The following is a 135,608-nucleotide window of genomic DNA, read 5'->3' as shown; positions in this document are numbered from 1 at the left end:
CATAGGGTGCTATGCATCACCTAATCAGAAACATCATATGTCCTGCTTTATAAGCGTTATCTTTGTATATTGAAAGGGAAGATGGAAAGGGAAGGATCCAGTTCTGCATCAAGGCTTTCTATGCTCCAGTGTAAGAAATATTTGTCTTTCAAGTACACTTCTATCAAAAGTGTAAAGTGGAACGGAGTTTACTTCAACTACTTTGGCGAGATTTCTCTCCCCCCTTATGTCTTGAGGCTATTACCGGATATGTGGTTCTTGGAACTCATCACAGGTGAAACGTCTGGGTCACTGAGACTTCTTTCATGCTTCGTACCCTGTTCTCCATTGATACATATTGTCCGGTTGCTGGTTACCTTGTGCACACATTTCTATATTTACTTAAGATATTAGACAAAAAAAACCTCTTAATTATGCTAGATGGTTATAATGAACCAGAATGGATCTGAATCGGGCTTCATTACAAATGAATTCCGATTTCATTGGGGTGTGGCATCCTCGCTGATATTTTAAATGTCTAGGATATCTAGTTAGCTTTGCTACGGGTCTAATGTACTAAAAAGAAAAGTTATTTTAATATTATTGAAGGATTTAGTCATAAATGAAAAGATTCCCTTCAAATTTAGAGCCATTAGGTTTTCAGATAAATATTTTCATCACCTGAAAATTAGTTGTCAAATGTAGGAGACAGGCGGTAAAAAGCTGAAAATGTAAAATATCAGCGAGCCTGCCTCCCTCAATCAGGTGGCTTGGGCTGACTGAATGGGGAGCAGTGGAGGTCAGAAATTCCCTCATTCAGATCCATTCTAATATCAAGTTTCCAAATGGAGGCGGTGGTAGATTTCCATGTCTGACCTCTTGAAGATATGCCATTTGTTTTGATTTCTAGTACTTCACACTGGGATTCCTGGTAATAACTAGTATGATGGGAATTCCAGTTCCAAATGAGTATAAAATATGCCTTTCAAATGTGTCATGTGCAACCTGTAACCTGACAATACCATGACAGGAGAAGGATGGATTTTCCCTGGGTAGCGCGGAAGCTCTTGTTGCGGTTGAGGATGCTGCTAGGGTTAATGGATCCCCATGGAGCAGCGGAAGACTTCAGGGCAATGCTGAGAGATTCCAGCCAACTTGCCCGCAGGTTAAGGCTTTGGGTTCTGGTGGCCGGCATGAGTTAGGCTGTAGCTGGAGTCATGCTGCAGGTTGGAACTTGGTGATGAAGGTAAGGCAGGGTTGGAGACTGAGGCGGTACAGCACTTCGGTCTGAGGCAAGGCAGTGCTGGGGTCTGACACGAGGCAAGGCTGAATACTGGGGAAAGGGCTGGATACAAGTGCAGGCCTTGGCCAAACAGGGACACAACTAGAAAAGATAGTCAAGGACAGGTCACGATAGAACAAGAAACAGAGGCCCAAGGCTGGTAGCTCAGAAGGCCCCAAAGGCCAGTAATTAGAAGGCTTGAAGGCCAGACAGGGGGATAATAGGAGTCCCATAAACCTCAACCTAGACAGATGACCTGAGAAGGCCGTTAAACTGAAACTAGTCAGAAGGCCACGAGGCTGAAGCTGTGCTGGTGAGGCCAAGCAGAGTGCATGACAGCCGCAAGGCTGTGGCTGAGCTGCAGGCCTAAGCCGAAGGCTGAAGCTGTGCTGGTGATCCACTAAGCTAGAGGCCAAGCAGAGTGCATGACAGCCGCAAGGCTGTGGCTGAGCTGCAGGCCTAAGCCGAAGGCTGAAGCTGAGCTGGGTGCCTCAAGGCCAGAAGGCTAAGGGTGGGCTGAAGGCCACAGAGATAATCAAATCAGAACTAGAAAGCCCGCAGGCCCAAGAGCAATATAAAATAAGAATGGGGCCAAGCAGGGTGTCCTTTGATTTATTTCTAAGGGTTTGATGAGACACCCAAACCAATCTAATACCTGTAGCGAAGGCAAATCTGTAATGAAAAGTAAGCCTTCTGTATTAAAAGAAAGTGCCTGACTTTGAACTTCTAAATGCACAGAAAAGTAAATGCCTGGGACTAGGCCAGTGTTTAAATTTATTTGTAAAACACATCATGGCTTGTAGGTGATATTGTCCCAGGATTCTCGGTAGAATAAAGTTATGTGAGCTCATCAGTCTTTTCATAAGATTGGTATGCAGTCTTTATGGCTGAAAGTGTCATAGGGTGCTATGCATCACCTAATCAGAAACATCGTATGTCCTGCTTTATAAGCGTTATCTTTGTATATTGAAAGGGAAGATGGAAAGGGAAGGATCCAGTTCTGCATCAAGGCTTTCTATGCTCCAGTGTAAGAAATATTTGTCTTTCAAGTACACTTCTATCAAAAGTGTAAAGTGAAACGGAGTTTACTTCAACTACTTTGGCGAGATTTCTCTCCCCCCTTATGTCTTGAGGCTATTACCGGATATGTGGTTCTTGGAACTCATCACAGGTGAAACGTCTGGGTCACTGAGACTTCTTTCATGCTTCGTACCCTGTTCTCCATTGATACATATTGTCCGGTTGCTGGTTACCTTGTGCACACATTTCTATATTTACTTAAGATATTAGACAAAAAAAACCTCTTAATTATGCTAGATGGTTATAATGAACCAGAATGGATCTGAATCGGGCTTCATTACAAATGAATTCCGATTTCATTGGGGTGTGGCATCCTCGCTGATATTTTAAATGACTAGGATATCTAGTTAGCTTTGCTACGGGTCTAATGTACTAAAAAGAAAAGTTATTTTAATATTATTGAAGGATTTAGTCATAAATGAAAAGATTCCCTTCAAATTTAGAGCCATTAGGTTTTCAGATAAATATTTTCATCACCTGAAAATTAGTTGTCAAATGTAGGAGACAGGCGGTAAAAAGCTGAAAATGTAAAATATCAGCGAGCCTGCCTCCCTCAATCAGGTGGCTTGGGCTGACTGAATGGGGAGCAGTGGAGGTCAGAAATTCCCTCATTCAGATCCATTCTAATATCAAGTTTCCAAATGGAGGCGGTGGTAGATTTCCATGTCTGACCTCTTGAAGATATGCCATTTGTTTTGATTTCTAGTACTTCACACTGGGATTCCTGGTAATAACTAGTATGATGGGAATTCCAGTTCCAAATGAGTATAAAATATGCCTTTCAAATGTGTCATGTGCAACCTGTAACCTGACAATACCATGACAGGAGAAGGATGGATTTTCCCTGGGTAGCGCGGAAGCTCTTGTTGCGGTTGAGGATGCTGCTAGGGTTAATGGATCCCCATGGAGCAGCGGAAGACTTCAGGGCAATGCTGAGAGATTCCAGCCAACTTGCCCGCAGGTTAAGGCTTTGGGTTCTGGTGGCCGGCATGAGTTAGGCTGTAGCTGGAGTCATGCTGCAGGTTGGAACTTGGTGATGAAGGTAAGGCAGGGTTGGAGACTGAGGCGGTACAGGACTTCGGTCTGAGGCAAGGCAGTGCTGGGGTCTGACACGAGGCAAGGCTGAATACTGGGGAAAGGGCTGGATACAAGTGCAGGCCTTGGCCAAACAGGGACACAACTAGAAAAGATAGTCAAGGACAGGTCACGATAGAACAAGAAACAGAGGCCCAAGGCTGGTAGCTCAGAAGGCCCCAAAGGCCAGTAATTAGAAGGCTTGAAGGCCAGACAGGGGGATAATAGGAGTCCCATAAACCTCAACCTAGACAGATGACCTGAGAAGGCCGTTAAACTGAAACTAGTCAGAAGGCCACGAGGCTGAAGCTGTGCTGGTGAGGCCAAGCAGAGTGCATGACAGCCGCAAGGCTGTGGCTGAGCTGCAGGCCTAAGCCGAAGGCTGAAGCTGTGCTGGTGATCCACTAAGCTAGAGGCCAAGCAGAGTGCATGACAGCCGCAAGGCTGTGGCTGAGCTGCAGGCCTAAGCCGAAGGCTGAAGCTGAGCTGGGTGCCTCAAGGCCAGAAGGCTAAGGGTGGGCTGAAGGCCACAGAGATAATCAAATCAGAACTAGAAAGCCCGCAGGCCCAAGAGCAATATAAAATAAGAATGGGGCCAAGCAGGGTGTCCTTTGATTTATTTCTAAGGGTTTGATGAGACACCCAAACCAATCTAATACCTGTAGCGAAGGCAAATCTGTAATGAAAAGTAAGCCTTCTGTATTAAAAGAAAGTGCCTGACTTTGAACTTCTAAATGCACAGAAAAGTAAATGCCTGGGACTAGGCCAGTGTTTAAATTTATTTGTAAAACACATCATGGCTTGTAGGTGATATTGTCCCAGGATTCTCGGTAGAATAAAGTTATGTGAGCTCATCAGTCTTTTCATAAGATTGGTATGCAGTCTTTATGGCTGAAAGTGTCATAGGGTGCTATGCATCACCTAATCAGAAACATCATATGTCCTGCTTTATAAGCGTTATCTTTGTATATTGAAAGGGAAGATGGAAAGGGAAGGATCCAGTTCTGCATCAAGGCTTTCTATGCTCCAGTGTAAGAAATATTTGTCTTTCAAGTACACTTCTATCAAAAGTGTAAAGTGGAACGGAGTTTACTTCAACTACTTTGGCGAGATTTCTCTCCCCCCTTATGTCTTGAGGCTATTACCGGATATGTGGTTCTTGGAACTCATCACAGGTGAAACGTCTGGGTCACTGAGACTTCTTTCATGCTTCGTACCCTGTTCTCCATTGATACATATTGTCCGGTTGCTGGTTACCTTGTGCACACATTTCTATATTTACTTAAGATATTAGACAAAAAAAACCTCTTAATTATGCTAGATGGTTATAATGAACCAGAATGGATCTGAATCGGGCTTCATTACAAATGAATTCCGATTTCATTGGGGTGTGGCATCCTCGCTGATATTTTAAATGTCTAGGATATCTAGTTAGCTTTGCTACGGGTCTAATGTACTAAAAAGAAAAGTTATTTTAATATTATTGAAGGATTTAGTTATAAATGAAAAGATTCCCTTCAAATTTAGAGCCATTAGGTTTTCAGATAAATATTTTCATCACCTGAAAATTAGTTGTCAAATGTAGGAGACAGGCGGTAAAAAGCTGAAAATGTAAAATATCAGCGAGCCTGCCTCCCTCAATCAGGTGGCTTGGGCTGACTGAATGGGGAGCAGTGGAGGTCAGAAATTCCCTCATTCAGATCCATTCTAATATCAAGTTTCCAAATGGAGGCGGTGGTAGATTTCCATGTCTGACCTCTTGAAGATATGCCATTTGTTTTGATTTCTAGTACTTCACACTGGGATTCCTGGTAATAACTAGTATGATGGGAATTCCAGTTCCAAATGAGTATAAAATATGCCTTTCAAATGTGTCATGTGCAACCTGTAACCTGACAATACCATGACAGGAGAAGGATGGATTTTCCCTGGGTAGCGCGGAAGCTCTTGTTGCGGTTGAGGATGCTGCTAGGGTTAATGGATCCCCATGGAGCAGCGGAAGACTTCAGGGCAATGCTGAGAGATTCCAGCCAACTTGCCCGCAGGTTAAGGCTTTGGGTTCTGGTGGCCGGCATGAGTTAGGCTGTAGCTGGAGTCATGCTGCAGGTTGGAACTTGGTGATGAAGGTAAGGCAGGGTTGGAGACTGAGGCGGTACAGGACTTCCGTCTGAGGCAAGGCAGTGCTGGGGTCTGACACGAGGCAAGGCTGAATACTGGGGAAAGGGCTGGATACAAGTGCAGGCCTTGGCCAAACAGGGACACAACTAGAAAAGATAGTCAAGGACAGGTCACGATAGAACAAGAAACAGAGGCCCAAGGCTGGTAGCTCAGAAGGCCCCAAAGGCCAGTAATTAGAAGGCTTGAAGGCCAGACAGGGGGATAATAGGAGTCCCATAAACCTCAACCTAGACAGATGACCTGAGAAGGCCGTTAAACTGAAATTAGCCAGAAGGCCACGAGGCTGAAGCTCTGCTGGTGATGCCTAGCTAGAGGCTAGGCAGCCAGCCTGAAAGCCGCAAGGCTGTGGCTGCGCTGAAGGCCGAAGCCGAAGGCTGAAGCTGTGCTGGATGCCACAAGGCTAGAGGCCTGGTCGAGAGCCTGAACGCCGCAAGGCTGGGGCTGAACCTGAAGGCCTAAGCCGAAGGCTGAAGGTGAGCTGGGTGCCTCAAGGCCAGAAGGCTAAGGGTGGGCTGAAGGCCACAGAGATAATCAAATCAGAACTAGAAAGCCCGCAGCCCCAAGAGCAATATAAAATAAGAATGGGGCCAAGCAGGGTGTCCTTTGATTTATTTCTAAGGGTTTGATGAGACACCCAAACCAATCTAATACCTGTAGCGAAGGCAAATCTGTAATGAAAAGTAAGCCTTCTGTATTAAAAGAAAGTGCCTGACTTTGAACTTCTAATTGCATAGAAAAGTAAATGCCTGGGACTAGGCCAGTGTTTAAATTTATTTGTAAAACACATCATGGCTTGTAGGTGATATTGTCCCAGGATTCTCGGTAGAATAAAGTTATGTGAGCTCATCAGTCTTTTCATAAGATTGGTATGCAGTCTTTATGGCTGAAAGTGTCATAGGGTGCTATGCATCACCTAATCAGAAACATCATATGTCCTGCTTTATAAGCGTTATCTTTGTATATTGAAAGGGAAGATGGAAAGGGAAGGATCCAGTTCTGCATCAAGGCTTTCTATGCTCCAGTGTAAGAAATATTTGTCTTTCAAGTACACTTCTATCAAAAGTGTAAAGTGGAACGGAGTTTACTTCAACTACTTTGGCGAGATTTCTCTCCCCCCTTATGTCTTGAGGCTATTACCGGATATGTGGCTTCTTGGAACTCATCACAGGTGAAACGTCTGGGTCACTGAGACTTCTTTCATGCTTCGTACCCTGTTCTCCATTGATACATATTGTCCGGTTGCTGGTTACCTTGTGCACACATTTCTATATTTACTTAAGATATTAGACAAAAAAAACCTCTTAATTATGCTAGATGGTTATAATGAACCAGAATGGATCTGAATCGGGCTTCATTACAAATGAATTCCGATTTCATTGGGGTGTGGCATCCTCGCTGATATTTTAAATGTCTAGGATATCTAGTTAGCTTTGCTACGGGTCTAATGTACTAAAAAGAAAAGTTATTTTAATATTATTGAAGGATTTAGTCATAAATGAAAAGATTCCCTTCAAATTTAGAGCCATTAGGTTTTCAGATAAATATTTTCATCACCTGAAAATTAGTTGTCAAATGTAGGAGACAGGCGGTAAAAAGCTGAAAATGTAAAATATCAGCGAGCCTGCCTCCCTCAATCAGGTGGCTTGGGCTGACTGAATGGGGAGCAGTGGAGGTCAGAAATTCCCTCATTCAGATCCATTCTAATATCAAGTTTCCAAATGGAGGCGGTGGTAGATTTCCATGTCTGACCTCTTGAAGATATGCCATTTGTTTTGATTTCTAGTACTTCACACTGGGATTCCTGGTAATAACTAGTATGATGGGAATTCCAGTTCCAAATGAGTATAAAATATGCCTTTCAAATGTGTCATGTGCAACCTGTAACCTGACAATACCATGACAGGAGAAGGATGGATTTTCCCTGGGTAGCGCGGAAGCTCTTGTTGCGGTTGAGGATGCTGCTAGGGTTAATGGATCCCCATGGAGCAGCGGAAGACTTCAGGGCAATGCTGAGAGATTCCAGCCAACTTGCCCGCAGGTTAAGGCTTTGGGTTCTGGTGGCCGGCATGAGTTAGGCTGTAGCTGGAGTCATGCTGCAGGTTGGAACTTGGTGATGAAGGTAAGGCAGGGTTGGAGACTGAGGCGGTACAGCACTTCGGTCTGAGGCAAGGCAGTGCTGGGGTCTGACACGAGGCAAGGCTGAATACTGGGGAAAGGGCTGGATACAAGTGCAGGCCTTGGCCAAACAGGGACACAACTAGAAAAGATAGTCAAGGACAGGTCACGATAGAACAAGAAACAGAGGCCCAAGGCTGGTAGCTCAGAAGGCCCCAAAGGCCAGTAATTAGAAGGCTTGAAGGCCAGACAGGGGGATAATAGGAGTCCCATAAACCTCAACCTAGACAGATGACCTGAGAAGGCCGCTAAGCTGAAGCTAGTCTGAAGACCACAAGGATGAGGTTGGGCTGAAGTCCACAAGGCTAATGCTGCCTGGAAGCCTGAGTAGTCGATCCCAAGGAGAGGCAGCTGGACACCATTTTGGTTTGGGGTGGGGATGGGGCAAATAAACCCTCAAAGCTCTGCCCCTCCCTTTTCCTATACCCCATCTCTCCCCTTTTTCCTTCCCAACATTCCTTTGATCTCCCTCTGTTCCCCCATCCTCTGCTTACAAATGCCAAGACTGCCTCCTCTTCTCCACCCTCTGCCCAGCATCCTCCTCTTTCACTCCGTCACCCCATGACTCTCTTCTCTATCTTTGCCCGGTATCTTCTTACCATATTTATCTCCACCTTCACTTCTCAACATCACCCTCTTACAATCTGTCTTCCCTTCCCCAGCAATATCCACATTCCACCTTCCTGTCTCCCAGCCATCAGAGAGGCCTCCAACCCAGACCCCACTCCACCTACAAGCAGCAGTGCGGCTCTGACTTCCTTCAAGTAATGAGGATGCGAGGTGAGGGAGGAGAAGCAGGTGGCAGATCTCTCACTTCAAGCTAGCAGCAGATGCAATAACAGCAGAAGGGCTGCAGTAGCTCCATCCGGCAGACATGTGCCTGTATCCCACCTTCTGTGTAGCTAAGCCAGCCCACGCAGAACTTTGTAACTGCGCTTACTCTGCAGCACAGGCACCGGTGCATGGAAAGTTGGTCAGGCCCACCCCGCCCTGATGCCTATGTTCCCGAGCAAAGGACAGACATTTATGTTGTTCTGCATTGTCCTTCTAGGGGGCCCAGCTGGAAAACCCAGTTTAGAAGCAAGGTGGGAAACTGAATTTTTCCATGGATTCTGAATGCCCACCCAGTAAAATGTTCCTCCTTCAGCGACAGAGAACATGGCAACATGAGCGGCGGCCAGTCTAAAGGACTTACACAAAACACACTTGGGGGTCTGACAAGTAGCTGGGCAAGGGCTTAAAGGGATATATACCAGGTTATCAGGCATGCCCGAAAATACAGCATGGCCAAAAATATATAGATGGAGGCAGTGCAGAGAAGTGCTACCAAAATGGTTCAGAGTCTGTATCATTGAAATGAGACTCAAGGACCTGAGTTAGAGGACACTATGTTAGAAGACAGGAGGGAAAGGAGAGCTATGACAAAAAAACATAGTAAAACAGTCAAAGGTATACATAATGCACAAGAAGCAAGCTTTTTCCAGTGAAAAATAAGTTGTAGGGGATAGATTGATAAGATAAAGAAATATTTCTTCACAGGAAGGGTGCTGTATGCATGGAATGGCCTTGCTTCCAGTGGAGATGGTGCAGACAAAAACTGGCAGCAAAATTGAAGACATGGAATAAGGGTAGAAGATCACCAGTTGTTGAGAGGAAACGCAGGTAAAGTCAGATTAATTAGGCTCTGTGATATAGCAACATGAAGGGAAAATGGACACACTATTTATTTATTTAAATGCTTTTAAAATATACCGACATTCATAGGACATATCATGCCGGTTCACAATCAACATTGGAAAGGCGGAAGAGGAAATTACAAATAACAGGGAGGGGGGAGGTGGACCAGGAAAGGAAAATGGAGAGGATGGGGGCCAGGTGACAGCAAGCACTAGAACCAGACGGACCTGGTGGGCTTTAGCTGCCATCATGTTCTCCGTTTCAGTGGTTTCATATAGTAACAAAGTAAAACAGCAAAGGACTGCAGAAAAAGACACATCCAGGGTTGTTAACTGCTGCTCTGGGCAGGGTTACTCCGAAACCTTCTGTGTAGGTTTGTAACTGCCTCTCTGTGCATGTTACCCAAGTGCTTAATTATCATCCATGGGATCCTTTGCGTTTCTCCCATGCCTTCTTCAGTTCTGACATTGTTTTGTTTTTTTTCTCCACCACCTCCACTGTTATTGGGCTCCCCGCTAAGTTCTTGATTTGTTCAGGTATTTGATCATTATCTTTTAGCTTGGGATTTTCTGACTATCACAAGCTTATCATGGATCATTTCTTTTCTGCTTGTCTTTTTTTGATGACTTCAAATATTTTCTGTTACTGCTGCTATGGCCTATATTTCCTTTAGCAAACAGACACAGGAAATGAAATACCATGAAGCCTAAAAGAATAACAGTTATTCATGTAATTATACTTTTACTTCTGCCAGATCTGTCTGTCCCTACTGCTGATCTGACTGTGTGACATTTCCACCCAGAAACTTCCTGTGAGAGATTTCTTAAAGGGACAACACCACTTAAATTATACAACTACCATGCATAGATAATTGTTGGGTCCAAATCAAATCTGGAACAGGATGTACAGGCTGAGAGCATACCATGACTTTATTTATCACAAAAGCTACTGTTATGGACATGGACCCTTGGACCAGCTAGAGTGCTGGATGGATCCGCTGGAGGAAGACCAACAGCGGGACTCATAGCTGGAAGGCGGAACTGGGCCAGGAGACCAGACAGAACCTTCACCTATACCAGCCCTCGTTCCCTGCAGGTTTTGCCCTTGGGTGCCGGGACCGGCAAGACTTAGGTGAGGGTCTCCTGGCAACGAAGAATCCAGAGAACAGTCCAGGTCGAGGCAGGCAGAAGCGTGGGAGAGACGGTCCAGAGGTGCAAGACGGAGAACCAGGCCAGATGTCGGGGCAGGCTGAAGACTAGCGAAGCCGGATTCTGAGCCAAGGGTCAGGACAGGCAGCAGATGGAGAGAATACCAGAAGCCAAGCAGGAGCGGAGCAGAAGCAGGATCACGGAGGTGGGAACGGAGCTGCAACAGGATCACGGAGTCAGGAATGGAGCTGCAACAGGATCACGGAGTCAGAAACACAGGAACTGAAGAACACAGGGACAGCAACTAGTTACTTGGAGAGTCGACCTGTTGCCAAGGCAGAGAACACTGATCCAAGCTGGGCTTAAATAGCCCGGGCATCTGACATCATCTTCGGGGGCCGGGCCGAGGTTTCCCGCCACGGCCAATTTAAATTCTAGCCGGTTGCGCGCACGCCTAAGGGGCGGAGCCTGCAGCAGGAAGTTGGCGGCGTCTCCCTCATGGAGAGAACACGGCGGGATGGCCCTGTCACGGCCTGGAGCCATGTGGAGGAGGCTGCAGCAAGAAGCAGAGGGGGGCAGCAGGTAAGAGGGTACCCAGCCATGGCTACCCGTGGCCAGATTTCACAACAGCTACTCCGCTTCTCAAAACAACCCCATTCCTGATTCCAATCTGTCACACTGGATACCAATAGTATGGTCTGACTAAGCTAGTTCTTAATCAACGCTACGATGCCCTTCTGGCTTCAGAACAAGGCGAGATGCTCTGCTTGTGTTGCATCCCATGTTTGAGAATAAAACAAAGGCTTTTCCTGCCTTCCCTCACAATGTGTTGCTATTACTAATTAGGATGTGGCTCTACTTAAACTGAACTGGAAAAAACATTTCTCTTTAGAATTAATGCTGGTTTTCTGCTTATCTATGAAGTCGACTGCTGGGTAAGTTCATGTAGACAAGTAGAAATAAAGGACAGCAAATGTGTGACAAGTTAGTCCAAGAAAGAAAGTATTGCCTGAAATGTGTTTTCCCGGCCTTTATTTATACTGCTTATTTATTAAATCTAGTTTAATTTGTTATATTTCTCTTCTATTCTTAGGCTTATATACCAGAGGTGGGACAAACTACAGCCCATGGGCCAAAACCAATCCACAGAGCTGTTTCATCCAGCCCACTTCCACTATTTAAAAAATGATCGTTTAATGGCTTGCCAAAGCTGAAGGCTTCACGTATTCCTGATCCGATGTCATGTGTGCCTTTGCTAATGATGGTGTGCTTCTACATAAGCTGTTGGCTTTGGATGCGCTGCTATGGACCAATGCTCTGCTTCGAATTTATAACCCTGGCAGAGCGTTGCACTCAACTCAAAGGGGCCTGTTGGACTTACCCTCTATGCGACATGCCAGACTCATAAACACTAGAGACCGGGCTTTCTCTGTCAGTGACCCCAATTCTCTGGAACACTCTCCCCCAAGAGCTCTGGTTAATGAAATGTCATAAAACCTTTAGGGAAATGGCGAATACTTTTTTCTTTAGGCTTGTCTTCTCATAGGTTTTGGAGCCCCTGAATGAACTGTTTAATGAAGCTGTCCAGAGTTATTATTGCTTATGTCATTGCATTGATTTTATACATCTTTATGTCTTGGATTTTATGAGTGTTATTTTGTAAACTACTTATGGCCTTGGTTTAAGCAGCATATAAATAAATCTATGCACACAAAAAAACCCAAGCAATTTTGTGTGCATTGTGCAAAAAACCTTTGTGCACACGGCATGTATTTTGTGCATAAAATGATTTAAGCATACAAATGCTTTCAGAGCAGAAAACATTTTTTTGCGTAAAAATCATATTTTCTGTGCATGAAGTTAGACTCCCTGATTGTAAGCCATCCGGGGACAGGGAAATACCTAATGTACCCGTATGTAACTTGCCTTGAGCTACTAAAGAAAACATGTGAACTAAATTTAAATAAATAAATGTTTGACCTTAAAGTAAATGGACTACAGGGTAAGATGATATCTTGTGATTTCATTGTATTGATCCACTGTTGTAAAAACATGCCCTGCATATAATACTTCATTGTCTCTATGGCTCATTGTATCTAGGCATTCTTTCTCTATCATTGAGTAATTCTATGGAATGATTTTTTTTTAATTTATGCATGTCAAACAAATAAACATTGTTTATAAACATATACAGAAATAGTAAAAATGAATTTAGGCAATTTTTCTTACTCAGAATTTACTAATAAACATTTCTGTATTATTTCCCTAGGCAATTCAGGAGAAACCAATTAAAGGAAAAATGAGCGATAACCTTAAAAGAAACCATAAAGAAATATTCTCACTAATCAGAGATATCAGCCAAAACTTTATAATTGCTCCTAACCAATTACTGTGTTAAGGGGGGGTGGGCTTCCAAAAAGGCCTGAAGGGAAGGTATCTCAAAAAACTCATATTTATGTTCCTTATAATTTATCTCATATCTGCAGGAGTGCCTTAAAATAAATGTTGCTCCCCTTGCAAGAACGTCAGGTTTCAGCCTTAACTGGGTTGCTCTCGCCAGATCTGGATAGATCCAGATCGTTGCCCATGAAATTTCTTTGTTGGGTGTCTTAAAAATAATCTTAAGTACTACATCTCTCTCATTCTGAAATAAAAAAAGAAACATATAACGTGGCTCTTACAGAAATTTCAGTGTTTTATTTTATTTATTTATTTTAAGCATTTTATATACCGGGATACGTTGGGAACATCATCTCGGTTTACAGGTAACTCAACGTAGCAAGGAGCTTCACAATGGAAAAGTCGAAGATTAAAATAATGAATAAAAAAGAAACCTCTCAACATTAAACAGGAGAATGGAAGGGCAAAAGATGAGGGAAGTATTTACAAAATCATTAAACAAGGGAAAAGGGGATGGTAGCTGGATGGAGGGGAGTATTTACAAGTAATTACAGGCAAATTACAATATATTCACTGGGCAGACATGCCATGGTTCAAAGAACATCTGCGACTCCGTGCCTCGAATAGACCGATCAGACGTCAACACTGTTCCACACTACTCACTCCCTCACCTAAAAGTGCAAGGCTCAAGACTACCAAAGAGCGCGCACTCTCTTTAGCTGGGCCCACCCTGTGGAACAAGATGCCTCCAAACCTTCGCCTCGAGACCTGCCCAAAAAGACTTAAACAAAATTTAAAGACTTGGCTCTTCTCACTCACATACACCTAACCCTCCACCCATCCCCTCGCCCCACAGTGAATATATTGTAATTTGCCTGTAATTACTTGTAAATACTCCCCTCCATCACTCACATACACCTAACCCCCCCCCCCATCCCCTCGCCCATGTCTGGGTTATCAATTGTTTTGTGCATGATGGTGAGAGATTTGTATTTTATTTGGGCATGAATGGGTAGCCAGTGAAGGTGTTTGAGTAGAAGGGTAATGTGATCACCTCGGTGTGCATTGGTGAGGATACGAGCCGCAGAGTTTTGGAGAATCTGCAAGGGTCGAAGGGCGTACTGAGGAAGGCCAAGGAGAATTGCATTGCAATAATCAAGCTTGGATAGGATGGTGGCTTGTAGGACCGTACGGAAGTCAGAGAAATGAAGAGGTTTAAATCTTTTCAGGGTGTGGAGCCTAAAGAAGCCATCTTTAAGTGTGGAGTTGATGAATTTTGTAAGGTTGTGGTGGCTATCAAGCATGACGCCCAGGCGTCATGCTTGATAGCCACCAGTATTAATAGAAGATTCTAATATTTTGGTCAAATTCAAAGGAACCTCTGGCTGTATCTTACTCAATTGATTTCCTGTCACTTCTCTTAAAGGTATATAAGCAAATGCATGTATAGCTTGATTTCAATACTTTCCAGGTATTAACTTCTGAAAAGGAAAGTTTAGAAAACTTAAATTTGAATATCTCAAGGTATTTTCTAAGTATTCTACCTTCTTTGCATTAGATAAATCCTATTTAATAAAATTTTCCTGAAGGGATTCCACCTTGTGTAATATCTCTTCATGATTTATCATTTTATTATTACATAAAGAAGTGACATTTTCCAGATTTATTACTTTCTGTTGGAAATTAGAAGTTTTTTGAGTCAAATTTATTATTGACATTTCTAAGGATTTGATTGCAGACCATAGGATTTCCAGTGTAATTTCTGGCGGTTTAGATGATAGGATAACTTCCAATTCAGGCCTGCGGTCCTCCAATCCCCCCACAGCTTGGTCACCACTCTCCAATTCCTGTTTAGATATATTGTCCCGTTCAACCGTGCCCTCTTCAAGCACAAGAGGGCCCGTTTCATTTTTTGTTATAACTGGTAAGGAGGGAGTACAAGGAGCTCCGGGGCTTAGAGAGATGACTTCGGCTTGTGGGGTCACATCTCGCTCAGATGTGACTCCCACTGCAGCCCTTTCCTCCGGTATTTCATTGGCTGATGCCAAAAAAAAAAGATGATATCTGGGGCTGAGATGTTGATGGAAGGGGAGATGAAGTCATCACCTCCCTTATCCGTGCCTTTTGGTATGCGGCATTTGTATAGGTAAGACACTTAAGGAAAAGTCAGGAAAGATATCCCCTTTTATTCGTATCTTGACCATGAGTAATAAACTTGATTATCCTGAGATGGGGGATCGAGGATTAAAGCAAAAGAAGTAGAATTACTCACTTATTTACGACGATCTTCCAAGTATACTTCTTCAAGTCGAAAAGAAAATCCAACAAAGCCGCATGCCCCTTAGGTCCCTCGCTGATGACGTTGCAGTCTCGGCAACTCCTCCTTCGGGGCTCAGAACAGGTCCTAACCCTCGGCGATTAGGTAAAGTTTACACAGGCAGTTTTGAGGTGATGTAACCTTCGCTCGAAGTCTGCTCTCTCCTCTCCCCCTATGGAATGAATATTTTACTTAAATAGAGAATAGTATGTTTATATTCACCATATTTAAATGTTTAATGTATTTGACAAAGGTAACGCATAAGTTCCTGCAAATTTTGTTTAAATGTAAACCGATGTGATATGTAAAATCGAACACCGGTATATAAAAAAGTAAATAAATAAAAAATAAAATAAATGTTTCTCCCCTTCCACCTTGTGACAAGAGAGCTCACAGGTCCATGTCTGAGGCATCCACTTGCAGAATGGACTCCCAGCTAAAATCTACACCATATAGGACCAGTTTCTGACACAACATATCCTTAAGCTTCATAACCTTGCTCACATTCTCACAACCACTGTACTTGGCTCGGATCTGTTTTCCGCACTAGATTAGTGAGGGGTGGTGGTGATATGTGCAAAATTTGGAATACATTTCCGATAATATTCATTTTAGCTTCAGTAAAATGGTGTACTCACTTTAAAATTTTAGTTACAGTTCATAAATTGCTTTATTCTGATGATGCATGTTCACTAGTTAGTAGGATAAAGGTGCATGTTCCTGGTCACATGTTGAGGTTATTTGAGGCAAAAATATTGTCTGTTCCTGCCTCTTGTGACTATAGACTGCAACAGCTATTGCCCCACTTTGTGGAATGCCTTACCAGCCAATATAAGGGAAGAGAAGGACATAAAATGTTTCAGGTAAAAAGTGAAGGCTCTATCTTTTAGGAGGCATACAAGTAATGCTTACTAAATTTTGTTTATAATGCTTAGGTTGTTTTAGGATTTTAATTTAATTTTATTATAAATGTCATTTGTACTTTATGTATTTTAATTATGAATGTGACTAATGTAATCTGCTCTAAACAACAAGGTGAAATTGGGTGTAAGAAATTTAAATAAATAAATTAGACTTAGAAAGGGTCATACTTGTTTCTTAGTTGTTGGTCTCAGAGTTTTGAAAGGCCCAAACCTTTGACAGAAGAGGGCTTTACTTGTCTTTATACTATGACATAATCTAAGCTATTGAGTTTCTTGCTTGCCCACTACACATTTGGTGGGATTAGCAGTCAAACCTGCCTTTCTTATAGGAGGCTAGGACAGCCATCACCCATCTTAGATGCTTTCCCAGTGTGTAGAGTGTGTCACCACACCATCCAGGTATGTGGACCCATGCTCCTGCTGGGGTTGTAGCACTATGTCCATAAGTTGATGGAATGAGGTAGCAGCTCCATGCAAGCCAAATGGAAACTTTTGAAACTGGTACAGGTCCTGGGGTGTTGCAAAAACTGTCTTCTCCCTGAATGTGGGATCCAAAGAGATATGCCAGTATTCCTTTGTCAAATCTTTGCCTGTTCACTCTGACAACTTGTCTACCGGGGGCACTGGGTAGCTACTGAACTGAAAGATTACATTAAATTAATGGAAATCAATACAGAAGCAACTTCTTGCATCAGTCCTGGGAACTAAAATGATTGGGCTTGACCAGGCATTCCGTGACTCTCCTACTTCTCTTACAACTTGCATCTCCTCCCATTATTTCAAGACCTCCCTCATTTTTGCCTCTGGGAGACAATATAGCTGCTACTGGACTATCTTCACTGGCTCTGTATTTTTGGTATGGGAGACTAGAGATGTCCTTCCTGGTGTGGGAGGAAATACATCACAGATGTTCTGCACTAGAATTTGTTTATGTTGTTTCTTTACCTCCTCTAGTTTCTCCCCTATGCATATTTCTCTTAATTCTTTCTTTCCTAGCAGCTAAGGCCCTAAATCCATCTTTTCTTCTTCCTCCTCAGTATTCCATTGGGCATCACACATTACTCAAGGTCTCAACATATTCATGTGATACACATATTTACTGTCCAACTGTCCAGAGCACCTTATTTCATAATCCACTGCCTCTAGTTTTGTTGGACTTCATAAAATCCCTTCCATTTTCCCAGTAGCTTATTGGGGCCGATGAGCATGTGGGCTAATATATTATCTGCAGTCTTGTATTTCTGTCACCTAGCCCCCTTGATGTATTGTGCCTCCTGCATGGCTTAGGCCTTCTGTAGATTCTCCTGATCCAGTTGGGCCACCCGACTTAAATCTTTGCTGAACTGAATAACGTGATCGAAGTCATTATTGTCCATTTTTCCGGTTCCTCCCAAACCTCCCCACAACATCCAACAAATTGAAAGGCCTGGGGGTACTTCTTGCATCACACAGAGTAGTAATGGGATTACCTTGTCGCATTGCTATGTATCCAGTGAGATGAACTTGCTGTAGTTACACAATGTTAGGTTCCATATTAGGAGCTACCACCCAGGAAAAAGATCTAGGCATCATAGTGGATAATACTTTAAAATTGTCGGCTCAGTGTGCTGCAGCAGTCAAAAAAGCAAACAGAATGTTAGGAATTATTAGGAAGGGAATGGTGAATAAAACGAGAAATGTCATAATGCCTCTATATCGCTCCATGGTGAGACCACACCTTGAATACTGTGTACAATTCTGGCTGCCGCATCTCAGAAAAGATATAGTTGCGATGGAGAAGGTACAGAGAAGGGCAACTAAAATGATAAAAGGGATGGAACAGTTCCCCTATGAGGAAAGGCTGAAGAGGTTAGGGCTGTTCAACTTGGAGAAGAGACGGCTGAGGGGGGATATGATAGAGGTCTTTAAGATCATGAGAGGTCTTGAACAAGTAGATGTGAATCAATTATTTACACTTTTGAATAATAGAAAAATTAGGGGGCATTCTATGAAGTTAACAAGTAGCAAATTTAAGACTAATTGGAGAAAATTATTTTTCACTCAACGCATAATATAGCTCTGGAATTTGTTGCCAGAGGATGTGGTTAGTGCAGTTAGTGTAGCTAGGTTGAAAAAAGGTTTGGATAAGTTCTTGGTGAAGAAGTCCATTAACAGCTATTTACTTTGGGCCTGATTTTAAAAAGCATTTACTCGAGTAAAAACTAGGTTTACTGGAGTAAATTCACTTTACTTGAGTAAGTGGGTTTTTGAAAATTGCTACAATTTTTGCCATTGACTTGTCTATAGGATTTACTCATATAAGTGCACTTTACTTGAGTAAATGGCTTTTGAAAATTGCTACAATAGTAGCTACATTTACGCATGTAACTCCTTTTGAAAATTACTCCCTTGGGGCGGATTTTCATACTCCGCGAATAGGCCTACTTTTGTTTGCGCTCCAGGCGCAAACAAAAGTACGCTGGATTTTAGTAGATACGCGCGGAGCCGCGCGTATCTGCTAAAAACCTGGATCGGCGTGCGCAAGGCTATTGATTTTGTATAGCCGGCGCGCGCCGAGCCGCGCAGCCTACCCCCGTTCCCTCCGAGGCCGCTCCGAAATCGGAGCGGCCTCGGAGAGAACTTCCTTTTGCCCTCCCCTCACCTTCCCCTCCCTTCCCCTACCTAACCCACCCACCCGGCCCTGTCTAAGCCCCCCCCTTACCTTTGTCGGGGGATTTACGCCTCCCAGAGGGAGGCGTAAATCCCCGTGCGTCAGCGGGCCTCCTGCGCGCCGGGACGCGGCCTGGGGGCGGGTCCGGAGAGCGCGGCCACGCCCCCGGGCCGCCCCGGGCCGTAGCCACGCCCCCGGGCCCGCCCCCGGAACGCTCCCGACACACCCCGAAAATGCCGCGCGGTTCGGGCCCGCCCCCCGACACGCCCCCTCCGAAAACCCCGGGACTTACACGAGTCCCGGGGCTCTGCGCGCGCCGGTAGGCCTATGTAAAATAGGCCTACCGGCGCGCAGGGCCCTGCTCGCCTAAATCCGCCCGGTTTTGGGCGGATTTAGGCGAGCAGGGCTCTGAAAATCCACCCCTTAGGGAATAGCCACTGCTATTAATTGCATCAGTAGCATGGGCTCTTCTTAGTGTTTAGTTAATTGCCAGGTTCTTGTGGCCTGGTTTGGCCTCTGTTGGAAACAGAATGCTGGGCTTGATGGACCCTTGGTCTGACCCAGCATGGCAAATTTCTTATGTTCTGAGCACTGATATGAGCTACTCTTGAATCTCTCAACTAATCCATCAGTCTGGGGATGAAAGACTATGGTTATTGCTACTGGAACTGAGTCATTTGCTGCAAAAACTGCTGCTGCATCTGTTGTTGCTGCTATTCTATCAGCCATTTAAGTAATCTTTCAGCCTCCACGTTAGATTCTCTGCATCCAGGAACAAGGCATTTTAAATCATCCCAGTCTTTGTGCCAGGCATCAACAATTTTATTTATTTATTTATTTATGTATGTAGAAGAACTATAATCCATCTTATTACAGACAAACTATCCAAGGCTGATAACAATCACAGAAAATCATATAAAATCAATAATACATTAGAATAAAAACAATTATTCACTTAAATATAAAACTCAACACAAAAATGTCTCATTGTACAACTGAGCTTTCAAAGTTTTCCTGAAGCACTTGTAATCTGACTGCAGCTGCAAATCCCCAGGTAGACTATTCCAAAGGGTAGGTGCTATGTATGAAAAAGCCCGACAAGGAGTGCACTGTAATATTGCTGAGGAAACAGCAAGGACTGCTATTAGTTGATGCCCTGCTGATCGTAAAGATTGCATGGGCTGATATACTGGCAAAAGATTTTTTAACTACCTCTTACTGGTCCCATATAATACTTGATGTACCAGGGTCAAAATTTTAAATTTCACTTTGTTCAATAGGCAGCCAATGGAGATCACTTAATATTGAAGAAATATGGTCTCTAAAAGAGCTCCTGTCTCCCATTCGGGCGGCTGCATTTAACAGCAGTTGTAGTGAGTGCAAATAGTAAACTAATCAAATTGCCATAATCACAGGATTCTTCTACACTCCTCAAAAAACAATATTATCTCTCTTTATCAGATGTAACCCTATCCCAATCCTGGTTTGGGCACAGGCACTCACTGGGACAGTTATGGCCAAAAGAAGACTCCATGTGTTATGTTTTGCTAACTGTGGTAACCTCACTGTGATCATCTCCACTCACCTCTGTTTCCTGCTGGCGTCTTCACAGATGTGCACATGCACACATCTTTCAGGTATAAATACTGTGCAGCAGGAAAATCTCTTGGCACCAACTGATAATATCATTGGGAAGGGAAATTTAAACGCTGGCCTTCCTCTCAGCCGGCGCCTTCGCAACAGATCTCGTGCTTGTTCTAGCAGTGCTAGTTTCTCAGCATGTTCTCGGTGATCCCTGCTTGCTCCTGGAGCTTCTGTCCATTCCACTCCTGTTCTACTTGTTGTTGTCCTTGTCTGCCTCCGGGTGCCCTTATTCATGCTTTGACTCTTCACTGCTTAGACCTTGTCTTGTTCTCAGCCTGCCTTGACCTTGGATCGGACCTGGATTTCACTTTACCTTCTGTCTGCTTTGTCCTCGGATTGGCCACAGATCTAACCTTTTGCTATCACCTTTGGATCAAGTCAGGAAAGTCCTGCCGGCCGCCAGAACCTGCGAGCTCAGCCCAAGGGGGGAGGTGGTTGGCTAGGCAGAAGACCTACTCCTGAGGTGCATCATCCATCACCTGTTAAGGTCTAGCTTGTGCTTATTTTCAAGGAAACTGACTGTCACTAAAGAGGAAACAAGAAAGTTGGTTAATGTCTAGGACAGGAATTTATTTTTGCAGCATCCAACTGGTTAGTAGCCAACAGAACTCTCCTTTATTTTATGTATTTATTATGTTTTTTATATCGTCATCAAGACAAGCCATCATAACGGTTTACAAATCATAAAATACATAAAAAAGCAGGAACAATCTAAACAATTTTTAAATAAGTAGCAATAATTTTAAAATTAGCTAAGAATATAAAACAAATACTAAACGCTAAAATATACATTCATATTAAAATAACACAGCTGCTAAAACATCCATAACTTAGACACTAAAATTAAACATTAAATAAAGCACAGAAAGGCTGTAAGAGCATAAAATAAGTAATAAAGATCACCTATTCAAACCATATCAAATAACCAGGTTTTAAGATCATGTTTAAACATTTTAAAATCAGTTTCAAGCCTCAAACTCGTCAGTAGTGTATTCCAAAGTTTTGGTCCTGCCAGAGATACTGTGCTCTCCCTTATTTGGTTCAAACATGCTGACTGGACCAAAGGTAATGAAAGTAGACTTTGCACTCCCTCCCAAACCCTACAGTGCAATCCTCATGTTTTTTCATATTTCCTCTCACAGCACCCTGTATATCCTCAGCGCACTCATATCACCTTGCCTTTTCCTTAGCTGCTGCTGCATCTTACTTCTTGAACTCCCTTGTTTAGCAAGTTACTTGTTTGTTCATATTTAAATCTTACTTCAAAATCTACTGCTTTTTAAAAATATTTTCTCTCCCTTGACTTCCCTTGATCTCTCTTTGCTACATTTGGAAGCCAGTTCTCTTTTGCTTCCTGTCCTCTATATCTTAGTCTGTAAGTTATCTCTATGCATCTATTGTTAATCTTGCTTATGTAAACCCCTACTGTGTCCTCACTGTAGAAGCAGGCTAGCTGGGGAAGTTGAGACCAGACAATTGGATCCATTCTGAATGGGGAAGGTGGAGAAAGAGAACATAAGAACATTAAAAAAAATGCCATGCTGGGCAAGACCAAGACTCACCAAGCCCAGCATTGTGTCTCCAACAGTGGCCAGTTTGGGTCACAAGTATGCGGCAGATCCCACAAAGTAGATCTATTTCCTGTTATTCACTCCTAGGGATAGCAATAGCTTTCTTTGGTCTACCTTGTTAATAATGTTTCCTGAACTTTTACTCTAGGAATTTGTTGCAGCCTCTTTTAAATCCCATTATGCTATGTTTTATCAGGGCCATTAGAGACAGGTCTTACAGTCAATCCACACAATAGCTGGTGTTCCAACAAATAAAAGTTTACTGAAGCAAAACTTGTTCAACAGTGATAACTTGAGACAAAACAGGTAGGTGAGACAATGAAATACAATAATTAAACTGGTATCATAAAGTTTTATATATTAACATTCAACAAGACTCAAAGCCTACGAGTGAAGAAACAAGTACAAGAATAATCATATGCCAGCGTGTGTAATTTTGTTTTTCAAATTTTTGCAAATAAAAACTAGAACAATCCTTAATCTTCTTTACCACAGAAACTTGTCAACAACATCCAAGATAATCTCCATTAAAGAATGCTAGATACTGGGGGTCATTTTCTATTGATATCACATGCAAAAAGTCCCTTTTTGCATGCAATAGCTTCATAGGGGCGGAGTCTGGGTGGCGGCAGCACCGGAAGAAGAGGAGTCGGGGCAGAAACATCGCTGGCAGCGAAAAGGTAGGAACCCTTATCGCTGCCAGTAGCGCGCCCAATAGCACCACCTTTTATGCGCTATTGGGCGCGCTTCTGGCAGCGATAAGGGTTCCTACCTTTTCACCGCCAGCAATGTTTCCGCCGCATCCGCCTCGACTTCTCTTCCGGTGCCAATGCTGCCCAGACTCTGCCCCTATGAAGCTATCGCACGTGAAAAGGGACTTTTTTCGTGCAAAGTCCCTTTTCACGTGCGATATCAATAGAAAATGACCCTCTTAGTTTGCAAAAAATGCATCGCTATCCCATTCAAAAACAAGTATCCTTCCTCAAAAACACCCAGTCTATTGCCGAATTCTTGAATAGAGATTATCATGGATGTTGTTGACAGGTTTCTGTGGTAAAGAAGATTAAGGACTGTTCCAGTTTTTATTTCCAAAAATTTGAACAAAAAAACATTATACATGCTGGTACTCGTATGATTATCCTTGTATCTGTTTCTTTACTCATTGTAGGCTTTGCATCTTATTGAGTGTTAATATACAGGCCTTTATGATACCAGTGTAATTATTGTATTTCATTGTCTCACCTACCTTTTTTCCTAAATATAATCCTTGGGTTAGATGTTTTAGGTATTTTTTTGCTTACACAACAGTAATAATTTGACAGTATAATATTTTCCCAATATCACATCTTAAACACACTATCTTACACACTATATTAAACACCTTTTCCTTACACAAGATTTAATTTGGAAAAGGCCCTGAAGATTCCTATGCTGTTGTACCTGAGTTTCCAATGTGCAGACAGGTATAACAGGAGTCTTACAGAATATAGGAATCTTCTGGGCCTTTTCCAAAATTAAATCCTGTCAGTGTGTTTAAAACTTGTGATATTGAGAAAGTATGGATTCATCTCCCAGAAAACTTACATTATGTGAAGTTATCATTGTTGAACAAGTTTTTAGTAAACTTTTATTTGTTGGAACACCAGCTATTGTGTGAACAGTGAATAAACAGGTTTTCAGCATGCAGACTTGTTTGAATCTTATCTCACCCTTTATCAGTTAGGGACACTCTCCTTTTCTTCACTGTCGTGCCAGATGGGCACTTTCTCCTCTTGATTCAGTACCATGAGGGTACCCAAATACACATTGTGGTGCTACATCTCTTTCTAAACTTCTTTCTGCTAACTCCTGCCTCCAGAACTCTGTAAGGGTCACTTTACGAAATTCAGGGCTGAATCACTGTGGCACCTCCCATAGTGGATGCCTAAGTAAATGATTTGATCTATCTACCTAATCTTACTAACAATTGTGTCTGGTAATATGTTCTGGTAAGAATCCCATGGGTCCTCCTTACACTTGTTTAACTCATCTCTACTTAGGCATATGCTTTGTTCATTCAATATGCTTTGTAACTATGATATTAAAAAAATAACATCAACAAAAGAAGTGCCATGTTGGATCATATTAAGGGACCTCCATGGAGGCCGGCATCCGATCTCCGACCGTAGCCAATACGCACATTAAGTTCCAAAAATAACCGAAACTGCTGCTGACTTTCAAAATGTTTTCTTTTTCACTAAGTTTGAATATTTTGACTTCAACAGCTAATACTTCCAAATGTGGACACACGAAATGTTATCTTTAGTTCCAAAGTTTTAAATTGATCTGAACGAAACTAATAATGTAAACTGAAGGCGACATTTATTTTTATAACTAAAAATAACGCTGTTGTTTATTGTTCCTCCCAAAAGTCTTCATACGTAGTGTGAGGAAGAATGGGTGTCTAAGACAGGGAGAGAAGTCCCGAAAACATTAACTCTATCAGTCAGGATTACTACAAAAATGCTAAATTAATGTCGACCCCGAAAGTGTCATTCAGGAGTCACGTGACCAAACCGATGTGCCAGAATAAGAATCAACTTCCGGGTGAATTTCAAAGGTCCTCCCGCACGTAAAATAGTATTTACAGTCCGCCTTACCACGCTTCCCTCGTGTAAACAGGAAGCACTTCTCCCTTCCTTAGATAAACAGGAAGTTCCCTTCCCCGAGTCACGTGCCCAAGCGGGCGCTCGTACGGCGAAGCGGACGCGTATTTCTCTGACTACACGGAAGCGCTTGCCTGGTTACGGGCTCGCGCCAGACGCACGGAGTCAGGGGTACGCGCGCGCGTGCGCGCCTTCATTCGGCAGCCATCTTCGACAGGAGCCGGCCGCTCGGGGCTGGGTCGGTGAAACCAAAATAATAATAAAGAAAACAAAAGCTTAACAATTTGCTGGTGCGGCCGGCGCCGCACCGCAGCGCAGCAACCAGCCGGCGAAGCCAGGGTTCGATGTCAGGTGGCGGTGGGGGGCCTGACGAGCGGATTCGTCCCGCCCCGGACTCCGATGCTCTACAAGAAGTTCTCACGTTTGTTTGGGACCGAGCTTGAGCTTCACTTCAGCAAAACAGGTAAAGCGGTAGAGGCCCGGACGGCGCAAGCCCTTCCCCCCAGCTCTGCCGCGGGGCCGCGCAGCTCTCGGGCTCAGGGACGTTTAGGGTGGCAGAGGGGAGGGCGCCCTTCCCCGCCCCCTTTCTGCAGGTTCCTGCTACTTGTTTTTGATGACTGCGAGGATGCAGCCGCTTCAGGGGCTGAGTTGTCTTTTAGTCTCTCGGTGGAATGGAAGTGAATTTTTTTGGTTTTCACCTTTTCTCTCGGTTTTGCAGCTTGCATGGTGTAGCTGAAGTCTTGTTGGTAGGCGATCTGCATTGCACGGAGACAGAAGGGAAGTTTACGGAATTCGAACTTTTTTTTGTTTATCTTGCTTTTATGTAGGGCAGATAGCGATTAACTCGCTAGTTGAGGGTTTGGTGGTAAAGTCGCCAAGCTTGCTTGAGCAGAGTATTTTTTCTCACTCACTTTTCGAGTCCTTTAATGGCTCGAAATGGGAGTGATTCGAAACATTATCTTATGCTCTTCGTCTTGATGTTTTATGTTTTTATTTTTAGAGTTTTGTTAGTTCCAGCTGCCTGGTATTAGCTAGATGCATAAAACTATTTAAAAACCCCGTCAGCGTGAAGCTGTTTAAAATATAACGTAATTGCCAGAACATTGAAAGCATTCTTGCTAGGACTGAATGAATGCGATTAAATTTGAAGTTGTAGCAGTTCGTTTTTATATTTGTAATACAACTCAAGTGGTTAAATGTTAACGTGTACATATGTTCTCATATGCATGGAATCAGATCTTTCTATTGTTTGAATATGCTGTATAAAAACAGCAGGAATGTAGTCATGCAGTATGCTTAGCATAATAAAACCCTGAAAATGAATGGTATAAAATAACCTGTGGTTAAGTACTGCTGACTACGTTGTGCTTTTCTTCAGATTATATAACTAACTGATTCAAAAAAGTATGAAGTAATAAAGTATTGTATGCAGGCCCATGTTTGCTTGGTTGGTTCAGAGTTGTTTATAGTTCAAGGTTCTGTGAAATAAAAATTCATTTTCATATAACTGAGAATAAGAAATTCCTCTAACAGAACTAAAAATTAAAAAGGGTGAAGTATATGTCAGCAGATAAAGACCATGTCACCCATCGAGTCAGCTGAACCCCATCTATTTGCTGTTTCTCTGTAGCCACTAGTCTTTCTCCAGTTAGCTCCCTTTCTTGCCCATACCATCATCCACTGTATCTCTCCGAAGTATGCTTAAATTCTGTCATTATTTTGGCTGCTACTAATTCTTTTTTTTTTTCTTGCTGGTTTATCTGTTTTGTGTATTACTTTTATGTATATTTTAAGTTAAACTGTGGGAATGAGCTGGCAATATATTTTTTAAAAGAAAATGCATGATGGTCTGCTCTTTCAGGCATCCACTGTCTTCTGTCAAGAAGTATTTCCTCTGTTTCCCTTTCCAACTTTATCTAGTGACCTCTTGTCCATGTGTTTGTTTTTCTGTGGCAAATCCTAACTTTTTCAACAGCTGGCCTTACTATCACTTGCCTTAATGCCTCTGGTACATAACCCGGGGTAAGGCTTGCATTTATCATTGTATCACTATATTCAGATAGTCCCAACACTAGATTATTATTTATTTTTTTTATATAAATTGTGGTCATTTGGTCAAGAATTAATGTTCTACCATTCACAGAGTTCAAAAAAATGTCTCCACACCAACCAATGAGGTTCCATTAGAAGCAGCTAAATTACTAGATAATGAAAGTGTGGGACACAATGTCCTTACCCCCCTAAATGAAAGGAGTAGTATGGAAGAAATACTGTCTGAAATTTAGAATTTTATTCCTCAAAAGCCATTGCTAAAGTTTCTGCTATAAAGGGCATCATGTCAGGCCTTAAATCCTCAGTAAAGGATCGAGTAATCATCTTGAATAGTTGTCTGAGCCTATATTCAGCCTATTCAAATGTTTTGGAAAGGTAAACAAGGCAAGAAGCAATTGTTAGATTCTTCTGATATTAATAATTTTAATCTCCTGTATTTTAAGTGTTTTGAGAAAGTAGTTATGGGTCAGTTAGTGAACTTTTTGGAGAAAACCTTAGTATTTCATTCCAAGTAACAGATATTGCTGACCCCCTGGTTTACTTGTACAAACCAGTCAAGGACAGCTCCCTTTAATGCCAGCTGTGTTCGTCTCTGAATCAGAAATTGGTGATTGATTGTGTCAAAGGCCATGCTCATATTTAGAAAGATTATGAGAGCATTCTTTCGTCTCAGTTTCAGACTTCATTCATCAGGTCACGAGTGTTTCTGTACTTGAGACAAAAATCTGACTACTCTCAATTCTGGTCCCCATCCTGTTTAACTTATATTTATCCCCACTTGCAGTTTTAATTCAAGATTTGGGTTTTAGCTACTTCCTGTGTGCTGAGTCCACGTCATTGAGAATCTGGACCCAGATTCCCCAGACCAAAAACTGAAATTTAATGAGTGCCAATTGACAGTCAGTCTTGACAAGTGTGACGCACTGTTGGTTAGAAATACTCACTTGTTCCCACTTCCCAAAATAGGAATTAATATTCCATCAAAAGAGATAATTACCACATTGGAGATGATAAAAAAAATGGATTGCAAGCTCTCTGTGACCAGATTTTTTTACAGGCCGATACAGTAAAGCGCGGCCGCGGTTACCCTGCTTCTAACCCACTTTGTACCCACAATTTGGCCGCGTAAGTCCAACCCGCGATTCACTATCCCTTTTAACCCATCCTTACCACTTCTTTAAATCAATGGGTAACCCTTTCCGCCCGCGGCATGTATATGATATGTAAACGATCGGATTAGCTATTCCCACCCATACAGTAACGTGCACCCCGATTATCGTCTTTTTAACCTGCAGTTTTGCCGCATGTTTAACCTGCTAATTTACCGCCTACCCTTACTCCTGCGTTAGTGTGGAGCGTCAGGTCAGAGAGACGAAATTTCACGGGCAAACAACCCTTTACCTACCGGGACAAGACCTTTAGAGGAGCCAGGATCGGGCAAACTTTCCCCCAGCCCCCGCTCACCTGTCCTGGTCGCGTCTATGGGTTCCGGTCTCCGGAGCAGCCCCAGTCCTCTCTCCCCTCCCGGGGGCAGCCAGTGGCGAGAGTGGCTTCAGCAGCCCGGGTTGGATCGGGCGCTCCCCATGCGAGGCGGCTTCCAGCAGCCCCCGCCGGCGAGGGTATCTGTCATGTCAAATGACATTTGAAATGACAGGTACCAGCGCACCCAGGATACTGTATAGGCGCTGTATAGCACTCTATACAGTAAAATGGATTGCGCTTCATGGACGCGCTTTGGACGCGGCTTGCATTTGCATGCCATCTAAATACTGCATCGAGCGGTATGTGATCTGAACTGTGCGCGCGGTAAACGAGCGGGCGCCCGGCACTGCCGCACTCTTTCTACCGCGTCCTTACTGTATCGGCCTATTAGTTTGTTGTTCAGTTTATTATTTGTTATATTCGCCTTTTAAAACCTTTTGTACATCAGAAGGCCCTACAACAGCTAATGCATTCCCTTGTTTTTAAACAGGCCTTTCCCTAAATCATCGATCCACCATAACTATCATTACCGAACTTTCAGCACAATGTAAATATTTGTTTCTACCATTGAGTTACCGTCTTCTTCTTCCCCCAGTTCCATTACCCTTGTTTAATTGTAACATTTGCTTCTCATCTCTAGTTTAATATTTAAGGTTATGTTTTTTCTACCCCGGTTCCTTGTAAATCGACATGATATGATTGAATCATGAATGCCGGTATAAAAATAAGCACTAAATAAATAAATAAACAGCTAGATTATTGCATTGTGTTATACCAGTGGTTACCATTAACCTTGAGCGTCTTCAGATTCTTCAAAGCATGGCAGCCAAAATAGTTTATGGCTCAGAAAACAAGAACATACTACCATGCCGATTTTATGTTGAATGAAATTTAAAAATTTTATGGCATTTTTAAAGCTTCTGAAAGGGCATCCCTATAATATGACGAGATAACTTTGATCATTTCAGCAAGAGATTTTGAGTATTCCCCCCTCCCCTGCAGAGATCCGATTAGAAACCACCAGGTTGACTACTTTAGCTTGCTAGGCCCTCCACATTGTGGAATGTCCTGCCCCTAGAAATTCACTGAGAAATAAACTATATGTATGTTACATTTAGACAGAGTGGAAAAATTGACAATTTTCTACTAATATACAGTTTATCTTGTGTAAATTAAAATGGTTTACAAGATAAAATATTCATATTGGGTAATTACACAAAGGGATAATTTTCAACGGAGTTATGCATGTAAATGTAACATACCATCGTAGCAATTTTCAAAAGCCATTTGCTTGAGTAAAGTGCACTTACATGAGAGATCTTTTGTGTCTGAGAGTGAAAAAGCTTAGCAAATCAGGCCTTTTGTTTACATTTAACAACCATGTGTATATGTATAAATAACTCAGTGGTAGAAGAAACAAAAAGACCCAATTCATTAAGGAATATGCCATCAAGTCAATATAATGAAGTGCAGATTAGAAAGGGCCAAAACCAAGTAAGGCTAGTATAATTTTAGTGCTGGAATTCTTTTGAACCTTAGGTTTTCAGTATCAGCCCAGTTAAATGAGAACCTCAGCAGGCATTTTTAAACATTTTTAAAGTTCTTTTCCTTGGGGCACCACAAAAATAAAACTATTATGGATAATTTCTCTTGTTTATAGAGGGAATTCATGTGCAGGGAATGTACAAATTTACAAATATAAATTACTTCTACTGAATCATTTTATTTTTCTATAATTTCACGAAAATAATATATTAACATCTCCAGAAGTGCTAAGGGAAAAATAGTCTCAAAATATAAATTCAAAAGTTTGTCAGGGCATTCAGTTCAACAAGAGAAAGCAAAGCAAGGATTAATATCCATACACTACATTTTAGAGAGAGAGATACAGTGGGGGTAAGGGCCCATCAGAAATGATGGGGAGAATGCATGCACATTGATTCCAGCCTCCCTCCACCCTGGGAATGTTCTCTTCCTCAGTGGTTGAAAGTGTGTACGTTGTTACACAGCTCATATACTTTTTTTCCAGCAGATAATAAGCATGTGCTTTGAGTCATTGCGCTATAGTTTATAAAAGTACACACACTGTTACAGAGACTGTGCAGCAATCACAATGCTGTTTTATGCATGTAAACACGTTTTCACCCATGTGAATCGAGCAGAAATCTGCTGTTTGTGTCAATGAGAAAATCATTTTTACTGTATTTCTTCAGTTAAAGTTATTAAGGCACAGTTTTTGGTGAAATATCCAAAGTGTGTACCCTAAGGAAACAAAATCAGTTATTACATGTCCCAAAAAAGCATCATAAATATGGTCTTAGGAGCATCACTGTCGGTGACCCAGGGCTGGTGGAAGCTTTAGGTGGATTAGGTGGCTGCTTAGAGCACCCTGAATTGGGAGCGGCAGTGGCAGGACTGTCATGATTGTGCCTCCTTCCTGCCCACGCAGGCCAAGAAGAGGAAGTTGTATTGCTTAGGCCCTCACATAGTCGCCATGGATGGAAGGCATAGGCTTCGGTTTTGATCTGCACGGCCAGAAGAAAGGAGTAGGAGTAGCATCTGCCCATGCAGCGTGAAGAAAGAGGAGGAACCCTGTCATCTATGCATACCAAAGGAGAAGGCTTGCTGCCACTTGTACATTCTAGAGGGGGAGAAGACAGAGATGAGTCAATGTATGTGAGAGAGAGGAAAAAGTTGGTGCATTTTACCCCACTAATTTATGACAATCTCAGAGAATCTGAAATCAAGTTTCCAGGTATGGAGAGTGGGTGATTTTTAACAATCCTTATTAATTTTAATTAAGTGTTATATGTATTTATTTATTTTATATACCGACATTCAATCTCAATTGAGATATCACACCGGTTTACATTCAGGTACTGTAAGTATTCCTCTATCCCCAGAGGGCTTACAATCTAAGTTTTGTACCTGAGGCAATGGAGGGTAAAGTGACTTGCCCAAGGTCACAAGGAGCTACAGCAGGACTCGAACCCTGGTCGACTGGTTCATAGCCCACTGCTCTAACCACTAGGCTATTCCTCCTCCCTATGCATGCTTTTGGGAGATTTAAAAAAAAATTGAGCTTGTTTTTAATTATTGGATGTTATTCTCTTTTATCATCTGTTTTTGAAATGTATTTATTTTTATTAATATGCCTTTTCTATTTTTTTTGTTTTATGAATAATGGTGATGTTTCTGTTTTTCCATTGTTGCATTGCATACAGCATCTCACTTGTTGCAGTTTCCAGTTCAGTTTTTGTCTGCACATTTTTATGTAGTTTACACATATTCACTTTATAGTCTTTCTCTTCTGTATTTGATGATGGTTTGTCTGTATTCTGCATGCGTGATCAAGGTGAGGTATTCTGCTAACTCAGGTGTTGGTAACTCTGGTCCTCAAGAACCACAAATAAGCCTGATTTTTAGGATCCCCATAATGAATATGCATGAGAGAGATTTGCATGCACTGCCTCTTTCATTTTATGCAAATCTATTGCTCATGTAGATAGCAAGTAGTTTCTGTGTAGGGATCTATAGCAGTCTGGCTTGTTCTCGTTTTCTAATAGGTATATTGGTGCATTATGGCTTGGTGTAATAATTGCAGTGTTGCTGTTTCATAGGTAACATTATTTGAATGCTGGAGGTTCTGTTTTGGTTTGGGATGTTTGCTGTGTTGTAATTCACTTTATTCATGGCTTTCTAAGGGCCATGCCGACACCCAACACATTACAATAGATCCAATACCATATGAGTTCCAAGTGGCATGTTGCCAACCAGAAGATCCTGCAAAAAAAGCAAGACACTTGGAACCCACATGGTATTGGATCTATTGTAATGTGTTGGATGTCGGCATGGCTCTTAGAAAGCCATGAATAAAATGAATTACAACACAGCAAACATCCCAAACCAAAACAGAACTGCCAGCATTCAAATACTAATAACGTTACCTATGAAACAGCAACACTGCAATTATTACACCAAACCAATTGCAGGTTTTTTTTTTTACCTCAGAAGATGTACTTTGAAGGCCCTTTTTCATATAAAACATAAATGTAGAATTTTTAATTTTGTGTGAGAGAGTTCATGGGGGGGGGAGGGGGGAATGCAGTACAAGGCTGTAAGTTTCATCTAGTATGCCTAATATTCTTGCACAGGCCCTGCAGTGACTAATACACAAATGTAGCACATTTTCTATTTCTATTAAAAGTAAAAGGATAGAGTACTTACTATATACACCAAATTACAAAAAGATAGAACATGAGCAATTTCATTGTAATAGCAAAACTCCTGTTCAGGAAGAAGAGAGAAATTAACTGAGTTGTGGCATTTGACCTACAGGTAAATATTTAATTGTTCTGGATCATAAGACGTGCAGTCAGGACCTTTATATCTGAACCAATATTTAGGAACTTGCATTCAGAAAACTTCAGTTCATTTTACTTAAACATTTTTTTCCTAAACCGAAATGGTTCTAGACTTGAAACATTCATAATTTCAAAGAGAGCAAACATTTTGTTGAAAATATATTGTTAGTGCAGGGCATCCCAAACTCTGGGTAGGGACCCCTTCAGCTGGGGTCACAAGTGCCTGAAGCGGCTGCAGTATTAGTAGTGGAAGTTAGCCTGGAATTTCTGAGTTGGCACGTTCTCACATGCACTGCGCTTGCATGGATTTCTGTGGTAACAGGAAGCCCCATATGAGGAAGGATGAGAGCTGCTGCAGGGCCCATGAGCTTGCGCTGTCCCAAAGGCTCCCCATGCTGACTTTCATTAGTAAGGCCTCCTGCTGCTTGCAGACCACTGTTAGGCTTGGGACATGAGGGGAGGGAAGGACTGGGCTGTGTGCATGGATCAATGGAGATTGCCACTGCTCCTCACCCACTACTGAAACTACCCAAGAGAAAAATGTTAGCCTCTGGGGGATGAGAAGATCTGTTGGGATTTCTAAGAAGGGCTTGGGAGGGAGAGAATTGAATGGGACAGTGTGAAAAGGGCTGGAGGGGGTATGGGTTGAGAGAGGAGGCCTGCTGGAGAAGATGGAGATTGAGAGATGATCAAATGACGTGCAGGGGAAGATGAATGATTGTTTGGAAGGGGAGCATATTCTTGATAATTTGTTTTGATTGTCCCCTGGGGTCATGTGAAGTTTCAAGTGATAAAATGGGGTCACATTGGCTACAAGTTTTGGGAAGCCCTATGTTAGTGGTTTCCTTATGTATTTGAAAGGCCATTTCAACTACCAGTGTGGCTTTAGGTGGCATGAGGTAAGAAAGCTCTTGGAAAGATATTGTGGTGTTGTACTAACATTTTGAAAATCTGGAGAATAGGATTACAAATAAGAATCTAAGAAGTTTCTCAGATTAGAATCTATTAATACCTATGATTTCTGTGGTCACTATTTAAACCTTCAACTATTGCAACTCCTTACTAATTGGAATACCTTTTTCATCCCTCAAACCACTCCAAATACTGCAGAACTCAGCCGCCAGAGTCCTAACTGGAACAAAAAGAAGTGATCACATAACACCAATATTGACTTCACTTCACTGGCTCCCTATTACTGCACGTATTGCTTACAAATCAATGACCATAATCCACAAAATTCTAAACAATGATCATCAAGGTCTTAACACCCTAAACATAATCCCTCAAAATCCTCCAAGAAACCTATGCTGTAACAACTCTGGTTACCTAAACATTCCCCCTATCAAAGATGCGCATCTGGCAACCACAAGAGAAAGAGCCTTTTCAATTGCCTCACCTAAACTTTGGAACACCCTACCTAAATTCCTGAGAACCCAACATGACCTAAAAACATTCAAAAAGGACCTAAAAACACTAATGTTCCGCAAATTCTACACTGACCCTCAGACGTCTGATCATCCCAACTGAACTCTCAGCTGTAAACCTCTTAATACATTCTCTTCACCCTGAACCTGCATACCCTCCTCATCCAACCTAATAATTCTCTCTGGACTTGATATGCTTATTTCTGATATTGTTCAAATTGTTTTTACTGTTGCACAACTACTAAGAAAATGTATAACGTTCACATTTGTTTTTCTGTTACACAACTGCTAAGAAAAATGTATACTTTTGTAAACCGTTATGATGGCTCTACCGAATGGCGGTATATAAAACTCAACAAATAAATAAACAAACATAGAGCTTTTGGAGTTTTTGAAAACCTTTATCGTTTGTAGTTAGGGCTTTTTATATTTCAGAGCAGCAGCCCAAAGATATTGCAGATAAAAGTGAAAGGTGTTTAATAGAGTGAGCCATTAGATATTATTCTACATAATCTCGATTTATCCTACATTGCAGAATTACACACATCTGTTTTCAGCCTCAGCTTTTTAGTCAGATTTTATACCTTTAGTTTTTGAAGGAGAAGTTACATTTGAGTGTTCTGACCCAAGGCTTTCATCCCTCCTCTACACAAAACCACGTTGCAAACCACATATGTCAGAATAAATTCTTTCAGGGGCCACTATACCTGTCACAGTCTCTTCTTGACCGTCTGCCAAAGAAAATCCACCAGACATAAAAATCAAAAGGTAATAAAACATTTTGTTATCTTGCCATCCTCTGTAGCTGTAAACAGCTCTCTCCCTCTCAAGTGTAAAAGTGCTTTACTGCTGCTGCTCCCAGTTGTCCACCTTCAGCCATCCAGCCACCACAGGGTGACATGCAACAGTTTGGCCCCATGTGATCAGTCTGCCTCCAGCTCTAATGGGCAGATCCCCCATCCTCACCCCTACAACCAGGCTGCAATGCCAGCAAACCTAGAAGCAAAAACCCTCTCGGCAGAGCGTAAGGAATTGGTCAGGAGTGGGAACTCTGGGTTGGAAGTACTTTACTGAAAGCTTTCATTGAGACCCTGGAAGGACCCGTACTGCCTGCATCTCAAACCAGAAAAGAATTCATAGGTCCTAGAATGAGAAACTGTCACCATTGCATAAAAAAATCTTTCTATCTTTGTGTTTCCTATTTTGTGAAAGCCAAAAGAACAAGCATAAGATAACAAGAACCTGGGAGGGGAAGAATAAAATCTTACTATCAGCATTTAATCCTTCTCTCTCATCTTGTCCCCTACTTATTTTTGTAGTGCTGCTATACCTAAATGGCATTGTATAGATTCACATAAGGAGAATCTGCCTTGTGGATCTTACATTCTAATCAAGACAAATTGGAGGTTTCAGGAAACTTATTTACTCCAGTGAATATGGTTAAAATTGACAAGACTATGATTGAGAAGAGCCTGGGTTTAAGACTGAAAAGTAACTTCTAAAAGGTAGCTTTTTAAGCAGGTTTTGAATGTGGCCAGAGAGAGGGAGCATAATGCAGCAACTCTAAGCCCTTTCCAAGTATATGATACAAGAAGATGGAAAGCACAGAGCTGGAATGCATTATGGACTTTTGCTTTTGGACCCTTTTGTACTTGTACTGTGTTGTCTTCCAGCTATTGCACCATCCATCAGCTTCCTGCTGCTTTGTTCATTATGTTCCCTGGTAGGGATTCCTTGGTCTTAATAATTACCTCCACAAAATATCTTAATCTAATGAAGAGTTTTTTTCACCTTGCCTCATGGATGCCTCATATTTGCTGAACTGGGTTCCATATAAGTTTTCTCTTATGTTATGGGAGGAATCTCTAAAAGTATTATTTTGTGAGGAGTTTCCCTTTTGGCTTGTACAAATCAAATTGTTTGAATGTTTACAATATGTATTAATCTTTACAGCACAGGTAGAAGACATTTCATCATTAATGCAAAATGTCATGACATTTTTAAATTGCAGGCTACTTTTTCCCAGTTGCCTGATGTTTGTCACTGTTATGAGCTGGGTTAGTTGTTTTTATGGGGTGGAGAAGCTGGGAGTAGTCATTTGGACATGAACATCAATGGGAGTTAAGCCATATGTTTACTTCTCTAGTGCTAACCTTTTATCTTAGAGCTGCACTCTGCCCTCTGTGCTCTTAATTTGTTGTTTTTTTTTTTTTATCTGCATGAGTATCATTGATATCTAAATTACAGCAAAAAGAGTAGGGGAAAATCAATTTGTATTTTACTTGAGTGTTTTGGTTTCTAGTTACTTTGAAATATAAACCAGGCATCCCTTTAAAAAAAAAAACACGTTTGTTTCCTTCTAAAGATGGCTTTTAATCAGAATGATTATCAAGTCAATACAGTAACAAAACTGCTTTTTTTTTGTGGTGATGAATGCTGCACATTAGTAATGAAAAAAAAATATATGCGCTGATCAAGGTTTGCTAGTGTATACCTGAAGGATTGCCTTATGAGTTTAGTGAATAATGCTTTTGTTTTGATCTTTGAATGTGGCAGACTACTCATTGGACAAAATGACTTCAAAAATAAAAAATGTTAGACCACTTTCTCCACAAGTTTTCCTTCTGTTAGTACATGTTCCTTTTTAAATTGTCATATTTTAAAGTATTGTGAATTGTAAATATCATCAGCAGGAAAAAACTCAAATGGTCCATCCAGTCTGTCCTGCAAGCTTTTATTTATTATTTCTTTAATTCTTTAGGGTAAGTAACTGCTGCTCTGTTAACATAGGTTACCCCATTTCTTCATTCCCATCCTTTAGCCATCAGGGATCCTCTGTATTTTATCCCATGCCCTTTTGAATTCCATTACTGTTTTTGACTTCCCTGCCTATTCCAGGAGGACATGCCATGCATCCATCACTCTCTTTTTCCAGGAGGAAATATTAATGATGCATTCACAACCTGTTATATTTTAAAGTGACAGTTTATTGGGCACTCCCTCACCATAAAAGCTAATGTCTGGTAAGAGAGGGAAAATAACTTCATTTTTTATACAAAAGGAAGTAATTAGTCCTCTTCTGTAGCTCAGCACAGACCTTTCCAGTCCTCTTATCTCTAACAGGAGGGGCAACCACTAGCAGGAATGAATTGTGCTTACCTCTTCTCTCTAGATTGGTGATGTGGTCATCAACTTTTAGCTAGAGAGTAGCATGGATGAAATGTTTTTAAGTAGGGTGGGTTAAAGCTTTCTTCAGGAATAGATTTAATGTGTTGGAAGTATTAATGCAAAGGGAATAGCGGATTCTTGAATTTTAACTAATAATCCTGCATATCACAAAATTTCAGCCAGGGAAGGTGTAAAAAAAAAACAAAACCCCACATTTTCTCTGGTAACACGTGGCTGTGCATGTTGCTATTCTTTCAGTCCCAGCTTCCACCATGACTGTTGATGTCACACCCCCTTCTGTCCTATGTTTTCCTGTGCATGTTGATGCTTCTCTTAATAGCTGAAGGGCTGCATCGGTATCAGGAGCTTACCTTGTGTGGTTGCAAACTATGCAGAACTTTGATGTTCAGTTTTACTTTGCCATTTGAGTTGACATTTTTGTGGTTAAAATGCTTTTTTTTTTTTTTTTCCCTCCTTTGAATTCTAAAGAGGAAGAAGAAGACAAAAAAATCTGTGGGCTGCTAATCCAAAGCAAAAATAAATGAGTAAAAAAAAACATGTAGCAAAAAAAAAAACGTGTAGCACTTTCTGCTTCTATGAAATACTATTTAAACCTAGTTCAGGTAAATACAGATTTTAGTAATCCATCTTCTTCCTTGATTTTCCCCAGTCTATCTATGATGGGGAAAACAGCTTAGTAAATCAGGCTCTTAGTAGTGATATAGCAGTATATTGCTGGTTTCCCAATAATTTGCAGTCACAAAGTTTTGGACAGGATCACCCAGCATTTTATCAATGTAATATGACAGAAACTGCTCTACAAATATAATCATCTGCGTGGAAGTCTTTGGTACCCATTTCTGTGCTTACTTTAAATTCTGGCTTTCGAAGGGAAACAGGAAGAAGAAACAGTATTACTAGGTTATAGCTGGTAAATCGGCGCTGAGTAATGTGTACTAAACATAAGTTGCTAAAACTTAGCACATGTTTTTATTTGCATGTTAAATAAGAACTTGCAAAATAATTGCACATAAGTACATAATATTTGCCATACTGGGTCAGACCAAAGGTCCAGCAAGCCCAGTATCCTGTTTCCAACAGTGCCCAATCCAGGTCACAAGTACCTGGCAGGGGAAGGTAGATTCCAAGCTGCTTATCCCAGGGATAAGGAGTAGATTTCTGCACCTCTACCTTAATAATGGTTTATGAACTTTTCGTCCAGCATCTTATCCAAACCGTTTTTTAAATGCTGCTACACTTTCACCACATCCTCAGGCAACAATTCCAAAGTTCAATTATGCATAGAGTAAAATATTTTCTCTTATTAGTTTTAAATGTATTACCTAGTTAGTAACTTCATTGTGTGTCCCCTGTACTTTGTATTTTTTTGAAAGATTAATGTTTACTTGTTCCACTCATTATTTTAGACCTCTGTCATATCTCCCCTCAGCTGTCCCTTCTCCAACCTGAAGAGTCCTAATCTCTTTAGCCTTTCCTCATAGGGGAATCGTTCCATCCTCTTTATCATTTTGGTCATCCTTCTCTGTACCTTTTCTAATTTTGCTGTATCTCTTTTGAGATGTGATGACCAGAACTGCATACAGTACTTGAGATGAGGTTGCACCACAGAGCGATGCAGATTGATTTCTTGGCTGCTGCTGCATACTGAGTAAAGGATTTCAACATATTATCAACAATGACACCTAGATTATTTTCCTAAATGGCGACTCCTAACCTGGAACCTTGCATTGTGTCACTATAATTTGGGTTACTCTTCCCTAACTGCATCACTTTGCACTTGTCCGCATTAAATTTCATTTGCCATTTGCATGTCCAGTCTCCCAGTTTTGGTCCCAAAAAACAATAAGGAAGACGGTTTATCAAAGCTGTTAAGGGAAAAAAAAAAAAAAGGGATAGCACCGAATGTCCTTTAAAATATTTATTAAGAATTTGCCCGACTCAAGGCCTGAGTTTCGCCCTTTTAAAATAGGGCTGCTTCAGGGGCTTCTTAATAAAATACAGATATACTTTATCCCACCTTAGTCTAGTTACAAATATCAAACATCTGGTGAATTGTAGTCATCATTATTGTTGTTGTTCTCTTTTGTTCAGTGAATTTCTTATAACATCGGTGCGGTGTAACCACACTTATGATTTCTTGGAAGATATAATCTTCAGTACTTAAATCCTATTCTTTATCCAAGCTTTAGTTTAAAACTTTTAGATATCGGGGAAACTGCTTACAAACTGACATACATGACTACATATCACCAGATGTTTGATATTTGTAACTAGACTAAGGTGGGATAAAGTATATCTGTATTTTATTAAGAAGCCCCTGAAGCAGCCCTATTATAAAAGGGCGAAAGGCCTTGAGTCAGGCAAATTCTTAATAAATATTTTAAAGGACATTCGGTGTTATCCCTTTTTTTATGTTTCCTCAACAGTCTCCCTGTTTTGCAAGGTCCTCTTGCAATTTCTCACAATCCTCTTGTAATTTAATACCTTTGAATAATTGTCATCGGCAAATTTAGTTATCTCACTCGTTCCAATTTCCAGGCCATTTATGAATATATTAAACAGCACTGGTCCCAGAACAATTCTCTGGGGCACTCCACTAATTCACTTTTTCCATTGGGAAAATTTACCATTTAGCCCTACTCCCTGTTTTCTATCTTTTAACAAGTTCACAGTCCACAATAGGACCCTGCCCACATCCCATGACTTTCTAATTTCCTAAGAAGTCTCTCATGAGGGACTTTGTCAAATGCTTTCTGGAAATCCAGATACACTGTCTCAACAGGCTCACCTTTATCCAAATGCTATTTACCCTCAGATAGAATGTGTGCTAAAATTGGATTAAAAAGGCACACTAAGCTTAGCATGTCTTTACATCAGCCAGGCACAGTAAAAATGATAGTAAACTTGAACAGTATACTCATTTTTTAACTTCAAAAAAAATTGGAGGCTCTGTGTTCCAGCCTGGGACCCTGCCCTGGGACCAGAGAGCCCACACCCCTATCTACCCACCGCCTACCCTGTATGCACCCCTTTAGTTTTTGTACCTATTTTGTAGAATGCTGCCACCTCCTGTCTTCCCAGTCAGCCATTTTAAAAATAATCAGGGGGGGTTCAGCTGAGGTTCATGACTTCAATGGAATTCCACTCTCCCCCCCCCCCTCCATTTTTAAACTGGCTGGTAGGGAAGACAGGAGGGGGGAAGAGAGGCATTCTATGACAGATAGTTGTGGGCACAGTTTAGTGAGTGGGTGAGGGACTTTAGGGGCTCCTGGACTCAGGTACCCCAGTGCTTAGCCCATTTTAGGCTTGGAAGTTTAACTCATGTCCTGATGAATAAAAGTTTTTAACTCACATTGCTAGGGTGGGGCGGCAGCATGGTCCTGGATCTGGGGTTTTTGAGAGCGGTGTTTCCATTTCTTGAGTCCTGGAACTCTGGCCCTAGTAACTTCAAATCAGAGACTACACTGCCCCAGCATCATAGGCTAACAGTCCCAGAAATGCAAGTTAACTTTCATTTCATCTCTGACCTAGGAATTAAAATTTGTGTGTTAAACCTCTTATTGCTTAGCTCAGGTTTTGGATTGGGTTTTTTTTTAAACATCTCTCTGCATTGGGGAGTAATAGCTTATCCCTTCATTTAAATGGGATTCTCATGGAGATATGCTAATTTTTGCACACGTTTCTTCTCACGTTCACATTTTTTTTTTTTTTTAGTATTAAAAACCAATTTAAATTGTGAGTAAAGTTTTTAGCACGTAAACAGGCCGATGCAGCATCAGTGCACGAAAAACAGGTGCTCGTGATTGAGTGCCTGCTTTCCTAATGCACACCCATCCTCCTCTCCCGGGCACGCGATGCAGTAAGCAAATGAGCCGCTGTATCAAAAAGGAGGCGCTGTGGGAAATTGTGCATCCCTAGCGCCGCCTCTGCATCTGGGCGCACAGGAGAAGTGGCTCAATTTTTTTCCTAACCTACAAAGCCACAGGTTAGGAAAACGGACACATTAATTGAGCTTTCGTTTTTCTAACTTCACTGCTGACAAGGCCTCTTTTTTTTTTTTTTTTTTTTTGGTTTCTCCGATTTATCACCCCAATATTAAGTCAGAGAAGCTACAGAAAAACAGGATTTTCTGCTTTTCTGTAACTTTTGGGGCTCCTCAAGACTTAATGCCAGCTCTGTGCTGGCGTTACACATTTTTACTCTCAAAAACGTTGGGTGCACACTTCTTTTTTACATAATGAGGAAATAGCTAATAGCCTCATCATGGCATTTACATGTGATGAGCACTATTAGCAATGTGCTGGTTTGGTCACGCGTTCTGGACGCGCTAATCCCTTTATTGCATAAGGGGTTATGGACATGTGTCTAAAATGCGCTCCCAACCGCGGGTTAACCTGTGCGCTAGCCTGAGCGAATGGTATTGCATCGTCCTGCCTATGCATGCTAAAACGTGAATAAAAATGTGATCTAAGCTTTGAGCACCTTAGTGCATTGGCCTCAAAGAGATATCTCTTTCATTAGGAGCCCGGTATTTTCTTTAAACTTAGGATGGCAGTTTGATGTTTAACTGCTAGCAGGAGTGTCCAAGTCAGTCCTCGCGAGCCGAATACCATCAGGTTTTCAGGATACACCTAATGAATATGCATGAGAGAAATTTGCATGCACGCAACCTCATTTGTATGATTCTGCCTTATGCATATTCATTAGGAATATCCTGAAACCCAGACCGGTTTGTGGCCTTCAAGTGGAGTTGCACACACATCCTTTAGCTATGAGGGCTGTGCTACCTTACTTTTGGTATTTTTTTTCCCCCAAAATATTTAACATGGTAATGCTTCATAGATAATGTTTACATTGTGTGTATCTGGAATATGTACAGTGTACAAATTAGTAAAGCTGCTATACTGAATGCAATTGAATTTGTCTGTTTCCCCACCCACTTCTTCTATTCAGATGTCTGCAGTATTTTTATCTGCTGCTAGCATTGGTATTTCATGAGAGTAGAAATTGAAAACAAAATGTTGGGATGGATTTTGCTTTGTGGTGTATTGTCCAATTTTGTCCATTACGAACGACAAGATCAACCAATACTGGACTCCTTCCAATTCCGTCATTGAGATCTGCTCACCTGAATACTGTTCGTGAAAGAGCACTATCAATTGCTGGGCCTAACGTATGGTACTCCCTGCCACCGTACCTAAGGATGGAATCCAACATCAAAGCCTTTAAAAAAGGAGTTAAAACGTGGCTGTTTAATCAAGCCTTTCAATAATGTTACCTTGATTTTCTGATTTTATTTTTATCATTCTATAATTTTTTTTTATGATTTTAATTTTAAGTACTGATTTTAGTTGCCTATTTAAGGGATTTTTTAACATTTTGAAACTATGTATTTGTCTTAGACTGTTAATTTTTAATTGCAAATGTTTTTTAACTATTTGCCCATTAGTGTAAACTGACGTAATATATATACATGAATGCCGGTATACAAAAAAACAATAAATAATAAATAACCAGGACTTATATATTTTGACTTGATTTCACATTTCATTGTTGAAGCTCAGAGTGAGTTACAATCCACTTTATACAGTTACTTACAATACATACTGAATATAAAATCAGCCCCTCATAATTCATCTGTAATGCCTCACCTGCTCAATCTCCTACCCACAAGAGACCTATCCAAACCATTTTTTTTCAACATACTTCTTGTCCCATCCTCCTCATCTCATTTCTCAAATCTTACTCATAATCCTAGCCATAATTTTGATCACGGAATAAATTAAAAACATCTCATTTTGAATCCAATCAATTCAGTAAACAGATGCATTGCTTAAAAGCTTGACAATATACCCATGCTGTTACTTTTATTTTTTTGAAAGCTAAGATACACAAAGAAATGCATTAACTCAGGTAGCATTGAATACCAGAAAACTGGTGTCATAAGTGAAGGCTGTTAGCCTAGCAGATGCCAGCTTGGTCTCATTCAAGCAGAGAAATGATTGGTTTATAACTTGTCAACAGAGCAGCAAAATACTTAGGATCTGAGTGATAAAAGCTTGAATTTACCCCTGAGCTCTATGGGCAACCAATGGAATTCTTCCAATAAGGTGTTGATATGGTCTCCTTCATTCCTAGCAATAGGTATGCTGTTGTACCCTGCAGGTGCTTAAGAATTTGCAATAGTGCACTCTGCTGGTTATCAATACATATATTTCAGTTGCAAAATCCTTTCTTCTCAGAAATGGGCAGATTTGTGGCATCAGCCATGAACTGGAGAAAGCATTAATGCCTTATTTTAAGATGAGAAGCAGTATGATGTACAAAACAATTTGCATGCCCAGCAGACAAGTGACTTGTCCAAGCTGACACCATACTCAGCCAGCCACATAGCATTGTAATAAGGTTTTCTAGTAACTATACCCAGTTCCTGTTCTCTGATACCTGCTGAACCATCCGTTCATAAAAAAAAAAAAAATTGCCATAATGTCCCATGGCTAGTCCTTGGTCTCTCTCCATCTTCTTCCCTTAATTTATTTACACTGCTGGTAGTCACCACAATCTATAATTTTTTTATTTATTTTTATATTCCGCTTTTCACACATTTTTCAGCACTTCAAAGTGGATTACTTTCAGGTACTGTAGGTATTACTCTGCTGTGATAGCAGCAGTACAAGCAAAAAAATAAAATATTGATATTTATTTGGCCATTAAAATTGTTTTGCTAGGTTGTTCTGGTTTAGAACATGTCATTGTTTTTTGGGAGTTTTTCATGTTTTAGAAAGGGAGGAAGTATTCCATATTTGTATTATTTTGGAGATATATAATAGATTTTCATCAATTTTTGGGTTGTATGTGTGTCAAATGATCTTGGATTACTCACGGTGGATCCTGTTGTCCTGGAGTCTTGCATGGCAGTTAACGCGGATAACATTTAGGTCCCTACAGTCCATTGCATGGGAATACCACAGCGGGCAAAATGATTGTTAATTTAGTACAATTGTGCTACGCCCCCAAGTATTTTGTCTTCCCCCACAAACCTTATTAAATTCATTTTTCAACAGTGCATACTCCAAAATGAATTACATTAAAATACTTTCCTAGGATTCTGTAGGACCATACACCATGAGAAGAAGAAAATGCACAAATTTGGTTATATGGCATCCTACACAAAATGTCTTACAAATTAAAGGGGAAAAAAACCCAAAATGCACACCAGTATAAACAGTACGTAATCAAATTGGAGAATGATCCAAAACAAGACTGAGAATGAAGCAAAAAATGTGGAGAAATAAAAATGTAGGAATGAGCTGAAACAAATCAGAACAGTGTGGAATCTACTAATCCAGGAACAAAATGAAGGGCCTGAGCAAAAGCCAGAGAAAACCACACTGCTCAGAAGCAGGCGCACGCGGCACAGAAGTTAGTGCAAAGAGGGGAGAGTAAGGGAAGCTACAGTAGGATTCAAAAGAGAGAAATTCAACTAATATTTGAGGGCAGATTGCCCGGTCAGGTAAGCAGCTGCTGCATGTCAGGGTCCTGTGGGAGCCCATGGTGCCAATAGTCTGTCTGAAAGAAATGAATAACTTTATAGCATACTTAATTTTCTGCTATAAAATTGTGTTGTGTGGCATCAACTATGCAGTCCTGCAGCTTTAAAATGAATCCTTATTTACAAGCAAATATGATTCCCTCCCCCCCCCCCCCCCCCCAAAAGTTGCTGAGTGGTTGCAATGTTGTTAAAATTGCACCCTCTTCTTGTATCTGAGAACAGATTAAGACTTTCAGCCAGCACAAAGCCAAGTTTTTGTGAGGTATGGGAGAAAAGAACTTTTTGAGGGAGTTCTTTTGGAGGTACACGTTGTTTCACTTCCTTTTAACCAGAAATCTTTCACTCCCTTCCCCACTTTTCTTAGTCATAAAGTGTGGACATAGGGCATTTGTGGCCAGGGATGTGGCGCTTTATATGGTAGCAGGCAGATGGCTTGTTGGCCATCTTCTCAACTCTCAGTTAAAGGAAAAACAAACTTGGGTTTTTTTGTTTGTTTTTTTGTTGAAACTGAATCACTTTTAAAAATGTGTCCCAAAAGTGCTCCCTTTTGCTCTCTCACTCACGACAAATACTAGTTTTGGTATCTGTAGGACGCTAGTACTCTTGCTCAAAAAGCTCTGTGAGTTGTAGCAGTAATCATTCACGTGGTGTAACATGCTTTTATCAGGGTTAGTAATATTATGATAGTGGCACAATTTCTAGGCACAGCTGGCTTGTTAATGCTGAGAGAATATTCAGCTGCAAATGTTGAATTTTCCAGCTTTACCATTGTTTCCTTTACTTTTTTTTCATTGTCTGTACATTCATACTTCCCACACTGAGAGTAATTGGCTGCACAGCAAAGCACTGATGTGATTTTTAGACTAATAGCGTTCATTGTATTTGCTTTATGCTGAAAATCTTTACATAGAGTTGAAACCAGCAGAAGTCATGTGTAGCTCCCTGCAACCCTCATTAATTACCCTTTTCCTTTTAATCTTGCTCTGTACTACTACTAACATTTAGCAGTGATTTAGCACAACATGATTGTACTTTACCAGTTTTCAATTTGTTTTTATCCGAGAGCAGATTTAACTACCCTGAAATGGACCTGCATTTTTAAATGATGGAATACATCTTGCTTTAGTCTATGTAGGTCTATATAGACTTGCATCAAGATGGGTGACCATAACTAGGTCATGGTCTTATCTCCACAGACTTGCTATCAATTCCAGTAGCATCTAATGAGTGTGCCATATCTGTATGCTTGCTGCATTTAAATACTTCATATTTTTCACACTATAGTTCTATGTATGAACTTGATAAGCTTATTTGTAGTAAGAATTTGTTCATCAGTTATTTTTGTTTTGTAAATAAAGGATCTGAGAGAATGGCTCCTGTAAAAACTGGTTTCGCTTGTCCCAAGTACGCACACAGATTTCCCACAGACCGATGTTCCCTACACACTCAAGGGTTTGCCGACTTGCAAATCGGGAAGATAAAACGTTATTATCCCACTAAGGTAGAATGACCCAAAAATAGCTGTGTGAAATTTCTAGAACGTGTATTGTGAATTGCCTCAAAGGATTTTTTTGGCGTGCAAATAGTTTCACAGCAGTGTGCTTAGAGCAGCTGTCACCATGTGGCAAGAATGGGCATGATAGAACAGGCGCATTTTGTATCCTGTGATGTAGGTTTAGACGGGAGAATCTCAAAACATGTTGGAGTACTTAATCTCTTACAACGGAGGCCAGTACACATAAAAAGGGCATTGCTGATGTTTCCTGAAAAGTGACTTTCATTTACCATTACCTAATGCCTCAAATGTATTTTATTGTACAGCTGCTGAGATCTGAAAAGGATGAGAAAATTGAGTATTTGAACCACAAGAAACAAGGGGAAAGAAATGGTTTCCTTTGGAAAACAAATTCTATATTATATATATATATATATATCTAGATATAATTTTTGTTGACCACATTGTTTATCACTTTTATAGAATTGATTTTGGTATCGCAGCTTTCATAGTTTTTAACGAATATCATGTTAAATGTTGCCCCCCTCTGTGCAACAGGCCCATTACAATAATAAAAGCTCAGTTCTACAGAGGGCAAGGTGGGGCCCTTTTTGGACTGTGCTACAAAAGACAGGGTATCAGATTTGCATATTTTTCATCCCAAATGAAAGTGGATGTGGGTAAGCTTTCTTTTGTATCATGATCATTATTTGAATTTAATGATCTACTAAAATCAGAGTAACTATGGCCAAGTCCCCAAACTGATTTTAGTGGATCGATAAAAATCACAGGGATAAAAAGTCAGGACTCTCTATTCTGAAAGGCTATGCGCAAGGTATTGAAAGGGCTTTTGTTGACTGAGGAAATTAATTTCTGCTATTCTTAACTTGCTGTAATGCAAATACGAACTCCGGCACTACAGGACAGTGCTGCATACATCTGGGAGTGCTATAGAAATAAGCAGTACTAGTAGCCATGCTGTGCTAACATAGAATATGATGGCCCATACACATCTCTGTCAGCTTTATTGTTAAGTACAGACATTCCAAAGTATACGTTACACAAGTTACCATACATTTAGGGTCAGTCATTTTTAGTTTAAAAAAAAAAATGTCACCCATAAATTCCCAGGTTTTTCCAAAAGTAATAATTGGTTTAAACCAGTTTTCACCCTAATTTTAAACCAATTAAAGAGCAGCTCCAGTGCGGGCCAAAGCACCTGCAGCATTTCAGGTCCTGCCCCAAGCAGTGAAAGTGCTCACCTGTGAGTGTCGCTGATGTGGCCCTGCTCCCTCCCCCCCAAAGCAGCCAAAGTGCATGCTGCTCGGTGGCACTATTACAGCATTTGAAGTGGGCCATGCCTAGCAGAATCACTTCTCAGCAAGCTGCAGAGCATGGGAACCTCAGTAAGCGAGCTGCCGAAGGAGAGAGGAGAAGCTTGGAGCCACCACTAGTAAGGAGGAATGCTGTTGCGAGGGGGGGCAGGAGGAGGGAGATTCTCATGGGTGTGGAGAGAAAGGGACAAGCTAAGGGATGGGAATAAAGATAGGGATGCCTCTGAGTAGGTGAGTGGGAGAATTTGCTTAATATCTTATTGTCCTGGCTTCTGTCCACCAAAATAAATTCCAATATTTACCTAGAAAAATGTCACATTTTTCCACTGATTTTCTTGTTTTGTTGTCATAATAAACCCTGATAAATTCCAAGGAAAAATTTTAAAAATAACCAAAAGTGATGGTCCCTACATACATTGTACAGAGTTTACATAATGCCTTCTTAAGTCTTATTTTAGCCAGCTTATTAAAAATAAGGACCTTTTTTTGTTTTCAGGGTTTTGTTTTTTTTTACTTTCCTGGGAATTTGTGTTCTAACAAAAAAAAGATCAATAGAAACATGACTGCTATAACACACCAGAGAAAAATCAGTGGAAAAGTCATTTTTCCCATAGTTTTGTGTTTTGGTTTTTTTCTTTTGTTGGTGGTGTTATAACATTGAAATTCCCAGGAAAAGTAAAAACTGAAAACAAAGATCCCTAATTATAAAGCAATACATATTGCAATCCAAAAGGGACTTGAGAGTGGTGTTTATCAGGTGTGAGGTCTTTTTCTTCTGACAATTGCTAACCGAAAGCATGAACAGTTTGTAAGACTATTCAGTTCATAATTCAAATCAATTTTAGAGTAGGGATTAAGACTTAAAAACAAAATGTTAAACAATATGCATTAAAATATTCTTTAACTCAACAGGAATGCCCAAAGAAAAGTACGACCCCCCTGATCCACGGAGAATGCACACAATTATGTCCTCTGAAGAAGCAGCCAATGGGAAAAAATCACAATGGGCTGAGTTGGAAATAAGTGGTAAGATCACTACATAAGGAAGAATTGGCAAATACACAAATTGTTACTGTGATGTTAGTATATGCCTATTAAAATAGTATCTTGTTTCATCTTGCCTGTTTTTATATTCTAAATTTTAAATATACTGCAAACATACACTATAACAATGCAGTCGACCCTCAGGAATCCTGCTCGCTACGTGCAATTAGCCTTTATGACTTTACGAGCAGGAAGGAAGGTGTTGCCAATATCTGATGCCTGCTCTTGGGTCATGGCTGGGAGAAAACTGCTGGGACAAAGCTCTGCCACAGAGCCGTAGAAGGAAGGCGTTGCCACAGTGCCTATCCCGAAGGTCAGGAGACTAGCTCAGGAGGAGATGGGAGAAAGCCTGTGGAGGGGAAGAGAGGAAACACCTTCCAGAATGAACAATAGAAGAGTGTTTTTTGGGGGGTTTTTTTGTTCTTTCCCCCCCCCCCCCCCCCACCCTGCACTGAAAATCTTTGGCTGGCATCCTAGTTTTTTAAAATTTACACCCTGCCAGTAACTGATGTCTGAAAGATACAGATCGACTGCAATAACTCAGTCAGTGAAGCTGAATTATTATGGGGGTATATATGCCAAAATACTGTATTTTGGATCCAAAAACAGAGGCAAGAACTTTGAAATTGAATGTTTTCTCCTCCATAATTTGGGGCCGTGGTGCATTCCTTTTCCAGCTGTGCTCCATACGCCTGCAGAAACTGTCCTGGAGCATTGTGCATGCTCTCTGGTACTGTTAGGGGGTCAGAGGAATTGGATGTTTGCTTGGGGGAAGGCAGGGAGGCTGTCCGCATAGTAGTTCTAGCACCTTGTGTTAGTAAAGCTTGAGCAGTCACTAATAGCAGCAGATAGACCTAGCAAGACTGCAGGCCATGGACTAGATTGGATGGAACCAGTAGGCTACAACTTCTGAGAAGTCGGTTTAGTCAATGCTAGCCACTAATTATATGCGTGTGTGCCTGCTGTGGGAAAGGTGAGTGGCCATTCTGGAGTTGGGCCAGCATTTACGCGCATAAATCCACATTTTAAAATCGGAGGCTTCTTAGCCGCGTAAATTTACCGATGAGGTGTTAGGTCTAAAACGCAATTTCTGCAGACTAACACGACAGGGTGAGGGGCCGGGGTCAAATGAGGGGCGTTCAGGCTGAAGAACCAGAGGATGACCTTGAGATAGACTGGACTACTTGGTAAAACCTGGAATGTACTTCACACGAGCATGTTTTTTTTAAATGAACTTACCTGCTCACGTTAGTCGACAAAGTCCTAAGGCAGATACGTGAAGCGCATTTGCTCAAGTAACTGCTTAAAATTAGGAGCATACTTGCCAGCTGGATTTAAAATTCCAGCGCGTGTCTGCTCGTGCACCCATATGCACTTGTTTTAAAGTTGCTGTCCCTGGGAGCAGAGCGTAGTGGATCAAATTTTATTGTAATTTGTGAGGGGCTTTATAAAAGGGAGCTCAGACTTCATAGCCGTGCAGAATTGTTCATGTCTAAGTGTGCTTTAAGAGCAAACTTTAATATTGTATGTGTTTGCAATGATGTCATCTTATATACATTTCCAATAAAGTTATGGAATGAAGCACTAATTTTTCCTCCATTGCACAGAGCGCACAATGTGTTGAAAACGAGGCTGTAATTGCTTTCTGCCATTTTAGTCTAGCTGTAGATGTGTACAGAGTTCTTTCTTGGAAATATGAGCTTTTGTTTGCCATTTTTATCTTTTAGGAAAAGTTAGAAGTTTAAGTTCATCCCTATGGACCCTGACCCATTTGACAGCATTGCATGTCAATGACAATTTCTTATCGCGCATTCCTCCGGACATTGCCAAGCTTCACAATCTGGTTTATCTGGACCTGTCCTCTAATAAAATTCGCAGTTTACCAGCAGAGCTCGGGAACATGGTGTCACTCAGGTAGGTGTGTGTGTGCGAAACTTTATAAGTCAAGAAAAGTTTTCCCTTTCATTGTGCTCCAAGTATGGGCCAGATGTACTAGGTGCAGAATTGGAAAACCTTAGGTGCAGAATTGGAAAATCTCTTTAGTTTATTTTGTCCTTAATGAGTATCTTGTACCAGAGTGCGTATTTGGATAATTGGTTGGTAGCAGGGGTTTACTATTATAAGTAGGTGTATGTTAAAGGCTGGTTTTGTTGAATTGTGCCTTTCATCGGCAGTTTGAGAGACTTTTCTTCTCTTCCCCACCCTCGCGTTTGTGCCTGGCGTCTTCCTCCTGTTCCTTCATTCTTCCATCTCTGTGGAATCCTGCCCCTGGGGCTTCATTTACAGTTCCTAAGTGTGGCATTTACCCCACTCTCCATCAGTCCACTGGTTAAGCCAGGAAGACTGCATTTCCGACCAGCACTCGGTAGAAGCTTCTCCTGCATGTATTGCTCCTGAGCAGCGGCTGGAACCTTTTTTTTTCCTCCACATTGTTCCCCAACCACAAGTGGGTCTGGGAATTGAACCCACAAGGCCGAACGAAGCACTATTGTTGGCCATATCCCAATTTGAAGGATTTTTATAAGTTGTGCAGCTGATTCTTGCGCAGTAACTTTATAAAATTGGCTAAAGTTGATGCATGAAAATTAAATGTTCCACAAGATTTTCAATTTCTCCTCCCAGTTCCACAATCTCCATGTCTCTGTACCTCCCCCTTTTTATAGTCCTGTGCCAGGACTCTGTGCATGTAATGCTAAAAGTCCTCTAGCAGCTGGCACTGCCCTTCCACGACAGTTTGTTTTGTTTGAACTGTTCTGCACTTTGTATGGAGCCCGGTGCAGTTCAGACTTAAAATTGTTGAACCATGCAGGAAAGGGAGGAATGGTGCTGGCTGCTAGAGGATTTGAGGCCTGTCTCCTCCTCAGCTAATTTCTGTGCCTCCTGCAAATGCTGTCACCGCTGCTTCCCACAGCCCACAACACTGATTGCCTCTCTCTCTCTTTTTGGGACCCTGCTCCTGCTTGGCTATGCCACTTAGGATGGTTTTGTCTTGGCTTGGCTGTGGCAGTACGAGCGGCCTGCTCCAGTGTGGCGGCCATCTTCCATTTTTCCATGATGCTGCTGCATTGGATGACTGTCACTGCTATGGCCTTTCCCTGCCTCCTCCCTGGCTGTACTGCCCCTTGCAGTTGCACAGTTTGCACACCCTGTTGAGCTGAGCCTGCAGGAGGATAATTGTTGTACAACTAGAACTCCTTTACAGCCAAGAAAGGTAACATTCGTACTTTTAACTGATCCTTTTGTAAACTATATAAATGTATGAAAGTGCTAACTTGATCAGCCATCCAAAGAATCTAGTACCTCATTACTCATATTGTTACATTAAGGTGTTAAGCAAACTAGAAAATTACATTTCAGGAAATGCAAGATATCTTGAATTATTCATGTAAATGTTTATTGCTCATGACTTCACATGACTTTCATTTTGTTAATAGGGAACTCCATTTAAATAACAACCTGTTACGAGTTATACCTTTCGAACTGGGAAAGCTGTTTCAACTACAGACACTAGGTCTAAAAGGTATGATTTTAATATCTTTTGAGTGGAAGAGATTATTTCACTTATATTGAGTTGTCTGATAGCCTTGCACTGTTATATAACTAAAAAAAAAACCCTCCAAAAAACATCATCATTTATGGAGTATCAGTGAGAGTACAGAATATAACTGATTGTCCAGTTTGGAGCTGGACCTCCTAATATCATATTTTGTTTATTATTCCATGTGCATAAGCCTGTCATAGTTAAAACTAATATAATAGACCAGAGTGGCCAACTCCAGTCCTTGGACTGTTTTCAGGATATCAACAATGAATATGCATGAGATAGATTTGCATACAGATTCTTTGTGGATATCCTGAAAACCTGGCCTGTTTGTGGGTCTCAAGGATTGGACTTGACCATCCATGTAATAGACTATAGAAGCATGCAGAAATAAGGCTGCTGCAGTGGTTATAACAAAACTGTTAGGTGATTGGATTTTAGCAAATATATGTCAGCACCGTTACTATTTCTAATAATCTGTTTTTAAACTTGAAATCTGACATATGGAAACTATTAAGTCTAAACATAACCTTTTAGTTTGAGCCGCCTAGCAATTAATGTCATTGTAGTTAATGCTGTTACCCATTTGACTGCTCTTCTTTCGTTTGACATGTTTTTAATCTGCTCCTAGGAAATCCCCTTGCACACGATATATTGGAACTTTATCAGGAGCCAGATGGAACACGAAGGTTACTGAATTATTTGCTTGATAATTTAGCAGGTACTGCAAAGAGAAGTAAGTGACATCTCCTGGAATTTTTGCATTTTACTTCACTTAAAAGAAATATGAATTACATTTTCGTGTTAAATGTTTTTTAGTTTCATCTGAACAGCCACCTCCAAGATCTTGGATTATGTTACAAGAGCCTGACCGGACAAGGCCAACAGGTATATACCAGCGTTTCACATGTTTTCTTCTGTGGCTGCTAACTCTTTGATTTGAGGTTGTATGATCATTAGATGCAACATGCATGTTGAAATAGAAATTCAGTGTCAGTAATGGTAGCTGTAGAACTGGTATCGGTATAAGTGTTTAATTGAGTCTTGCGTATTTTTAAGATGCCTAGTTCTCTGCAGCAGTGTAAGAGTAATTTGTGAGGGAAGACATGGAATTCAATGGCCAGCATTCTGCAGTGTGAAATCTGCCCATATATTGATACTGATATTTAGAAAGTAAATACCACATTACACATTAAGGAAAATATTTTGCTATCTAATTATTGAAAACCATGTTCACATGTTAAAATAATCCAAATAATTAAGTATTATATATACTACCTACTGTTCCATGTAATCTTTCTTTCCTTGTTATACTACCAGTCCATGTAAACCAATGTGATGTGTAAATGAACGTCGGTATATAAAAGCTTTAAATAATAAAATAAATTTTAGACTGGCAGGATGAAAGTATAAGTTCTTTTCTGTAAAGATCTTTATGCATTGTGTTCCTTACCTAGGTAGAAAATAAGCACAGGATATTTCTATGAGGTGTGTGGAGTTTTGTTTTCTGTTTGTTTGTTTTTGTTAAAGTTACTTACTTTCAAAACCAGAGATAGGAAATTCTGTTATCCCAGGACAAGCAGGATGATAGTCCTCACATAGGGCTCCGTCCAGTGATGTCACCCATATCACGGAAAACTTTTGTCAAAGTTTCTAGAAACTTTTGACTGACCCACTGAGCATGCCCAGCATGCCATGATCCCTCGAGCCACAGGGGCCTCCCTTCAGTCTTCTTTTTTCCGTGCTGTAGTTAGTCTCGCAGTTAAGGAGCCCTGTGTGTTTTCACACATCATCTTTTCACGGAAAAACTAATAATTTCTCTCAGAAAAATCCCCTCATCGGGGTCTCCCAGTCTCAGGATCAATTTTTCCATTGATCGGTGACAAAATCTATATTTGCAGTCGATACCGTTCCTTTATTTTTTCGGTGACCGCAAGCTGTCGATGGCTGTCCAGCTTTTCACGATGGCAACTGGCTTTAAATAAAAAATGCCCAAATTGCCCCCCGTACCATGTCCATCATCGATTCACATATCGAATGTATTCTATGCCTTGGCCCGGACACAAAGCTCCTAAAGAGATTGTTGCCATACCTGTACATGAGGTTCTGGTTGATCTCCAGAGACGCCTTTTGGGAGCATCCATGCACAGTGCCACCTGTAAATAAAAAAAAAAAACAGATGCCACCTATTTAGTGCAACATATCCCTGGATTTCAGAAGCCGCAGCTCCCACATCAGTCTGTGGTGGTAGAGTCTGTGCAGAAGAGATCAAAAAGAATTAAACCACTTTCTTTCATGCCTTCTGGAAAGGAACAAAAATTCCTAGATACCTTAGGTCGCAAAATGTTCCAGGTTCTCTCTTATTATCTCAGATTGCGTCATATCAACTATATATGATACAATACCAGCGGAATTTGTGGAAGCAAATGCTGGACTTCTCAGAAACCCTTCCACAACAGCATCAGGACTCTTTCAACTTGATCATTCATTCATAAGGGTCTAGAAGCTGGAAAGCATGAAGTCCGTGCAGCCTAGATTCATTTGAAAACTTTGTCTAGAATAGCAGCAACTGGTATCAGCGCTCGTAGATGGGCATGGCTTAAAGCTTCCTACATCAGGCCTGAGGTTCAGGAAAAATTGGCAGCTCTACCCTGCACAGGTGAAAACCTGTTCAGTGATAAGGTGCAAGCAGCAGTTGCACAGCTGAAATATCACAGCGAGACTTTATGCCAACTCTCCATGATACCGGCGGAAACTTCCAGAAAGGATACAAGGAAACCTTTCTACAGACCATGTAGATATTATCCACCACCTTCTCATGATAGAACATCCAGACCATCACAAAGAGGTCAATCCAGACAAATCAAGACATCCAGACCTCAGCCTCCCCCTCAGACAGGCCAGGCATCTGGTTTTTTAAGTGATCCAGGGAACAGCAGCCTCTCCAGGAATCCAAACTTGCCAGTCGGAGGCTGGGTTTCCTATTTTCTACCCAACTGGTCAGCCATAACCACAGATCAATGGGTTCTGTCCATTTTAGCACATGGTTACCATCTGGATTTTCTCACACAGCCAAAAGACTATCCTCCAAAATCTCTTTGGATGCACAGAGATTATAGCACTCTTCTACATATGGAATTATCCACCCTGCTGAGAGCCAGGGCCATGGAACCAGTTCCCCAACCTCATCAGGGCAGAGGATTCTATTCCCGCTATTTTCTCATTCCAAAGAAAACAGGAGGCCTATGTCCCATCTTAGACCTCCGAAATCTCAACAAATTTCTACGCAGGAAAAATTCAGGATGGTATCCTTAGGCACCATGCTTCCTCTTCTTCAAACAGGAGATTGGCTCTGTTCTCTGGATCTTCAAGACGCTTATGCTCACATCCCAATATTCCCTCCTCATCGCAAGTTCCTGCACTTTCTGGTGGGCCATCAACACTTTCAATACAGAGTCCTGCCATTCGGACTTGCCTCGGCACCCAGAGTATTCACAAAGTGCCTGGCAGTGGCAGCGGCCCATTTATACAAAGAAAGCATACACATTTTCCCTTATCTGGATGACTGGCTCATCAAAAGCCAATCAAGACAAGGAGCTCTCACTTCTCTCAAGCTCACAATCAATCTGCTTCACTCGCTAGGATTTCTCCTCAATTATCAAAATCCCACTTCCTACCCTCTCATCTTCTAAGATTCATTGGAGCGGAATTGAACACCACCGTCTCAAAAACTTTCCTACCAAAAAATCGCGCAGACATGCTCTCCAAGTTAGCAAAATCACTACGTGCAAAGCAAACAGCTACAGCCCATCGGTTCCTAACTCTGCTAGGCCACATGGCTTCCACAGTCCACGTCACTCCTATGGCCAGATTAGCCATGAGAATAACATAGTGGACATTGAGCTCACAGTGGATTCAAGCCATTCAACCACTGCCTCCAGATAACGCACCAGCTGCGTTCCTCTCTCCTCTGGTGGACGGATATGAACAACTTGCTCACAGGCCAACCTTTCCAGCAACCAGTTCCACAAGTGTCCTTAACTACAGATGCATCCACCTTAGGTTGGGGAGCATACATAGGCAATCTTCAGACTCAAGGTATGTGGACAAAACTCGAAGCAACATTTCACATCAACTTCATGGAGCTTCGAGCTATATGTTATGCGCTTTATGCGTTCAAGGACTGCCTTTCACACAAGACTGTTCTAATACAAACCGACAACACAGTTGCCATGTGGTACCTGAACAAACAAGGGGGTACAGGCTCTTATCTCCTTTGCCAAGAAGCCGCACACATTTGGGACTGGGCCCTGACACATTCCATGTTTCTCCGGGCCACTTATCTAGCAGGTATACACAATATGGTTGCAGACCGCCTCAGTCGTCAGTTCCAACCCCACGAGTGGTCCCTGGATCCTTTCATAGCAACAAAGATATTCCAACGTTGGGGTCAGCCAACAATGGACCTCTTTGCATCCGAGCTGAATCACAAGGTAGACAGATTCTGCTCCCTGCACAAACAGAGAAACCAGTTAGCCAAGGACACCTTTGCTCGCCCTTGGAACTCAGGTCTTCAATATTCATAACCTCCAATACCGCTAATAACCAAAACACTAGTGAAGCTACAATAGGACAAAGGGTCAATGATACTCATAGCCCCGTATAGGCCTCGACAAGTATGGTTCCCCATACTTCTCGACCTCTCGATCAGAGAACCAGTTCTCCTGGGCACAGCACCCACTCTCATAACTCAAGATCAGGGCAGGTTGCGCCATCCCAACCTTCAGACCCTATCCCTCACAGCCTGGATGTTGAAAGCTTGATCCAGCAACCACTAAATCTTTCAACTAATGTATCTCAAGTGCTTGCAGCTTTACGAAAGCCTTCTACACGAAAATCCTATTATTGTAAGTGGAAAAGATTCACCACGTGGTGCACACAGAAAAGTATTGATCCCTTTTCCTGTCCCACATCGTCTTTATTGGACTATCTCTGGCACCTTTCAGACTCTGGTCTACAGACTTCGGTAAGGGTACACCTGAGTGCTATCTCAGCTTACCACAAGGAAGTAGGGGATGCCCCGATATCAGTGCAACCCCTTGTCAGTAGGTTTATGAGAGGTTTAATTCAACTTAAACTCCTGTTGCGGTCTCCAGTCACAGAATGGGACCTTAATGTAGTTCTAGCAAGGCTCATGCGTTCTCCTTTTGAGCTCATAGATTCATGCAATGTTAAATTTCTTATATGGAAAATTCTCTTCCTAGTAGCTATTACATCTGCTAGGAGAGTTAGTGAGTTGCAAGCACTTGTAATATATTCACCCTATACGAGGCTCCTACATGACTGAGTGGTACTCCGTACTCACCCTAAATTCCTTCCCAAGGTGGTTACTGACTTCCACTTGAATCAGTCTATAAATTTGCCCACATTCTTTCCCAGACCTCACTCGCACCAAGGCGAAAGAGTTTTACACACCTTAGACTGTAAACGCGTGCTAGCATATTATCTAGACCACACTAAAGCCTATAGGAATTCCACCCAGCTCTTTGTTTCTTTTGATAAAAACAAACTGGGTAAAGCAATGGGCAAACAAATACTCTGTAACTGGCTAGCAGCCTGTATCGACTTCTGCTATAAAAAAACAGGCCTTTGTCTCCAGGGACGAGTAAAAGCGCACTCAGAGCAATGGCAACCTCAGTAGCACACTATCGTTCAGTACCGATTGCTGACATATGCAAGGCTGCAGCATGGAGCTCTCTTCTGTCAAAAGTTTCTAGAAACTTTGACAGAAGTTTTCTGTGATAGGGCTCCGTCCAGTGACGTCACCCATATGTGAGGACTACATCCTGCTGTCCTAGGATAACACCTATTACAGGTAAGCAATTTTGCTGTCTTTGAGTTCCGCAAGCTGGTCAGGTGTTCAAGATATCCACACTGAATATTCATGAGATGCATTTACATGCACTGCCTGATATGCAAATGCCTGTCATGAATGCTTAGTGTGGATCTGCCCATCTTGCCACACTCGAGGACCAGAATTGCATATCCCTGCTCTAAGGCTTGGGATTAGCCCGGTTCACAACCATTTTGTTTTCTCTCTGTTGCCAGCATACATCTAGGTCTTCTGATCCTAGGTATTTATAAATTTCACATTGAAGTGTGTATTTTTCAGGCAATTAGGTGTATTTGGTGAGTACTATAATGGGTGTTTTTCATTGTTTTCGCATTGCAAGCAGTACCTCTAGGACATTTTTAGGTTGATGATGATTTTATATAAAAATGAACCATACAAAGCCCTACCACAAATTAAAAGCACAACATGAATGAGGATGCAGACGAGTCCAGGGCATCAGAAGGGGTGTGGTGGGGTGGGTTGCAGGGTGGTCTTTGGAGGACTTGACCTTCACAGGTTTTGTACGGGCATTGGCTGAGGCCATCCCTTTTCAGTTAATGACTGAGGAGGATGCCAGACACATGATGCTGGAAATCCTCCAGTTCGTGGAAGCTTCCGAAGAGATAGCGGCAGTCCTCCTGCATGAGATCTTTAAGGAGTTGGTGCTGAGGATCTGGGAGTACCTCCTATCAACAAGAAGGTGGATGGGGTTTACCTCGTCCAACAGGCTACCGGATTTGAGAAGCATCAACTGTCACACCAATTGGTAGTGGTCTAATCCACTTTCAAGAATGCTAAGTGCTCTCGGACCCACACTTTGGTGCCCCTGGGCAAGTATCATAGAGCAGTGGACACACTTAGGAGGAAAGTGTTCCAAGGGGCCATGCTTATTGCCCCTTCGAAGCAGGTGTAAAAGACTGCTGCGCAACTGCCTCAGCAGCAGCAAGATCCCTTCTTATCGCTGGTGCATCAGGGCCTGGAATGTGGAAAACAGAGTCTCTGCAATGGGAATTGGCTGCGGGTCTCCAATCTCCAACCGGAAGTACAGGAAAGACTCGCTGACTTGCCAGGCATAGGAGAGAATCTCTTTGGAGATAAGGTGAGGTACGCGGTGGCCCAGTTATGGAATCGTCATGATACCCTCCAACAGCTCTCTACCAGCACTTCAGATCCACCCTCCTCAGCCAAGAGTTCTGGCTCCTGTTTGCAGAGGATGAGCTCCTGTAGCTGTCCCAGACAACAGAGAGTTCCCAAGCCCTAGCCAGTTCCATAGCCAAATCCTGGGATGGGGTTTTGACTGGATTGTAGGGAGCTTGAGCCAACCACCTGTACCCGTGACATTGGATCCGCTGAACAGGGGCAGGTTATGATTCTTTGCGGATCGGTGTCCCAGTATAACCTTGGACCAGTGGGTACTGTCCATTGTCCGTCAAGGGTACCAATTGAACCTATTGGGTATCCAGCAAAATTGCCCTCTCTGCCCATTTTGGGGTTTAATAGCACATCAGGAGGTACTGTTATGGGAGCTCTCAGCCCTCTTAATGACCAGAGCGGTCAAATCTGTCCCACCAAGGCAAAGAGGACAGGGATTCTATTCCTGGTACTTCCTAATTTCAAAGAGAACAGGGGGACTCCATTTCATCATAGATCTGAGGGCCTTATTTATTTTAATTTTATTTGCTTTTATATACCGATATTCAGCAATGCCATCACGTCTGTTTACATATAACAATTTTAACTAAAAAATGGATGCAATGTAATAAATATAACAAATGAGTTTCTCAAAAAATAAAAGTTCAAGATGGTTTCCCTGGGCACCCTGATTCCCCTCCTGCAATAAGGGGACTGGCTATGCTCTCTCAAATTAAAGGACACATACACCCACATCGAGATCTTCCCAGGTCACAGGAAGTATCTCTGATCTGTGGTGGGAAAACAGCACTTCTACAGAGTGTTGCTGTTCAGGCTAGCGTTGGCTCCACTTGTCGTCACAAAATGGCTGTGGTGGGGCACACCTCCGCAGACTGGGAGTGATTGTTTTCCCTTGCTTGGGGATGATTGGCTGGTCAAGAGCACATCTCACATACGGGCTGATAGGTCCTTTCGCTTGACCATCCAGGTGTTGGGAGTCACTAGGGTTTGTCATCAAATACCCAAAGTCCCATCTCAGCATGTCACCTTGATTGGACTTCATAGGAGCCCTGCTAGACACGGCTCAGGCGAAAGCCTTCCTGCAGCGTTCCAGGGTGGTCATCTTGGTGTCCATAGCGGCGATAATTCAACAGAGCCAGCAGGTTTCAGCTCTGTACATATTGAGGCTGTTGGGCCCATGACTGCAACCATCCATCTTACACCCTTGGCACACTGACACATGCGCAGAGCCCAATGGACCCTGAGGTGGCAGTGGTGTCAGACCATGTAGAGCCTCTGGGCTCACATCTGAGTCACTCCGTCTCTCCAGGACTCTTTGTCCTGGTGGCAGGTTCTCTCTAATTTGAAACGGGGGAATATCTTTTCAAAATCCCCCTACCCAAATTGTCCTAACCACAAATACATCCACCTTGGAGTGGGGAACTACACACCCAGGGCCTAAGGTCCACCCAGGAAGCATGGTGTCAGATCAACTTCCTGGAGCTCTGGGCGATCAGGTAGTGCTATGGGCTTTCAGAGATCAGCTGTCCAACAAAATTGTCCGGATACAAGCAGATATCCAAGTTGTGATGTGGTGGTATGTCAGCAAGCAGGGAGATACAGGCTCGTATCTCCTGTGTCGGGAAATGGTCCAGATCTGGTCCTGGGGCCTGTCCTATTTGGTGGCACTCAGGGCCATGTATCTGGCTGGAACGGAGAATGTGATTGAGAACAGACTTGAGTAACCCCATGAGTAGTCTCTGGACCAGGGGTTAGTGAACAGGATCTTTGGCCTCTGGGGAAACCCGGATGTGGACTTGCTCATGTCCTCCTGCAACAGGAAGGTGACTTAGTTCTGCTCCCTGGACAGGTCAAACAGCAAACCAGCCTTGAATGCCTTTGCCCGACATTGGGGCAGGGGTCTTCTGTACGCATATCTTCAGATTCCTCTAGTCATGAAGAATCATAGCCCCTCATTAGCCAAGACAGATCTGGTTTCCACTCTATCAGGATGTGTCCATCCAGAGACTGATCAGTATGGGGATTTCCCCAGAGCTCATCACGCAAGATCACGGCAGGCTGTGGTATCCCAGCCTCTAGGCCCTGTCACTCACAGCCTGGATGTTGAGAGGTTAATTCTGCAGCCACTCAATCTTTCTGAGGATGTGTCTCGGGTCCTGGTGGCTTCCAGAAAACCTTCCACTAGAATGTCCTACAGACTGAAGTGGAAGAGGTTTTCTGTGTTGTGTGAGCAGAAGGCCCTAGATCCCTTCTCCTGCCCCACACACAAACTGCTTGACTACCTCCTACACTTATTGGAGGCTGGCTTGAAGACCAACTCATTAGAGTTCATCTCAGTGCAATTGGCACTTACCACCAAGGTGTAGATGTTACGCCCGTCTCTGAACAGCTTATAGTTGTACACTTCATATGGGGCCTGCTTCAGATGAAACCTCTCCTAAGGTCTCCCACTGTATCCTGGGACCTCGGTGTAGTGCTAGCTCAGATGATGAAAGCTCCTTTTGAGCCGTTGAGCTCCTGTGACCTGAAGTACCTGAGCTGGAAGGTCATATTTCTGGTGGCGGTCACATCAGTGTGCAGGGTCAGTGAGCTCCAGGCCTTAGTGACTTATTCACTTTATTCAAAATTTTATCATGACATGGTGGTCTTGCGTACGCACCCTAAGTTTCTGCCTAAGGTGGTAACAGAGTTCCATTTTAATTATGTCAAGGCTCATTCTGTCAAATCATTGGCAATGTCTGTGGCCCACTTGTGAACAGTTCCCGTGGAGGAGATCTGCAAGGCTGCGACGTGGAGTTCTCTCCACACATTCACATCTCACTACTGTCTGGATAGGGATGGCTGACATGGTAGTTGGTTTGGCCAGTCTGTCCTCAGAATATGAGATGTAGAAACCAACTCTCCCTGCCCTGGGGCCTGTTTGGGTTCAGGCTGTCTCCCCCTCTGTTACCAACAGCACAGTGATTGTTGTGCCTACTGGCACCTGGTTGGTGCTTGTTGGTCCCCTTTTGTGTGGGGGAGCAGCCTGTAACTAGGGATTCACCCATGTGTGAGGACTAGCATCCTGCTTGTCCTTGGAAAAAGCAGAGTTGCTTACCTGTAACAGGTGTTTTCCTAGGATAGCGGGATGTTAGTCCTTACGAAACCCACCCACCACCCCGCAGAGTTGGGTTTCTCCTATTTTCTTGTTTTAATGTTTATCATAATTCTATGTTACGAGACTGAAGAGGGGCCCCACGTAGACACGAGGTTTAGGGCAGGCTCAGCATGCACCGTCAAAATTCCAGAAATTCTGACATAAGTTTTCCATGCTATTCTCCATCTAATGTGTGACTAACATCCTTCTGTCCTAGAAGAACACCTGTTATAGATAAGCAACTCTGCTTTACTATTATATCAAAATAACTCCCAAAGCAGTGAACTGATGGTATGCTAATGTACTGGGAGTTTAAAAGAAACTGCATTCACCCGAAAATGTGCATGCAATAAAATACTTAGCTTGTATAAACCATTTTTGTTGTACAGAAAAGAGTTATGCACATAAATCGTTCCCTGCATATAAAGTGTGATTTCTGCCCACATAACCTGTTTCATGTGCTGAAAACATGTTTTGCATACAAGTTGTGTTTTCTGAGCATAAATCTGTGCTATGGAATACCCACATCATGACATCCCGATTCATCCCAATAGACTAACACTAGCCCCGGAAACTTTACTCTACCTGGAGTTAAATTTCCAGCATCAAGAATATGAGTAAAGCCAGCACATCTCTCCACATTGGGGAGAAATAACTTAAGGTTTGATTAACATGGGTTTTGTACGCAAGAGCGCTAATTTGTGTACACATTTTTGTTATGGTTGTGCAAACCTTTCTTGAGTGCGAAACTCCTTGTTTAAATTGGAAGTAAACCTGCACACAGAAGGATGTGCATGCAAACAGGCACTAAAATATGCACCCAGCCAAGCACGCCTTAATGCATTGGGGCCTATGTTAATAATGTTTTAACATTATGGGGCCGATGCAATAAAAGCATGTAGAAAATGGGTTCTCGTTTTCCTACCACGAGCCCATCCACCTCTCCTGGGCACCCGATGTGATATGTTTAACTAGGTACTGTGATAAAAAGGATGCGCCAGGGATAAATTGTACATCCCTAGTGCATCCTTGGCATCTGGCACCCAGGAGACTTGGCTTTGCGGGTTAGGAAAATGGATGCTCAATTTACGAGAGCCTGTTTTTCCTAACCCGGGTACAGCTGGTAAATTGAGCATTCATTTTCCTGACTGCTGTCAAGACTTTTTTTTTTTTTTATGATGCTCTTTTCTATGGTTCCTCTTGTTTAGTATTGCAACAATGTTAAGTCAGAGGAACCATAGAAAAGCAGTATTTTTTTTTGCTGTTTTGTTGAGACTTGGAGTGTCAACACTTAACGCCAGCTCCGGGGCTGGCATTAATGTTTGCGGATTAAAATGTGCGTGTTGGGCACATGGTGATTTTTTTTTTTTGCATCCGGGGTACTAGCTAATAGCCTCATCTGCATGGTATTTACATGTGATGAGCGTTGTTAGCTACATGCTGGTTTGGATCTGCGTTTTGGACGTGCTAATTCCATTATTGAATCGGAAGTTATTCTAGTGCATCTAAAAACACACGACCAATCACACGTCAAGCTGCGCATTAGGCTGAGCGCATTATATTGCATTGGCCTGCATATATGAATTGAATAAATATTCTGTTAATTTGTCCTTGTGCAGATTAGCAGGGATTAATCACTGCTATTCTCACTTCCATTGTGGTCTGGTACTGGCCAAACACTGCCTGACTTTTATAGAATTTTGCTAAAAAAAACAAACCATAAATAAATTTTCCTTCTCCTTTGGGTTTCCAGTTCATTCAGAACCAGGATTGGAATCTGGTTCCTTGAGCCTTCATTTGCAGCTACCTAGGGTTTCACTCTCCTCTCCTCTCGCCACCCCTTACTATATCCCCTTCTAATTGTAGTGACAGTGCTCAGGTTGGGGCCATGCACCAAGGTTCCTGCTAGAACCCTGCAGTCATGTGCTCTAAATCCAGCCACAATGAATAGACTTCCTTCCACCCAGGGCCTATGAATGTTGCCTTGGCAGCTTTCCCAGCAGATCCAGGGAGAGGAAAACTTGTTCTAGGTATTGCATCCCAGATCCTTCTATATGACAGTGCAGATCAGTGCTCTTGTTCCACTGGGCCAGTCCCACATGGGGTGAGGGGGTGAGTTTGAGTACTGTTTTATGCCTCTGAATGCACCCTTTATTGTCCATATTTTGTTTGCTCTCCTTTTTCAATTACAGCTCACAGTTTTTAAGTTGATTTGTTCATATGCCCTTTAATTTAAAAAAAACAAAAAACTTCTTTCAACAATTTATACTAATATACAGTTGTCAGACATGTTTAAGGTTATATAACCTCTGAGTGTAATTCTGTTAGATTTGTTTAAAGAAGCATTTCATTTTGAGGTTTCCCTTTTTTAAAACAAGAACAGTTGATAACTTAAAAAAAATATGCTGCCAGGTGCACATAAGTGCCTTTTTTATAATCTCCTCTTTTCCATTCACTGACATCTGAAATGTTTTACACCTGCTTCCTTTGTACTCATCCACAGGTTCTCTTTAACATGCATACTGAATATCTGAAACTTAGGGATGTAGTTTGATAGTTTAAGAAGTGTGAGATGCAAAAATGCATTGCATGCACTATGCAACATTTGATTTGAAGATGATAAAGCAGATGTTTAACTCCATTAGAATGAAGATTGTAATTGTAATTTGTGTTAACACATCATTTATATAAATAAAATTGTTGTTCTGCAGCCTTGTTTTCCGTCATGTGTTACAACGTGCTTTGTGATAAGTATGCTACTCGTCAGTTATATGGCTACTGTCCGTCATGGGCTTTGAACTGGGAGTACAGAAAAAAAGCCATCATGCAAGAAATCTTGAATTGCAATGCTGATATTGTAAGCCTTCAGGTAAGTAAAGGCAGTTAAGCTTTATTGTTTGATCTTCCACTGATTCATCTTAGGACATGATTTCATAATCATATCAAACTCAAGTGCACAAAGAGTATAATTGCTAAACCTATCACACATCTGTCGTGTTATGTGTATTTCACATATTCTAGATTCTGAGGGTATTATGAACATACCTCAATCTAAAACTGTATGATGTCACAACTCTGAACAGTACAGAAACTTGTTTAAATTCCCCTACAGCTAAAACCAGCAGTGTCAAATCTAATACCATATTTTCTGGTGTATATGTTGTGGTTTTTTTTGAGCGATTTCAGTAATTGCAACTTATACACTGAGACTTATATAATGACATTCCCCCTTTCTCTCTCTCTCTCTCTCTCTCGCCTTGAGTACATTCTGAAAGGATAACAATGAAAAAATCCCGTCGATAAGCAGGAATGAATTAGCTATGCTGTCTGGGACGTCCACTAGGGGATGGCCTGGACGGAGCTTCACAAACATCACAGAACTTTGCTCTGCGCGGCTGCTTTTCCTATCCCGCATAGCGCTATCTTCCCTTAAGTCTTTTTTTTTTTTTCCCACGTTGCAAGCTGCGCACGGAGCTTCACAGAGATCTTTTTGTTCCTTTTTAGATCCCTTTTTGCGTCTGTTTTTTCACCGGCTGTTGGCACAACTCAGATAATTCCAGCACTTGTTGTGCGACTATGCCTCCCTGACCGCCAGAATTCAGATTTTGCCGGTGCGGCAAAATAATGTCATCGACAGACGGCCATGACTATTTTTATCTTTGTCTGGGCCCAGAGCACGATCAATCCACCTGCAAGGACTATGGCCGCATGTTCCCCCCAGGTCCAAAGGCAGAGAGCTCAAAAGATCGCCCGGCTTCGTGACGAGGACTCTGGTTCAGGTGCTCTGTCACTGGAGAGGCGCTCTGCCCATTCTACTCCAGGGCCATACTCTGATAGGCAACATAAGGTCAAAAGAACATCAAAAGAGCTTCTTCTCTGCCGCCCCTCCCGGAGCATCGGGGAAAGCAGCTCATCCCCCCCCCCCCCCCCAAGATGCCTGCCCGGGCCCCTCCAGAGAGGCACCAAGCTCGGGAGATGCGCCGCATAAGCGAAAGAGTGCGCAGTCTAGAACATCAAAGCACGCCTCTTCCGGCGCCTCCCCACCTGCACCATTGACTCTGGAATCTACAAGAGCGTCAATGACCAAATCTTCTGACGCATCGGCACATCGACACACTTCCATCCACTCCACAGGATACCTTGGCGCAGTTGCCACAGGAGCAGTGGTTGACGCATCTGACGCCACGGGCTCATGACTCTCACCGGCACGGGAATAAGTCGGCACGGGTGGATTCCCAAGTGGTTTTTTTCACTGGAGCTGCTGCTTGACATGGGGGTTTTCTGATGTGGAATCCCTCTCGGAGCACTTGTCTTCGAGCTCTCTGGTTTTTCTGACCTTTCCTCTGTCTCCCGCCGCAAGCGGGCTTCTCCTCAGTTGCAGGAGCTCCTGCAAAAACAGCACAGAGCTTCCCGTATAGAGCATAAGAACATAAAATTTGCATGCAACGCACCGTATATGGGGGCCACCTTCAGACATCCTATGGGCAGCAATCTCAACCAAAAGCCATGGGAGGCAGTCCACAGAGGGCAAGGCTTCCCTGGTGTCTCAAACCATATTCCAGATCTCCCAAATACTTTCACAATTCTTCCAAAGTTTTGGGGATGATGACAAATATCCTTCTAGCCCTCCTTCCACGACTGCACAGGTCACCATCACAATCTCCGAGCAGGGGTTCGGCACAGAGTGGAGTATCTGCCTTCATCTCTGCAGTTGGAACCAGAGGACTCCCCATGCTGACCCGCCCGCCTCTCTGGACAGCCTCAGAAACCCACGCTTCGCAAAATCAGCTTTATTACGGACTGAATGGAAGATGACGCCGCACGGGAAAGGAAGAGCTTCCCCCTAGTGGACATCCCAGAAAGCATGGCTAATTCATCCTGCTAGCTACAGAAAAAACCGTTTACAGTAGGCAAATTTGCTTTTACAGTTAATTTTATCGGAAAAAATAGCATAAATGCATAAGACTGTAGAAACAGGTGCATATTATAGAAAGGTGCAACTTATCTACAGATTTTTTGTAAAAATGGCTGTTTATAGAGGGGTGCGACTTTTACAACGGTGGGACTTATAAAACTGAAAATATGGTAACTAAATTATCCCACAGTTTATACTTCAGTATGCATTTTCAAAACCCTGTGCACAGGCCTAAATTTTCATCCAAAATCAAAGTGCATATATTGTCCTTAATTGTCTCTCAAACCTGATTGTATGTAACTAAATAGATAACCACTCGGATGTTGGTCTGAGTCACGTAAATAAAAAGTAAAGTAAAATCATGTATTTATATGCTGTTCTACTGAATTCAAGATAATCATTTGAATTAGGAAGCTTAACTGTTACATTAACATGCAGGCAGAATATGGCATTTTTCTACATTAAAATCTAAAAAGAGACGTCTGTGACTTTGATAATGTCATATATAAAGGTTCCTTTCAGATTTCTAACATAATGCACATCTTGGCAGGACATGATCTGGCATGTCCTTCAGATCTGGAAACCCTCCTAACAAATTATGTAGTTCTCTAAGATGTGCCACTGATATCTTATTTTTGCTTGTCTAAATGAGTGTAAAAGAGCAAATCTGAAAGAGAGCAGAACATTTCACAGTGAGATTTATGCTTTCTGTGGTCCAATAAAAAAAGTGGTTGTTGACATACGGTGTTCGCACATGCAAGCTGTAAACTAACCCTCGTATTAATGCGGCGCACATGCTTTCTTAAAAGTACTTTCTTGAGTTTGTTCACATAACTGCCGCTTTGCCCTTGGAAATGTTTAATAAATTTGATATCTGAACTTTTGCTGCATGGTACTCACTTCAAGCCTCAGGTAGTGAGCGGGGTGTTCTGAAGCACTTTGAGCATCTTATTTGAATGCCCTGAAATCTTTGTAAATGTACAGTGTAATCAAAAGAGAGGGCTGCGAGCCAATCCAGGAACTTTGCATGCTTATGTATGGTAGATTAACTGCACATTGTGGGAGTGGAGCAGAACGTTGTAAATTGGATGAGGAACTGGTTGAGTGACAGAACACAGAGGGTGGTGATGAATGAAATCCATTCTGGAGAAGTTAGTGGTCAGTGGAGTACCCCCATGGTTCAACGTGAGGGCCAGTTCTTTTCCCAGTCTTTATTAGTGATATTTCAAAGGAACTTGAGGGAAAAACATGCGTATTTGCAGATAGTACAAAAATCTATAACGGAGTAGACACACCGAAAGGAGTGAAAGAAATGAAAGGGGGTTTGTAAAACTAAAGAGTGGTTAAGGGATTTAAAAAGATGAGCTTCAGTGGCAAAATCGTGCATTTGTGTGGCAAAAATCCACTAGCTACTTATTTAGAAGGAAAAAAATTGTAACCTGTTAAACAAGGAGGAGCTAGGAGTAGTCATTTCAGATGATCTGGCGGTAGACAGTCAATGTAATAAAGTGACAGGGAAAGCTAACAGTATGCTTGATTGCATAAATAGAAATATCAGCAGAAAAAAAGGAGGTGGTAAAACTCTTGCATGTGTCACTAGGGAGACCCCGCCTTGAAAATGGAGATCATACCTTCATAAGGATATTGAGAACATGGAAGTGACTCGGAAAAGCTGCATAAATACAACAGGAGACTTGAAACAGGAATGGAGGAGCAGCCTAGTGGTTAGAACAACAAGCTGTGAACTAAGGAAGCCAGGGTTCAGATCCCACTGACACTCCTTGTGACCTTGGGCAAGTCATTTCACCCTCTGTTGCCTCTGGTCCAAATATATTTATAATTCCTCTGGGGACAGGGAAATAACTGCAGTACTTGCAGTGTAACTAGCCATGAGTTAAATCCATTAAAGTTCAAAATGCACTTGCTGGATGGAGAAAAGATGGAAGGGGGGGCGGTTTGATATGCTTTAGGGATTTGATAAGCTGCTTTATTTTTATTTTTTAAATTTGTATACTGTGTAGTTCTAGACGGTTCACAAAGAAATATGCACAGTAAAACAGCATATTGAATATATCAACCATATAAAACAAACAATTACTCATGACTGAAAATCACAGGAAGGGGACATTTTTCCACAGAAGAGGAATTTCAAGGACAAAGAGGAAGCATGGGGAAAATGCTTCCTTATTAAGAGAATGGTAGATGCCTTGAATTACTTATAAGTTGTATCATAATAATGATGTCAGAAAAAGACCAAATGTTGTCCGCCTGGGGACTTCCCCAGAACTCAAGTAAGATCGAGGCAGGTTGCAGTATTCCAACTTCAGGCCCTGTCACAGCCTGGATGTTGAGAGGTTAATTCTTCAATCGCTCAATCTCTGAGGATGTGTCTCAGGGCCTGGTAGCTTCTAGAAAGCCTTCCACTAGAAAGTCCTATGGACTGAATTGGAAGAGGTTTTCTGTGGGGTGTGAGCAGAAGGCCCTAGATCCATTTTCCTGCCCACACAAAACTGCTTAATTACCTTCTACAACTATGGGAAGCTGGCTTAAAAACCAACTCTGTTAGAGTTCATCTGAGTGCAATTGGTGCATACCACCAAGTTGTAGATGGTACACCCATCTCTGTACAGCCTAGAGTTGTATGATTCATGCTTGGCCTGCTTCAATTGAAGCCTTCCCTAGGGCCTCTCACTATGTCTTGGGACCTCAATGTGGTGTTAACTTGGCTATTGAAAGCTCCTTTTGTGACCTGAAGTACCTGACCTGGATCGTATTTTTGGTGGCAGTCACTTCACCATGCAGGGTCAGCGAGCTCCAGGCCTTAGTGACTTTTATCATGACAGGTGTTCTTCCGTATGTACCCTAAGTTCCTGCCTAAGGTGGTGATGAACTTCCTTCTTAACCAGTTCAACATTCTTCCCCAGGCCCCATTCACACCAAGGCGAATGAGCCCTGCACGGTTTGGACTGCAAGCGAGCCTTAGTCTTCCATCTGAAGTGGACAGAAGCCCATAGACAGGCCACCCAACTTTTTATTTCTTTTGATAGATATAGATTGGGCCAAACAGACATTATCCAGTTGGCTAGCAGATTGAATCTCCTTCTGTTATGCCCAGGCGGAACTTCAGCTTGAGGGTGTCATGGCAAGGCTGATTCCATCAGAGGCATGGCAGAGTCAGTGGCCCACTTGTGAGCAATTCCCATGGAGAAGATCTGCAAGGCTGCGAAGTGGAGATCTCTCCACACATTCACATCGCACTATTGTCTGGATAGGGATGGCAGACAGTAGGTTTGGCCAGTCTGTCCTTTGGAAACTGAGGTGTAGAACCCAACTCTCACCGCCTAGGGCCCATTGTTTGGGTTCAGACTATCTCCCCCTCTGTTACTAACAGCACCATTGTTGTTGTGCCCGTTGGCACCTAGTTAGGTGTCTGTTGGTCCCCTTTTTGTGTTGGGAAGCAACCTGTAGCTAGAGATTCACACATGTAGCTAGAGATTCAACACCCCAACTTCAACCTCCAGTCTCATTTACACTATTGTTAACTATCTCTACTATCGTTAGCCATTATTAATTAATAACTGTCCTTTCTCTTCCTTCTTCACCAAGTTTTAGTCACCCTGTTACATGTAACTGCCTTTTCCGCACCAATGTTCTAGTTTATGTTTATTATACACTCCCGTTTTATGTGAACCAGCATGATGTGACTGCGGTCTCGAATGCCGGTATATAAAAATCCAAAATAAATAAATAAATAAAAATGTATGAGGACTGCTATCATGCTTGTCCTCTGAGAAAGCTGAGTTGCTTACCTGTAACAGGTGTTCTCCAATGACAGCAGGATGTTAGTCCTCACAATACCTGCTGCCACCCCACAGAGTTTTTTTTGTTTTAATTATCATTCTATGCTACAAAACTAGTGAGAGACCTTGTGTGGACGCGTGGTATAAGGCATGCTGGGCATGCCCAGTGTGCCTAGTCAGTTCTAGAAACGTTAACATAAGTTTTCCACATCGGGGCTTCATCTGATGTCACCCATGTATGAGGACTAACATCCTATTGTCCTCGGAGAACATCTGTTACAGGCAAGCAACTCTGCTTTACTAATTTAAGATGAGCACAAATTATCATACATTTATATCCCTCATAATTTGATATGTTCTGCTCTGAATTTCCAGGAAGTTGAAACCGAGCAGTACTACAGCTTTTTTCTGGCAGAACTGAAAGAACGTGGATATGATGGATTCTTCAGCCCAAAGTCTAGAGCTCGAACAATGTCTGAACAGGAAAGGAAACATGTTGATGGCTGTGCAATATTCTTCAAAACGGAGAAGTGAGTGCTCAAGAAATCATCTGTCTTGCCTGAAAGCTTGTTTACTTTTTACTAGCAGGCTATAACTTCTCTAACATGACCATTATAATATAAGAACAAGTCTTTATCAAATGGGGTGTTGCTTAATCATTTGCAGGGCTGCTAGCAAAATTGAAGCAAAATTCCTCTGTGTGAATTGTAGAATTTTCTTGAGCCCATTTCCTGCACACAGTCTTTTGTTTTTTTTCAGAGCTGAAATCTCTCCATCCTGAATGCCTTTCAGAGCTAGGGCCTTTAATCTCCACATCTGGCTCATTCAGCTTCAGAGATGAAGAGCAGCCTAGAGCTTGATCCAGCACATTTGACAGAAAAAAATGGGGGGGGGGGGGGGGAATGCAGCGAAAACCTGAAAGCTGCTCAATTTACAATTGTATTTTGTCTAAGCTTTTTCAAATGGCCCTGGTCATTTGTTGAACTCAAGCTGGTGTAGCCTTTGCACATGATGCACATGACCAGCCCATTGTCTGCATTGATGGTGTCTGATCAATATAGAACCATTTTCGTGACATGAGTGAGTGCTGTTGCTTGCACTGTAACCTCCTTAAGGATAAAATGCCTGCTTTCTTTACTATTCTTTGTATATATTGTTTCATTGTATAAAATTTTTGTATGGTTTAAAGCTTTGCAAACAATTATTACAAATAGGAATTATTGTAGAACGCTTTAGGAAATTCTATACGGTCTAAGTTGCAGACGATATCCATCATTGGGCAGAAGTGTATGATGACACCATGATTGATGCCATTGAGCAAATGCTAGCCTTTGTCCAAATGCATATTTTTGCATGTACTGGGAACGAAGTGTTTTAAATAAATAAAACCGGTTCACCTTATTGTTTTCTAGATTCTCCTTGGTGCAGAAACACACTGTTGAGTTCAACCAGTTGGCTATGGCAAACTCTGAAGGGTCTGAAGCTATGCTGAACAGAGTAATGACAAAGGACAACATTGGAGTTGCAGTGTTGCTGGAGGTTCGGAAGGAGTTGATAGAAATATCAAGTAAGCAACTTTTACTGGATTTGGTGAACATTGCAATCAAAATCTTATTTTCAGATTGGTGTGGGAAGGTTTAGACAAAATTCAGGTGGTTGTCTCCTTTTAAAAGTTGGAAACTTCAGTAGCAAAGCAAATCGTATACATTTTTATGCAAGTAGCTTCCCTTTGGGAGAGGGGAACTTACAAATTCCATGCATACAAAGAACCCCTGGATTTTGCACTTGCTTTTGTATGGTGATTTTTTTTCCCTTGACGTGCAAGTAAGTACCCTAATTGTAAGTAAGAGGTGATCAATTTTTTTCAAAGAACTGCAGTCAAGCCATGGAAAACCTTTTTTTTTTTTTTTTTTTTAAATGCAGCTACTTTGATAATTGGCCTGTTAATCTTAAATGTTTCATGGTTGGTAAAATGGGGAGGGCTAACACTTCTTTATAACCTTGGAACATCAGTAAATATAATGCATATTAAGGAACAAATTCAACTGCTGCTGTAAAGGATGGGCCAGTCCTGTTTTGCATAATTTTGCTGCTGCCCTGCATATTCGCACAGAAATGTAAAAAAGTCATTTTCCTTCTTCCAGTCCCCAGAAAATATGCATATTGAGCTTAGCTGTTAATCAGTTGTATAATACTTAGATAATTTTTTTGCCTTTTTTTTCCCCACCTTTATCTTTGACACAGCATCAGAGATGCTGGTTGGCCCTATTTTATGCTCTACAAATGTAAATCAGTGAGTAGCCATTGTAATGGGCGTTTGCTTTCAATTTTAGTTCAAATGAGGAAAATGTCCTACAGAAAGCTGATAAAAACACAAGACCCCTATAATGCTACAAGATACTGTACTTATTTCACTTTTAAAGATATAGATAGATGGAACTTTCTAGGGACTTATTTTAAGGTGTTGAGATGTTTCCTAAATGTGACTTTTTTTTTAATGATTTGGCAGCAGTATGAGAAGCAGAGATTTTTCTATTCTGTCTCTGCTTAGTATAGTATCTGCTTTCTTTGCTTACTAATGAAATGGGAGTGAATTAAGATGCTTAAGCTCTAGATGGAAATCTCTGCTGTTTTTGGCAGTGAAAAAAAGAGGTGTGAGTGTGTGGTTTGCTTTTTTGTTTGTTTTTGGAGGATCTTTCTTTTTATAGTTGTTTCAGTTGGCCCTGTAATTTCATGATCTGTTTTCCAATTCAGCCATGCAGAAGGAGTCATGTTGGATTCCTGGCTAAGGTCTTCTGCTCTCCGTGTCAGCTGGAGCAAGGCAGGCATGGTGCAGAAGCAGTGTTCCACAGATGTTCTGGGGAAGGACGCCCCTAGTGGCCAGGTTCACAGCCCATGATTGCAGGGTTCTGGAAGGAGCCCCTGCTGAGGATGGGTGCTGAAGAATTATGGATAAAGGATTATGCTTCCAGCCATAGTTCCAGTTGAGCTGTAAACCCAAAAGAGCAGGAAGAAACTGCCAGGACAAGAACCTCCATCCCCCTCCTCTCCCCACCAAAAAAAATGCTTTGTTTTTTTAGAACCAAATTTGTTAAGAAATAGTGAACAGTCATCTTTTATGGTGCTCTTAATGTGTTAATGTTTTCATTGGTAGCTGAGAAGCCATATCATGGAACGGACAAGCAGCTTATGCTTGTGGCTAACGCGCACATGCATTGGGATCCTGAGTATTCGGATGTGAAACTGGTGCAGACCATGATGTTCCTGTCTGAAGTGAAGAACATTATTGATAAAGCTTCGCGCTTGCTCAAGCCTGGCATATCGGGAGAACCTGCAACCATTCCACTTGTGCTGTGTGCTGATCTGAATTCTCTGCCAGATTCTGGTACAAACAAGTTCCTTTTGGTTGTTGTTTGTTTTTTTTTAACCTAGTAATGGCTTCTTGTGCAAGATTCACAGTCCTTTATGCTATAAAATAGGATTTTACTATGTAACAGGCAGATATGCAGAAACAGGAAAAAATGACAAGTAATTATATTTTGTGAGCTAGTAGAAAGGCTGTTTTCTGAAGCTCAGTGCAGCAATGTCTATCCCCTTTGTTCAAAATTTGAAATATGTTGCAAGTGGAAGAGCCCTAAGAATAGGTACAAGAAACCACTGGGGTGGGTTTTGTTAAAGTGGCACTGCTTTAAGGGGAAATGTTTGGGTTTTTTGGGTTTGTTTTTTTTTAAATTTAGTTAACTAGCCAGATTAGTTGCTGTTTTTAGAAGCTTCAGTAAAATCAGTTACAATGGCTCTTCAGTATATTAAGTCCTGTTGTTGTCTTGCTCTTAGTAGGAGGCAATACTGCAGAAAACTACATGGTTTTATGCTAGTTGGATCTGAAGAATATGTTTGAGTTCAGTCAACTAAATCTTGTTTGTACCAGAACTCAAGGGGACTAAAGTTACAGTGAATGGAATTGAAATAACTTCCTAGATTTCTTCAGAGGGCTGAAAGCATTTCCTTACTTTTTCCTCTACCCAAAGGCCTGTTACAGATGGCCAGAATACCTTGCCCATATAACTTTGAGTTCCAGAAAGGCAATGTGGCTGATTCAGCCTTTTCTAACACACAGCTCCTCTCTTGGAGCAATAAACTTGTATTAGCAAGTTGAATCTGGACTCCCTGGGCAAGGATGCACGTGGGCTACAGTGACCGAGAACTTTGGAATGTGGTAGAAATTAAATCACAGGTAACCCTTGAGTCTATAAAGATTTGACCAGTAATAAAGACCAGTAGGAGGGTAGTAAATTATAAATACATTCCAATATTTCTGAGGCCCTTGTTTATTGTATGTGTGTTAAATGCTTATGATTTGCACTCTGTAGAAAAAAAATATATATACATGCACCCTTTTTGAAAATTAGAAATTTGAGATAGGTTTTGTAGCTTGAAAACTATTTTGCTGTTTGATCTTACTTCTGCTGATCCTTTTCAATATAGGTGTTGTCGAGTACTTGAGCACTGGTGGAGTTGAAACAAATCACAAAGATTTTAAAGAGCTACGATACAATGAAAGTCTTACTAACTTCAGCTGCAATGGGAAGAATGGACCCACCAATGGAAGGATTACTCATGGTTTTAACTTAAAGAGTGCCTATGATAATGGCCTAATGCCTTACACAAACTACACCTTCGATTTCAAGGTGAGTATTCTGCCTTCTCTAGTTCCAGTGCCGTTTCTACGAACGGTCATGTAGATCCATTGGCTGCTTGGTTACGCTGATGCATTCAGCTGTGACCTTTTTCGTTTAAACTAGAAAATAAAGTGAGAGACTGTTCCCCAGAGGAAGTGGTAAGATTTACTATTTTGTAAGCTGGGTTAGTGTGCTGCTGTCACTGATGATAGGCCAGAACCAGTGGGCTTGCTAATTGTAATGAATCTCCTTCTCTCCCCCCACCTCCAAATTGGATCCCACAGCTTGATTTAGGACCATCAGCAGAATGTAAATTACAAAAATGTGATAAGAATTCATATTGCATCATGTAAAGGTGGAAAAAAGCATATGAAGTACCTTTTTAACAGAAGATGTGATTCCAACTGGAACAAGACTCAAATGACAGAATCCAATTTAAAAAAATGTACAGGCCTTTGCAAGTTCTTTACATTTCTTTATTTCAACTTTTTTTTTTAATTTTCTGCCATATTTCAGACAAATAGTTCATGTCTGATTACATTGGAAGCCCCTGTTTTGCTAAGACAGGATTGGGATCCTGATCTTTAAATTGGTGTCAGTTAAAAACAAAACTACAGAATGATGAATGGAAAGAAATCATCAGTTTGCCCTTGAAAGATTCCTAATCTTGTGTCCATGTGATGTTTTGGTTGTCTCCCAGTGGTGTTTCTTCCACAAGGGGTCTGGTTTAGTTATGCTTTCAAGTTTAAAACGTGCAAATGGGATGAAATGACTTTCTATTTTATTCTAGTGGTGGATGCTGTATTAACTAAACTATTTTTGTACAGCTTCATGTTGCTGCTGGACAAAAGATTTGAGGCGTTTTAAAAGTTGAGCTTTCCCAGTCTCTGCCCTCTGACCTGCTACCAATTAAAATGTATATGTTCTTCATAGCTTTTAAACCCAGGGGGCAGCATTGCACAATTTTTGTAAGTTTGGCAAAAGGAGAACATTTCAGCCTTGGGAGCGACAGTAATGTAGTTGAAATGGTGCAGATTTGAAATTTGTGAGTAGTATCAAATTAGGGGACATTGTCTTTTTAATTCTCCATTCCTATGTTTGCTGCAAGCATTTACGCTATACAGTCAGCCCAAAGATACCAAATATCTGTAAATGATCAGGACAGTAAGAAAATATATTAAAATGAAGTCATGCACTACTATGCAGTTACCCACTTCCTAGTTTTGGCTGCCACTCTGTTGTGCATATTTATTAAATTTTTATATCGCCTATCCAGTAAAGCTCAAAGTGGAAGTGTAATACATTTAACAAATAACACATAGTAAAACATTAATAAGTATATGCCAACTACTATTGAAATAATAAAACAAAGAAGCTGACAGTGGATAAATACAATAAGCCTAACACACATCAACAATAGTAAACCAAAGATCAACATTTAAACATAAACTACTAAAACTTCATTATACCTAACAAGTAGGCAAACTAAAACAGCCAAGACCTTTAAAGTTAAAATTCAAACTCATAGTTGCACAGGACCAAAAAAATCTTCAAAGGACACGTCAACAGCAAGAGGCTGCATGAAGAAATGCCATAACTTTTCTTACTTATCTAGCTCACATTTCACGCAGAAACACAAAACATGACAGCAGATAAAGACTGTACGGCCTTTGCTTATCCCATATTTTCTTGAATTCTGATATGGTCCTGGTCTCCATCACTTCCACCTGCGTCATTCATCCTTTCCATAAAGAAATATTTCCTTAGATTACTCCTGAGTCTATCCCCTTCTCTTTCATCCCTTGACCCTTTGTTTGTCAGTCTCCTTTCTGTCAAGAGGCCTGCCTCCTGTGCATTTATTCCTTAGAGCTATTTAAATGTCTTTCCTCTAGGTCAGGGGTCCTTATACGTTTTAAGAGAAGGGCCACATGTGACATTTCAAATCGGTGGGAGGGGGTCAGAATTTTGATGGATTTGGAGGCCAAGGGCAGAGTTTCCACAGAGTTGTGGCGGATAGGCTGTCAGTAAAACCATTTCTAGGAAGTTGGCAATGCTGATACCTCACCCCTTCCTCAGTATCTTGTGTATATGTGTCTTTCTCATCTGATGGTGGGGTAACCGGGAACCCTCTTCTAGCCACCCTGCCTTAGGCTCCTGTCTAGCTTTCTGTGCACCGGCCATGTCTCTGATGTTCAGCTAAGGAGGCCCCCGCACGGACGACCAAGACTGCAGTCGGTTCAGTCTGTGGGAGGACAATGTACTTTTCAAATGTGCCCTGATGTGCATGACTGGATGTCTATTTTTTTTTCGTCTTCGAGTGAAGATTGGGAGACCAGAAAAAGGCCTTGGCGGGACAGATTGGGAACGTGGGGTAATTTAGCATGTTCAGTACCTCAAACACTAGCAAAACACTTTAATATTGGCTTCATGCTTTCTTATGTCTTTCTATTTTTAGGGCATAATAGACTACATCTTCTATTCGAAACCCCAGTTGAATGTACTAGGTACTCTCGGACCTCTGGATCATCACTGGCTAGTGGAAAACAATGTAAGCGGCTGTCCACATCCACTCATTCCTTCGGACCACTTCTCACTTTTTTCACAACTGGAACTTGTTCTGCCTTTCCTGCCCCCTGTGAATGGCATACATCTGCCCAGCAGGAGGTAGTAGCTTACAACTGGAGGATTTCCTCTTAATCAGATCTGTAAATTTTGTAAAATCTGAATATAAAGGAGTGAGGTAGGGCCAACAGGGAATCTTTTCTTAAGTCTTAATTTTTAATTGAATTATTTGATAAAGATACAGTGAAAGCCAGGTGCTATCAACAGACAATAAAATTCTGAGCCCCAAACATGCTTTATATACTGTTAAGATTGGTGTGTTTGCACCACTCTGGAATTTGTTACAATTAATCTTCCTGTTTCTTCTATCAGATGTAATAATTTCATGCCTTGAAGTGGAGGAATTATTCTAGTAGCTCTTTTCTCTTTGCACACAGAAGATCTGTAGCACTACTTTTTTTGAGGCCAGTAGTAAGAGGACCATGCTTCCGTACTTCACTCCCTGCTTTTTCAGACTTGTTTGTAAAGTATAGAATTAGAATTTAGCCTTTTACTGATTGTAAATGAACCACAAAAGAACTGATTTATGAGATTTTGTACTTTAAAATAATCAGATTTGGGAAATGATTGTATTGTAAACTTGAGGCTAAATTTTTATCTGTTTCATGTATTGTAAAGGCCAGCTGATAAAAGAAGTTGCACCAGGTTTTTTCTGCTGATGATTTGCACTGTTTATGGGTGTCTTAGCCCTTTTGTACTACTTTTATTTTAAATTGAGAACATTACGTTTTAAGTCTAATTCCATTAACCCTCAGTAAACTGGTTTTCACTAGAGCTGGAAACACACCTGGTCATTGGTTTAAAAAAAAAAAGTCAGTTTTATGTTACCATTTTTGCGTGACAGTAAATATCGGAACCTAACAGAAAAGTTGTTCATGTTACAGATTTAATTATTTAAAGGAAAAAAGTCAGTATTTCTCATGCAGATTAGAGGTGCCTGTGTGCAGGTCCTTAATATCTGCTTTTAAACACGCTTTGTCCAGTTCCATTGTGCCTGCTTCATTTTGTTCTCAAATAGCACTGCCTGTGCATGCAGAAAAGACCTGGGCATCATCTTTTATCATTTATTATTATTATTATTTTTTTTTTAATACTGTTAACATTTGTGAAAGTTTTATGAAGATACTTTTGTATAAGCTGTGGCATTTATGTTTCTTTGTGAAAACATTGAATATAACATTTTTGGAACAGGTTTGGAACGGTGGGTAGCCATCTCCCAACTGTCCGTGTATTCAAGCACTGCTTCTGCGTGTCATTACCTGGTGCCGTTCTTTCACTAAGAAATGCCTACTATCATGTGAAACCGATTTTTTTTCGTTTCAAGTCTGTTCGTTCTCTATTTTGGGGGGGGGGGGGGGGGCAGGTGGGAGGAAGCATTCCTTGAATTCTTACCAATATTCTGTTATGAAGCCGTGTGAATTAAAAAAAAAAAATAGATTAGTTTTTCAATAACGGTCCCTTAGACAATTCTTCAGATCATTTTAAAGTGACCAAGTCCTATTTTAATGTGTCAAGCAAGACTAAAGTTATATTAAACCCTCTAGTTTGATCATAGTGCCATTAATAGAATGTTACAAAGCCAACTACAAAATACATTGCTAGTCTAATTTGTATGCTTCTTGTCCTAAAAAAAAAAAAAAGAAAAAAAAAAAGGGATACTTCAGGACCCTATAGCAGTATGCTTTCAGGTATCAGTGAGGTGGAGATGTTCTAGTCTAGCTACTTTTGTTTCATCTGCAGGCAGGGAAGCAAAAGGAAACTGTAAAAGTATTACAATAAGCATTCTGAATGTCATAAATGATTTTTTTTATATAGAATGGGTCGTTGCAAATAATGACTTGAAATTTTATGAAAAATTAAATTTGTCAGCACTTAGGTGTGTTAAACCATACTGTTTTAAATTTAAATAAAAGTAAAATTGCAAACAGAATTCCTACTTGCAAAAGATTTGTGTGTTTAAATTTTGGAAACAATTTCTTGATCTTGAATCCTTGTCTGGGACCTGACTTTTTTTTTTTTTTTTTTCCTTTCTAAGTTGTGCAAATACCAAACGTGTCCAGTTTATAATCAGTACATTGAGATGCTGGTAGTATTGATGTAGATCCGAAGTTCCTTTTTGTGAAGTGTGAATAAAAGATGTTTACTCATGTTTTCCTTAACAATGTGCTGGTACTGTGCATCATGACAATTTTCAGTGATAAGTCGTTGGCTTCTCAAACTGAGTAAACTGTTTCTTTATCTGGATTATGTAAGCATCCAGGAAGCTTTGGGATTGGGGTTTTTTTTTGTTTGTTCTTTTTCGTGAGGAGCAAAGCACTATATTTCATTCCTATTAGTTGGGGAATTTAGTTAATAAATGCAGGAGCTTGAGTGCACTTGTTAGATTCTTAAGGGTTTGAGCTTTACATATGTTTTCACCTGTTTTTGTTATGAATTTGAATATATTTAGTAAAATTCTCACTACTCTCACCTGGACCAAACATAAGAGCAATCCGTGTGGTTCGTTTTGTGATCTTTTCGTTTCTGACTTTTTGGTAAATGGAATCGTGGAAACAGACTGCCGTTTGAAAGGCTGTGTGTGTAGGGGGTCCGGACGCGGTGAGAATATACGTATTTTTTAGAACTCGCAGGGGAAAGACACCAAAATAAACATGAGGTAATAATTTTGCAAGACACTACCTGCCTTTAAAAAAAAAAAAAAATTCTCTTTGTAATATGAAGCTAACCCAAAACATAACTTAAACCGTAAATATTTGACAAACTTGCAATAAAAACCACCTGTTTTTATAAGTGTGGATTTTTGCTTTAAGTATTCTGTACCATAAACTGGCTGTTTTCATAAATTGCAGAGAATACAATTATTTATTAAATGTGGTGTGACGTAACGTATAGTCGGAGTTCTCATTGTAAGTGTGACACATATAAACATTACGTAGTGCATTGAGGGGTACATTTTTAGGTTTCAGTGAAGCTAGATCAGTACCCAAGGCATTGGAAAATACTGTAACCTTGGTGCTTCTCAGTGTGCCACCCTGGTGGCAGTTATTTTCACGACCAGTAAATGTTCACGTGAGCTGTGGTGCACGTTTTTAACCTGGGGGAGGTGGAATACAAATCTTCCATTCATGGATTGTGATGATTGACTCCTTTATAGGAAACAATAAGAGGGCCTAAAACAGCAAAAGGAAATATATTTGATAAAATATCTTCCCATCAGGAAGCATGAGTATGTCTCCAAAAGCTGAACAGGACTGTGTCATAATTATTTGGTTTTACATGTTCCTGAATGCAGTGTGTGCATTTTTCTGCTTAAAGTGCATCTAGAATGCAAACTCTGAATATGAAATACAGAGTTTGTTTTCCTTGTACCAAGACAGTAGGGAAAAGTTAGATTAAAGATAATGCAGAATGGGCAGAGATTGAACTGTAAAGCTGTTTTGAGCAGGTAATCTTACATGTGTGTAGATTAATTATTTCAATTTACTGCTCAGGTCGAGAGCCAGACTGAAACAGTATTTTTAATTCCTGTTCATATTGTTGTTTTCTTTTTTTGTTACTTTTTTTTTTTTTTTTTATAAACTATATAGTAGGTGTCCTGGTATGTTGAATTAGTGTCTGAAATAGAGTATCTAGCCTTTTTATTCACAGTACTTCTGTATAATGTGAACGCACTGGACTAACTCTTGTTTACCATTCATGTACAAAAACCAGCACATTATCTGCACTAAGCTCAAAGAATGTTGCATTTATCTCTAGGCAGCTCTTCAATAAGATAAGTGGGAATCTGAATACAGTCTGATGGTAAACAAGGGCTTTTAATGTTTTGTTTTGTTTTTCCATGAAACTTTCTTGGTTAAATCTTAAATAGCTAGTATATTTATATACAGGGTCTTTTTTTTTTTTTTCCTTTACCAATGTATTTTCCTACTCATAGCTGACCAATAAATTCAATATCTGTTTGAAACCTTCTGGAGTGTCATTTCTGTTTTTTTGTTTGTTATACATAATTTCCAGATGTGAATTGGTAAGCAATGTACTTTCAACATGATAAAATGTAAATAAAAATTGTAATGTAATCACATGTCCCTTGGCATGATGATACAGTTACCTCTTTAGTCTGTTACTGTGGTAACCTGCTTGCATTTGGTGTCATTTGTTTTGTCGATTGATAGCAATTTCTTCCTCCTCCTCCTTTGAGCCTGCAGCTGATTCAGAGCCAGGGCTGGCATCCTAGTGCCATGAGCCTCCATTCACAACTACCCAGGGATATTTTTTCTTCTATGGAAGTGCCGAAAAGTGGAATATAAATAATAATGAGGTTATGCAGCCATTTGATTCAAATTCTATGGAGTATTCATTTACTGCGGTTAATTTTGGTTATAAAAGTATTCTCTCCTTTGGAAACAACTTGTTAGATTTAGTTTTTGGGTACTTGCCAGGTTCTTATGGCCTGGATTGGCCACTGTTGGAAACAGGATGCTGGGCTTGATGGACCCTTGGTCTGACCCAGTATGGCATGTTCTTACACTAAAATATCTGAACACATTTATCCATACTGCAGTGGAACTTGCACCTCATTTAACTTGTATGCATTTTCCACAGCTAGCTTTGCTATGGCACGGTAACACAGAAATGTAGGAAAAGGGGTAAGTAAGAGCCCTCTAATCTGCCCAGCATCATTTCTGATACAAAGCCATACACCCCCATCCGATTTCTGCCTTTCCCTTCAGGATCCTCTCTGCTTATCCTATGCCTTCTTGAATTCTGTTACTATTTGTGTCTTCACCTCCTCGCCTGGGAGCATGTTCATGTATCCACCACCCTTGCTGTGAAGAAATATATTTCCCGATGCTGCTTGTCAGTCTGTCCTCTTGGAGCATCCTGCTGTGACCCCTTGATCTGCTGCTTGGATGCTGTTTTATACCTTTTGATTTATTTGAATGTCTATCATAGCTTCCACCACCCCATTTCTCCTCTTCTCTCTTGGGCAGAGGTGACCAACTGGTATTAAAAAAAAAAAGACCTGGTTTTCAGGATATCCACCATGAATGTGCATAAGAAGGATTTTGCATACACTGCCTCCACTGTATGCAAACCTCATGCATATTGATGGTGGCTATTCCTGCTGTAGGGTATATGTCTTTAGGTCCTTGCGTTTAATCTTAAGGTTTTTCATTCTGACCTTGCACCATTTTGGTAGTCATCCTCTGAACTACCTTTCAGAGGTATAACCTCCAGAATTGGACACAGTGCTGCAAGTAAGGTTTCACCAATGACCTTCCTTACCTACTCATTTTAACTGTTCTATTTGCCCTAGCATCCCGCTGGCTCTGACCACTGCCTTATTGCACTGTTTGCCAGCTTGCTGCCAAGGCTTTGTATGTACAATAGAAACCCTGTGAAAAATCACCATTCTTTATTGGTAAAATGCTGCCTGCATTCAAACTGGGGCTTAGGAAAAGGCTTTTCCAGCTGTTTCTCTCCTCTAGTCCTCCAGGGAGAGCTTGTTACCAACACAGATTCTTGCAACGTTCTGGGCCACCATTAAGACCTGTGCCCGCTTCCGTCTCTGCCTGGGTCATTCTGGCCTCATGCTTGCTGTATGTTCTCTGGGGCCCCAAGGAGAGGATTCCTGAACCAGTGCAGACTGTGGCAGAGGAACCTGAGGGAAACCTGCATGGGGGGCCTTTTCCACTGTATCAAACTTATCATTGTTTATTTTTAGACCCTGGCCATTTCTTTGTTTCTTAAAACATTCTCAGGTATTTCATTTCCTTTTATTTTTATATCAGGCCAACCCAAAACTAGCCCAAGGTGGCTTAAAATGGTCAAAAAAAAAAAAAGTACATGGCATCAAACAAAATACAATACAGTATACAGTTTTTAAAGATACAGCAAATACTCATTGAGACTTGCCCAGACCCCAAGCATTGTCCTCCCTTCTATCAGCTTTAGACAAAGCTGAACTGAGGTGTAAAGGTTGCCTTCCTGTATAGAAAGTTTTACTTTACCTTCCTCCGATCTCTGGCTCCAGTTTGGTAGAGATGGATTATGTTATAAGGGAGTTCTCTAAAATAAAAGCATAGAAAGCTGAGGTGGCAGACTTGTCTGCCCTCTCGCCCCAGTCCTGTATGGCGTTTGGCTGTGGCCACTGCAACAGTGGCAGGAGTGTCTTAATCCAGCACAGGATTTGTCAATAGGCATCCATTACGTCTGTGCCTAGGTTGGCAAACGTTTAGAGGCATCGGGCTGGTTAAGATTTGCTGCCTTCCAGCTTTGCTGAATCTCATTCAGCAGAGAACAGAATTCTGCAACCCTGTAACAGATCCTTATAGGAGGCAGGGAGTTAAAAGCGCCTAGGGGTGGCAAAATCCTAAATCTGTCCTTGATCTTATCCCTGTTTCCAGCTCTGTGTGGGTCTTGTGGATTGTGAAGGCTGGATTCAATTTGTAGGTACGGCATCACCAGATGGGGGTGTTCATGGTAGACTCGTGCTGCAGTCAAGCCTCATGCAAGTGCTGAAGGATACCAGCCATTTCAGGAGAGCCTCTGTGGTAGCAGTTAAACTCTTCAAGGAATAAATGGTGGCTCTAGCAGATCCTCTGACCTAAGCTGCAATGGTGGGGGGGAGAAATGTGTCAGCTTTAAAAGTTGTTCCATGGCAACCCTTCCATTAGCAACTCACCTTTGTCCCATGGTACTCGAGAATCTGCAGTAATGGGACAAATGTAGTAGCAGCAGGTCTCTGACCCAGAGTAATGGCCACAGCAGAGGGACCACCATAATTTTAATAGGCTCACAAGCTAGAGCCACATATCTAGTAGTGTTATAGAAGCAGCAGTACTAGGTACTGTACTAGACGTGCAGGTACTAATCCCTATCACTGATTCCATTGAAAATGCAATGATGATCTGGAAATCTGCACTATCTGAGATAAATAAGTTGCTCTCCGATAACTTCCTAGCACTCAACACCAACAAAACAGAGATACTCATTCTTTCCCCCCCTAACAACCCCGCAGGCAGTCTCTCCCCTACACTACCCAACTACCCTCCCCCCCCCCCCCACTCCCTACCACTGCACTACACAGTTACCCTACCACCCCACAAGCCCGCAACCTTGGTATTATGATAGACAACCAATTCAACCTCAAAAAATTCAATTCAGGGACCATAAAAAGCGGATTCTTCAAACTCCACACCTTGAAGAGAATCAAACCTCTCCTTCACACCTCTGACTTCCGCACAGTTCTGCAAGCTATGATCCTATCCAAACTTGATTACTGTAATGCCATCCTCCTAGGATTACCAAAAAGCACTCTACAACCCCTACAGCTATTACAAAATGCTGCCGCACGTATCCTTACAAACACCGTCATGACCACATCACACCCGTCCTTCAATCATTACACTGGCTCCCCGTAGCCTCAAGGATTATATATAAAGTACTCACGCTCATACACAAAGCCATTCATAACCAAGACATGCAATGGTTCCCAGAACATCTCCTGCTCCATACTCCAACAAGACCCACAAGAACACATCACCAGGCCAAACTCCAAATACCCTCTCCTAAACTCATGAAGCATTCCACCTTTAGAGATCGATCCTTCATCATCACAGGAATTGCCCACTGGAACAAAATGCCTTCCCAACTACGCCAGGAACCCTGCCACAAAAACTTTAAACACAACCTTAAAACATGGCTTTTCAAACTAGCATTCCCTGATTAACGAACTATCTCTCACCAAAGATACTTCTTGACCGCCTGACCGATCCCCGACCTCTCCCCTCCTTCCCTACCCCCCACCCCTGTAGGTATACTCCTCCTCCTCCCCTCCCTCCATTACTTTCCCCCCAAATACCGTCACTGCCTTATTTAACTCATTTGTTAAAATTAACATGTACATTTGTATATTATTCCTGTATATAATTCATGTTTTGTCCCCTGTTAACCCTCTCCCTGTTAATGTTAATATTGTAAAGCTGGTTGCTAAGTTATGTTATATTGTGAACTGAGCTGATGTTTTGTTTTAAAACGTGCCTCGGTATATAAGAAACCTCAAATAAATAAATAAATAGGCCTCTGATCTCTGGATGGACCATTTGATCCTTTTCTGCCGTCATTACTGTGTTACTCTATTATATTCATAGCAAAGCATACCAGCGATTGGATCTTTTTCTTTTCATTTAATGTGATGGAAATAACTAAGTCGATAGAGAGCTAGAGGACAGATCTAGGAAGGTGAGCAAGAGAGTGGAAAACTCTGGTACATGCAAAAGGAAACCTGAGCATCTTGAAGAATATGAGTTTGATTTAGAAAGCCAAAAGTTGAGCCCCTTTTCTGAGGCTGTAACATCTACCTTTTTTTTTTTTTTTTAAAACCAGCAAAAGGCAAATCCCCCCACTAACAGGTCGATACAGTTATGCCGCGTTAGAAAGAGTGCGGCAGTGCCAGGCGCACCCTCGTTCCCCGCACGCACAGTTCTCTTCACCTACCGCTCGATACTCTCTTCAAATTGCATGCAAATGCATGCCGCGTCTGAGAAGCGTTAGGCGAAGGTTAGGGCCGCGCAACCCATTTTACTGTATAGAGCGCCTATACAGTATCCTGGGTGCATGGGCCTAACGCTTCACGGTCACGCTGGTATCTGACATTTGAAATGACATGTACCAGGAAGTGGACAATTATGTTCTCCGATGCTCGGCAAACTTTCCCCCAGCCCCCGCTCACCTGCCCTGGCCACGTCCGGTCTCCGGTGCAGCCCCAGTCCTATCCCCTCCTCCCGAAGCAAAAAACCAAAAAAGTAGCAAGAGAGCGAGGGGAGAGATGGGCAATGCCAATCCCTTCTCCTCTCCTCCCGAAGCAGGGCGCGAAAAGCAGCCTTGCTCCGGGAGGAGGGCGGGCAGTTTAAAGCAACGAAGCGACTTACTTTTGCAGCCCCCCCCCCCCCCCTCCGGACATCGGCGACGACCGCGGCTCCTGCCTCCAGCCTCCAGCTGTCAGACAGACGCATCGCACGTGGGAAAGCGGCCCCTATGCGTGCAATTGGCTGCTCAAGACGTGACGTCACGTCTTGAGCAGCCAATAGCACGCATAGGGGCCGCTTTCCCACGTGCGATGCGTCTGTCTGACAGCTGGAGGCAGGAGCCGCGGTCGTCGCCGATGTCCGGAGAGGGGGGGGGGGCTGCAAAAGTAAGTCGCTTCGTTGCTTTAAACTGCCCCCCCTCCTCCCGGAGCAAGGCTGCTTTTCGCGCCCTGCTTCGGGAGGAGAGAACAAGGTACTGGCAGGCCCGAGCGTAGGATTGCCCGTCTCTCCCCTCGCTCTCTTGCTACTTTTTTTTCGGGGGGGGGGGGGTTTGTTTCGGGAGGAGGGGACAGGACTGGGGCTGCACCGGAGACCGGACGCGGCCAGGGCAGGTGAGCGGGGGCTGGGGGAAAGTTTGCCGTCTACCCTTACCCCTGCCTCTAACGCAGGGGTAAGGGTAGGCGGTAAGTTAGCAGGGTAAAAAAGCGATAGTCGGGGCGCGCGTTACTGTATGGGAGGGAATAGCTAATTCGCTCGTTTACATTTAATATACATGCCGCGGGCGGAAGGGGTCACCCGGGGATTTTAAGAGGCGGTAGGGATGAGTTAAAGGGGATAGTGTATCGCGGGAAGGGCTAATGCGGCCGGAAAGTGAGTAGAAGGCGAGTTAGGAGCAGGGTAACCGCGGCCGCACTTTACTGTATCGATCTGTAAATCAGGGGATCCAAGTCTGGCCTCTACATATAAACATGAGCTATCACTGCCCATTAATCTAGCACTGCATGGAGTGCATCCTGTATGATGGTAAAAGAGTGGAAGGTTCCAAACAGCAAAAAAAACCAGAGTAAAATGCTCTGCCTATATCCAGTTGAACTGGTTTCAATCTGAAAAGGTAGAGTATAAATTTAATTAAATAGCTTGAAATGGAAGTCTGACTGGAGATACAGATAGATGCAGAGTGAGAACTGAAGAGCTACAAGTCCTGTTGATGGTGTGATAGATTTAAAGAACGGCATGGACAATAATGTGGCCTTAGCACGCAGGAAATATTTTAGGGGGTTTAAAAAAAAAAAAAAAAAAGCCTTTTAAAGAAGGAAAGGATTGTGGCTTTCCAATCACAGGGATCAGCAGGTGAAAGAAGGGTCCAGAGACCTAATGTCCTTACTAAAATAGACTTTTCTTTGGATAACCTATCCTTCAGAACTATGAATAGGAAAAATAGTTCCAGCTTTCTAGAGGAGTAGATCTGCACGATGGATAGAGTGGGAATCGGATATGCATTCCTTGGATAAAGCAAGTTATCCAGTCAACCATGCCAAAAAAGAGACACAAAAGAGCAGCAATGGAATACTTGATAGATTTAGCCCATATTATTCACAAACCATTCTGCGTCCACATCTTGTTTATATTTCAAATGCTTCAAATATCCTCTTAAATATATATATTTCTAAAAAATCTGTTCCTGTTTTCTATTTTTTAGCGCTAAGTAAATGAAATAAAAGATGGGTAAGATAAAATCATTTCTCATGAAATTCATGGACCAGATGAAAATACCTCTGATGCATAAAGAAAAAAAAACCTGAGATTTTTCTCAGAATTGTAATTGCAAAACTGAATCTCTGAGTGAGGGGAGCACTGGGCAGGGATAGGTTAGTGCGAGTGTCTCAATTTATTTTCCCACCTGAGGGCGCTCTTGGTTTATACATATTTAAAGTAAATTGAGAGTGGAGAGAGCTCACTTCTTGAATGCTTTTTGGTCATCTGTCTCGCATTTGGAGCAGACCACTTATATAGCACAGATCCAAATTTATAAGATTTAAAACTTTTTAATTAAATTTCATTTCACATATTTAAGTCGTCTATGGATAGAATATTTGAAGTGTGAAAAGAAATGAGGTTGATCCTTGGCCATGATGACGAGCTACAGCATTGCCCATAGTGTAGGGAAGCTATTTAATAATTCTAGCCATGAATGAACCAGATGCATATACCCTAACTGGGCATGTCTGTCCTATGGTGCCACAACATAGTGGTGAAACTAGATATTGTGTGCCATGTCACAGACATGGCAGCTGCGGTAAATGGCCTGGTCTTCTACTTGTATGGAGACTTGAGCCAAGAGAGTTATCTGTTGGTGTGCATGGGGGAAACAGGTCCTGACATTCTTGGCACTAGTCCTGTTAAACAATTCTTGTATTTGGTATTAACCTGCTGCTTAAGAGCTATATCTGTTCTCCTGTCCAAATAAAAGAAAGGTGATTTCTCCCTGGAAATAATTGACACACAAAAATTGAACCATGGAATGCTAGAAAAACCTGGAAAAATTTGAAGCTAAACTGAGACCTACATGCAGTTCTGCCAGTAGATGACATGCAATATAGGGGAAACTACGATAATTACTGAAATTAAAGGATGCAGGGCCTCTGTCATCACTTCCTGCTGTTAAATTTTGTCCCAAAAGGTGTGTGGGGGGAAAAGGAAAAAGGCGCCTGAGAAATGCAAAATTAACAAAATAAAAATATGCTAGGGGACAAATGGCAGAAGTGTTTTTAATGGCATCAAAGGCAAGGGCAGGCAAGCAATTATTGCTAATTGGGATTTCAAAAGGACGAGGAACTCTGTCCCCTGAAGTACAAGGAATGTTCTGGATTTCAGTGTCCAAGATGGAAAAAAGCTCTTCTACTACCCATTAGCAATTTGAACTCCTTAGTATAGTAATTGCAGATTGAGCTGTTCTTAGTGAGAGGACTCAGATTTAATTATTTGGCTGGTGATAATGACATGTGTGAAGATACAGACCAGTCCTTGCTTTTGCATTCATACAGTGACTGTTTTCTCATAAGTACCCATTCAAATTATTTCCTGTCTTTTTTTTTCTTCTTTCAATCATGTTTTTCTTACGGAAATGCAAGTGTGTCAAAATAAATAAAGCCATTTTATTCTCCTTGGGGTGCAGGGATGTTACAGCAGAAAGTACAGTACATAACTAACAATCGCAATGTCCTAAGCAGAATCGTAATTACTGAGGTGTAACCATTCCCTGACAGAAGGATTTTCTTATTTCAAACCACAGCACAGATATGTAGCTGCCTTAGGGTCCCATTTAATGGGACTTACAGAGGAGAATAAAAGTGCAAATATCCTGGACCAAGAGGTACATCTAGAAGGGCTTGAGGGAAAAGTCTACAGTAAACAGATTGTGTTCTTACTAAGGACAATAGGGCCCTCCAGATGTAATCTGTAAATCTTGGAGAACTCTATAAGGAAGAAAAATCTTTCCTAATAACTGTAAATTTTTCTGACATTTTGAAAATCCCGAGTCAACCTCACCTATTGCCAGAGCTTGTGATGGGAAAGGGCGCAATATAGATTAAATTCAGCTGATAGCTTTGACTCCTCTGCTGTCCTAGCTGGTGTCTAGGAGAAGACACTGAGATCTAACTTGGTGATATCTACTCTCAAATCCAATGGATTCTTAGATTATTTTTCAGAAACGGATATTTCTTTTTATTACTTAAGAGTTGAGTTTTTCTTGATATATCGAAAGTTACCCAGAAGAGGAGTAATAAATACTTCAATAAAAAAAAATGCAAGTAGCCTTAACATTTTACTTTTTATGTATTTTTGTAATTTACAAAGTACAGTACATGCAGGCATTAAATGAGGATTCATAGTCATGACCAGTTATTTACAGTGAAATACATCATGAAATTAAAATCCTTAAGCAATAGCAATATATTACCATGAAATTCTAAAATTTTATTCCATATATTACTTTTATAATAAATATTGTTTACTGTTTGTTCATATTTATCAAACATCGCTTTACATTTTTTATTTTCCTAAAAATAAAAAAAGGTCTAGCAAGACTGTGAAAGATTCAAATCTTCTGTTTAATTTTTCTCATTTTTTTTCTTGCTGTAAAGAGAAAAAAAGGATTTTGAACAATCTGTATATAATTGAGATTAAGAAATTATTTTCATGGTCAAGATTTTTCTTCAGATGTATTTAGTTCTTAAAACTTGATTATCTGCCTTTTTCTATAACATCAAGGTGGGGTAAAAGCCATATACAAGACCAGAATTAGAATTTTTGCTTAGTATTCGTTCATTAAAACTGCTCTATACTATTTGTATATTTAGAGCAGCAGCCATGAAGAATATTTTATATGCTGAATTAGAATTTCTAGAGAAACCAAAAAGGTCAATCTGTATTGGAATTCACCCAGAATTCTTGTTAATATTGGCCAAGGTGATGTGGCTGACTGTACAAAAGCGATCAATTTTCCAAGTCATTTCTCTGGGTAATATGAACTGTCAGAAAATTGCTCCTCCCCCCCCCCCCCCCTCCTGCCAAAATGTGGCTAAAACTGTACACGGGGTGCACAGCATTTGTACTTTTAGCCACAATAAAACGGGATGAGTCTTTGGCTGTGTTTAGGTTGGGGGGAGGAGGAGGAAGGAAAATGAATGCAAGTGTGTGACATTTTCAGCAGAACCTCTAATTTTTTCCCCCTCTCAGCCAGCCGCACAAAAAGCAGTTGCAAATTGCACAAGTGGCCATAATGCTCGGAGAGAGTGCCCGGGGTGGTTTCCCTTTACCTGATTTTTCAAAGTTTGCCCATTAAAACCACCCATGTAATTTACAACTGCACAGGCTGTTTGAACATTGGGTCCCCCCCCCATAGTTCATTTTAAAGTTTAAAGTGGTTGATGTAAAGCCCAGTTACTAGATTACTATGAATGAATTATTGTGTTTTACCATGAGTGGAGCAAGGAATAACTTGATCCATTCACGGTAAATTAGGGACTCTTTTACCATCTTCCTACAACTAATTGCACATTTGATAGGTTTGTGGGTTTTTTTGCTGAAATCATGTTAGGGCAAAAAGCATTATGGCTAGCCTTGAACAGGCTCTCTGCTTGGTTGGGAGATGGTAGGTTATGTATAAATAAGAGGTGCAATAGATTACACTGTCCACATACTTTCAAGCTGACCAGACGTTTAATGACATCAACAAGACATTAGTGATAATTTTTACAACTGCATTCACAGTTCCCTGATACAGATCGTGTTTCATGAACTGCGTCAGGAGGGACCAAAACTTGATAGATAACAAATCTTGATAGCACTAAATGAGTGCATAGACCAGCATATGTATAAAACTACAGAATGTCTAAAAATACAAAAAAAAAATACAGGCGTAGACTACTGATAGCCCAATGAATGGATCTGTCCCTGAAGATCCAAGTTGGTCCTCAAAGGGATGCAAAACATTTGGAAAGTGTTCCTAGCTTTTAGAAGGCCAAGTGATGGTGTGGGATCCTTGCAGAAGAGCTGGGAGCTCTTCTCCCTATGTGTTACAGGTGTTATGTTATGTGGTACTTCCCAGGTACTTGTGGCCTGGTTTGGCCACTGTTGGAAACAGGATGCTGGGCTTGATGAACCCTTGGTCTGACCCAGCATGGCAACTTCTTATGTGGTGTGAAAGGACTGAAACTCTGTGTTAAGCCTGTAAGAAGAAGTGGTGCTTCCCAGCAAGTTTGCACTGCATGGGGCTTCCAACCTGAAAAGTAGCTGCCAATCTTAACATCAAGATACAAGGATGCATATCTTACTTTATGAGCTGATGGAATATATTCTTGATTTTATCTTCATTGGGATCCAAACAAAATCGTCTGTTATTTTTCAAGTTGACACTAGAAAAAAATGGGTAAATGCAGTTGTCTATTAAGTTATTACAGATAGTAATTTAAGATCACAGGTCCCTGTAAACAGTGCGCAAGTGCATGCACACATAGTTCATGAACCCTGTGCGCATGACAAAACAGCACCCACATAAAACGGCATAACTATCTATATCTGTACTATATAATTAACTTATCTATAAAAATATGAAAACATTTTTCTATTTACAACAAATGATATCATGAAATAACTTAATGTAGAATTATTTTCATTAAAACAATTACTTAAAAAGCACTTTCAAAATCCTGCATTATAGTTTATCATGTCCACTTAGCACATAGCGCACAAATTCGACCGCAGTTTATAAAAGACAACGCAAAAGAAAAATTTGGTGCGCACTGCCTGTCAAAAATTAGAGGGAGCATTGTTTTAAGTCTAATTCACCTACAGCCTGATATTTCAAAATAAGTTGTTCCTAAATTGAGAGACTTATTTTTAGCATAATTTAGCACTCTTAGGGGCGGATTTTAAAAGGGTTATGCGCGTAATCCTGTTAAACCCGCTCCTGTGCGTGCGGAGCCTATTTTGCATAGGCCTGGCGACGCCTGCAAGCCCCAGGACGCATGTATGTCCCGAGGCTTGAAAAAAGGGGCGGGGGTGGGACCGAGGCCTCCGGCACAGCGGCCGTGCCGGGGGATCACACGCCAGTACCTGACCGGCAGGCGTAAACAAAACAAAAAGGTAGGGGAGGATTTAGGTAGGGCTGGGGGGTGGGTTAGATAGAGGAAGGTGGTGGGGGGGGGGGGGTGGAAGGAAAGCCATCGGGGCTCCCCTAGGGCTCGGCGCGTGCGAGGTGCACAAGTGTGCACCCCCTTGCGCGTGCCGACTCTGGATTTTATAACATGCGCGCATGTTATAAAATCGGGCATAGATACGAAAATCTGGCCCTTAAGTTTTTAACTGAAAATTCACCTAAATTCAGGCTCTTACATTTAGGCCTGCTATTTGTTTTATCTCGATTTAGGATTCTGTTAGGTGCCTAATGCTGAAACTCAGTACTAAACTAACTTTATCTCTCTGCCCCAATTCCACCTCATAACCACCCAATTTTTAGGCTTCTAAAGTTAGGGAATTCAGCCCTATTGAAACTAGGATCCTAAATTTCAGAACTCGGCCCTCATAGGAAATTGGCTTTAATGATATTCTGATCTAGATTTTTACCTGGCTCATCATAGCTTTTTTCTTTTTTCTTTTAATTATTTCTGACTGATCTGAAGGAGAAGCCTGATACTCAAAATCTAAGGAGGTTTACTGTCCAGACAAGCACTGGTGCTCAAATAGCTGAGCAATAAGACATTTTTAATTTGCAACCCAGAAGCCAGGCAAAACTTTAGGTAGAAAAGGAATGCAAATGGTTATCCCTGAAGTCTCTCCTCGTGACTGCTGCAAATTTGCAGTCCCAACCATGTTAATGGCTGTAAATGATAAAATATGAGAGGAGTGCAACAATGGAAGGAATGTTCAAACTATCAATATTCTTAATCTTAATTCCTTCTTACGTTAATGGTAACCATCTAATCTGGCCTCATCTTAGGCTCTCCCGGTATTATCACCGTCAGTGTCAGTGTCCATTTAAATTTTTTTTTTTATATATATTTTTCTTTAGTAAGTAAAACACCTTATTTCTTGTCAATAAATGGATTCTTTCATATTGCAGCTGCAGTATTCATATGCCCAGGAGCTGGGGGGAGGGAGTTGATCATTTCACCACAAAAATGCCTACTGCCCCAACCCTGGGTGCATATGTACAAGGACTGCTACTGCTCTATCTGGGCTAGATGGGGGGTGCATGTCTTACTTCTGATATACCCATTAGGCAGAAATGCAAAGGACCAAGAGGAAACCACCAAGCCCACCCACCCCCACCCCAAAAGGCAGGTATTAGAGATATGCTACTTATGATAGAACAAAATTTACCAATCTATTTTAAATATGTATCTTGTTATTAAAAAGTTAACCAACACCACACCAGCAGTTCTGAAAAACAAAGTGCCTGAAAGTCATTATAATACTTACATTATTTCCACATTTTCACAGGAAGCAGTTTGAGGAAGAATTTCTATATTTTTTACTTGCTTTGGATGAAAAGTAATCTTCGATACGGTTTTATAGCACAAACATCTGGCTCCATCCATGGTTATGGCTGCAAATACAGAGAAAATGATTTGGGTTTCCTATCCTATCGAAAAGAGCAGCTGCATAAATTCTCTGCTTCCTCTAACTTTGCATGCACAAATAGTCAAGTCTTCATGCAAAGAGAATTCCCTGAGCATTGTATTAACTCTGTTTTGTTTCCCATTCATTGTAACACAGTAGAAGATGTTGAAGAAAGAGCAACTGGTCCGCCCACTTATTCCCATTTTCTCTGCCCTAGATAGCCTATCTTATGGACCTTATCCAAGACAGTTTTTGTGATCTGTTTCCATTGCACTCCACCCTTCTGAGAGTAATTGAGCATGCAAGATTCCCCTCCCCTTTTTTTTTGTTTCCAACCAGCACACCTGCCCTCCCATTTCCAACCAGAACATAAGAAAATGCCATACTGGGTCAGACCAAAGGTCCATCAAGCCCAGCATCCTGTTTCCAACAGTGGCCAATCCAGGCCATAAGAACCTGGCAAGTACCCAAAAACTAAGAAGGTTCCACAATAAGCCAGCCCGCTCCAGCATGGCTATTATCCAACCATTCAGCCTCTTAGGTCCCTGTAGCCTTTCCAATATGAGTCCCCACCAGTGCACCAATCAAATCAACAGGAGGAGCGCATACGCAGCCTGCCAGACTGCTCCAGCTACGTGAGTGCCTCCATTCCCACCAAGGTTTCTACTTATCTATTCCATTTTTTCCTCCTGATACTTGGGCTTCCAGCTCAATTGGGATCCAGTGCCGTGAAACTAAATTCGAATTGGCTCAGTTATAGTCTAATAGCCTATAAAAAAAAAAAAAAAAAAAAGCAAGCTCCAGGCAACTTACGTCCTCCAGCAACCAAGCTGAGACCCATCAGTGCAAGGACTATGAGTTTGACAAGCATCTTTCTGCAAGAGCTTTTAACCTCACTTCTGGTTAGGTGTCTGTCCTGGTAAACCAACAGCTGAGCCTCAGCTACCGAGAGGGCTTAGCTACTTAAATATGCATTGACAGGAACTGTTGATGACATCACATGCTAAATTTGGACCAGCTTGTAAAGGGGAAATTTTAAGGGGGAAAGTGGAATATCCATTTGTGTGTCTATTTTCTGAGGTTATCTTTTTTAAAATATAGTAACATTTTCCAAGTCAAATATATATTAATGCAAACTAAAAAAAAATTGCAGAACTGATTAAAAAAAAAATACAAATTTTTCCCCTCACAAAATATTTGCTTTCAGTCCCTGGGGAAGGGTATCCCTCAGCCCCCCCTTGCTCACCATCTCTTTTTTTTTTTTTTTAATGCTCTGGCAAAGGGATCCCCCAGATCTGTGCCAAATTCTCTTTCTGGAACCCTGCAAAGGGAACCCCTGAGCCTAATGAATGCCCTGAACTCTGGGGAAAGGATCCCCATCGTATGCCAACCCTTATCTCCGTAATAATTTGTCAGCAAAAAATGTACATTTGCATTGCAGTTCTGCCTGTCGGTGTGATCGCTTCATGGCAACATTGATACCCCCTTTTGTTGCTCACACTCCCTGAATTAAGTACAGACGAAGGTCAGAACATGGCACTAGCTGATCCTGAAGGGATTATAGTGCTATGTAATAATAACACCATATGGCTGCAAGCTGGCATGCCAGTTTAGATGATCTAGCAACCCTTAATCCAGAAGTGGGTTTTTTCAAGGATTAATAGGAGTTTGGATTATCCAAGAAGGGTTTTGTCACTTTACAACCATAACTTTTCAAAACATGCATACAGCCATACTCAGTGGATAGGCGTGCATCCTACGGGAAAGACCCCAAGTGAGAGATGAAATAATTGGATAATTTAAAAAAGGTAACATTAAGTGTGAAGAACAGGGAAGTGAAGAAACTGACACTAAAAAAAATGCAAAGGCCTTTTGTTCACCAGTCTCGTCTGTGCCAGTTGTCATCCAACTACTTTCTGCTGAACACTATTACCGTAATGCCAACTTGCGATGTAAAGTTATTATTTTCTTGTTAACATGTTACTATTGTTCGATGTAAAGTTACCTCTGTTCGATGTAAAGCGCTACCCTAGGCGCCAATTTGTGTTACACTGTGAACTGATGTGATATCTTTGATGAACGTCGGTATATAAAAATCTTAAATAAATAAATAAACTTGCAAACATGTCTGTCCACCATATATTCCCCCTCCTCCTCCCCTCCCTTAACCTCCACATTTCTCCCTTTGCTTGGATTCATTTTTCTCTGTCAGCAGAGTAATCAATAGAAGGAGGAGTTGCTTTTTCGCTTGTTTTCTCCTCCCTGCAGCTGAACTCTGGTGTCCTTTCACGTGCAATCCTGACCCCCTTCTCTCCCTCCCGCTCTTAAGGCATTGTTACCAGTTTTACTCCACTGTATTGTATCATCAAATGTTCCTTGACCTCTCCCTGATTCAGGCGTGTTGTCGTTTCCTCGTCCCCCCAAAAAGCTAGATCTCCTAGGGGACAAGTAGAAACAAGGACATTTTTTTTTTAGCATCACAGTTCACAAATATGCAAAAAGCTGTTTTTTGGGTTTTTTTTCCTCCGTTGTGGTAGAATGTGTGGTCGGGTGGGCCAGGGCCAGGGCCAGTGCAGGGGTATAAGGCATTCTGGGCAAAGCTTCTGCCCGCCCCCCGCTCCAGCCTTGACTTCATTCCCTCAGTCAGGCCCCCTTTCTCTTACACACACTTAGGTTCCTTGTCTCATTCACATGCGCACCCTTACACAGGCTCCCTTCCCTCTCTCTCGCTAACACCATTGCTCTCCCGTACACACGCAGTCCCTCTCACTCACACGTGCACACACAAAGGGAAGCGCACCGCTCGTGGGCCGCCAAGCCTCCGCTTTGCTCGGCCGCGAACAGGATGGGTGCTGCTTGCGGCCCGCCGAGCGTCTGCGTTCTCGGCCGCAAGGAAGATGGGCGCTGCTCGCGGTCCACTGAGTCTCTGCAGCTCACGGCTGTGAGTGGGATGGGCTCCGCTTGAGGCCCCATGTGGCTGGCACCCTAGGCGATTGCCTAGTTTGCCTATTGGGACGCGCTGGCCCTGGAGCGGGCGACTGTGACATCTTGTGGGGTGGTAACAGGAAATGCTGTCCTAATAAAGCAAAAACCAAAATTGAGATATATAACACTTAAAACCAGCAAACACTACAGTGCATAGAAACCCTGCCGTGCATCGTACGTATCACAGAATGGTACAGAAAGAGAGAGATAAAATCATAAAGTAGTAAGAGAGAAATCTCTAATGGTAAAAAAAAAAAAAAAAAAAACCCCAACCAACTGACTGTGGCCGTGACCTGTCCACAGCTAGAGCCTTACTTGTAAAGCTTTTCTGTCCCAAGGTTGCATAGGTAATGAATGCTACATTACAGTAGCTGACCAAAGGACTTTTTTACCTTTATCTCTGGACATGGATAAGACCTCAGAAAATGAGAGAGGTACCATACAAGTTCTGAACCAGCGGATTTGAAATATGCCATTTGCTGATGCTCACGCCATAACTTTTATGCCCCAGGGTTACTATGCGATGCTATTATGAGCCTGGTCCCCCATTAGCCTACAGTTTTACCTGTGATTGGCTGGTTTTTGAGCTGCCAGTTTATTGGGCTACTTAGATGATGTGACTGATCCCCACGGGGTGTTTTGTTTTTTTTGTGACTGTTTATATATTTCATTGGTAGAAGCATCTTTCCTTCTGTAAAAATCTGCCATGTTTGCGATAAAGTGGAGTTCTCTTATCGTCTAGCAAAAGGTATGAGGTTTTATATTTCTGATCTGGTCTCTTTATATGGGAACATAAGAAATTGCCATGCTGGGTCAGACCAAGGGTCCATCAAGCCCAGCATGGCATGGTTATTGACTATATCCTTTTCTGTTTGCTATTGTAGTGTTTTATCACTCCTGAAGAAGTGCTTTGTGTGAAACACATTCGTGTCTGGTGATACACTCGCTTGTAAAATCACTTGTTCTGAAAAATTCACCCTATGGAATGACACATTAAAGGAATAAAATTCATGAAGAAAATGACTTTGTGTCTTAAGGCCTTTTGCATTTTCTAAACACATGTTGGTTAAATCTGATGCCATCTCACCCTGACATGTTTATTACAAAAATTGGTTGCCATGTTCTTCTTCAGCGTGAGTTGGGTGAGAATAAAGGGAATATGAGAGCCCCATCCATGACTTTTCCCCAGGGCCCCAGAATCACTAAAACCACCTCTGACAAATGGAGCCAGTGTGGTAGTAGGAGGGATGGGGGAGTGGAGGGAGAATCTATGGGGGTGGTAGTGGAGAGGTGGTGGGCGAGAGAGAGCGTGTGCAACAGGGGTTGGTTGGCAGAGGTCTTTTGAGAGATGAGTAGGCAGGGAGTAAAAGGTTGCAGGAAAGGTTAGGTGACAGCCTGGGGCAGAGGGGAGGGGTAAGTAAGAGGCATCTGGTGGGGTTATTGGGGAAAATACATGCTGCAGCTGACATTTCTGCTCTGCTAGTGGTTAACACCCTCCCTGAAGCTTCCTCTGCTGCTGCTACTGAAGTTTCTCGGGTTTTCCAGTAGGTACTGTCGAACACGAACAGATTTGCTTTGAAAGTGTACATTTCTGAAAAGGTGTTAGACAAACCAACACTGCCATTCATTTCCATTTTTAAAAAATGAATAACTTACACCTACCTTACTCAGTGAAAAATGGAAAAAAAAAAAAAGTGAAACAGTATTGGGAGTGGGGGGGGGGGGGGAGTGAATGGTCCTTTAATAATACTTTATTTTTATTTGGCTATTTTTACTTACCACTATTACCTAGATGATATAATGTAGCAATTTTCTGATGTAAATTGTGCTATGAAGTAAATCATTATCTGTGTGCTTCAATGTAAGCAGAAAAGTCTGCAATGTTACATGGTTTGGGGAATAATCTCTCCTGTGACATTCCCCACCGGTTTCTCTTCAGCATTATAGCTTCCTTCCATGACAGTCCAAGGTCCATTTCCATTACTTCAGGTGTTGTTTTTAAGGAGCTGCTGCTTGTGCTTTAGAACCAACCTATGGACTCTTCTTTATCTTGTGTAATTCTAAGATGCTGTTTTAGAATTATTTTAATTAATATTGTGATGTTTTATGATTTATGACTGCTTGATTTATTGTAATCCACGCTGAACACCTGCCATGGAAGCTGTGTAATATAAGTACATGCAAATAAAAAAGTAAATAGGATAGAGCAGCTTTTAAACTAGATCCTGAGGGAAAGCTGTCACTCAGGAGAAAATTGAATATTAGGAAGTGTTTTTTTTAAACTGAGAATATAATACCTCTGTATACATCTATGGTGCGACTGCACCTTATTTATTAAGTTCTGTTTGCCCCCATTAAAAAAATAAATAAAAATAGAACTAGAAAAGGGCAACACAAATGATAAAGGGGATGGAGCAGCTCCCTTACAAAGAAAGACTAAACAGATTAGGTTTCTTCAGCTTGGAGGAGAGACAACAGAAAACATATGACAGAGGTTTATGAAATCATGAATGGAATGGACCAGAAGTATGGGGGATCAGTTATTTACTCTTTCAAATAGTGAAAAGACTATGGCAAAAGTCAATGATAGAGGATTTTAAACAAATTGTACAAAGTAATATTTCACTCAATGAACAATTAAACTATGGAATTTGCCAGAGGGATGTGGTCAAGTAATCTAGCATAACCGAGCTGAAAAGGGTTTGGACGAGTCCCTGGAAGAAAAGTCCAACCCCAATTAGCCAGGTAGACCTGGGGAAAGAAATTGCTTATCCCTGGGAGTGAGCAACAAGAAAAGGAGCTACTGTGTACTTCCTAGAGATCTGGATTGGCCACTGTCAGATACAGAATGCTGGACTTGGTATTTTTTATATTCTGCTTTTCAACACTTCATTCAGATACTGTAAGTATTTGCCTGTCTCTAGAGGGCTTGCACCCCAAGTTTGTACCTGAGATCACAGAGGGGAAAGCGACTTGCCCGAGGTCACAAGGCGCAAAAGTGGAATCCCAACCCTGATTTCTTCGGTTTGCAATCCGCTGCCCTAACCACTAGGCTGCTCCTCTTATGTTCTTAATCCACTGCTATTACTGCAAATCAGACGGTGCAAAAGGTTAATTAACACAGCCTCACTCCCCCAAAATCCCTGCTATCGTAGCAAATCAGATCCTCAGGAAGTGGTAAATACCTCCCTAAAATCCTCTGCTGGCAATTAGCAGGCGGTCACGCGCCCCTCCCAACCCCCTGAAGTCACTGCCAATCAGGCCGGGGGAGGTTCACCTGCAGTCCGTCACCTGCTGCCAGGGAGGGAGGTGAGGACAAACAGCTGGGGACCTTTGAAAGAAAGATTTGTCGATAATTGGGGGGCGGGGTTAGCCTTTCACTAGAGCAGTTCAAAGCAGCCTGGAGACTATTTCTGCTCCCCTGCTTCTGCTGGACTTCAGCAATCAGAGGGTTAAAGCCCTCGCTGGTATCATTCTTCGTCTGCTTCAGTTGGTGAAAAGGCAAACGCGACAGCGATTAGGTTGCTGGAAAACTGGTTGAATCATTTGAGCAGCCCTTAGAAGAAAAGGTGAGTATTTTGCATTCGGTTGGATGGGGGGGGTGAATGTTTCTCCAGCCGATGCTTATTGTGGTTTGCTCAGTAATTCTTAGATTTCTCTCTACCACGCTGCTTCCTGGAGGGGTCCCTTATTTCTCAATGTTGCACGGTTTTGCTTTACTGGAAACGTGGAAAGACCGTAAGCTGTTTTCTAAAATAGAAAGTGCTGTGTAACTTTATTCCAAAGGAGGGCGTCATCTCAAAAGTTAACTTAAGTTTCAATTCCCCCGGGCTTGCTGGTTCCTTCATAGGCTGACTTTGGAAATGAGCATAACGCAAGCTCTTGATAAAACGTGCAAGGTATTAATTTACCCCGCTCAAAGGACTGTTTGACAACGTCCTACTCTCTACCCTGCTACGATAATGTGCATACTTTTATCTGTATTGGGAGGGGAGCTGTTGAGGTCGTGGGAGGAAAATAATGCAGGGATTGTAGATCGCCTTTTCAGACCTGTGCACGCTGATTTCCATAGGAAAAAAAAGCAGGTTCTCGCGTCTGTGAGGACTTTGTCCCCGCATGAGCTTTCAAAGTGTTCGTGTGTGGTTACTTTCCCTTTTGCTAGAAAGACTGCAGGTAAAAAGTGCAGATGGAATCTTCAGCAATGCGAGCAGTTTGGAAATTGCCCCCTAAAGGTTAGCGCTGCCAACAAGAGCAGCTGCAGAAGATGAATCCAGACAATCTCAGTTCGTGCACTTGGATTGAATAACTGAAGGTCGATATCTGATCCTTTAATTCAGAGCTTCCCAAACTGGTCCTGAGGACCCCATGGCCAGTCGGGTTTTCAGCATATTTGCAATGAATATGTATGAGAAATTTGCATATACATAATCATTGCGGATATGCTGAAAACCCGACTGGCTATGAGGTCCTCAGCTTTGGGAAGCCCTGCTTTAATTGAATTAAGATGGCATTCTCAGTATTACTCCGATGATCACTGGTTCTGACATATCAACTCTTCTGTGCTAGTCATATTTTGGTAGCTCATCCTTTCTAGATTTTGTAACATTTCAGGTAGTTCAAACTGGATTATATTAATGCAGAAGATTGCATCTGCTTGATTAAGCCACAAAGATCTTTCCATGCTGCCTTGCAAGGATTCCCTCTTTTTCTGTCCTTTCTCCCTCTTAGTAGGTCCTGCCTTATGACTTTAGTGTAGCTGTTCACTTGATTAAACAGAAATCTGAAAATGTGAGAATTTAGCTTTGTGGATACAGAATTCTGAACACTTTTGATTAGCGCAGGATAAGTGCATTGCGTTTAACTACAACAGAGGGTTGTTTGACTTGTAGGCAGTTCACTTGAGCTCCTGTGAGAAAATGCATAACTTTAATTTATACCTGCTGTACCATCAAACTATAGCTTCGTTGCTACAGGGTGCTTGCTTTTAGCCTCACTTACCTATTTCTTTCTTTCCTGCTCTAGACACTCCCCTTTCAGGCAGGCTCCAGGGAACAGGAGTAGAGGGTGTGAGGCTGGAGCAGAGACAAACAACAAGCATCCTGCTCCATAATCCATCCTCTCTTTGCTTCTCTTTCCCCCCTCTCCATCCTGTCCTGAAGTGGACAGAGAAAGCAGTCAGAATGTTTGATGTGATTCCTGAATGGAATGATGGCTCTTTAGAAAAAGTCATCTTTATACATAGGTTCTTGCATCTGTGGCCAACCACACACCAGCTAAGAAGACCCTGGATGTGTGTTAGAAGTCTGGCTGAGAGGGCATTAATATCAATTCATAGAAAACTTGATTGGTGCTACTGCTGACAAGTTTCAAACTTGTGCTAATTCAGCCCCTTTTTTGTATTGGTTATCATGTGTCCAATATATGCACACAGATCTTTGTGGTGTTCACTGTGGGGTAGATTTTATAAATTTACGCTGGATTTTATAAGATACATGCATGACATCTTTTTACCCCACCGAGGAATAAAAAGATGTGTCAGTCCTTTTTTTAGGAAGTGGTAACTCTCTCTCTTCAGGGCACATAATGAATTTATCTCCTCAGGGTAGTCTGGCTAGCATGTCGTTTCCCACGCTGACTCTCAATCCCTGGAAGGATTCTTTTCACAAGGGGAAGCTGTTTATCGCCCAGTCAATAGAAAAAAGTTGCCAGTGTATATCTTTAAAATGTAAGTGCTTCCCATGAGGTGAGATGCAATAATAATTAGACAGGACCTGGACTAGGTGTAAAATACTTCAGGCCAGCACTTCCTAGCAATGTTATTGTTCATGGGGAAATGTCTTGGCCCAGTCAGTACTTTAGATTGGCAAACCCTGTTCTATAATATCACACTTCTCAGTTTGGCTGGGTTTTTTTTTTTTTTAACCATTTTAATCTTATTTAAGAAAATAAGATTTGCTTAGAACCAGACGGGACCTAACCAATGTGCCTGGTGGGTTACTGTTAATGCTATGAGCCCTGCAGACATTTGTGTGGTTAACACCTCTTGATGATAAATTTCCTGCCATGTATAATGTATGCATGGGCTTTCCACAAGTTCAGGGAGCTTAATATAGAGTTCAGGAAATGCTGACAAAAGGTAAGATATGAAATAATGTTTCCATTATTCAATCTCCTGTAGCTAGCAAAATTATTAATCAGTATTTATGTCTAGCCCATTGTTTAGCATTATAAATTCCCATGATGAAGAGATTCAAGATTGGCAAACCTGTTTGCTATTTTAATGGACACGTTTTGAATGACAAAAGATCTGATAGTGGCTCGGGTATTGTATTAGGAACCGGAATTGTATCTCTGACTTGTGATCTCCTGGTGACTTATGGTCCTAAGTCCATGTAGGTTGTGATGCTTTTCAAAGGACTAAAGAGAAGATACTTTGCTACATGAGTTTCTGAGACCTCATAGGCTTCTCTCTGCTCTCAAATCAAACTCCGGTTTTCTCCAGGGCCAATATGATCTCTGGAACTCTATGCTACCCGGAGGGCACTCTTTAAGGCCATTTACATGGTTGACTTAGTCATTTACCCAAGTAAACTGGCCACCTCAAAATTGTCCTCCCTTGTGTGGCTAAAACTGTGTGCCGTCTTCCAAAGCACGCACACCTTGATCTTCTAGAGGAGACATTCCTAAAGCTGTGTTTAGGTAAGGGGAGGAAGACAACACATTTTACATTTAATTTTCAACTCAATGTGTGTTTTTCCAAGGGAAAAATCCACTCATGCAAAAAACAAGGTGGAAAAAGTCTGCAGGTACACAGTACCCAAGGCAAAAGTTTCAAAGTACATGCTTTAGCTTTGAAACGTTGCAAAGTCAGAGGAAAAAAGTATTTGCAGACTTTGTCCCAGTTCAGGACAGTTTGAAAACTATATCCCTTTTTATGACCATGACAAAAATTTATCTATATTCTGACTTTCACCACTTGGCCCTTTGCATCATTACATAATTGACTTTTTTGAAATGTGAGTCAATATACTGTTGTGGTTCGTTTTAGTCATCTGCATTTTTAGAAACCATGAATGACAGCATGCTTAATATTCTTTAGGTAGATCTATATTTTAGATTGTTTTACTTTTTATCCTTTTAGCAGGTTATATTTTAGAATGCTGGGAATTATTAGGAAATGAATGGAGAATAAAACAGAATATCATAATGCCTCTGTATCGCTCCATGCTGTGACCTCATCTTGAGTACTATGTTCAGTTTTGATCCCCACATCTCAGATAGCAGCAGAATTTTATAAAAGGTATACAGAAGGGCAACCAAGATGATAGAGGCTGTAATGGCTCCCCCATGAGGAAACACTCTTCAGTGTGGAGAAGGGACGGCTATGGGGAGATATGATAGAGGTCTATAAAATGAGTGGAGTGGAAGCGATAAAAACAAATTTGTTTACTCCTACAAAAAGTAGGAGACATTCAATGACGTTACTATGTGATACATTTAAGAAAAACACATAATTAAACTCTGTAATTCATTGCCTGAAGATGTGATGAAAGCTTAGTGTAGCAAAAAAAAAAAAATTGGGCAAGTTCCTGGAAGAAAAGTCCATGAACCATTATTAAGATTTGTGGAAATGCACTGCTTATCCCTGGGATAAGTAGCTTGGAATCTATCTACCCCCTTGATCCTGTCAGGTACTTGTGACCTGGATCAGCACTATTGGAAACAGGATACTGGGTTTGAACCTTTGGTCTGACCCAATATGGCAGTAAATCCTATGTGCTGGAAATGGAGGACATTTTAGCAAAATTTCATTTTGTGTTTAAAATGAAACAAATCCAAACAATTACTAAAAAACCAAAACAAACTTGGGCATTCCACTGCAGAAATAATTCTGGGTGAATTCTGCACTGCTGCAGAATTCCTCCACCCCCCACACAGAAATTCCAGCTTCTGCACAGAACTTGGAGCAGACCCCCACCATGCCACGAGTGGACTCCTTCCCGCTCGTGGCAAAGAGGAGGCCCTGGCGTGCCATGTTGCTGCAAAGAGAAAGGAGGCCCCAGTGTGCCGCATCGTGGTGAAGAGGGAGGTGCAAGCCCTGGCATGCTGCAGGCCCTGGTGAGTCTGTATATGAGAATGAGAGGCTGTGTGTAGAGGTATTTGTTTAAGACTTAAAGCGCGTGTGTGAGAGCATGAGAGGGTGTGTGTGCATCAGAGTCTTTGTGAAGAGACTGAAGGAATGTGTGAGACTGGGAGCTGGAGTGCATGTATGTGATGTTGATAGCAGAGTTAACATTTTATTTATTTTTCAACATTCAAACACTGACATAGATTGTTGCACACAACTAGAACAAAGTAGTGCAATAGATCCTCCAGAGATGTAATTTACTAGAACCATTAGTATACAATCACTTTTTAAATGTTTTAAGAAATAGATTATATTAAATAACACACTTGGGCCAAGAAGGATTCAAACAATGAGCAAAATTACCAATCAGAGATTTTAGAACTTTGAAGTGTGGCATTCTGGTGATTTAAAATCACTGTGGTGGAAGGCAGATCCTCAGATGTATTCTTTCAGGTCTTGACCCTGTCTTGTGGTGACATTTAGGAATACCCATGGTCTTTTTTTTTTTTTTTTTTGCAGACCTTCCTGACCTTAGTCTAAAAAGATGACAGAACAGTCAAACAGATTTTCTTCTGTAAAATGAGTCCTATAACCAGAAAATCACCTCAAAAGCAATAGATATGTCTTGGGACATACCACACTTTTGGCCTTTGCAGTGGAAATTTATAGGAATTAGTTTTTCTCTTCTTTTGGTCATCGTTGTTTCTTGGCCAGAGTGTAGCAAAACAATTCATAGTACGGAGGGACCTGTATCTTTTTCATACAAAATTGCAAAGTACAAGGAACAATTCTTGTAGTAATTGGGATATGGGAGTAGGTTTACAAAGTTAACAGAAATTGATCATCCTCTCATACTGTTTTAGTACAAGATTTCGTTGAATATTGGCACATTACACAAAGTTGATTAGTTAATCATTTTCAACAAAAATAATCCATAGGGAACATGATAAATGGATCTTCAGATTTTCTCTCTAAGAATATCATTGGATGATTAGGTTGATACCATGAGGAACAGCTATAAGTTGAGCTTCAGCAAGACATTTTCAGTCTACAGTAACTGGAAAATATCTAATAGTCATATTACAAATGTACAGTGTGCATAAAACCAAAAGATTGTCTCCCTATTCAATTTTGTGGTGGTTTTGCCTTTATTCTCACCTAACTTATTTTTCATTGTTCATCCTCATGGCTCATTAAAAGGTGAATTTTAAAAGCCTGGTGCCTGTTGAAATTACGGGATGGTGCGCAGCGACTGTATTTTACAAAGCACCCATACATGTGCATAAATGTAGCAGCGTGCGCATCTTAAGTTTCCAAATAGGAGTGGGAGGGGGCATGGGCATTTCGGAGCCTGGCCAAGAGATGTGCCCCTATGTCCCCTGCCGCTTAACTTTACTTCTGCTATGGATCATGTGTAAATTTATAAAGTAAAAGGATCGAGCCATTTCCGAGGGGTTTTAAAGGGCCTGGGGAGCATATGCTATCAAACAAGAGGGAGATTGGAGGATCTAGCATTTAACGGGGTGAACTGATGTTCAAACTGGGAATAACATAGGCATACGCCCCTTTAAAAAAAAAAATAAATAAAAATCCCCTTGCTTATGCAATAGAAGTGGGATTTTTGACACTTGTATGGCAGCCAGGCTACTTTACTTTATAACATGAAAGGAATTGCAGATTATGGGTATGAAGTAGGCAAATGTGTGCACTCTTTACCTGTGATTTATTTTAGGTATGTTAAGTAATTATTTTTTATTTAGATAATGTTGCACTGCACTACACATTTTCTGGAGGAAGGCATATGATGCATCTAAGCATACATTTATTTGGTTATTTTCTTGTTGGTTCTTTAGGACATCTTAGAATATGATGGGCATATATTAATGAAATTTTTTCCAGAACTAACTACACACAGATTCCTAAGGGGATAGGGTAGAGTGCCTGCAAATTCCTTTCCCTCAACATACCCATCGCCTAGTCAAGGAATTATTGTAATCTGTGGCCTGGGTGTCTTTGGGTTACTACCCAAGAAATAGATTTTCTCGTAAAAATCACCTTGCCTGTGGTTGTTTTTCAGTGGTGCATTAGGGTTGGTGAATAAATAAAAATATTTGCTTGCAAAATAAAATCAAATTGCTATTTGCAACTTATATGCAATAATGCTCTCTGACTCAAATACTTAGGGTTTTATAATATCCAGATTCATTCAATGCCCTCATTATATAGATTGACTTCCTGGTTGTTAATCATCAAAATATGCCTCCCTGCTGCAAAGATTTCAAATATTTTTTGTGCATTTTGAAGGAATTTTTTTTTGTTTTCCCTCACTGTTTCTTTTGCATGTCAGCCTAGGCATACTGCACCTTGTCAAACAAGAGTTTCCATAGAAACCATGCAGCAAGCTCGGTTCTCTGTATGCCTTGCATAAAGAACACTGTGGTATGTCCTAGAGTTGCAGCTTTCCTTGGATGCATTAGTAATTTTGTTTACTTCAGGAGCAGTTCTGGATTTTGTTTGAGTTTGAGCCCTTTTCTTTCATCTGACTGGGAAAATATGAAGATGGGCATATTTCAGTTCTGCAAATGGGTTCGGTACATACAGAGAAATTTTTGTAATTACAAAACTATTTTGCTTTTCATTAAAAGTACTCCCCCCCCCCCCCCCCCCCCCCTTGATATTTTGCAAAATCTACTGAAGGTCATTCAACAAGGAGTCTTCTCCATTTTTATATCTCTGCAATGGCAGGAAGCATGCAGGCGGTGATCTTTGCCTCTTTCCAAGCATTTCTGCATTCTGAGATCCAGTTACAGATCAAGGTTCTTTTGTGTACAGTCAAGTGGTGCTCTTGTGAGCATTTGGAATAATTTAGGGCATCTTTTCTTGTGCCTTGGTTGTGTTTTAAGGTTCCCAGGCCTTCTCCTCCCCAAGTGGTTTCTGATCTTAGCAAAACATGTCGCCTTCTCTGGGAGCTTATTAGGCCTTTGCTTGCAAGGAGTTTTTCTTCAGGTGGCCGTGGGCATGCTGTTTTCTCACTGATAAAGGTTGTGCTGTCTCTAGAATCTATTTCCAAGCGTGCCGTTGTTCCAAGGGTTTTCACCCTGGTTAGCTCTGGGCAGCTGTTTTCTCTCTGCATTGGCCTTGGGGAGTTGAGCCTTGGGAAGCTGAATACTCTTGCTAGATTTTGCTTCCCTACTGCTGTTTCTTGAGGGACAGAGAGAACAGACTCGTGCTTCCTTCTCTTAGGACAAAGGCTGAAGCTTTTAAGTGGCTTATGGTCTGTGCTGGCATTTACATCCTCGCAGTGCGCCATTCTCTCTGCTTGTGCGTACAGCTGCTCTAGCGGGTCTGCCCTAAAAGAGTGTGGCTTTGCACAGGGAATTAGTGGGTTGACATTTCCCTTGGGGATAATGTCTGAAGTATCCTTACATGTAGGGTTGACTTGCTGTGTTTCTGGTAGCCTTGGCAACCAATGATCGTATCTGATGTTTCCGCATGTCCTTGCACACACAGTTCTGTTGAAGCTGTCAGCAAGAGCTGGGAAGGTGGGTTTTGCTAGCTGACAGATGGACTGAAGGTAATCTTCACTGGAGCAGTAATCTGAGTTGATGTAAAAATTTTCAGAACTCCTCTTCTCATTAGTTATGACCTGCAGAATTTCCTCCTGAGCTTCTGATATGGTTGGGAGGGGGTTTGCAACACTCAGTCTTACTCTTGGTGGCATTGCTAAAAGAAATATGCAAAGAGGGATTCAGTACAGAACATGAAAAATGCTATTGTACTTTTATTTTTGCATTACAACCCAATCTAGTTTTCTTTCCACTTTTCTGGGTGGTTTCAGGTACCCTTAGCAGCCAAGGGTTGGAAGAGAAGCCCAGTTCAGTCTGAACTCTTCAATGCTATTCATGTACCAGTAGGGTTCACCCTTTCAGTGTCCATTTTTTTTTTTCTTCCTTCTCCATGCAACATCAACACGTGATCTCTGAAACATGCTTATACTCTTTTGGCACTGAACAGGAGGTATGACCCATGGGGTAGAGCATCAGGTTAGATCTGGGACTTATTATCTGATGCCATTTTAAATTTCAAGGGAGCCTTTTAATTTCCTCCTAGCTACCAGACAAGCATGATATTCAAGATGGCAAATCCACAGTATTACTCTCTTTGAACTAACTTATTTATAATATATTACCACTTCCTCATCAGTGCATTACATGAGCTTGATTCTTCTCTCCTAAGGGTTTCTAAATGTATATAAGGACATATATACCAAAGAGAAGTTGATTATTGGCAAATCATATCAAAGGTACATTCAAACACAACTTCCTAGCTTTTTCAGGTACATGTAAAAAAAAATGCAGCTTGTTATATTTCTAAAACCTGTCATGGGTGCTTCAGTGCTGCCAATAGTGAGCAAACTCCTTCACTGTGTCTACGAAGGGGGGTAATCCTGTATTGAATCAGCACCCCCAGTCATTTGGAAACATTGACTGTATTGGCTCATTTAGAACACCAAAAAACATAGCTTCCCATTTATGTGCTGAATGAAAGCACCTGACCTGTGGTGACAGTGCAAATTTTCCCCATACTACTGTCAATGACCCTTCACAAATCTAAACAAAACTCAACGTAAACTGTGACAGTGACACACGCTTGTCTTCCCAAATGTCGTTATCCCTTATAAGCATGATTGCTTGCAAAGTGAATTTTGAAATATTGCATGCTGCTAATTACAATCTTTGGGGGTCTATCTTATCTTATCATGGAGAGACATACACCTTATTGGTAAATATGCCTCATTGGAAATTATGGGAGCCCTGCATTGATAACAATTTAATAGGGGCTCTATTTTATCTATTTAGAAACATTCAATATTCCACTTTGAGTCTGATCTGGATAAAAGCAGATTACAATAAATTCAAGAAGCTTAACAAGTCAGTATCTGAGCAGTCGCTCATATATAACTAACAGTACAGAATTATTTTAATTTAACAATACAAAGTATAGGCCAAACTATGCCAGATATTGCCAGAAATACAAATTTAACTAATATAACTTGAGAGCTAGACCAAAGAAGAATAGCACTATTGCCCTTCTGCAGAGTTGGGAGTAGTAATGTAGACTGGCCAGAAATACTGCATAGAAGTTCTAATACATGTACTTTATAAGAAATTTCAAATGCAAAGTTGTCAGAAGTAAACTTTCTGAGGGCAGGAGATCTTCCATCTTAGTGCTGACAGCTTCCCCATTTAAATGCACATAATTTCTCCTAAGATATTTAAGATTAATTTTCAAAGCACATCCACATGAATGAAGTTATGCAGCTGTGCTCTTAAATATATTTTATGTATCTAAAAATATATTTCCAAGCACTTAAGATTCCGCCCCCCCCCCTTCCCCCAAAGAACCCCATAAAAGCATTAGGCAAGTCAACAGAAACCTGATTTACTCAAATCTGACACTTGCATTTGTAAAATATTTTAAAAAATTGACAAGCACCAATATATGTGCAATAATATAAAATATCACAAACCATAACTATGAAAAATAAGGGTGCTCTCCTAGAAATCACAGCATGGATGAAAAAAGAGCAAAGGAAAGTAATAGAGATTGCAAACAGTCACCTGGGATAGCAAAAAATGTGTACCCCAAGGCACGAGCCACAAGACTGGGCCAAAACTTTGCTTCCCCATTGTTTTTGAGTGCTTGGAAATTTTGATGTCAACCCCAAAAAAAATGTGTATACCACCCTCACAAAGATCTTCATCCCACGCTACTTGGTCCATGAATCATCAGGAAAATACATTTTACAAGGACCTAAAGATGTCTTCAGATTTACCTTCACTTTTAAAATGGCCAGTGCCTACAGGGTAGGTAGGGCCCCCCCCCTCCCCACACATACACACAGGACCAGCATGAAAGAAAAGCAAGAGCGACTTGCAGCTGGCATGGAAGCTGTGAAGCTTGATACCATTTTTATTATCAGTCTTTCATTCTCCCCATTGTTTGTGGGTGCATCCTAAGAACAGTCCAGTGATGGTAAAAAAAAGAAGGCTGAGAATCATTCAGGCTTTTGCTGAGTGCCTGCCTGCTTGTGGCAAGATATCCCTTGCTATTCTCAAAGCGTTCCTCCTTCACATTTTTGCTTTTTCCCTTGAATGGATTCTACTGTTTCAAAGGATGAGCCTGCTCACTTTCTGCACTTATTTAGGAAAACCAATTAGCTAATATTCATTTTTGTCTTTCCCCAGATGACCTGCAACCCCCACCCACCCAGAGCTTCAGGTGGTTGGGGCATCACCAGAGTTAGCCTCACATCCAATAGCTCCAGAAATCCCAACTTGGCATCAAGGTTATTTGTGGGGTTTTTTGTTTTTTCTTTTTAATATACTCAAATGAGTTCTTTGTTTAGCAAATCTCTGCATTGCTCTAGTTAAACCATTTTCCCAATATGTAGTAACCTCGCTGGTTATAAATCTTTTACCCAGCATAAAAGAACCTGCAAAAGACGCAAGCCTTCCCTATTCAGCTGCTTTTTGTTCCTTACCTGTTGTCTCCCAGACAGTAGCCGTGTGGGTTTCTAACCATCAAGTTTCAGCAGCTTTTCCCCTCATTCTGGTTGCCTTGTTCCTAATTTAGGATCCTTCTCAAACTAGACTGTATATCAAGCTCATTCGGCAGGCGGGCTTTTTTTTTTCCTTCCTCTCTGTTGCTAAATATAGATCGCTTCCAGTCCCCCATCCCTCCCCCTGATTTGATAAAACGCCTATTAACAGGCTGGTAGACAGGAAATCAGTGCAGCCATAAATATCCAGAGCTTAATTCTCTTTAACAATTATTTTTGAGGATTGTTTTTCTATATTCATGTATTGTATTCTGCCCAGACATGAAAAGCTGGTTCTAATCCTGCAGACTGTGTACATTTTGTGTAAAAAAACAAAACAAAAAAACAGAATTATTTTATCTCTAAGATTCATTATTATATTGGCAGAGCTTTCTCTGTTTCTTTTTGTGACAGTCTCCCCATTGACAATGCTATGCGACTGCTCCCTTTTGTATTTGACTCTTTCAGGACCTCATGGACTTATCAGCTTTAGCTGGTTTTATTTCTAGAATAACCTCTGCACCATTTTTCCCCTTTTATATCCATCTCTGTGTTTTCATGCTCATCAATTGCCAACAATTACCATATATAAAATGTTAATCAAGAGGCAGGCAGAGTGTTAAGGCTATATTTTCACAATGAGAACTGCTGATTGTTTTTGACTGGCAATGGCTGCTTCATTTCTAAACAAATTTAAAAAAAAAAATGCCTGGTCAGACCCGGTGACTCAGTGGCGCAGCTTTGGATTCCCGGCTCACATCTTCCAGTTGGCCAGGGCTGAGGATACAGCGTTCCCAACCTTTTGTAAGGATGGGGAGGGCAGGGCATAGTCCTCATGGAATGGTGCCACCTAGTGGCAGGATTAGGACCCACGATTGCAGGGTTCCAGAAGGAGCCCCAGTCTATGGGCCCCCCTAGTCCAGGATCGTGGCTGCCACGGAAGGGTGAAGGGAGGTGGGAAGGGCTATAAAATAGAGGAAGCTCAAAGGTGCAGGAAGAAACTGCTGGGTCAAAAAAAATAAGATTTCATGTTGAATAAAAATATAGACCTGGAGCAATCTGCAACTTCAGTGAATCATTAGAGACAGATCAATCCTCTAAATGTTTTTTCTAAGACTTCTTGAATAATAAAAAAAAAAAAAGTTATAAGATAATGTGCTTTAATCAGAGATGTCAATGGGGTGGACAACAAGGGCCAAGGTCCCACAAAGTTTTGGCAGGCTAGCATTAGGGATAGTCACTCATAAATATATAGCCAGCCTCCTTCCCAAAACGTCCTGTAAGGTCACCCAGAAACAAAGGCCTCCGGCAGGGCAGTATCCTCTGGGCTCCCCCCCCCCCCCCCCCCCAGTACCTTATCTGAGAGTTTAAATTGGGAAGGAGAAATTCCCAAACGCTCGGCTCTTTGGAAACTCTGCAGCTACCGGAGTCTCTTTCATCTGGCACACCTAAAGCCACGGCAGCAGGAGAGGATGAGACAAATGACTGCATGCTCCAGGACAGGGGTGCTAGGTAGTCATGAAAGAACAAGTGCTATCTGCAGAAAAAAAACAAGCCCAAAACGTGAGATTTAAAACAACTTTTTATGAGAAGGTATTTCTGCATCTCTGGCCCCCCTCACACTAGGTACCTCTTCTCTGACTGTTGCCAGCCGAGTGCTTCACTCCCTTCAGCATTCAGCCCTGCTGTGCTGCCTCGCCTCTCGAGATTAAGAAAATTGTGGTGCAAGGCAGCCAGAGTAGAGTGCCACGCTGGGCCTGACTTGGACAACCGATGTTGCTAGGAATCCTGCCTGGGCTGCCCCCAATGCTCCGAGACTGCTTGTTTAAAGGCTGAATGTAAAGTGGCAGGAGTGTGGCCCTCCCAGGTGCACCGGGTAGGGTACTGCTATGGACAGGCCTCATCAGCAGCCAATCACAGGAACAGCAGGACACAAGTCCCGCCCACCAGGTCCAAAAAAGCCCAATTATAAGCAAATTCCCCCCCCTCCAAAACAAAAAAAGCTCAAGTGTGAGGGAAATAAGTGAGGTTGGCAACTCTGCACCAGGAGCACAGTTTTGGCTCAGCCTGCCGCCCCCCCCCCCCCCCCCCGAAAAGTAGGGTCAGCTTTGTGAGAATTTATATTTCACCAGGATCCCTCCATTTTGGCATTCCTGATGACAGTTCAATTTCTACTCCCCAATCGTGTCAGCAGGAAGAGCTCTGGAAGCAGCATGGGATTCAGTCACTGGGTGTGAGCTGGGGGTGGGAGGACTGTAACAGGAGCTGGAGTCGCAGGAAGGGGGGAGGGTCAGTGCCACACTTTGTTAGCCTGTTTTGAGTGTGAACAAAGTGTAAGTGTGCCTGGGTGTGAATGGTGGGGAGAGCAAGAGTGGGAATGTATTGGAGCAGGAAGGAATGAGTGGGGAGTGAGATGGAAAGCAAGAATGTGAGGGAGTGAGAGGGGGGGGGGTGTAAGGATGGGAAGAAAATATGGAGGGGAGTGATGAGGAGAGGTGAAAGTGGTGACCAAGAGATTTGTGTGGACTGGGGTATAGAGAAGATCAAGAATAAGGGGAAAGAATGGGATGAGGGATGTGGAGTTGGAGGAATGGTGGAAGAGAGAACACAAAGGAATGGTAGGGAAGAGATGGCAATGAAGGGAATGAGCTTAATTCCCCGGTAGTAGGCTAGCAGCAGTGGTGACTCTATGGTAGAAATAGCTCTCAGGGCGGGAGGCTGGCTCCCCTACACTGGGGCCTGGACACAGGCCCTATGCCAACATAAGAAAATGCCCTGCTGGGTCAGACCAAGGGTCCATCAAGCCCAGCATCCTGTTTCCAACAGAGACCAAACCAGGCCACAAGAACCTGGCAATTACCCAAACACCTTGGCCCTGGCCTCTGAGCCGCTTCTTGGTCCTCTTTGTTATACATTTTGCAAGCTAAATGATGCCGCCTGGGGTCGGGTCATGGCCTCAGGCCTGGGTCCGGGCCAAGGCCCCATTGCCTAGACCTGGCCTCCAGGTCTGGTCGCAGTGTTGGGTCTGATCCAGGCTCCAGCCTGGCATCGGGACCTGGCCTTTGTCAGATACTCGACAGGTAAGGTCGCACTCTGGCTTAGGCCATGGCCCCTGCTTTGGGCCTTGGCCTATGTCCTAGGTGAGACCCCAGCTTCGGACCTATGCCTGAATAATTCATTTAAAATGAAATGAATAAATAAGATTTTGTTTAATTTGAGGGGCACCCAATTTGTTTTGGCTTCCAGGTTTCCAAGGACACTATCTTATAGATGGAAAACACAAGGGCATTTGATTAATATTCTAAGGACATCTTTATTTAGGTCTATTTCCTATTTACCTGTATTGATTTATGTACAGCTTACTGTGATACTGTGTTCAGTTCTGATATTACTTATCTTTGATTTATTATCCATATATTTTACCACATTTAGTAAACTATTTTTTTTTTTTTTGCTTTACCAGATTGTGTGTAAGTGTGTTCTGATAAAATGTAAATATACTCCCATACGGCCACCACACACAACAGTTCACCAAGCTCTACAATACCAATACATCTCATACTGGTAAAAAGAACAAGCTGGACTGCTACAGATCCATACACAGAAATATACATGCTAGAATAATATCTCACCTCTGTTACACACAGAATACAGACCTTCACCAAATACAAAATAAGTGATCACAAATTAGAATTAGAAATATGCAGACAAATTAAATTCCTCCTGTCCCTGCAGATTGGGGGAAGAGGAGAGGACCAGGGCTGGATTAAGGAGAAGAGTGGCTATCTTTTGCTCTTCTCCAGGCTCACTCCTACCCGCTTCTGTTCCCTGAAGGACAGGAGAGGAAGAAAGGGGCAGGATTAGGGAGCAGAATTTGCCGTGCTTCGTGATCCTGCCTGCTCCAGGCTCATATTCTTTCTTTCTTCCCTAAATGCCTGGGAGAGGAAGTGCTGCTGCTTGAGAGAATCTGTCTTTGGGGCAGAGCCCTGTGCTCATGTAATGGGGCCCCTGCTATGCCAGCCTTGTCAGCTGCCCTTCCTTCCATACAAGGCACAGCAATCTAATCTGCTCCTAGCACTACCTCTGGTACAGCGCCAGGCTGCCCTGTCCCACAGCAGTGACAGCTAGAGTGGTGGGGGCAGGGCATTTGAAAAAGAAGCCAGGGAAAGAGGAGAGGGAGTGAGGGGTAAAACTTGAAGGGAAGGAAGAGCGAAATGAGTAAAGAAGTAGAGGAGGAGAATTCTTCATCAATGAAACGATGCAAGAACAGCACTATAACTGGACAGACTATCAAATCTACTAAATCTGACTGCTTTCATTCTGCAGTATCATCACAGCATATTTAATATTAAAGCTATGTAGACTGAACAACAGACATAATGATATTTTAGGGTCATATAATTGATATTTTAGTAACCAATCACTCATCACCCATGTTTGTTTGGAACACTCCTTACATTGCTATAAAAAAAGCAATTCATGAGTCATCACTTTTTTGTAACTTTTGTATCCTCCTCCCTGTCCCTAGTTTCCTCTCATTCTTTTATTAAATGTTTAATTTTTTGACCGCCAATGTTAAATCCCCCCCCAAACCATACTTACTCGCCTTTCTCAAAATTATCCTGCCAGCTCTTTGAATTTGAATTTGCATCCCGCCTACCAACAAACTGCTTCCTTTCAGATCGAGATGTTAACCGCCACATCTGGAAAGGCACGCAGTTAAAATAGTCATTCCTGAAACCCAAACTCAGCCGGTACATTCTAGCGCTGCAGTCTCTTTGCGAAGGTGGCCAAACATTTTATTTGTAAAATAGAACAGGTATGAAACACATTTTCTGTCCATCACCAACTGTATCTTATTGTGTTTATTCCAGGAAGGTCATACCTTTTTGAAACTGGAACCATTTAATATAAAAAAAAGTGACATTAGTAATTTTATTCTCAAACCTGGATTAAATAAGAGACAAATGTCAGTAAAAATTATACTGACCTATGTAAGGTTAGTCTCACCTTCATGCGTAAGGAGATTAAATGCCCTCAAATGTCAGAAATTGATATAGAACCTTCAGGGGTTCCTGGTCCTTGCTTTAGCTCCCTTTGGAAGACATCTCCTGTAATAATCACAGCACTTCACAGTGCATTTATACCTTTCAGGCAGAGCTCAGTGAACTAAGGCGACATTCTTGTGGCTGAAGACCGTAGCAGTGTAAGAAAACATTCAGGGGGGGGGGGGGGGAATGCAAACCTAACAAAACACCAGGTCTGCCAAGTTTAAATTATGGTTGCTGTGCAGCTCTTGAGTATGTTCACTTGCCATTTCATCCTTTTAATTGTCACTATAACATTTTAATTTACAATTAGGATATCAAAATATTTCATGCTTACTCTGCTTTGGCACAGTGATCCAGAAGAAGTTTCAAACTTAATTATGCAAACTGTTAATGAAACATGGGGTGTTCTTGTGTAAAAGAAGGAATTGCAATTTTACAGGGGTTAGGACTAAAATCTGTCATCTTCCTCCTCCTCCTCCCCCCCCCCCCCTTCCGGCTAGATCTAAACTGAGGGATATTGGGATTGTGACTCTGTTCAGTTTAAATTGGCAAAGTTTGCAATGAATGTGGTTTCCAGGTAGATTGTATTAATCATTTGTTACTATTATCCATTATGGATTGTGACCTTACAAAATACATATTAATAATTTTTTTAAAAAAGTGAGTAAACAGATCCCTGAGGTGCTCCACTGTTTAACACTCTCTCTACTGAGAAAACTGACCATTTAATCCTGATCTATTTTTTAACCAGTTTGCAATCCACAAAAGTACATTGCCACCTATCCCATAACTTTTTTTAAATTTTCTTAGAGTCCTCTCATGAAGGACTTTGTCAAACACCTTCTGAAAATCCAAATACACTACATCAATGGGCTCACCTTTTATCCACATTTTTATTAACCCCCTTAAAAAAAAAAAAAAAAAGTAGCAGATGTGAGGCACAGCTTCCTTTGGGTAAATCCATGCTGACAGTTTAATGGAACACAATGTCTTTCTATATGCTCTGAGATTTTGTTCTTTAGAATAGCTTCCATGATCTTTTCTGGCATTGAAGTCAATATCATCTGTCTATAGATTCCTGGATCACTCCAGAGCTCTCTTTAAATATTGGGGTTGCACTGGCTACTTTGCTTTTCAATTACAATGTTTTGATTTTAATAAAACGAGAAGCTTAGTAAGTGCAGAGGTGGTGGCCTGGATTGAAAACTGGTTGACGGACAGAAGACAATGTGTGATGGTAAATGGAACTTTCTCTGAAGAGAGCAGTTTTAAGTGGTGTACCGCAAGGATAGTGTTGGGACCGATCCTGTTCAATATCTTTGTGAGCGACATTGCGGACGGGATAGAAGGTAAGGTTTGTCTTTTTGCGGATGACACTAAGATCTGCAACAGAGTGGACACGCTGGAAGGAGTGGAGAGGATGAGACTGGATTTAAGGAAACTAGAAGAGTGGTCTAAGATATGGCAGCTGAGATTCAATGCCAAGAAGTGCAAAGTCATGCATATGGGGAGTGGAAATCCGAATGAACTGTATTCGATGGGGGGAGAGGCTGATGTGCATGGAGCAGGAGAGAGACCTTGGGGTGATGGTGTCTAATGATATGAAGACTGCGAAACAATGCAACAAGGCGATAGCAAAAGCCAGAAGAATGCTGGGCTGCATAGAGGAATATAGAGTAAGAAAAGGGAAGTGATTATCCCCTTGTACAGGTCCTTGGTGAGGCCTCACCTGGAGTACTGTGTTCAGTTCTGGAGACCGTATCTACAAAGAGACAAGATGGAAGCAGTACAGAGAAGGGCGACAAGGAAGGTGGAGGGTCTTCATTGGATGACATATGAGGAGAGATTGAAGAATCTAAATATGTACTCCCTGGAGGAAAGGAGGAGCAGGGGTGATTATAATTCAGACTTTCAGATACTTGAAAAACTTTAATGATCCAAAGACGACAAACCTTTTCCATCAGAAAAAAATCAGCAGAACCAGAGGTCATGAGCTGAGGTTCCAGGGAGGAAGACTAAGAACCAATGTCAGGAAGTATTTCTTCATGGAAAGGGTGGTGGATGCCTGGAATGCCCTTCCGGAGGAAGTGGTGAAGTCTAAAACTGTGAAGGACTTCAAAGGGGCGTGGGATACACTGTGGATCCATCAAGTCTAGAGGGCATGAATAAAGAGGCAGCAAAACACTGCATGGAGTGGCAGTAGCCACAGAGGCATTCACGGAGCGGGATGCCAGTGGTTGGAGTTCCACCTTCACGGAGCGGAAGGATGGAGGGCTGCCATCTAAAAAAAAAAAAACCAAACAAAAAACCAGGGGTGAGTAAGAGTATGGGGCAGGGGTGTGGCCTGCTTGTTACAGCAGTTGCTACCCCTAATTGAGCTGGATGTTCACTTGGATGCAGATACGGCACTGCTCTCTACATTGGTGATGGGGTGGAGGGGAATTAGGGCTGGAGGGTACTGGAAGCCAATAGTAACAGGTGGGAGAGAGAAAAAGGAAATTAAAAAAAAATGGATAAAGTGCGTAGCTTGCTGGGCAGACTTGATGGGCCGTTTGGTCTTCTGCCATCATTTCTATGTTTCTATGATATTTTCTAAATAACTAGTAATAGATCTGAAATTTCTTTTTTTTATAGCTATTCAGAAAACTGGGGTGCATACCAATCTGGTATGGTTAATTTGCTACTCTTCAGTTTGTCTGGCCTACTACATCTTCCAGGTTCACCGTGATTTGATTCAGTTCATCTGAATCATCACCCTTAAACTGTCTCTGGAACATATCTCCCTAACATCTTATTACGTAAAAAGCAAAGAATTGATTTAGTCTTTTCACCATGGCCTTGTCTTCCCTAAGTGCCCCTTTAACACTTCAATCTTCTAATGGTCCAACAGACTTCCTCACAGGTGTTCGGCTTCAGATTTATTTATAAAACTTTATATTATGAGTTTTATTTTATTTCTTTTATATACAGACATTCAATTGAGATCACATCTGTTTCCAGGTAACAGATAATAGGGCGAGTTCTGCCCTATTTTACATTGTAACATGATAACAATGAGTGTTTTGCCTCTAAAGCCAGCTTCTTTTCATATTCTCTTAGCCTGTCCTAACAATATCTTATATTAAACTTGCCAATGCTTATGCTTTTTTTTTTTGTTGCTTTCTTCAGGAAGCAAGTTTTTTGAAAGTTATTTTAGCCAAAAAAGTCTTTCATTTGGCCTTCTTCCACCTTTCTTAATGCATCTGGACTGTGCTTCTAAGATAGTATCTTTCCTTTTTTAATATCCTTTAAAAGTTTTTTTTTTCACACTTAAAACAGGTCATGCAGCTCTTAAACCATTAGTGTAAACTGTCCCTAATCCTCATCCCTCCCTCCCCTTAGACCTTTCTTCTGGAGCAGAGACTTAAGTCTCCTTCGAACATCCAGTATATTCCAAGAATAGTGTAAAGAACTATATTAGTCCATAACCACAAATTTAACTAAAGTCATTAAGCAATGCCAGTATTGGCATCTCAGTGTTTCCCCTTCCACCTTCCTCACTGCATGCTTTACCATTCAGAGATGAAAGATAAGTGTGACATACTTCCAGAAAAAACTCATATTTAGAAGGTGAAGAGCGGCAGGCTTCAATTTCCAATGTGTGAAGGTCTGCTTCTCCGCTGTGAGCCAATGATCCAAAATTGACTTCTTGGCCAACAACGTTTGCCACAAGAAAACATGAATGTAGGATAGATCACCTCTTATAACAATTAAAAGACAAATGTGGGAAGACATTGGTATAGAAAAGTTAGCCAATTTTCTAAATAACTGTCCAGAATGTCCTTATCACCACACAATCCCCAAAACAGTTGAGTACCTTGAGCAAGTGAACATTTTATACATTTATCTGTAGACATCAATTTAGCTTTAAAAGCCCAAACAGAAGCGACAGACAGAAATTTGAAACTTCTTTCCCTGAGTAACACACTTTCCAGGATTGATATTCATAAAACAGGCCTTTAGTAATTTATAAGAAATAGGGACATCTAACGCCTGATTCCAATGTGGGGTCTGCTGGTTAATGCTTTTAAGAGCTTTAGTCAGAGGCACAAAATTCTTTGCCCTGGGCATACCTGAAATCTGAGCTATCCATTTGATATTGGCTAACTGACCTTTTTTATAAAGGTCATGCTCAATGAAGTGTCTAACCTGCAAGTAGGCATAAAAGTTTGTGGAACAGATCAAATGCCACTTGGAGTTCATTGAATGGCCATACCATACCAGTATCAGCTTGTGTGAACTGCCTTAACACAATCAATCCTTTACTTGCCCAATTAAAAAAAAAAATAAAAAAAAAATTCCAAGCCTGGAGAGAACCTTGGATGACCAGCAATTGTAAGAAAAGGTAAAACCTCCCAATTAGCCTGAAGCTTACTACATAACTTCCATGGTTATCTACAGGTGGAGATGATTGGACTATGCCAGACATATTCGGTTAATATGTCAGTGTACATACAGAAAGCTTCCTAGATATAGCAGGTTGCACCAGGCTGTTAATGGAAAAAAATAGTTGGTGAAAACACATCTAACCCAATTCCGTACATGGAGTAGGCAGGCAAGATTATAAATCTGCAAGTTAGGGCAATTCATCCCATCTTCTTCCCAAGATAACTGCAGTTTACTTAGACACAAATGTGCCTTCTTGCTCCCCCCCCATAAAAATTTCCCCTGGGCCTTTTCTAATTCTGCTGTATGCTTACACTTAACCCAGACATGTAACATGTGTAGCACATATAACCACTTAAGAAGCTCCATTTTTAAACAAGTGAATCCTTCCACTTATTAAGAGGGGCAGCGACTGCCATTCTGCCAATTTCCTTTTGGTCTTTGAATCTATATAATTGCAATATCTTGCCTTTACTTTCAAAGTATCAACCAGGATTTTAACCCCTAATCATCTCTATCCCTACCCAATGTTAAGGGAATAGACCCAGCCAATAGTCTTAAGGATCCAGTGCCACCTATTTGTCAATTTTAATTTTGAGGCTCAAGAATGAGGTAGGCCTGATTGACAAACTGAAGAGGTAGTAAATCACTTGGACTGTATGGTATACACCCCAGAGTTCTGAAGGAACTAAAAAATGAAATTTCAGGCCTATTAGGTTACAATTTTTTTTACTATCATCCATTGTACCTGAAGACTGGAGGATAGCTAATGTAACTCAATATTTAAAAAGGGCTCCAGGGGTGATTCAGGAAACTACAGACCGGTTAGCCTGACTTCAGTGCCAGGAAAAATAGTGGAAAGTGTTCTGAACATATAGAAAGACATGGTTTAATGGAGCAAAGTCAGCATGGCTTTACCCAAGGCAAGTCTTGCCTCACAAATCTGCTTCATTTTTTTTTTTTTTAAGGAGTTAATAAACACGTGGATAAAGGTGAACCTGTAGATGTAGTGTACTTGGATTTTCAGAAGGCGTATGACAAAGTTCCTCATGAGAGGCTTCTAGGAAAAGTGGGGGATGTCCTTTCGTGGATTACAAACTGGCTAAAAGACAGGAAACAGTAGAATTAAATGGACAATTTTCTCAGTGGAAGGGAGTGGGCAGTGGAGTGCCTCAAGGATCTGTATTGGGACCCTTACTTTTCGATATATTTATAAATGATATGGAAAGAAATACGAGTGAGATAATACAAAATTGTTCAGAGTAGTTAAATCACAAGCAGATTGTGATAAAATGCAGGAAGACCTTGAGACTAAATTTCATCTGCCATTTAGATGCCCAATTTTTCAATGTGGATAAGTATAAGGCGATGCATATAGGGAAAAATAACCCATGCTATAGTTACACAATGTTGGGTTCCATATTAGGTGCTACTACCCAAGAAAGATCTAGGAGTCATAGTGGATAACACACTGAAGTCGTCCGTTCAGTATGCTGTGGCAGTCAAAGTAAACTATGTTGGGAATTATTAGAAAGGGAATGGTGAATAAAACGTAAGTCATAATGTCTCTGTATTGCTCCATGGTGAGACCGCACCTTGAATATTGTGTACAATTCTGATTGCTGCATCTCAAAGATATAATTGCAATGGAGAAGGTACAAAGAAGGGTGGCCAAAATAAGGGGAATGGAACAGCTCCCCTATGAGGAAAGACTAAAGAGGTTAGGACTTTTCAGCTTGGAGAAGAGATGGCTGAGGGGGGATATGATAGAGGTGTTTAAAATCATGAGAGGTCTAGAACGGGTAGATGTGAATCGGTTATTTACTCTTTCAGATAATAGACTAGGTGGCACGCCATCAAGTTAGCATGTGGCACATTTAAAACTAATCAGAGTTCTTTTTTTTTAGTCAACACACAAACTCTAGAATTTGTTGCCAGAGGATGTGGTTAGTGCAATTAGTGTAGCTGTGTTTAAAAAATGTTTGGATAAGTTCTTGGAGGAGAAGTCCCATTACCTGCTATTAAGTTCACCTTAGAGAATAGCCACTGCCATTAGCAATGGTAACATGGAATAGACTTAGTTTTTGGGTACTTGCCAGGTTCTTATAGCCTGGATTGGCCACTGTTGGAAACAGGATGCTGGGCTTGATGGACAATTGGTCTGACCCAGTATAGCATGTGTTTCTGCAGATCATTTAGTGATTTGCAGTAAACAGGATCCATCAAGAAAACTAGGACATCTGCAAAGGCTGCTATTTTGAAATGTTCCCCTCCTTTCTCAAAGCCTTGAATGTTCAGGGACTCATCTATCTTCTGCATAGAGGCTCGAAAGAGAATATATAGCAGCAGAGAAAGTGGGCATCCCTGCCTCGTATCCCTTTTTAATTCAAAATCTTGTCATACAACCATGTTGCCAAAATGACCCAAGCAAGGCTCCTGATATAATAAAGAAATATTTGGTACAATGTCTCCCTCAAACCCATATCTATGGAGGACTGAAAACATATTTCCAGACTACCCAGTCAAACGCCTTTTTGGTATCAAACCCTACCACCATTATCTGTGTCTAGAGTATTTTCTTTGAGCCATTGCTGTCCTACCCTTCACAAAGCCTGCTTGATTCAAGGAAGGTAACACTATTTAATCTGGCAATGATTTTAGCAAAATTTTAAGAACAAAATTAGAGAGGAATATGGGCCTGTAGAAGACTGGCTAACATGGATCCTTTCCCCCTTAGGTAATACAGTAATATAAGCCCTTTTGGCTTCTCCGGGAAAGGAACTCTTTGTTAATGCCTCAGAGGGTACATTGAGATAATATTTTACTATGTCCCCACTCAACATCTTATAGAAACCGGCATTGAAACCATCCAATCCCAGGGTCTTATGTAGTGGACTAGTCTTGACACCTTCCAGAATTTCCTGAAGATTAAATGGCCTATTCAACCAAGACAATTGATGTTCAGTAACCTTTTGTCTAGGTCAAGCATTGAAAGAACAGCTCTTCCGCTTTACGTGCCCCCTAATTGCTATCATCATGGTGAAGTTGTGCATAAAAAGCTCAAGACTTTACAGATCTCTTTGGCAGAAATTTGCCATACCCCACACTGATCTTTCAAGGCCTCAATATAACTTTGCCCATTCCTATGTCTCACTAAATTAGCCAAAGGTTTTCCAGCTTTATTCCCAAAGCAGTAAAATTTGAGAAGTGTAAAGCAAATCCTTTGCTGTTTTTTTGGTGTAAATAGCAATTTAAAGAATATAGGGTCTTCCTATAGTATTTCTTGTTAGTTTAGCCTTCCTAATCTGATAGGCAGTGATCTCTCCCCGCATTGGTTATTTTTCCTTCCACCAGGTCACGGAGATGCCAGTTCTCATTATTCGCTGCTATACACTCTAACTCTCCCTTCTTAGACTTCTGGCATTGGCATACAGACACTTCAAAAGCATGTTTTTTGTTTGTATGAATGAACAACCTGCTTTTCAGTTGATAGGGATAATTTAGAATCTTTTAACTCAGATAATTCTCTACTTATAGGCACATGGAACCTCTCCACTGGGATGCCCTAACTCTCCTATTTGGTAGTATCCTTCGAAGATACTTCCCTACGAACCATGAGCAACTGTTGGCTTTCCCCCTTGATCTAGTTTAAAAGCTGCTCTATCACCCTATTTAGCCAACTACCTCAGCTCAGCTGGTGAGCTAAAACATTGTCCATCAAAAAAAGTACCTGCATGTCAATCATTTGTTGCATTTAGTATTTATATTGTTCCATGTCAAAGGACTTCAGGTTTACAAATCACTTATGGAACAAGGTTATGGCAATGGGTCAGACCAAGGGTCCATAAAGCTCCATATCCTGTTTCCAGCAGTGGCCAATCCAAGTCACAAGTACCCAAACATTAGATCACAAGCTACTATTCCTTATTGATTAATAGCAGTTTATGGACTTCTCCTCTAAATGAGACACAGATTGGGAATTGGCCTGGCTACACAGTGGAGAATAGATTGACTTTATGAAGATATTTAAATATCCATAGGTTGTACATATGTAAAGGAAAAGCTGGTTCCAACAGATGTAGGGGTGGGGGAATGTACTTGGAGAGGGAAAAAAAGTGGGTGAGGGGTGGGAAGTCCAAGGCTTTGAGAACGGAGAGGTCTTGTTGGGACAATCTTTGTTGCAGAATGGTGTTGCAAACATAGGGAACCAAGACTATGTGGAGCAGAGAGAGAATCATGCATTGGAGATATGGAAGAAATTAGAAGCCAATGGCAAGAAGGGAGAAGGGGCATGGTGTGTTAATAAACACAGCGATGAAATTTCAGCTAAGGCTGTTGTAATTTAGAGCAACTTCAGAGACTTGAGAGAATGTTAAAATCCAAATTTTTCAGCTTTATTGGGGGGGGGGGGGGAAGGGAGTGAAATGTCTTAAACTCAAATTATTGCATTTTTCAAAATTTGGCTGCCATGTTTTACTTTTTTTTTTTTTTTTTTTCCAAAGTAAAGAGTGGTGGAAACAGTGAGACACAAAGCTTTGCCCCAGTGTTGTTCATTTACCACCATATACTAAGTAGTGTTAATATATTAATGTTCTTTGACATCTAGACGTCATGGAAAAGTAAAAGTTAGCACTTGCAGCAATGAAGGTGTTGGCCACACAACTACCTGTTTATGATTTTTGACCAACTTATATAAATAGTTTTTCTTATTTTTTGGGGGGGAGAAACTGAGTGACAGCCTGCTCCTGTTTATTTCCGCCTTAAGTAGAAATGACAAGCTATGCTTACCCAGGTCTCTGTGGAGGGATGACTTATGGAAAACCTCCCCATGCTAGCTAACCACAGATATGTTAATGGCCATGATGCTTAAATGCATTAATGTTCACAGGCATCTTGGGAATGCCAGAACAAACAAATGAATCATTAAGCATATAAATGCATTATGCACATTAGTACTGCATAAGTAAGTTCAGCCTATTTATGGAATCCATTTAGCATGTCATATACACAGATTTCCATTAAAATGTTCTACAAGAAATTCTGAAAACCTGCCTAACAGCTGCAGCAGAGTTTTGAATGTTATACTTCTGAAAAAGGGACTCTGGTTAGAATTTTAAAACTTAATTTAACTGTAGTAGGGTAATGCTGCGGATTTCTTGAGGGGAACACAACCCTCTTAATTTCATATAAATCTCAGTTCTGAAACTATGGGACTATCGGGACTTCTATTTTAAAACATCCAACAGCAAGTCTGTGTCTGCTGTCATTGGGCCTTTGATTCAAGGTCATAAACGGAGAGTGGATTGACACTATCTTCACTTCACTTAAGGCATTCTTCTGCTTTTCCTAAAAGTTTGAAAAATCTATTACAATTTTTTTTCTGAAATTAATTTTTCCCAGATATCTAGAAATTGCAGTCATCTTCTATTTGGGAAAGTGTGAAGGCATTTATCACTGTTTATTGATTGATCTGACATTTGGAGCAAATATTCATGTATAGAATTGGTCAGTAGGGATGTGTGCACAACAAACATGCATTTTGGGTTTTTTTCAGTTTGTGTAATGTTTCTTATTTCAATTTGGCTCTTTTGTTGAGCCAAATATATTGGTAAAAAACCCTAAAATAAAAGATGAAGCAAAAAGGGCCTCCCTGGCCACTGCCCCTGCTCCCAATCTACACACAGTGCTGCCTCAGGTCCTGGGGCTCCTCCAGCCCTGCCAATAAGCCATGACCTTCGCGGGCCCCTCTGTCCCATTCCCAATGAGCTGGAAACAGGATCCTTCCTGACCCTCGCTTAGCCTTTCTGTGGGAGTCTTCAGCAAAGGTGCAGGCATGATCTCCAGTTGCTCCTGCACCACAGGCTTCCCTTTAAAAATGATGCTGGCAAGCACTGAGACCGATGGCAATGTTTTAATGTGGAGCAAATGGTCTCGGGCCCGGCCACTGCTCTTTTGTTGTATGCTGTGCAACAAAATGGTACCAGTCTCAGGGCTGGCCAGAACCATTTTTTAAAATTGTCATGGGTAGGGTAGGAGTGGCTGGGGACTGTTCCAATCTTCTCCTGTGCTGAAGATCACCCACAAAGTGTAAGGGGAGGTCTCTGGTCCTGGCTTAATTGCAGGGAGACCTTGGCTAACTCTGCCCAGCTGGGTAGGCCTTGCCCCATTGTTGGAGGAGTCCTGGAAGATGAGGAGGGGGGAGCTACAGGACCTGAGGCAGGAGAACTGGGGGATATATATATTAAAAAAAAAAATAATTTCTAAACACTATATAGTATTTAGAAATTTTTTAGTAAGTATTTTCAGTTCATGACGTGCGGAACCAACCAAACATAGCTTTTTGTTTTTGTAACAAAAACATTCTATTTTTTTAAACTAATACAAATCCCTCTTGCCCAGTATGGACAAAGTCTGAACTTGACTTTTCTTGAATTGTCATAGAAAAATCTGTCTGCATTGTAGAGATTCATTTATTTTGGTTTTTTCTTTATGCTTAATTTTTTGTGTGCATAAAATTTCACTTATAGAAATTAAACTGATTTTCTGCATGTAAAGACAACTTTACATGCATTTTATATGCACAAGTAATGAAAAAAAGCAACAAATCTCTCTTCCCCCCCCCCCCCCCCCCAAAGAACAAAGCAAAATGCCAAGAACTAAATTTTTCCAGTGCACACCCCCCTTTGTTCACTTTGTATTAGGTTTATTCTTAGATTTTCCTCCAGATAAGTCGTCTACGGTCTATTCCAGTTATGGCCCAAACCATTCATCTCTAAATGAAAGGCTGACTGAATGTAGAAAATCAGCAGAACAATTTCTAAGACCTTTCTATGCTTGCTACATTAGGCTCTGCAGACAGAATGATGTTTTATGTAGAGCTAGCTGTGAATCCTGATGACAAATTAAGCATAAAAATACTCGTAGTGAGGAGGATTGGAAGCCTGGAGAGACTCATTTAATTTTCTGTTTCATATTTAGAATCTGTCTAGTCAGCGCTCTGGATCTGAAGGCGGATAATAAGGCAAACTGAATGGATAACAAGTCACTTCAAATGTTCCTTTAATGTATGCATCCATTTTGTGATCAATGGAATCTTTCTTAAACTAGAAGCTTCCACAGGGATTGTGGTACATTTAGACGGATTGGCAATAGCTAAATCTACATAGGGACAATCTAAGTAATTTTGAAGTTGTGTCTCTTTGGAAGTCCTAACGAATTTAGAAATGTCCTTTACAGTCTGGATTTTCCGGTCAGTTTTGATCATTTCCAAACCCGCAATACGACAAGGTAGAAGTTTGCCTGCTATTTGTGTGCGACACAGGTATCATTTTAATACCACATTTTAAGGTTTTTTTTTAATTTTGTATTCTGTTCTTGATGAGGAAACCTGTGATTTTGTATCATCAGTCTGAGCCTGGTCTGATTTCAACTGTTTTTGTCTATTTCAGTCAAGTCAGAAATTGCCAGGGAGGAACCATACTGAGCAGGGATAACCATGTCTTCTAACGAGAAACCGTCATTTCTCTGTGCCTTGTGGTTTTATTCAGTTTCAGTAGAGACGGTAAAATGTTTTTTAGTTTAGCCATAACCTCTTGAGAGTGCAGGGTGATTTTGGAAGTTGAATATCCTATCTGAGTGCATGGGCCTGCTGTCTCCAGAAAAGAGGAGACTCTGCCTCTTTACAGGTCATAGGTGAGGCCTCAACTGGAATACCACACTCTGTTCTGGAGTCTCTCTCAGAAAAGATACAGGGGCTTGATGTAATAAGGGATGCCAGATCCCCCTGATAGGCCAATCTGGCTAGATGAACAAAAGTATAGGTTGGGTGAGAACCAATAGCTGAACTGGAGCCACTTTAGCACTAAATGCAGGTGTGCTGTACAGGAAAACAGAGAACCTGTGACTGGTGCCTGCCTCAGAGCTTACATTGGAAATTTATCTCTTGGGTCTAAAGTAGAGTAAACTCACACTTCTGGTGGAAAATGTTTGTCTTATTGTGGTGCTCCACCTGAGACCCAGGAGGGATGTACGTTTCCAATGTAAGCTGTCTGGGGCAGGCACCTACAGCTGAACAGTACTTTAGAGGGAGGATACATAACAGTAAGTGCAAACCATTCAGCTGGTGCTGCCTTCCCAAGAGTTTGTCTTTTGTTTAGCTGTAGGTGCAGGCCCCAGAGCTTAACTTCTTTTGGCCTAAGGTGCAGTAAACTAACATTTCTTGTGACCAAAGTTATACTTTTGCTGCATCCAGTCTGGTAGAAAGGCACTTGAGGGTGGAAGGAGGGTAACTAAAATGGTCTTGCATGTGAGCTTTGTGCCCAGATTGGGATGCCCAGTGCCAATCTTGCATGCAAGGTCATTTTGGACACACTTCTTCCAGCTTTGAGCACTTACCTACCTACTTCAGTTTTAAAGCACTTTTCTGCATTAGTGCGCATTTTTCATTTAGTTTGCATTTTTAACTCATGTTAGATTTCCATACTGTATTAAATGTGCACAACAAGTATAACCCACATTAAAATTTAACTCCAATTTTGGTGCAGATTTTATTACATCATCCCCATAGGCTGGAGATGGCCCAGAGAAGGGCAACCGAAATGGTGCACGGTTTGTATGGGAAACCCTATGAAATGAGATTAAAGAAACATAATGGATAGACCCTAGAAGAGGGGCGAGATGGGGGGGATGTGAAACATTTTAAATACCTGAAAGTTATTAATGCACAGGCAGCTGAGCTTGTAGAAAAAAAAGGGGGGGGGGGGTTATAATAAACTCCAAGGGGGGAGAGTTAGGAGGAATTTTTTTTCACGGAGAGGGTAGTGGATGCCTCGAATGCCCTGCCGGAGGAGGTAGTGATGACAAGGACAGTTGCAGACTTCAAGAAAGCATGGGATAAAGAGAAGATCCCTGGTAGCAATGAGAGAACTGTGCAGTCTTTACTGAGTGGCAGGTGCAGCCCAGGGTAGCAATGATATGGCTGCCTTCTGCTTCCAGGATGGCATGGGGAAACACGAATGGAGCGGCAGTTGTAACTCTAAAGGGGACACAATGTGGGGGGTGGGGAGGAATCGCTGCTGGGCAGCCTAGAAGGGACTTTTGGTTTTTATCTGTCTTCATTTAGTATGTTGTGCCTAATCTCTCGAAGGCATCTTCTTGAATGTTTTATTCCTCACACAGCACCCAGAAAGAACCAACATTAGGTGGGCGCATGCTTGTCTAGCCCTCATGGAGATTTTCTCCCTTTTGTAGGTATTTTTGTGCTTCTTAGCCCTGTTAGAATATGCCTAGGCAGTAAGGAATTTTTAGATGGGGGCCCTTAGTAAAAAGGAAGCGGCTGTCGTTACCAGTTACCTTTCATGAGGTACCTGCGCAGCAGCTCCTGCCCCTTCAAACAGGTGACCCTAGTGGGAATCCCAAGCCTTTTAAAAGGTATTACTACTTTCACACTAAACAAAAAAAAATTAAATCTCAACCAACCTTAATACCCACTTCTAGAGTTATCTTCAAAGAAGTCATGCAACCTAATTTACTAAAATAACTAAAGTCTTGGAAGCCTAGTTTCTAGGAAAGAGAAGGTACAATGCTATATTTATTCTGCGGTGGATGACTGGCCACATGCCACCTTACTAATGTTCTCCAGGAAAAGGCTGATGGCATGGTTGATGATGGATTGCGGAAGACTTCTTTATTAATTATATCTATACGGTCCATTACCTTGCTCTTCTACACCAAAAGATCAATCTTAACATGGTACACAAAGCGCCATTAAACATTAAAGAACTCTGGCCAAGCACTGGATTTCACTGGTTTAAGGGAAAAATAAATACCAGTCCATTGGATTAAACTTCAACTCGTGTTGCAGTAGGGGAGAGAAGATGAAAGCTAAATATTGGAGCCTGTTTTCTTTCTTGACCTTAATCTAATGCTTTATTTTGTTGGTGAAAAGAAAACTTTCTAACAAGTATGTGTCCTCCTTTTGCAGAAACACTTATCTTTTTCGCATTAACTTACCTTCGGATGTTTTTTCCACAATGCTGGGAAATCCCTTTTCTTGTAAGCAGCACTAAGTTACCGGTCACCTATGCCCACTAATGTAAATTAGAAATTGCTCTCGCATGTGCTCTCAGTCTAGTTGAGGATGAATACAGGTGCCATGCTATGTTTACTTGGAAAAACTCCAAGCATAACCCAAATTTATTGAAAGTCTCATGGGGTAAGGGAACATATCTAAGTCCATAATTATAAGAGTAGATTTTATTTGTATTAGTGTTTTGTCTTTTATGGCTTTTGTCATCAACAACCTGTATCATATGACAGCAGCAGATCATCTGAGAATAATTCAGCACTCACATAAGAGTGGAATTTATCTGCATTGGAGCACTGTGACCTTCCTTATTTAGGAGCCATTATCTCTACTGGACAACTTATGCAAACCTGTGGCTTTTGTTGACTTTTTTTAAACTTGAAAGTAAAATGGGACAAGAGGCTCTTTATTTAAATGCTTTTATAGACCGGTATTCAAAACATTATATCTGTTTACATAGAACTAAACAGGGAGTTAAGAACTTGGGGGATATATATACGCAAGGGTACAGTAATCATGTATGAGTAAAGGGGGGTTGTTAATTTGGGGGTGTTTAACTAGTAAAGTAATTAGGTAAGATGGCTCTTCTGACTTTGTTTCCAGCTTCTCATCATGGAGCTAGTCATTGCACCTACCTTCTTGGTATGTTGATGTGTTCCAAGAGATTTGAGGCACGTCTAACATCTGGAACTCTTACTACTAATTCCTACTAGCTTCTCTTACTAAACACAGCTACATAATTTTGCAGGGCCAGAGGGTGGTCTTGCCCTTAAGGTTGTGCCATATTCTGTTCTCACCTTTCCCATGTACATCATCTCCCTGCCTTTGCACAGCTGATCTTCTCCCTTCCATAATCCTGAGGATACTGATATTTCTTCCCACCTACTCTTTTAAGTGTTTATTATAAGGACATTAAAATATTGCACAACTTGATGCTAAATAGTGGCATGATGAAGCCGTGATAGAAAACAGCTGCAGTGATGGTGAATGACAATGGAGAGATCAGGGCCATGGCGGAAGAGTAGTCATGTCCCTGCCTGCCCCCCCTTACCAAAATGCACTTACTCAGGTACTCACCTTTCCTGGTGTCCTCACTACTATCTCATTAAAGTCATTGCGGCTGCTGGCCTCCGTATAGCTGCTAGCCCTGCAGTAGCAGCTCCAGGAAGCAAATTCTGCTCCACCTTCTGCAGGGCTTCCTGTTACTACTGCAACCCATACAAAGGGTGGGGTACCACAGAGACCAAGTGTGCAGACTTGCAGGAGTCCACCAGAAAAAAAAAGCAAATTTTGGAATTGGTATTAGAGTTATTGTAACATTTGGGTGTGGGCTTGGCCTTCAGAAAGCCATGAGTAAACTGTAGTACAATACAGCACTAGTAGCCATTACTCAAACAGTAACAACCCTAACTATGAAAAAGCAACACTGCAATATATTACACCAATACGTCTCCTATTAGGCAACTAGAACAAGCCAGGCTGCTCTAGAACCCTACACAGAAACGGTGGGCTAGTGGAATGTCACCTTGATCACAATGCAGAACACAGACAGACCCTCACCCAATACAGAATAAAGATGACATAAGCTTTATATAGAAACATGTAAACAAAAAACTGAACTGGAAACCACAAGAAGTCACTCTGTATACAGTGCAAAAATAGAAAACAGAAGCATCACCTTTCCTCATAAAACAAACAATAAAAATTCAGGAATATACATTATCAACAGAGTAAAACCTTAATAAAAAAACTTGAATACAGTTGACAAATAGAATATCAGTAATTTAAGTCATACAAATTTTCCAAATACCAATGAACCAGTTAATCATATAGCACCCAATAATTAAAATCCCCCTGTTGTACATACTTTTGGATCTTTTAAGAACATAAGAAATTTCCATGCTGGGTCAGACCAAGGGTCCATGAAGCCCAGCATCCTGTTTCCAACAGAGGCCAAACCAGGCAATTACCCAAACACTAAAGATCCCATGCTACTGATGCAATTAATAGCAGTGGCTATTCCTTAAGTAAACTTGATTAATAGCAGTTAATGGACTTCTCCTCCAAGAACTTATCTAAACCTTTTTTAAACCCAGCTACACGAACTACCTTAACCACATCCTCTGGCAATGAATTACAGAACTTAATTGTGCATTGAGTGGAAAAAAATTATATTTTCTCAGATTTGTTTTAAATGAGCTACTTGCTAAATTTATGTAGTGGCCTCTAGTCCTTGTATTATCCATAAATCAGTTTCACATTTACCCGTTCAAGTCCTCTCATGATTTTGTAGACCTCTATCATATCCCCCCTCAGCTGTCTCTTCTCCAAAATGAACAGCCCTAACCTCCTTAGCCTTTCCTCATTGGGGAGCCATTTCATCCCCCCTTCTCTGTACCTTTAGTGCAACTATATCTATCTTTTTTGAGATGTGACAACCAGAATTGCATATAGTATCTCTCCATTGTGAGACCCACCTTTTGAATACTGAGGCATTGACATCCTCCATTTTATTTGCCATTCCCTACTTAATAATTCCTAACATTGTTTGCTTATTTGATTTCTACAGCACACTGAGCTGTGAATTTGAATGTAATATCAACTATGACATCTCTCTTTTTCCTGAGTGGTAACTCCTAATATGGAACTTATCATCTCTTGATCATTTTTTCCCCTTGTGGATACGGTATGCAGTCATTGTTTCTTTTTACAAAAATAGAAATGCACTTCAGGTGCAGTGTTTTGTATTACTCCATCGAGAAACAAACACACAGGAAATGGCAAGGAAATAGATTGTACTAGCATTGTCAGAATTTCATCAAATTTTAAAGTTGTTTGGCTATTCTTAACCAGGCACAATAGACACTTAAGGGCTTAGTTTTTATACACCTAAATTCATTTTCCTAGATAAGGAGCCTAGTGCAGAAAATCAGCTCCAAATGCTTAACTTGTTTTTCCTGTCCTAATTCGACTCCTTTCACAG

General features: G+C 41.5%; 3 protein-coding genes and 1 long non-coding RNA gene across 13 annotated transcripts; 1 reads left to right on the top strand and 3 right to left on the bottom strand.

The window, feature by feature from the left end:
• Positions 1–13,947: 13,947 nt before the first annotated feature.
• LOC115079757 lies at positions 13,948–24,884 on the bottom strand. 2 transcript variants are annotated; one of them, XR_003853363.1, is made up of 3 exons: positions 24,738–24,884; positions 20,469–21,052; positions 13,948–15,482 (listed from the first exon to the last, which is right to left on the bottom strand). It is a non-coding gene; the product is annotated as an uncharacterized LOC115079757 (long non-coding RNA). The 2 variants fall into 2 exon arrangements; XR_003853364.1 differs by lacking the exon at positions 24,738–24,884 and adding an exon at positions 23,808–24,722.
• A 22-nt stretch (positions 24,885–24,906) lies between these two features.
• Positions 24,907–80,104, top strand: CNOT6 (CCR4-NOT transcription complex subunit 6). Of its 2 annotated transcripts, none has more exons than XM_029583588.1 (12): positions 24,907–25,206; positions 48,548–48,661; positions 50,407–50,593; positions 52,114–52,199; positions 52,852–52,941; positions 53,040–53,108; positions 65,113–65,270; positions 71,492–71,646; positions 72,529–72,683; positions 74,271–74,501; positions 75,602–75,804; positions 78,251–80,104. In XM_029583588.1, the coding sequence occupies exons 1-12, from the start codon at positions 25,143–25,145 to the stop codon at positions 78,461–78,463; spliced, it is 1,725 nt and encodes a 574-aa protein (XP_029439448.1). In that variant the 5' UTR covers positions 24,907–25,142; the 3' UTR covers positions 78,464–80,104. The 2 variants fall into 2 exon arrangements, with proteins under 2 accessions (XP_029439448.1, XP_029439447.1); XM_029583587.1 differs by having other exon boundaries at positions 24,909–25,206; positions 52,852–52,956.
• Positions 80,105–91,083: 10,979 nt separating this feature from the next.
• On the bottom strand, positions 91,084–101,496 carry LOC115079967 (interleukin-8-like). 2 transcript variants are annotated; one of them, XR_003853468.1, is made up of 4 exons: positions 101,285–101,496; positions 95,211–95,337; positions 93,065–93,145; positions 91,084–91,364 (listed from the first exon to the last, which is right to left on the bottom strand). XR_003853468.1 is itself a non-coding variant. In XM_029583959.1 (4 exons), the coding sequence occupies exons 1-4, from the start codon at positions 96,220–96,222 to the stop codon at positions 91,340–91,342; spliced, it is 291 nt and encodes a 96-aa protein (XP_029439819.1). In that variant the 5' UTR covers positions 96,223–96,274; the 3' UTR covers positions 91,084–91,339. The 2 variants fall into 2 exon arrangements, 1 of the variants encoding a protein (XP_029439819.1); XM_029583959.1 differs by lacking the exon at positions 101,285–101,496 and adding an exon at positions 96,165–96,274.
• A 5,420-nt stretch (positions 101,497–106,916) lies between these two features.
• Positions 106,917–118,186, bottom strand: LOC115079965. 7 transcript variants are annotated; one of them, XM_029583957.1, is made up of 4 exons: positions 118,076–118,166; positions 117,668–117,768; positions 114,420–114,602; positions 106,917–110,187 (listed from the first exon to the last, which is right to left on the bottom strand). In XM_029583957.1, the coding sequence occupies exon 4, from the start codon at positions 110,183–110,185 to the stop codon at positions 109,190–109,192; it is 996 nt and encodes a 331-aa protein (XP_029439817.1). In that variant the 5' UTR covers positions 110,186–110,187; positions 114,420–114,602; positions 117,668–117,768; positions 118,076–118,166; the 3' UTR covers positions 106,917–109,189. The 7 variants fall into 7 exon arrangements, with proteins under 7 accessions (XP_029439817.1, XP_029439815.1, XP_029439818.1 ...); XM_029583955.1 differs by lacking the exon at positions 117,668–117,768 and having other exon boundaries at positions 118,056–118,172; XM_029583958.1 differs by lacking the exon at positions 117,668–117,768 and having other exon boundaries at positions 118,076–118,172.
• Positions 118,187–135,608: the final 17,422 nt, after the last annotated feature.

This window comes from Rhinatrema bivittatum, chromosome 18, assembly GCF_901001135.1.
Source record: "Rhinatrema bivittatum chromosome 18, aRhiBiv1.1, whole genome shotgun sequence".
NCBI lineage: Eukaryota > Metazoa > Chordata > Amphibia > Gymnophiona > Rhinatrematidae > Rhinatrema > Rhinatrema bivittatum.
This window is presented reverse-complemented; position numbering and strand designations above follow the sequence as displayed.

Bases quoted from the DNA above. Each gene is read 5' to 3' on its own strand.
- LOC115079967 (XM_029583959.1), bottom strand. From the start codon at position 96,222: ATGCTTGTCAAACTCATAGTCCTTGCACTGATGGGTCTCAGCTTGGTT. The intron at 95,338-96,164 runs GTAAGTTGCCTG...CTGTATTTGCAG, and splicing joins CAGCTTGGTTGCTGGAGGAC to CCATAACCATGGATGGAGCC. The intron at 93,146-95,210 runs GTAAGTATTATA...ATTTTTTTCTAG, and splicing joins TGTGAAAATGTGGAAATAAT to TGTCAACTTGAAAAATAACA.
- CNOT6 (XM_029583587.1), top strand. From the start codon at position 25,143: ATGCTCTACAAGAAGTTCTCACGTTTGTTTGGGACCGAGCTTGAGCTT. The intron at 48,662-50,406 runs GTAAGATCACTA...TTTATCTTTTAG, and splicing joins GGCTGAGTTGGAAATAAGTG to GAAAAGTTAGAAGTTTAAGT. The intron at 65,271-71,491 runs GTAAGTAAAGGC...CTGAATTTCCAG, and splicing joins CTGATATTGTAAGCCTTCAG to GAAGTTGAAACCGAGCAGTA.
- LOC115079965 (XM_029583952.1), bottom strand. From the start codon at position 117,716: ATGCAAATTCAAATTCAAAGAGCTGGCAGGATAATTTTGAGAAAGGCG. The intron at 110,188-117,667 runs GTAAGTATGGTT...TATTTCTTTTAG, and splicing joins GATAATTTTGAGAAAGGCGA to CAATGCCACCAAGAGTAAGA.